The sequence below is a fragment of the Salvia miltiorrhiza genome, chromosome 1 (genome assembly GCF_028751815.1).
Source record: "Salvia miltiorrhiza cultivar Shanhuang (shh) chromosome 1, IMPLAD_Smil_shh, whole genome shotgun sequence".
Classification (NCBI taxonomy): domain Eukaryota; kingdom Viridiplantae; phylum Streptophyta; class Magnoliopsida; order Lamiales; family Lamiaceae; genus Salvia; species Salvia miltiorrhiza.
In genome coordinates, this window is record NC_080387.1 from 46,100,187 (window position 1) to 46,244,365 (window position 144,179).

The 144,179-nt window shown below is 36.0% G+C and overlaps 9 protein-coding genes and 1 long non-coding RNA gene across 39 annotated transcripts; 4 read left to right on the plus strand and 6 right to left on the minus strand.

The window, feature by feature from the left end:
• Positions 1 to 31,329: 31,329 nt before the first annotated feature.
• LOC131008855 (uncharacterized) lies at positions 31,330 to 32,337 on the minus strand. The gene has a single exon (XM_057935952.1). It carries the CDS (start codon positions 32,335 to 32,337, stop codon positions 31,330 to 31,332), a length of 1,008 nt encoding a protein of 335 aa, XP_057791935.1.
• Positions 32,338 to 36,117: 3,780 nt separating this feature from the next.
• Positions 36,118 to 43,244, minus strand: LOC130986599 (DNA-directed RNA polymerases IV and V subunit 2-like). Of its 3 annotated transcripts, none has more exons than XM_057910055.1 (8): positions 43,072 to 43,244; positions 42,012 to 42,515; positions 41,612 to 41,839; positions 40,370 to 41,250; positions 39,841 to 40,138; positions 38,345 to 39,292; positions 37,339 to 37,610; positions 36,118 to 36,773 (listed from the first exon to the last, which is right to left on the minus strand). In XM_057910055.1, the coding sequence occupies exons 2-8, from the start codon at positions 42,513 to 42,515 to the stop codon at positions 36,272 to 36,274; spliced, it is 3,633 nt and encodes a 1,210-aa protein (XP_057766038.1). In that variant the 5' UTR covers positions 43,072 to 43,244; the 3' UTR covers positions 36,118 to 36,271. The 3 variants fall into 3 exon arrangements, with proteins under 3 accessions (XP_057766038.1, XP_057766044.1, XP_057766052.1); XM_057910061.1 differs by having other exon boundaries at positions 43,068 to 43,238; XM_057910069.1 differs by lacking the exon at positions 43,072 to 43,244 and having other exon boundaries at positions 42,012 to 42,699.
• Positions 43,245 to 44,249: 1,005 nt separating this feature from the next.
• On the minus strand, positions 44,250 to 45,365 carry LOC130986619 (glycine-rich protein 2-like). Its single transcript, XM_057910080.1, has one exon. The coding sequence runs from the start codon at positions 44,633 to 44,635 to the stop codon at positions 44,393 to 44,395; it is 243 nt and encodes an 80-aa protein (XP_057766063.1). The 5' UTR covers positions 44,636 to 45,365; the 3' UTR covers positions 44,250 to 44,392.
• A 7,065-nt stretch (positions 45,366 to 52,430) lies between these two features.
• Positions 52,431 to 55,373, plus strand: LOC131008863 (rhodanese-like domain-containing protein 6). Its single transcript, XM_057935963.1, has 7 exons — positions 52,431 to 52,487; positions 52,641 to 52,746; positions 52,855 to 53,050; positions 53,686 to 53,767; positions 54,653 to 54,735; positions 54,956 to 55,088; positions 55,185 to 55,373. The coding sequence occupies exons 1-7, from the start codon at positions 52,431 to 52,433 to the stop codon at positions 55,371 to 55,373; spliced, it is 846 nt and encodes a 281-aa protein (XP_057791946.1).
• Positions 55,374 to 60,652: 5,279 nt separating this feature from the next.
• Positions 60,653 to 64,238, plus strand: LOC130986629 (putative transcription factor bHLH041). Of its 2 annotated transcripts, XM_057910091.1 has the most exons (8): positions 60,653 to 60,943; positions 61,020 to 61,130; positions 61,211 to 61,316; positions 61,403 to 61,417; positions 61,498 to 61,563; positions 61,631 to 62,242; positions 62,320 to 62,709; positions 63,966 to 64,238. In XM_057910091.1, the coding sequence occupies exons 1-8, from the start codon at positions 60,828 to 60,830 to the stop codon at positions 64,035 to 64,037; spliced, it is 1,488 nt and encodes a 495-aa protein (XP_057766074.1). In that variant the 5' UTR covers positions 60,653 to 60,827; the 3' UTR covers positions 64,038 to 64,238. The 2 variants fall into 2 exon arrangements, with proteins under 2 accessions (XP_057766074.1, XP_057766083.1); XM_057910100.1 differs by lacking the exon at positions 61,403 to 61,417 and having other exon boundaries at positions 60,654 to 60,943.
• A 15,466-nt stretch (positions 64,239 to 79,704) lies between these two features.
• LOC130986643 (DNA repair protein recA homolog 3, mitochondrial) lies at positions 79,705 to 85,362 on the minus strand. 4 transcript variants are annotated; one of them, XM_057910113.1, is made up of 8 exons: positions 85,039 to 85,362; positions 84,639 to 84,696; positions 83,787 to 84,004; positions 83,259 to 83,346; positions 81,808 to 81,980; positions 81,571 to 81,717; positions 80,843 to 80,974; positions 79,705 to 80,399 (listed from the first exon to the last, which is right to left on the minus strand). In XM_057910113.1, the coding sequence occupies exons 1-8, from the start codon at positions 85,096 to 85,098 to the stop codon at positions 80,097 to 80,099; spliced, it is 1,179 nt and encodes a 392-aa protein (XP_057766096.1). In that variant the 5' UTR covers positions 85,099 to 85,362; the 3' UTR covers positions 79,705 to 80,096. The 4 variants fall into 4 exon arrangements, with proteins under 4 accessions (XP_057766096.1, XP_057766092.1, XP_057766103.1 ...); XM_057910109.1 differs by having other exon boundaries at positions 84,636 to 84,696; positions 85,039 to 85,286; XM_057910120.1 differs by having other exon boundaries at positions 84,636 to 84,696; positions 84,925 to 85,286.
• Positions 85,363 to 86,042: 680 nt separating this feature from the next.
• On the plus strand, positions 86,043 to 86,543 carry LOC131008874 (uncharacterized protein At4g02000-like). Its single transcript, XM_057935974.1, has one exon. It carries the CDS (start codon positions 86,043 to 86,045, stop codon positions 86,541 to 86,543), a length of 501 nt encoding a protein of 166 aa, XP_057791957.1.
• An 8,381-nt stretch (positions 86,544 to 94,924) lies between these two features.
• Positions 94,925 to 98,271, minus strand: LOC130986668 (nucleosome assembly protein 1;2-like). The gene is made up of 12 exons (XM_057910137.1): positions 98,058 to 98,271; positions 97,920 to 97,963; positions 97,658 to 97,753; positions 96,929 to 97,021; positions 96,783 to 96,849; positions 96,647 to 96,708; positions 96,368 to 96,552; positions 96,103 to 96,280; positions 95,975 to 96,018; positions 95,474 to 95,675; positions 95,351 to 95,368; positions 94,925 to 95,261 (listed from the first exon to the last, which is right to left on the minus strand). Exons 1-12 carry the CDS (start codon positions 98,104 to 98,106, stop codon positions 95,193 to 95,195), a joined length of 1,107 nt encoding a protein of 368 aa, XP_057766120.1. The 5' UTR covers positions 98,107 to 98,271; the 3' UTR covers positions 94,925 to 95,192.
• Positions 98,272 to 102,000: 3,729 nt separating this feature from the next.
• Positions 102,001 to 110,284, plus strand: LOC130986756 (uncharacterized). 7 transcript variants are annotated; one of them, XR_009089394.1, is made up of 7 exons: positions 102,001 to 102,430; positions 102,750 to 102,791; positions 103,023 to 103,109; positions 103,696 to 103,729; positions 104,502 to 104,608; positions 109,613 to 109,764; positions 109,869 to 110,284. It is a non-coding gene; the product is annotated as an uncharacterized LOC130986756 (long non-coding RNA). The 7 variants fall into 7 exon arrangements; XR_009089389.1 differs by having other exon boundaries at positions 102,004 to 102,430; positions 109,613 to 109,725; XR_009089393.1 differs by having other exon boundaries at positions 102,008 to 102,430; positions 109,691 to 109,764.
• LOC130986677 (uncharacterized) lies at positions 105,081 to 109,478 on the minus strand. 18 transcript variants are annotated; one of them, XR_009089381.1, is made up of 8 exons: positions 108,477 to 109,478; positions 107,793 to 108,332; positions 107,272 to 107,520; positions 107,106 to 107,182; positions 106,688 to 106,762; positions 106,208 to 106,253; positions 105,864 to 106,110; positions 105,081 to 105,584 (listed from the first exon to the last, which is right to left on the minus strand). XR_009089381.1 is itself a non-coding variant. In XM_057910240.1 (7 exons), the coding sequence occupies exons 4-7, from the start codon at positions 106,743 to 106,745 to the stop codon at positions 105,676 to 105,678; spliced, it is 378 nt and encodes a 125-aa protein (XP_057766223.1). In that variant the 5' UTR covers positions 106,746 to 106,762; positions 107,272 to 107,520; positions 107,793 to 107,839; positions 108,732 to 109,455; the 3' UTR covers positions 105,081 to 105,675. The 18 variants fall into 18 exon arrangements, 15 of the variants coding, with proteins under 15 accessions (XP_057766223.1, XP_057766214.1, XP_057766201.1 ...); XR_009089380.1 differs by lacking the exons at positions 107,106 to 107,182; positions 107,272 to 107,520 and adding an exon at positions 105,668 to 105,702 and having other exon boundaries at positions 108,477 to 109,467; XR_009089378.1 differs by lacking the exons at positions 107,106 to 107,182; positions 107,272 to 107,520 and having other exon boundaries at positions 105,081 to 105,310; positions 105,502 to 105,584; positions 108,477 to 109,442.
• Positions 110,285 to 144,179: the final 33,895 nt, after the last annotated feature.

Here is a 144,179-nt window from a genome sequence, read left to right on the forward strand (position 1 = left end):
TTATCTCATACTATAGATTATATGGTGTGTTGTAGATCACAGAAGATCATATAATTGGAAAAAGTTGAGATATAAATTGAGTTCACAATCGAGGCAACTATGGACGAGTTGCTGGTTTAGATTGTAGCATAAATGGATAAATAGTTTGTCTTGGCTATTTATTTATACTAGTACCTTCGTGTATTGAACAGGATCACAGTGAGATGAATTCTTATATTCTGACTAATTAAGAATCAAGATCTCGGTGACTTAAATAATTTAACCTTAATTGAATTAATCGGTGTAAATAATTAATTGATTATTACTTTGATTTATCATGGGTGAGAACTCTGTTGAAGTTCAAGATACTCGATACTTTGAGTGATAACAATTATTATTTGATATGCGATTATATTGCAATAAGGATCCGTGTCCTGCTGATAACAGGATGATAATATCCTCTTGAGGAACTTAATAAGTTTATCGTATTAAACCCTGCAGGTGAAATTAGTTCCGATACGATAATAAGTTTAAGTGGTAGCACTCGAGATGTCGTTTATAATTAAACGACTAATTAATTAATTAATTGACCGTCAGAGGAATTAATTAATTAATGGATATTCGATATCTTAAACACGGAGATTAATTAAGTCTAATACTAGCCCCGACTCACCTAAAGAATAAAAAGGTAATTCAGTATTAATTTTCTAGTGGAATAAATTAATACTAGTGTCTCGATTTATATTCTGGGCTGAATAAGAAAAATCGAGCACTGGGAGGCCAAACTTTATTCGAGCTAGTAGATCCCCGATTGGCCCAAATTAAGGCTTAAATCTCAAGTGGACAAACAATTCATTATCTCTAGATTCTTTCTCATTAATAATTTATCTTTTGCTATTTTAATCAAAAGTAAAATGGCAAACATAATAATTGCTATTATTCTTATCTTTTGCTATTTTAATCAAAAGTAAAATGGCAAACATAATAATTGCTATTATTCTTATCTTTTGCTATTTTTAATCAAAAGTAAAAGATAAGAATAATATGTGATATCATTCTTAAGAATGAACAATCACGTAGGAACCAATTGTAGGAACCATATTTTGATATACGGTTCGTGTGCCCACGATCCATTTCGGATATCTAACAAGTACATACAAAAACCATAATCCTACAAGGTAGTAAAAGAAGTATACCTGCGAAACGAGAAGTGATTGACTCCAGTGTTGATCTTCCAAATTGTTCCCACGGCAAGATTCGACGTTGGATGGCAACGATCTTCGAATCCTATCTCAACTCCAATGAACAAACACTCTCAATCTCTTTTCTTTCTCAATTTTTCTCTTTTTCAAAATTGTTTACTATTGCTACGTGATTGTTCATTCTTAAGAATGATATCACATATTATTCTTATCTTTTACTTTTGATTAAAAATAGCAAAAGATAAGAATAATAGCAATTATTATGTTTGTCATTTTACTTTTGATTAAAATAGCAAAAGATAAGAATAATAGCAATTATTATGTTTGCCATTTTACTTTTGATTAAAATAGCAAAAGATAAATTATTAATGAGAAAGAATCTAGAGATAATGAATTGTTTGTCCACTTGAGATTTAAGCCTTAATTTGGGCCAATCGGGGATCTACTAGCTCGAATAAAGTTTGGCCTCCCAGTGCTCGATTTTTCTTATTCAGCCCAGAATATAAATCGAGACACTAGTATTAATTTATTCCACTAGAAAATTAATACTGGATTACCTCTTTATTCTTTAGGTGAGTCGGGGCTAGTATTAGACTTAATTAATCTCCGTGTTTAAGATATCGAATATCCATTAATTAATTAATTCCTCTGACGGTCAATTAATTAATTAATTAGTCTTTTAATTATAAACGACATCTCGAGTGCTACCACTTAAACTTATTATCGTATCGGAACTAATTTCACCTGCAGGGTTTAATACGATAAACTTATTAAGTTCCTCAAGAGGATATTATCATCCTGTTATCAGCAGGACACGGATCCTTATTGCAATATAATCGCATATCAAATAATAATTGTTATCACTCAAAGTATCGAGTATCTTGAACTTCAACAGAGTTCTCAATACTCACAATAACGATCAGAACCGCGACCTCAGCCACGACCTCGTTCACCACTACGGCCACGACCACGACCACCGTAAGAACTTTGACCGTGAGCATAATTTTGATTCTGAACAGCCTGGCTGGAGGGCGAAAAAGAAGTACTAACATGAGAATTCTGACCGCGAGCAGCCATGGCAGAAGAATTAGGTGAAGTAGCATCATCGGTACGACCAGTGGAAACCCGCAACACACGAGATAAGGCATTGGATAATGATGGAACATTATCACTTGATAACAGGCTGTCACGAACTGGTCGGAGATCAGCATCCAAACCTGATAAGAATTTGGCAACCATGAACTCTTCCCACTGTGTGGCCCGCTGAGTGACAGAACAGGATAGTGGATGATAAACAAGAATTTCATCAGCAAGTCCCTTGAGTGTAGAGAAATAGTCATTAACTGTTTGGCCAGACTGAGTATGAGAGAAAAGTTTCTCATATAACTCGAAGACACGAGATACGTTCTTGTCATTGGAATACATCTGCCGCAATGTATCCCACATGTCCTTAGCAGTTTCTAAGAACATGATATTCTTACTAACCGAGTCTTCAAGACTATTCAAAAGCCAAGTCATGACAGCACAATCGTCGGCACTCCAGGCATCATATTTGAGATCCGTAGAAGCAACTGGATCACTTAGAACATGTGTTTTCTTTTTCTGAGAGCCTAAGAACAATAGAAAGGCACGAGACCAGAGAAGATAATTGGAACCATTCAATTTTATGGTGGTTCCTAGGGCAGCGGATTTTGAATCAGACATGATGTAAAAGGATTAGAAAACTCAAACCCTATATAGAGAATAGACAGCAGCGGTGGCTGAGAACAAAAGCTAGAGAGGGAGGCTGTGCGACGGGGAGACCCGAGCAGCAATAGTAGTGCGAGCCGGAGAGAAGGACGGCCGGAGATATGAAGGAAAACAAAGAAGAAAAAATTTTCTGATGTGGAAGATCAGACAATGCTGCAACCACAGAGCATACTTATAGGAATAGAAAAAAAAAAAAACTATTCATAAATACGTACAGTTGTATTCATAAATACGTACAGTAAAAAAAATTATCAGGTATCTAACATGCTCTGATACCATGTAAAGAATAAAGATATAAAACATATTGAAGAAGAAGAAGTAGGAAGGTGTATTTATATTGGAGATGAGAGTACATATTTATATGTAAGAGAACTATCACAACTAGGAACACTAAACCAATGTGGGATACTTATTACTATTCATAACAAATGTCTTTTATAAGCAACATGGACACATGAGCTTTGAACTATTCTATCGGAGATAGGGACAAGCAACCTTTAAGCTTTTCCATAAGCCAGAGGGACAAGTGGGCTTTATGCTCTTTAATAAGCAGCAGGGACAAGTGAGCGTTAAAACTCTTTCATAAATGACAGGGACAAGTGAGCTTTACGCTCTTTTATAAGCGGCAGGAGCAAGTAAGCTTTATGGTCTTTTACGAGTGGCAGAGAAAGGTGAGCTTTAAGCTCTTAAATTACACAACAGAGACCCGTGAGCTTTAAGCCCTTTTATAAGCGAGAGGGACAAGTGACCTAAGCTTTTTCATAAATGGGAAGGAAACGTTGAGCTTTATGCTATTTTATATCCATATGGACACGTGAACTTTTAAGTTCTTTTATAGGGGGGAGGGGGGGAACAAGTGAGCTTTAAGCTCTTTTATAATCAACATCGGGACACGTGAGCGTCATGCTCTTTTGTGTGAGCTTTAAGTTATTTTAGTAGGGACATGGACAAGTTTATATTAATGTCTTTTATAAGCAACATGGACACATGAGCTTTGAACTATTCTATCGGAGATAGGGACAAGCAACCTTTAAGCTTTTCCATAAGCCAGAGGGACAAGTGGGCTTTATGCTCTTTAATAAGCAGCAGGGACAAGTGAGCGTTAAAACTCTTTCATAAATGACAGGGACAAGTGAGCTTTACGCTCTTTTATAAGCGGCAGGAGCAAGTAAGCTTTATGGTCTTTTACGAGTGGCAGAGAAAGGTGAGCTTTAAGCTCTTAAATTACACAACAGAGACCCGTGAGCTTTAAGCCCTTTTATAAGCGAGAGGGACAAGTGACCTCTAAGCTTTTTCATAAATGGGAAGGAAACGTTGAGCTTTATGCTATTTATATCCATATGGACACGTGAGCTACATGCTCTTTTATGTGAGCTTGAAGCTGTTCTATTAGGGACATGGACAAGATTATTTTAATCTCTTTTATAAGCAACAGGGAGCGTGAGCTTTAAACTCTTCTATAAGAGACTAGGACAACTAACCTTCAAGCTTTTCTATAAGCCATAGGGACACGCGAGCTTTATGCTGTTTAATATGAAGTAGGGACAAGTGAGCTTTATGCTTTAAGCTTTTCAATTAACGAGGATAAGTGAGCTTTAAGTTCTTTTACAAATGACAGGGACAAGTGAGCTTTAAGTTTTTCAATAAGCAGCATGGGCAAGTGAGCTTTATGCTATTTTATAAGTAACAAGCGCAAGTGAGCTTTAGGCTCTTTCATAAGCCACACAATAAGTGAGCTTTAGGCTCTTTTATAAGCAGTAGGGACATGTGAGAATCAAGATATGAGTAATACCTGAGCATTAGACGCTTTTCATAAGCAACATGGACATTTGAGCAAATTCTTTCATAATCATTGTGCTACTTCATAATCATTAGGATAAATGAGCATTAAGCTCTTTTATAAGCAAGAGAGACATGTGGCCGTTAAACACTTTTATAAACAATAGGGACACATGAGCCTTAAGCAATAGAGACACATGAGCTTTAAGCTCTTTTATAAGCGATATAGACACGTCAGCTTTAAGCTCTTTTACAAGCTTCAATGACACATTAGCTATATGCAATTTTATAAACGTCAGGGACATTTACAAATGGGGAGGCACAAGTAACTTTTAAGCTCTTTGATAAGCAACAGGGAAAAGTGAGCTTTGAGCTCTTTTATAGGCCACAGAGACACGTGCGCTTCATGTTTTTTTATAAGGGACATGGACACATGAGCTTTGAGCTCTTTATAAGCGACATAGACAAGTGAGCTGAATGCTCTTTCATAAGTGACAGGGAGACGTGAGGTTTAAGCTCTTTTTATAAGAGAGAGAGAGAGAGAGGGACAAGTCAGCTATAAGCTATTTTACAAGCAACCAGGACACGTGAGCTTTATGCTCTTGTATAAGTGGGAGGGACAAGTGAGCTTTAAGCTCTTTTATAAGCGACACCGACAAGTGAGCTCTAAACTCTTTTATAATTCACAAGGACAAGTGAGCTTCATGCTATTTTATGTGAGCTTTAAGCTCTTTTATAAGCGACGGGGGCAAGTAAACTTGAAACTCTTTTATAATCAACAGGGACCACGTAAGCTTTAGGTGCTTTAATAAGGAATAGGGACAAGTGAGCTTTAAGCTCTTTTATAATTGATAGGGACAAGTGAGCTGTAAGCTCTTTCATATGCCACAGGGACACATGAGGGACATGTGAGCATCAGCTCTGAGGGATACGTGTGCATTAAGCTCTTTTCATAAGCAGCAATCTTTTCATATGCAACAGGGACACTCGAGAAAGTTTTTTGATAAGCAACAGGGACATTTGAGCATTAAGCGTTTTCACACATGATCATCAAGCTATTTCCTAATCATTGGGTTATGAGCATTAAACTCTTTTTTAAGCAAGGACACGTGAGTGTTAAGCACTTTTATAAGCAACCGGAACACATGAGCTTTAAGCTCTTTTATAAGCACCAGGGACATGTGAGCATTAAGCTCTTGCTTAGGAATGACACATGAGCATTGCGCTCTTTTGTAAGTAAGAGGGACACATGAGCACTAAACTCTTTAATGAACAGAAGGGACGCGTGAGCTTTAAACTCTTTTATAAGCCAATACGACACATGAGCTTTCAGCTTTAAGCCCTTTGATAAGCTACAGAGACAAGCAAACTTTAAGCTCTTTTATGAGCCACAGGGACACGTGCGCTTCCTACTCTTTTATAAGCAGCAGGACGAATGAGCTTCAAGCTCTTTTATAAGCCATAGGGACAAGTGCGCTTTAAGCTCTTTATGAAGCGATAAAGACATGTGACCTTTATGCTCTTTTTTACAAACGAGGGACAAGTGAGCTTTAAGCTCATTTATAAGCAACCGGGACACATGAGCTTTAAGCTCTTTTATAAGCACCAGGGACATGTGAGCATTAAGCACTTGCTTAGGAGTGACACATGAGCATTGCGCTCTTTTGTAAGTAAGAGGGACACATGAGCACTAAACTCTTCTGTGAACAGAAGGGACAACCGAGCTTTAAACTCTTTTATAAGCCAATAGGACACATGAGCATTCAGCTTTAAGCCCTTTTATAAGCTACAGGGACAAGCAAACTTTAAGCTCTTTTATGACCCACAGGGACACATACCTTCATACTCTTTTACAAGCAGCAGGACGAATGAGCTTCAAGCTCTTTTATAAGCCATAGGGACAAGTGAGCTTTAAGCTCTTTAAGAAGCGATAAAGACATGTGACCTTTATGCTCTGTTTTATAAACGAGAGGGACAAGTGAGCTTTAAGCTCATTTATAAGCAACCGGGACACATGAGCATTAAGCTCTTTTATAAGCACCAGGGACATGTGCGCATTAAGCTCTTGCTTAGGAGTGACACAGGAGCATTGCGCTCTCTTGTAAGTAAGAGGGACACATGAGCAGTAAACTCTTCTGTGAACAGAAGGGACAACCGAGCTTTAAACTCTTTTATAAGCCAATAGGACACACGAGCATTCAGCTTTAAGCCCTTTTATAAGCTACAGGGACAAGCAAACTTTAAGCTCTTTTATGACCCACGGGGACACGTGAGCTTCATACTCTTTTACAAGCAGCAGGACGAATGAGCTTCAAGCTCTTTTATAAGCCATAGGGACAAGTGAGCTTTAAGCTCTTTAAGAAGCGATAAAGACATGTGACCTTTATGCTCCTTTTTATAAACGAGAGGGACAAGTGAGCTTTAAGCTCATTTATAAGCAACCGGGACACATGAGCTTTAAGCTCTTTTATAAGCACCAGGGACATGTGAGCATTAAGCTCTTGCTTAGGAGTGACACAAGAGCATTGCGCTCTTTTGTAAGTAAGAGGGACACATGAGCACTAAACTCTTCTGTGAACAGAAGGGACAACCGAGCTTTAAACTCTTTTATAAGCCAATAGGACACATGAGCATTCAGCTTTAAGCCCTTTTATAAGCTACAGGGACAAGCAAACTTTAAGCTCTTTTATGACCCACAGGGACACGTGAGCTTCATACTCTTTTACAAGCAGCACGACGAATGAGCTTCAAGCTCTTTTATAAGCCATAGGGACAAGTAAGCTTTAAGCTCTTTAAGAAGCGATAGGGACAAGTAAGCTTCAAGCTCTTTAAGAAGCCATAGGGACAAGTAAGCTTCAAGCTCTTTTATAAGCCATAGGGATGAGCTTTAAACTCTTTTATATACACAGACCCCAGAACTTTGAGCTCTTCTATAAGCGACAGAGACAAGTGAGCTTTTAAGTTCTTTTATAAACGGGGGGGGGGGGGGGGGGGACAAGTGAGCTTTAGCTCTTTTGCAAGCAACAAGGACAAGTGAGATTTAAGCTCTTTTATAATCAACATCGGGACACGTGAGCGTCATGCTCTTTTATGTGAGCTTTAAGTTATTTTAGTAGGGACATGGACAAGTTTATATTAATCTCTTTTATAAGCAACATGGACACATGAGCTTTAAACTCTTCTGTAGGAGACAGGGACAAGCAACCTTTAAGCTTTTCCATAAGCCAGAGGGACAAGTGGGCTTTATGTTGTTTAATAAGCAGCAGGGACAAGTGAGCGTTATGCTTCAGGCTCTTTAATTAATGATGGGAACAAGTGAGCGTTAAAACTCTTTCATATATGACAGGGACAACATTGCGTTAAAACTCTTTCATAAATGAGAGCTCTTTAATTAATGATGGGAAGCGCGAACATTAAGCTCTTGCATAGAAGGTTCTCGTGAGCATTAAGCTCCTGCATAAGAGGTTTGCGTGAGCATTAAGCTCTTGCATAAGAGGGACACGTGAGCATTCTCTTGCATAAGAGGGACCCGTGAGCATACCTCTTGCATAAGAGGGATCCACGAGGAATAAGCTCTTGCATAAGAGGGACATGTGAAGATTAAGGTGTTGCATAAGAGGGAACGTGAAGATTAAGGTGTTGCATAAGAGGGAACATGAGGAAATGAGGATTAAGGTGTCGCATAGGGACACATGAGGAAATGAGGATTAAGGTGTCGCATAAGGACACATGAGGATTAAGGTGTTGCATAAGAGGAACTCGTGAGCATTATGCTTGTGATTAGAATGTTGAGATACTTCATAATGCAAATGTGTCTTTTATGCATGTTGCATTGCTAGCAATTCTTCTAAGGTTGAATTAGTTAATTGTGTATACATATTAAAGTTTGTGATTAAGTTTCTTTTATGCAGGAGTTGTGTGCGAAAAATTATGTTGTTCTACAGATTTTAGAGATGTTCCACTTCTTATTGATTGTGATTTGATTGAGCATCAAACTTGTGATTAGAATGATGAGATACTTCACCAAGTTAGACAAAAACTGTCATTCAATTGATCAAACAACTATTTAAAGCATTATAAAGGCTCCCAACAAATAATGACTAATTGTGTACATGTCATAGTAGCTATGGAAGTTACCTTTTTCTTGCCAACAACAAGTAGATAGGTTCAGCTCTTGTTAATTCACCACTTGGAACCTTGATAGGGCTTACCAAGTAGATCAGTACCTGTGTTTCAAACAATAGCCAGAAACATCATTACATTGTAGAATATAAGTTAAAGATTAATATATAGATGAGAAAGAATGATTCTTTCATGATAAACAATGTTGCTGCCAAATGGATTGACACTAATTATTAATATCTCAAATAAGATTTAAAAATATGACCAGAATGAGTGTCAAAATTTAATAAAATAAATTCAAATGTTATGAACAAAAAAAGTACCTGTGGCTCTGTAGATGAGAAAGAATGATTCTTTCAAGATAAACAATGTTGCTGCCAAATGGATTGACACTAATTATTAATATCTCAAATAAGATTTAAAATTAAAAACATGACCAGAATGAGTGTCAAAATTTAATAAAATAAATTCAAATGTTATGAACAAAAAAAGTACATGTGGCTCTGTAGCGCTATCATAGATAGTATCTTCTGGAGAATATGAGATGCACTTACGATCTATACAGCTACAACAATGATTCAACTGCAACAATGTATTCAGGTATAAGATTGGAACATCATTTGCAAAATGAAGCACACATACAGGTTCTAGAAAAGCAAGTATTATACTTACATTAGATCTTTAGGAAGACTGACACAATTAGCTTTTGATATATAAAATCACAATTGTTCTCACGAAAAGGGTGAACTCTTAGTGATTGAAAGTAACAACGACATTTGAATCAATTTTCACAGTAAAAATTGATTTAAGAAAATGTGCAGCACACGTATTGATGTGAATAGATTATGCATATACATGGACAAAATAACTGAAGCCGATAAGGATAAATAACAAATAATGAACATGTACAGTATCAAACTATCACATATTTTCACCACATAATTCAAATTTTCATTAAGATATTCATACATTAAATATCCAACATTAAAAATCTTGCATCCATATCACAATACATAATACTACAAGTTTGGATTAAGTTTGAATCCACCCTAAACTGATACAAACAAAAAAAAGCTCAAAATAGTAGTCGTTAGAACCTCATATCCAAAACCATCGAATCTCTTCACCAACAAAATATTATCCTTTCACGAGTGTATGAGAATGAGAATGGCCAAACCACCAGCAGAGTATCCTGTGAGATGGGCCAGTGAAGTTGGCATAAGCAATTGTAAAACCTAATACTTGCAATAAATTGATGATGGCAACAATATACATTCGATTCATCAAACAGATAAACATGTCATATTGTTTCGAATAATCAGGCTGGAGAGGAGAAAGACTCAGTATAGGCTTCATGTACTCAGCTTATGATATCACTCAAGGATATCAAGTGAACTACAAGGAAAATTCAAACTTGAAAAGGCAATATTTGAGATGGAAAAAAAGTAGATTTCTCAAACAGTTATACAAAACATATATTTGCATAGTTGTAACTTATATTAAACTCGACCATGATATTTAAAGAGCCATATGCAATGCAAAACTTAAACTTAAAATATATGCAATATATTTAGGATCACAGTTAACATCATACAGGGATTCTGAACTTGATCATGGCTCAACATACCCGCCAAAACTGATCTTGTTTGGCCATATAAGTTGATGAACCTAATCTTGTTCTCTTCCAAGCCGAACAAGATGGTATATTGCTACACCATCCTCCACCCTACATAGCAACACAATACTCATATAAGTCGTTGACCACAAGAAGAAAAGTCCATAACAATAAAAGTAGTTGATCCACAAAATAGATGTGCTCTTATGATATCAACATTAGTCTTCCTAGTGTTAGCACATCTTGCACAAGGAAAAGATATTCTGCTAACATCAGTAGCACTTTGCAAGGCAAATTTCACGAAAGCTTCAACCCCATTCTCGTACTCGAACGATAATCTACTTATTGACATCCATGTCTTTTCCATTTTATCAATAAAAAAGGAAATAAGGAATTTTATCTACACAAAGCCCCAACACCAAATGGCTTAAGCCTCTTACATAACAGAAATTCGAGGCCAAACAGAGAGATTCAAATAGGCATCGACATACTTAGAGAACGATAAATAAATCACTAAATACAACGAAGCCTTGTCTTTTACCCTTCAAAAGCATCAAAACCAAATGAGCACATAATAAAATATAAGAACACAGAATATATGTGAAAACTAAAGTGGAACTAATTTCGTAAAATGGATGGGTGATTCGTAACACAGATATAAACAGTATAATAAGTCAAATCATTGAGTTTCATTTACGTGACTTGATTAAAGTTAGATGTATTTGGCAAAAAATTGAAATAAAATAAAAAAATCATTGACAATTGGAATTAGATTTCGGCTGTTGAACGCTAGCCTACCATTGTGACAGAGCGGCGGAGGTTTTCAGGTCGAGCAGCGGTGCTGGTGTCGGCGTTCGGTGCAGCGCGGAGGCAGAGATGGGGGTGGGGGGACGACGTTGCTGAGGTGATGCGAGAAGGAGGCAAAGTCGCGCCGTCGAAGGCGGTGGAATAGGGGAGGACGCGGCCACGGATGTCGGAAGGAGACAATCGGAGATGGCGTGCTGAGGCGGAAGACGATGGAGTGCAAAATTAGAGACAATCGGAGATGGCGTGCTGAGGCGGGAGGCGGAAGGCGGAGATGGTGTGCTGAGGCGGAAGACGGAGTGCAAAATTAGGGTTATACTAGTATTGTACCCGTGCGATGCACGGTCCAATTATTCATACGTATTTATAATACATAATATGAGTATTATAAAAATCTATAAATATATTTAAGTGATACAAATAAAATACAGAGTAATCAAATCAAATTAAAAATTTAATGAAATATATAATATAAACGAACATTGATAATATAATAATTAATTAATCTAATATTAAGTGAAAATATTTAATTTCGTGTACATACTGTACACGGACATGATATATATATATATATATATATATATATATATAGAGAGAGAGAGAGGAAGATCAAATGAGATTGGACAAATGTAGTGAATGGAGAATGATTGCATAAGCCAATATATATGTTGCATAAAACGCTTGTAATGACTGCATAACGAAATTCAATTAATTATATAAAATTTTCGCTCCCTCTAGGATTGAAATCCAGGTAAAAATTTTAAGCAGCGTAATTTTGCAGCTTATGTAAGAATATATACTGAATTATATTGTTGCCATGGCCTAATCGGAATCGTCCCGGAGTCAACGGTTCTGACCCGGCTCGTTGACTACGGGCCGGTTCTGGAACCGGAACCGCCAATAGCCTCGGGTCGGTTACGGTTCCAAAATTCTCGACCCACCCGCGACCCGGCGATTCGGCCCAAAAATCGGCAGGCTTGGCGCGGCAGGGCTAGGCAGCACCTTTTGCGGGCTCCGAGGTAGAAATCGCTGGTTTTGGGCGGTTAACCGGCGGTTTCGATCAACATTTAATTTATTTTTTTTCAAATTCAAATTTAAATTTATCCCAACCAATTTTATCTATAAATACCCCCCCTTCTTCCACCTTCAAAACCATCCGATGGTGTTAGCAATCCTACACGAAAGATATATTGTCTTATTCATTTCATTGTACTCATGATCTCACAAAAAATAACAATCTCACTGGAGTGCACCCCTAAAATTGATATATATATATATATATATATATGTGTGTGTGTGTGTGTGTGTGTTTCAAAAAGAGAATTAATAATAAAACAATACATGTATATATATATGTATATACATGTGTATATATATATATATATGTATATATATATAATGGATTATTTTCTAAAAATACAATTTAAGTTCACCCATAAGTGTACATAATTATCGAATTATCTTAGGAGTATTCATTTTAGTTTACAGTTTTAGTATTGTTCTTGAAATATTGCAATTATGTCATCGTTATTTAAGTAGTTGAAAAGTTAACATTTTTTAATATTTTCAATCGTCGAAAAGTTTACGTAACCTGCTTCAATAAAGTTAGTGTTGTCATATTGCGGTTGCATGATTTCGATGTTTTGGATTCAGTTAGTAATATGTTTGATATGCCGACTTTTAGTAACCAAAAGAATTGAGATTTTATTTTTATAACAAATTGATGGTTGATGACATTATCTTACAGTTTTAGTATTGTTTTTAAAATATTGCAATTATGTCATCGTTTTTTAAGTAGTTGAAAACTTAACATTTATAAATATTTTCAATCGTCTAAAAGTTTACGTAATCTGCTTCAATAAAGTTAGTGTTGTCATATTGTGGTTGCATGATTTCGATGTTTTGGATTCAGTTAATAATATGTTTGATATGCCTACTTTTAGTAACAAAAAAAATTGAGATTTTATTTTTATAACAAATTGATGGTTGATGAAATTATCTTGACCTCTCAATTTTTTGTTCAAAATTCAAAATAGATTCAAAATATGGATCATGCAATATGTGTATGTGGTGCGCTAGGACTGTGACCATTACAGATGCCTTATAAGGACTTTCAAGGCAAAATACACACATGGGTTAAAATAAGAATAAAAATTTCAAAAAAAATAAGAGTAATAATTTTTTAAATTTTTTTATCTATTTATCTTTTTTACCAAAAAAATCATTTTTCCCCCCACAATATTCCTAAAAAATTATGCATATAATTGAAACACAAATATGCATAACGTTGGATAGAAATATGCTTGAGAAAGTATTGCTTTGCTACCTCTCTAGTGCCTCTCGATGCTGATCGTTGCCATAGTTATGCATATAGCTGAATATTACTATACATATTTGTGTGTAACATTATGCATACTTATATTTAGGGATGTCAATCCAGCAAGAAATCTACAAAAATAAGTGCCTATATTACACAAAAATATATAGAGCCTTTTTGTTTGGCACGAATTCTAACTTAGAAAAGTAATCTGATTCCAAAATATTAAATTCCTGTGTTTTGTTAAATTTTTGTCAGGCAGGGAAAGTAATAAGAATCCTGAAAATAAGGAAAGTAGTGTAACATTCGAGGATTCTTATTTCTGACTTTTCTTTGGTATTCTTTTTCCTCATTGTCAGGATTCTTACTTACATATATATTCAATATTTTTTGTATTATTTTATAAAATGCAAATTACTTATTATTATTATTATTATTATTATTATTATTATTATTATTATTATTATTATTATTATTATTATTAGTTCATAATTTATTTTAAACAAATTATAATTTAATTCTTAGAACTATGAATCATACTTTATTATGAAAATCTTAATTTAATTTTTTAAAACTATAAATCATATTTTACATTATTATTATTATTATTATTATTATTATTATTATTATTATTATTATTATTATTATGTAAGAAAAAAAAATTCTTACGAAATTTTTCTAACGCAATCACTAACATAACATTATTTATTCTATTATAAATAGAAGATCTCCTTATTAGTATGAACCTTTTATTACGAAAAATATTTTTTGTTTCACAAAAATGAAAAATCAAAGTGACTCTGCAAATTGCTTTCTAATTCCCCAGTTAAAAAAATCTCATTTTGTATAATGAAAGAGAAATTGAGAACTTGTAGTTGAAGCCTCACTCATTGGTAGGGATGGCAACGGGCCGGATCTGGACCGGATCTCATCAGTACCAGATCCGGATCCGTTTAATTTTATCAGATCCAGATCCGCCCCAGATCCGACGGATCTAAAAAATTCAGATCCAGATCCAGATCCGTCAGATCCGCGGGTCCACGGGTCTAGATCCATGGATCTACTGTTGTTAAGATAAATTCAAAACAAATGGTTGAATCTGTCATAAATTGAATCGAAAACTAGAAGCATTTCATAAGCAATTCAGTCAAAAATCATAATCAAGTCATAAAGTTCAAATCTAACAAATGGTTGAATCTCTCAAAAACTATAGACTCGCGGAGGTTCTGGACTCACGGAGGTTCTAGACTCGCGTATGTTGAATCTAGCAAAGCAGTGGAGGTTCTGGACTCGCGGAGGTGAAGCCTCTAGACTCGCGGCGGTGGAGGTTCTGGACTCGCGAACGGTGGCAGCGATTCGGCGCGCGAACCTCTAGCGGTGAACCTTTGGCTACAATTCAGCGAGCTGGGCCGCTGAACCTCTGCCGGCGAACCTCTGGTGCGCGAACCTCTGCCCGGCGAGATGGAGAAGTTGACGGCGAACCTCTGCCCGGCGAACCTCTGGTGTGCGAAGCTCTGGCGGCGAACCTCTGCCCGGCGAGATGGAGAAGTTGACGGAGTCGGACAGATGGGACGGTGGCGCCGGACGGTGGAGATGGCTGGAATCGAAGATAGGATTTGGGAAGCCAAGCAGGAGGGAGGCGCCGCTCAATGTAGGAAATTTTAGGGTTTCCTTAGTTCTAATTCTAAATGAAATTTTTAAGTAGTATATTATTTTTAATTTTAATATATTAAATAATATTAAGAAAATAAATATCAAATATAAAAAATATATATTAAATAAAACGGATCCACGGGTCGGATCTGGGTCGGATCCGGATCTGAAATTTTCAGATCCAGATCCAGATCCGTTTTTAAAATTGAGATCCAGATCCGGATCCAGATCCGTCGGGTCCAAAAAATTGAGATCCAGACCCTGAAAAACGGATCTGGATCCACGGATCTGGACCGGGTCCAAGATCCACTGCCATCCCTACTCATTGGAAAAAAAATTAATTATTTTGAAGCCTCAAACTGAGAACTTGTAGTTGTCGTGATGAAATTTTAAATCAGTGTTGATAAAGGCAAGTTCCTAGAAATCCTAAAGATTTGAGTGGTTGATCTGGTTTGGGAGAGATCCACCTTGTTACTCTTGTTCTATGTTGTTTTATGATAAAGTATTCTGATTATGTTCTATTATTCTTGTGTATAAAGTGTTTTGTGATGAATGGATTAATGGCTATTGTCATATTAACATTATGCCCATATGTTATATGTGATTATTTGTTTCACATCTATGATTCTAATGTGTATGATATGTGTTTGACAAAAAAATAGAGATTGGCGTGTCTTAATTGTGCCTCTTTGCCTCGACTACTATTGTCAATAAAAATTACATAAATTATGAGTTTATATATCTACATATAATCAAAATAAAAGTTACTGCTGACTGTTGCTTGTTTTCTTGCTTCACTTTTTTTTTAATCATGCGAAGTTATACTTATAGATTAATATATTTAATGAGGATTAGGAATCCTCAAACCTCAAAAAGTTGCGCCTCATGAGCCCCAAGTATTCTAAAAGTTGAAGCATGATTGGCGTTTTGAAAAAAATAATAATATATGTATTATAATGCAAATATAGTCGAAGTTACATCTGCTCTGGCGAGGCGGGTTGAGCTCTGCTCTGGCAGGTCAGGCAGCTCTGCTCTGGCGAGGCGGGTTGAGCTCTGCTCTGGCAGGGCGGTCAGCTCTGCTCTGGCGAGGCAGGTTGAGCTCTGCTCTGGCAGACGGTCAGCTCTGCTCTGGCGAGACGGGTTGAGCTCTGCTCTGGCAGGGCGGTCAGCTCTGCTCTGTTATATTATATAACATGCTGCTGTTATAACTATAACCTAAAAAATCGCATGAGTTGGTTTTTCAAGGACACGTATTAAATGTTCAAATGGTCGAGCAATTTGCTCAAAAAAAAAAAAATGGTCGAGCAATTGCATTCCAAACACTTTTCATTTTCCTCTTTTTTTTCTCAATTTTAGTATTTTAATTTTTAAAATTATTTATTTTTATTTATTTTATGTATTAAAATTTTATTAATAAGACATTATGTAATTGTGCTAAAACATTAAATGGCCAAAACAATTCGCTCAAAAACAGTAAAATATATTTTTTGTATAAAGAATAAAAAATAAAATTAAATGTTTCACACACATAAAAAATTATATATGTATATATATATATATATATATATATATATATTTAAAATTATATATTTTATTTATATTATATATTAAAAATTAATGATATAAAATTATGTGATTATTATAAAACATTAACTCAAGAACTTCATCTAAATATGTAATTGATTATTAAATAATTCTTAATAATGTATAGAAAAAGGTATTTGCATTTTCTCATTACTCTCATCCAAGTAATTAAATTTTACTCTATAATAGAAAAGTGAATTATTCCCTTTTAAAATAGGGAAAATACCCCCACAAAGAAAAATAAAAAAAAATAGGGAAAATATAATGAAATTAAAATTGATTAATATATACTACTATCTTTACAAAATCTAAAGTCAAATATCTTTTAATATGGGTGGATGTATTTTTTACAAAAAGCGTGTATAACATTTTAAAATAGGGAAAATACCCCCACAAAGAACAAAAAAAAAAATAGGGAAAATATAATGAAATTAAAATTGATTAATATATACTACCATCTTTACAAAATCTAAAGTCAAATATCTTTTAATATGGGTGGATGTATCTATATATTATATAAAAAGCCAGTTTAACAGAATCTAACCTACCGTCATTTTTTAACAGAATATTCCACAAGTTTAACGTTTGTTTGTTTAGATCGTTAACAGATTCAACAAATACAACAAATTAAATATATTATATTCTTTGTAATGCATATCCAATAAACCACGATCATTAATGGAGTTCAGTTACGTATCACGTACAAAAAAAAACAAACCTATAATTGTTTATAAATACCAAATTTATTTACCGCTTCACACTAATCTCTGCACTTCATTTCTGAAAAATCACGTTTCGAAGCAAATCACTTTCGGTGTTCTCAAGATCACAGATTGCTTCAATAAGTCGATGCTCTCAAAGCATAGTAGTCGAAAAAATTCAAAAATTCACAAATCCCCAGGATCACAGCTTCTATGTAGTCAAAATTTGTGTATGAAGAAGGAGAAGAAAAAATGGAATGTTTAAAGACATAAATGAGTTACCCAACTGCTGTTTGGAATGCCGCACAGAGGAGCCGAGGCGAAGCCACAGAGAGTGATAGGCGAGAGAGACAAAGTGAAAGAAAGGCGGAGATAGCGAGGGAAAAAGGGCATGTGTCGTGCTACGGCTACTGCCACAGACGGCGGGGCAGGGTGGTCCGTGCGGCGGCGAGTGATAGGCGGATAGAGCGAAGGTTTTTTTTTTGTGAGACAGAGACGGCGAGCGATGACTATAAGTTTTTCACAGTGGTGGCTACCGGATCTTTTCTCCTTACTGTTGCTCTCCTCGGCGCAGAAAGAAGAAAACGACTTGGGATGATGAAGGCCCAGCGGCGCTTGATTAATTGGGATGGGTGAAATATGTTTAGGGCTTTCATTATTTTACTTTTTATACTATTTGGATTTAAGTACTCCGTGTTAGGGAATTTTTGTGTAATTTAAACTTGAGAGAAAATATGTGTGGCTGCAATATAGAAAATGTTAAAAAGAAAAGAACTCTATTTTGCATTGCCGAAATAATACTATAAAAAATGTTAAAGTAAATATGCTAATTACAGCTTAATTATAGCAAAGTAGTGTATATTTAACGATTAAATAAAAACAAATTTGACACCAAATTAAGTTTCACGGTTTTGTTGATTAATTTTAATTCAACTTTCACTAATTTTGATTTTTATAATTAATTTGTGGCTATTTAATTACGGAATTAACATAAATATTATTTGTATTTGTACTTATTTTTTATTTTCTAAATAAATTTGAGATATTTAAATATGGACTTTTAACAATAATATGTTTTTGAACTTTTAAGAGCCTAAAATTATTATATTAAGTGTGAATTATTAGTTTTGTTTAATTTAATGTGGACCCAAAATCGTTAAATTGAGTGTGAGCAGTGATATACCGATATTAATACAATAATAAATAAAATTATATGACATATTTGAAAATTTAGCAAATGCACCATTGGAACAACACTATAATATAAAAAAGTACTTCACATAATTATATGAAATTAATGATTGATTTTTTGTAATTAAATGTATAATTTAGAGAAAAATATGAATGAAAAATAGGAAAAGTAAATGAAAAGAAAATATGTAAAGAGTATTTCTTTTTTTTATAATATATATTTCTCCTGATGCCATGAGATTTGAAGTTACATACATAAATATAGATCATATAAATACATATCTAAGTATATATATTTTTGTATATATATGAAGAAATATAATTACATTACACTTTATATTAACTTGAAAATTTATATGTTTTCATATTCAAGTTCTTTATTTAGTAATTGAGGTAAATTATTTTATTTTAAAATTTATATTTATTAATATTTTAATTTTAATTAATATTTATGTATTTATTTAACATAATATCAATTTCGATGTTTACCGTGCATCGCACGGGAGAGCGTACTAGTTTTTTACAAAAAGCGTATTTTTCTACTAATTATTCTTGACCATTTTTTTATCGAATAAAGTAATGTTAGATGTTAACAATTAGTACCCCAAACACTTCAAGAAATCACCAAGCCCACCTTATCTCTCCAATCACCAAATTCGCTCCCAATGGGGATTGAACCCGAGTCTCATCACTTAAGTGAGGACCCGGTAGCCAGGTGAGCTAATCCCCCCTAGTTAATTATTCTTGACCATTTAATGTTTTAGAATAATTCAAACAATATTTCTATTTTACTTTCTAGACCATTTGATATTTTTAAAAAACTAAAAAAAATCCTATTTTCCTCCCATTTTTTCTGTAATTATAATGTTTCAATTTCAAATTATGTATTTATATTTATGTTATAGTATTAATTTATTTTTAATAGAACCCAATGCAACTAATATAAAGATATATAGATTATTTTGTTAATTTATTTAAAAGATTATAAAAGTGTCACATTGTAAATTAAAAAATGTTCATTGATGCATTTCAAAATAGTAATAGCAGTTACATTTTTTTAATTGATCAATCATTCGTTTAAACTTTAGTAAAAAAAAACATTCGTTTAAATTAAAAGCATATTTAGTAAGTATAAGTTAATCATAAAACAAGAAATATTTACTAGAAATTAGGTTTCATAATAACGATAGTTAGTTATTAATTATTAAACTATTAGCTTATCACAATATGTTAGAATATGAAGTTCAAAGCAAAATAGAAAAGATCATGCATGAATCCTATAAAAACAATTATAATTATTGAATAATATTTGTTAAAATTAATAATATTAATGTGTACTTTGTAGTGGGCAAAATCCGTCAACATGGCTCAAGCCCAATTAACATCTCAAGCTGACCAATGAGTCAAGCAACCCGGTCCATCCAGCCCGACAAGCTTCGGACCAACTTGGGTCGATAACGATGATAGTTCAATTACTTAAGAAAACTTGTTAGCCCAGCCCGATAAGTCAAATTAGAAAGGCCTAACTGGATTGACCCAGGTTGAATACTTCACTTCAAGACCAACCTGTCTGAACCGTCAGGCTGAATAATTCGCACTCAACCTGGCCCATCAAGTCAATCCGTCAAGCTAGCTCGCCAATCTGGCACGACCCTAAAAGGTCCAGTCAGTCAAATATATTGGTCCATCTAGCCCAAACAGCTATAGATCAACTTGAATCGATAACCAGGCCGGAGGTATCACATCCGGCCCAAGGGTTACCGCCCACTTTGTTGACGAAGTCACATGACCTAGCCATCAACCCTAAGAAATATCTTTCGCCAAGCTGACACAGTCAAAGGGTGAATCTTTATGATCCCGTCCAAATCGCAACAACTTGGAAGTGGAAGGCGTGGACGGATAAGGTCAGCTTGTAAAACCCTAGCGGCTGGCTGCCCTTTATATAGACAGACCGACTAGGTTACAAGGGGAGACGAAAAATCTTACTTGCAATCGACTCCTTGAATTCTCTTGACTCCGCCGCCTAGCCAACTTGGCCTATCTCCGCCTCTCATATTCCATTATCACAACACACTGTCACCGTTTCCACCCTCCGACGCCGCTTACAGCCTGAAGTAACCGCACACTCCAGCCTGCCTTTCTCTCTATTTCAATTTGCTCATCATTTTATTTTGCTATTCCGCTACTGACTTGAGCGTCGGAGGCTCTACGGTCGACACCCCCACCCGGTGCTCAACCTAGGGCTCTTACGTGTTCTTGTGTTGACAGGTTGCTAGTGCCCAATCTATCCGGACGTGCAGACGTCAACTTCAATTGTAGATTTTAGCCTCTACAATTTGGCGCCCACCATGGGGCCCTAGCAATCAAGTGAATCAACGCACTTTCCGTAGACCTCTACGAGCAATAATCATGTCTGACGATACCAACATTACAACGTTCGCACTGGACCAAGCACGTGAACTTAGATAATTCGACTTAAACGGCAGACCGACTGGAACACTCCGACAAGATGGAACAACCATCATTGGGAGACAACCTGCCCGAACCAACTTCACCACCCTGGGCGTAGCAATGAGCGATGCCGTCATAGGAGGCATACAACCCACCATACTGGGGTTCAATCAGACGATCACGCCAACCCAAGTTAACCAATAGGCGGACGGACACGGTCCGTGGGAGTTCACCCAGGACTAGTTGTTTGCCAATGAATTCGCCCAACCAGTCGCAACTGGCCTAAGAACTATATTTGGCTTGATCCCCGCGAGAGGTGTGTAGGCAACTCTCCGGAGTGCAGCCACCAACCTCAAATCAACGTGTCTCAGCCTACCCTACGACGTTAACACCTTGCGAGAGGTATGTAGGCAACTCTCCGGAGTGCAGCCATCAACCTCAAATCAACGTGTCTCAGCCTGCCCTACGATGTTAACACCTTGCGAAATATAAGTCGCCAATGATGATCCGTCTGCGACGACAATATCAACCTATGTCAATAAAATCATCTTTGATCATCAAATTGGATAGACTACCCAGCTTGAAGACAAGAAGTTTGTAAACATTTATCTTTTTGATAGTCTGAATGTGCCACATGTTCATATATTCTTATCATATTGTACTAGCCACAATTGGTCGAAGTCAGTGTGACCCAATGAAAACCAACTTGGTTCAATTTCAAGTATTCGACTTAGGCAATTCAGAGCCGACAACTCTACAATTCTAACATTTGATTCAAAAAATAGTTCCAAGCCGGCATGCTGCATGAAATTATCTAATTAGCCAGCACGCCAAAGTGGGGCACAAGCCGCCAAAGTCAAACGCAACAACAACTCGTCTCGGCTTGGCAAAATAAATACAAGTATACATATCAAAATCACATACAAGACGACACATATGAATTCGCCTGGTTCTGTCTAGATGAAATAAATTCACAAATATTAATTCCAGGCTGAAAAATTCGAAATGAAAATAAGAGGACAAGTTGTGTCTATGCGTCTCTTCGACATATTGTTGTTCTTTCGATATATAAGCTGCAATATGTTGCGCCAATCCATACGTTATTGAAACCATAATTGAGGATTGCCAACGCGAGAGTATCTATTGCTATCATAACTTGTTGAGCATCACAAATTTCACTATTCCAACTTGTTACAAAATATATTTCCTAGTAACAGAGGAGTATTCATTATTATATTCTGATTTGAAGTATTTAGAGTATCGTCCTCGACAAATCAAATTCTTCCAATTATCTAATCTCTCCACTCAGCAAGAAATTATAATGTGCACCAGTGCACATAAACTTAGACAAACACATGAGAAATGCCATGTGATACTTTTAACATAAATCCTAGCTTGCACGAAACAAGCAACACCGCTCATTATCTTGTTTGGACAAACTAAAGTCCACAAGTTTTTACTCCAATCCAACTTCAATATATAGGCGATACAAAGGCAAAATATATTTTTTACATTGCTTCGACAGACCCTCTTTTCTGCGCTGATTATCATTTTCGGTGATATAATTCCAATTTTCTAGTCATATACATACACGGTCTATGGAAACTGTATGAAGTAAGTAAACTATTCTCCAGTAAATGCCACGAACGAAACATATCCAAACACAGAAACCTCATTCTCCAAACCCCACATGGAAAGCTGAAATTAAGCAGGCTGATCATTCAAACCTCAAAATAATGGTGCCACAATATTTATATGCAAAGCTAAAAATAGATACAAGGTCATACTTTGACAAAATTCTTTGGCAAATTTTACACTAATATTCAAAAGGCCAAACATTGGATCCACGTACAAGGAGGAGATATGATCGACAAAACATAATGCTGCCAAAAAAAAAAAAAAAAAACCCTATCACCTTCTCTCAAGATCTTGTTCCGTCACGACCTCCGTCCCTGAGCCGATCCCTCATGTAGAGAAGCTCAAATCCTCCAAAAACAGACAAGAAAAATAGTAAATAAAATGTCAAACGGTGAACTATCCCCTCCACCTTTGTATACTAAAAGAAAGCCACTAACCAATGAAAAGATCTTCTTCTCGCTTCCTCCCTTCCAGGCTCTCTCCTGCTGCGGAGCTCCCTCTCTCATAGCCTACTAATTGAAATGAAAAAATAAGAAATATGAAGAACGAAATATAGGCTATTGCTACTCTTATTGCCACTCAGACAAGACAAAATCAAATGACCTCCTGAAATATAATACCAGCAAAGGCAACCACCAGCAGTCTGAAAAAGTAAAGATATGAAAAGATTGCATATTTACTAAGTTTATGCAGACTCTCAAACTGCAGAGACTCAAAACAGACTATTCTACTAGTCCACTTTACTTTTCCACATAAAGAATCGTACATCATCACAATTACAACTACAGGGGACAACAAGCAGCTGTGATATCACTCATTAAAAGACAAAATCAGTATAGCAAATTCAAAGATAAAGTTAATATAGAAAAATCAACTTTGTGCAAATACTCACCTTGAAGTCTCCAGCGGAGAGCTGCTGGATTTAACTCCCCCAGCTCGTCTCCTTCGCTGCACAAATCAGCAGCGGCCGTCGGCAACACCCGGCTGCCGCCACCCACCTCGCCTATCTGGCCGCTCAACTCCATCTCCATCTCCATCTCCATCTCAGATACCTCGCTTAACTCCCTCTCAAACAAGCAAACACAGATAACACAAATCATAAATTCAAATTGATGATACGACGCAGATACAGGCTGTGAAATACAGATTCACAAAAGCAAAAAGAACTCCTCACTCAAATCTATAATCCCATTGAAAGATATAATAATCACGCTTCAATTAAAGCACCTGATTTCATCTGTAAATCCTAGTTGAAAAGTTTGAAATAGTCACATTCGAGCTAGAATTCAAGACGAATTGCAGCTTGAATTTGTTGTTGAGTGCATCTGAGGTCAGCCTAGAACTGCGGGTGGCCACTGCCGAGGTCCACCCTTGGCCAGGCAAGAAGAACCGCCGCCACCTCCCTCTGTCCTCCGGCGACAGCGGTGAGCCACGGTTGCGGCCGCCACCTTCGTCCCACGCAGGCACGCGCTGCCCCCCTCTCGAATCAAGCAACGAGCGACGCCGCTGTCGCTGCCTGTCCGACTCAACGCCGTCTTTCCCTACCTGCTCTCTGAACTCCTATACATCGCATGAAAAACCAAGCCACATCGAGTTCGGATAATACTGAAAGAAAAAGAGCCACCCTCGACCTCCAGCGAAAATGTTGCTCAGTCTTACCCCTCTCTTTCGCCTCCCTCTGTTCCGTCTCCCTTTCAATCTCAGGCTGCAACACCACGACCCTATGGAAAGAGAAGTATCAACTAAATGCAAAAATACACCAAAAAAGTACGTTTCGAAGAGTGCATACGTCAAATGCAAAATACCCAATAATAAGCTATGATTACATTAATCTACATAGCAAAAAATACATTGAATGAAAAGATACACTAGATCGAGCCTTACCAATTCCTTCCAGTTTAGACCTCCGGCGAAGTCGCCACTGTTGCTCACGCCCAGTTTCACCCACGAGCATATAAGTGACGGCCGCTGGCGACATCGCACCGCCACCGCGCGCCTCGAGTCGACTGCTCAGGTACAACAGTCGTCGGTTGTATAGCTGCTGAAATCGCTGCACAAGCAGCGGTCGCATCGCGAGGCTACCCTCGCCCTCCGCACATGCTTAAACGAGACGCGAGTCGAGTTTTCCTTCCTTCGAGTCCACGAGCCCCGCAGCGTTCTCAAGTTCTTCCAAGCCATTGCTCAAGCCAATGACACCACCTATCTATTTTGTCTCTCCCAAATCTGAAAAGTGCCGAGTCCATCAATCTCCAGGAGCAGAAATATCAAACAATAAGAGAAGGCTCGTCCCTCTCACCTCACAAAATAGCGACAGTCGCCGGTGACACCATGCCGCCGCCGTGCGTCTCGCCTCGGGCTGCCACTGTCCATTCAGGGCAACAACTAGAAGAACTGCCGCCGCTCCCTCTGTCCTCCGGTGGCCAAGAGCCCTCTTCCTCTCCCAATCTCCTCTTCTCCCTCATGCAAATCACAGATCCAGCCCAGAAAACCACGAATCTCTCCCAAAAAACCCCAAATCCGGCCACCAAACTTCTCCTCCTTCGACTACCCGACAAAGGGAGCCACATCCTGGCCGGCCCTCGACCGACAAAACTTCTCCTCCCTCGGCTATCCTACAGAGGGCATCGCCTCCGACCTCCTAAAAATCTGAACAGCGCCGTCCAATCGTGAGATGGCGGAACGGCAGCTGTTAGGTCCGGGGGGGTCTCGAATAGGTGTATGGGGGGGGAATACACCTATAGGCTATTTTTGGTCTATCTACCAACCTCAATCAGAGGGATCTCAGTCAGAGATAGAAACGAAACTTTACAAGCAAACCAGACACCTGTTTAACCGAAATTAGTTTTGACCAACAGGGTTGACGACTGATACTGAAAGCTCTTCAGTAAAGAGTTATCAGTTAAGTCACAAGAACTTAACTGATCCACGTAAGGGCTTCAGTCGTGTTTGCAAAGATAGAGATGATATCACTCTTCCTTACTATCAGAGGATAGTTCAGTCAGATTGATATCACACGCAGCGGAAATTAAACTTAGTTTCGAATAGCCTCGGTGGAGCAGATAGTTGGATTAAGGTTTCTCTAGCAGTTAGTCAGTGTTCAGTTTTATCAAAAGAAATAACACAGTTAAGAATGTAAAACTGAAAGCTGTAAATAACACAGAGACTTTTACGTGGTTCGGAAAAACTCTTTCCTACATCCACGGCTGGTTGATCAGACCAACAATCCACTCCACAAGTGCTTGCCTGGTGCACTGCAAACCGTGAACTGAAGATAAACTCTCTTCAGCACCTACACACCTCGCATAGGATTTCTCCACCTACACACCTCGTATAGGATTTCAGCACCTACACAACTCGCGTAGGATTTCCCTGCTAAGCACACCTCGTGCTCAGACTTCTCTTTCAGAGTTCAAAGTACCTTCCTGAATCTCCGAATCACTCAAACACTCTTATGGGGGAGAGGTTTAAACGAGTGTCAACTATACTTACAAAGAACAAGTTCTTTGAAGCAAGTTTGACCTTTGGCTTCTGAGTACACAGAATATATGCCTAGGGTCTAAGAGAATGTATGTAATCAGCAGTGACTGATTTTGGCTTTGGAATTCTCTTCTTCGATTCAAGCTTTGAGCGGTTTAAGCTTTGGGCTGAGTAGCTATTTCGGCAGAGCTTCAGCTTGTGTTGTTGAATCGGTGAAGATTTGAAGTGATCCTCGAGCGCTATTTGTAGGAGAATTCTTGAATAGATCCGTTGGCGTAAATCGTCCTCAAGATTTCTTCCGTTGGAGAGCAATTCGAATTTGGGCTGAGGCTTCAATCTTCGAGGTTCCTTATCTGTGTGGAAACGGCTCTCTTTGATCGACAGGAGATGTGACATCTCTGAAAAGTAACCACCAGATAGGAATGACCTCTGCAGAGATAAGATATTGAGATATCTCTGCATTTAATGCGGCTGTACTTTGGCGTACGTGGCTTCCTCTGAACGTTGGAAGATCAGTCCTAGGAGGAATGTTCAACTGATACTTGACTTTAGTATCAGTCTATGGCGCGCATTAAACAACTGATTCTTCAACTGATACTTCAGTTGGTAACTCCAGTCTTCAGTCTTCAGTCTTCATTCTTTAGTCTTCAGTCTTCAGTCTTTGACACCGCAGCTAAACTAGAAACGAACTCTAACACTTGAGTTCAAAACGATTCTAGTCTATTACATCTAAGTCCTATGAATTTTGGTATCATCAAAACAAGGGTTAGGATATTCCACAAGGTTCCCAACAGCAGCAGCCGCCAATGTTTGTGCAACATAAAGAGGCGAGGGAGAGAGGATGAGACGAGAGAGAGACCTCTTTCTTTTTCAATTCTTAAACCAGGCTGGACCCTTCTTTTTTCACCTTCTCGAAACTAGGCTGGAGAGTAAAAAACACACCTATTTCAAATTCTTTCAATTTGTCCAGGCTGAAGCAATTGGAAAATACGCCTATTTCAGGCTGGACCCTAGTTGAAAAGTGGAAATTCGCCCACCAGGCTGAACCTTCGATGAAAAATGGGAATCTACCCACCAGGCCGGACTTCGATAATCTATTTTATGGGACTACACAGTACACCCAAATCCGACACATGACCGAATTCAAATACATCCTATAAATATGTGCTCATTAAAAGGAGTGAGATAAAACCCCAACTTGTGAAGGGCAAAACTTTTACATCTTGTTATTCGAATAATTCCAAGCTGAAATTCCTACATCTTATTACTGAAAAATTTCAAGCTGGGAGTGGTTATAAAAACACGAATTTCAAGAATTTCGATTTTTCCAAGCTGGAGTAATTGGGAATTTGCCTATTGCAAAAATCTGAGCTGGAGATATTTATCTATTTCAAATTTTCAAGCTCCATAATTCGACAACACAAATGGAAAAGAAATTCCAAGCATACAGGCTGGAAATGAGCCAGACTGTAAAAAAAACACTTGTTTAAAAAAAAAAAGAGAGAGAAAAGAAAATCTCAATTTGTCAATGTAATATTTCAGCTTATGTTGGCAAACGTGTCCAGCTTGGCCCACATATTTACATGCTGACACTTTCATCCCACGTTAACAAATGGGTTCAGCTTGGCTCACGTATTTACAGGCTCAATTGATTTTGAATTGATCAACGCAATCTACCTTCGCGGCCGGTATCCCTATTTCGAAAATTCCACGCCGGTAAACGGCGCAAATTTCATACAATTAAATAGACTCAGCCCGACTCACTTAACTACAGGCTGATATTTAATTCTCGACTCACTTAACAACAGGCTGATATTTAATTCTTGGCTCACACATCTACAAGTCGATATTCAATCATTGGCTCAGGCATCTACAGGCTGGTATCGGCCCATGTTATCTATTTCTACAATGATTTCCAGGTTGGCCAAGTTACTTATATGTGTATTTTCTTACCCCAATTAAAAAAAAAGTTCATCAAGTTGGTAAAGCACCAAAAATCCATGTTGGCACACGGCTACAAGCTGTATTATTTCTTTGAAAAATTCCAAGTTGGTGATGCACCAAACTCCAAATTGACATACAGACTCAACCCGACTCACATACACAGGCTGTCAATTAATTTCGAATTGGTCCACACCATTTACCTTCACGGCTGGTATCGGCCCACATTAGTATTCCTCCAATTCGAGGCAAATATCACAATTCGTTTCAGCTTGGCCATTTGAATAGCTGGTCAATGTCAACTTGAATCATTGTCTTTTTACAAACCGATTGGCCCTACCAACCGAGACAGTCTGAAGTTCACCTATACGAAATAACTATAATCGAATAACTCTTCAATTAGACAATTCTAATTGAAGAGTGGGGGGCTAACTGTAGTGGGCAAAATCAGTCAACATGGCTCAAGCCCAATTAACATCTCAAGCTGACCAATGAGTCAAGCAACCCGGTCCATCCAGCCCGACAAGCTTCGGACCAACTTGGGTCGATAACGATGATAGTTCAATTACTTAAGAAAACTTGTTAGCCCAGCCCGATAAGTCAAATTAGAAAGGCCTAACTGGATTGACCCAGGTTGAATACTTCACTTCAAGACCAACCTGTCTGAACCGTCAGGCTGAATAATTCGCACTCAACCTGGCCCATCAAGTCAATCCGTCAAGCTAGCTCGCCAATCTGGCACGACCCTAAAAGGTCCAGTCAGTCAAATATATTGGTCCATCTAGCCCAAACAGCTATAGATCAACTTGAATCGATAACCAGGCCGGAGGTATCACATCCGGCCCAAGGGTTACCGCCCACTTTGTTGACGAAGTCACATGACCTAGCCATCAACCCTAAGAAATATCTTTCGCCAAGCTGACACAGTCAAAGGGTGAATCTTTATGATCCCGTCCAAATCGCAACAACTTGGAAGTGGAAGGCGTGGACGGATAAGGTCAGCTTGTAAAACCCTAGCGGCTGGCTGCCCTTTATATAGACAGACCGACTAGGTTACAAGGGGAGACGAAAAATCTTACTTGCAATCGACTCCTTGAATTCTCTTGACTCCGCCGCCTAGCCAACTTGGCCTATCTCCGCCTCTCATATTCCATTATCACAACACACTGTCACTATTTCCACCCTCCGACGCCGCTTACAGCCTGAAGTAACCGCACACTCCAGTCTGCCTTTCTCTCTATTTCAATTTGCTCATCATTTTATTTTGCTATTCCGCTACTGACTTGAGCGTCGGAGGCTCTACGGTCGACACCCCCACCCGGTGCTCAACCTAGGGCTCTTACGTGTTCTTGTGTTGACAGGTTGCTAGTGCCCAATCTATCCGGACGTGCAGACGTCAACTTCAATTGTAGATTTTAGCCTCTACATACTTTATTCTCAATATTTTTTATTTTTATATTACATTTTATAGTAATAAAACTAAAATTTAATATATTGTTGCTAATTTTGTTATTATATTAAAATATTAGATAAGTTTGAAAATAATAAATTTGATATTAAATTTTAATTTTTTTAGGTTATATTAGTAATTACTCCTTCCGCCCACAAAAACAGTCTATTTTTGTAATTTAAGTACGTCCACAAAAATTAGTCTCATTATATTTTTGGATACTTTACATCACATGATAGATCTTTTTCTTCACTGGCAATATAATTAATTATCATGATTTATATTACTACTTTTTAAGTGTGAGCATTTCTCTACTCACAATACACTAATCATTTTTATTAAAATTAGTATCGTCTCTTTTTAGGACTATTTTTTATGGACGAAGAAAATATAAAATATATACTTAATTTATAAGAGTCTAAAATCACATTCACCGCGCATAGCGCGGGAGATACACTAGTTGTATATATAGATAAATACTTTAATGGTTATATTCCTATTTAACCATTTGGAAGATGTCGTTAAGTTGTTGCTGGGTAGTCGCAAGTCTTTCCCTTAAATCTGTGAGCTGCTGAGTAAACTCATCGACAATTTTGAGTTGCGCCTCAAGGGCTAACATCAGATTGTTTTGAATGTCAAGTAAATCCGAGTTCTCATTGTTTTGCGGGAGGTCCTCTTCATCACTTAAAAATTGAGCATCAATAGTTTGGGGTTGGTTGCTTTCGTTCAACCATTACTCCCCCTTCACTATCAATATCTGCTGAAATAGAAATTTTATTAAAAGGAAAATAGAAAGAACAAAAACAAGTGAAAGCACCCGCGAGAAGCCACGAGAAACCGAAAAACAAACAAGACTAAGAGAACATTTTTAGAGGATCATCCTCATCAAAAGAATGGTCGTCGTCAAGCATATCTCCCCATCTTTTAGAAACCACGGTCGACATAGCACGAGCAGCGTCAGAAGAAGAAGAGTGTATCACAAAATTTTGCATATGCACGCCTTCAGAATGAGCCTGTTGCACTTTTTGCAAGAACTCCATTGGCGACGAAGAGTCAAGAACGGCTCCCTGCAAAACAGCACCAGCGACACGACCAGTTCCTTGTTTGTCCGAGGACATACCATTCTTGATTATACGCCGGAGCCGGTTCTTGATAGATGAATCAGAGACCTTCCCCTTCTTGGAAGGCCCTTTCGGACGCCCACGACCGCGAATTATGGGAGGATCCTCCATTGTCGCCTTTCCTGGCGTCACAGTCAAAGCCATGTCTGTATCGCTACAATGCAGAGTGACAATATCAACCTGTGTATCTGACACTATAGTAGTTTCCACCGGATGTCGGGTAGTGTCATTCATCACCGGAACAATCTCCATACCAACAGACTTGTCCGCCCTGTTATCACCAACCGAGTGTTCAGAGACAACCTCATTATCCAACTGAACCTCAGCATCCAACGACTCCAGAGCAGCAAAGGGGTTGTGAAGGTCCACCTGCGCAGCATCAGATCCAAGATTTAGGGAACCAACGACATCCTCCCTTGTTGAATCCGGGAAGGTGTCCATCTCGTCATCCCCAAGAGCAGAGTCACGATTCGAGGGGGTCAGTATTCCACCCTTCTCATAAACAACCATCTGAAGAGAAGCCTCAGAGCAGGCCTGTTTACGATCCACTTGTTTCTATTTGGAGCGATGTTGCTGAACAGGGGCTGGGTCAGTACCTTTGCCAGCGGGCTGACCCTCAGTATCATTCATCCCCTCTTTAGATCTCCTGCAAGAGGTAGTAGCATGGCCAACAACACAACAAGAGTGACAATAATATGGGAGGTCTTCATATCCAAATTCGAGAACAAAAACCCGATCCCCACATTTGACATCAAAAAAATCAGGCACAGCCTTGGAGACATCCATCTCAACCAAAATACGCGCAAAATGACCCACAGAAGCATGAGCAGATAAACCATCAATAACAATTGGTGCCCCTACGTGTCTAGCAATACCAGAAAGCACCTCCGGATGCCAATACTCGTGAGGTAAATTAAAAACACGAATCCAAACTTGTGCTTTAGTGGATGAATCCTTGTATGGATCAAAATTTGGGACCCAAGTCTGCAAATGCAAGATGCCCGGACGTAATTTCCATGTATTTTTAGCGAAAGCCAGCGCCATATCTTGCGCAGAGGAGAATTTCAGGGTGAAGTAACCTTTACCCAGAGGAATAATTTCCCAAGATAAATCCGGCTTCCATAACTGCTGTAACTCGACATGCAAATCAGCAGCAAAATGAGGACGATCCCCCTTGCGAAGGATAATCCGGCCATGCAGGGCATGAGAGAATGATCGCACTTGTCGTTGATGGAACCCTTCCGAAATGATAAGACAGGGTTTATCATTGACCAAAGAAGGCTGTAGAACCGTGTAGTCATAGGCAGGAACATCAGCTTGCCGACTTCCCTTCGTCTGTTTGAGAGTATCCGCAAAAGATCGACTGGATTGCTGAGCTTTAGATTGACCCTTCCCGATGAACTGTTCCAGTGGCGGCATAGCCGAGGTCGGCCCCCCAAGCCGAAGAGGGGAGGCGTCCACCGGAGAGACGACGCTGGCCGTAGGAGAAGGCCGAGAACCAGGCAAAACGTGACAAGAGACGTAGTTATTTGAGACCTGCGGGAACGGTGAGAGGGAAGCCATAATAGCACCGTCCCCAAGAAAGGACGCAGATAGGAGATAGCCGGAGGCTAGACGGCAGCGCGCGCCGCCGCGTGGACCGCCCGGAGAAGAAAGGCGCGCATCCTAGGGCTCTGTTTTCATGAAGAGAAACCGCCCAGATCTGGAATAAGAAGCTGCCGCCGCCGTTGACTTGCGCCAACTATTCCGATCGAGAGTTGAGTGCCGCCGCACCGCGACTCCGCTCCCCAATCGCTGCTGGTCTGTCGCGGTCTCGCCGGAAAGGGACCGCAGCGGCGGATCCTTGAGAAGAAGAGAAGATTTAGTAGTCGCCGCTCGAACCCGCGACAACAGCTGAATCTAGATGATGGTCTCGACTCCGCTCCCCACTCGCTGCTGGTCTGGCGCGGCTTCGCCGGAAGGGACCGCAGCGGCGGATCCTTGGAGTAGATTAAATGGTCGGTCGTAGAGAGAGAATTTCAGATCCAATTTGTTCACCCTTCACTATCAATATCACCACCATCATTTTCCACATTAAACTAAACTTAGAGCCCATTATTTCACATCAAAAACATATATTTAAAACTAAACTAAGTGCAATTATTTTTATCCTTGATCATCTATGTTAGGATAATTGTTGTTAAGTTATTATTTTATCAAAATTTAAATTTTAAAATTAAACTATAAATTCATTAAATATAAAAAAGTATATATAGATATAATATATTAACACTCACACACACACGCACATATATATATATATATATATATATATATATATGTATACATATGTATTTATTTTAGGGTTAAATGCATCTAATATCATGAACTTAAGCCGAATTCCAAATTTAGCACGACTTTTAAAAGTTTCAATTAATATGGCTAACTTTGCTCCTTGTTCAATTTTAGCACCGTTTTTTTTACGTGGCTTGCCGGCACAAGCTTTCGGCCGGCGAGCTCTCTCTCTCTCTTCCGCCGCCTCCACCCCCATCTCTTCCACCGCCCCGCCTTCTCCACCGCGCTGCCTTCACCTTCGAAATCCTCCATTGCCGCTTCGAAATCCTCCATTGCCGCTTCGAAATCTTCCACTGCAGCAACTTCTCCTCCTCTCCCCCCATCACGCCACCGCCACCTTCGAAATCCTCCACTGCAGAAACTTCCACCTTCAAGTTCGCCGCTTCGAAATCCTCCACTGACTCCCACGCCTCTCACTTCCTTTTCTTTCAACAGCGACGAGCGCCGCCGGCCACAGTAGTAAACAAGGCCAACCGCCACTCACGCCTCCCCCATCCCTCATCTATGTTCCCTTTTCTTCCTTAAGACTTAGATCTTTAGATTTTCAACTCTCACTTCCTCCGATTTTCGGCGACAACAGCGGCTCCTTGCCGTCGTGGTGCCCTAGCCAGAATTTTCGGTCGCGACACCGCTATACACGACGTCGCCTCTGCCCGAACTCCCTCCATTTCCGGTCGAACAACAACAGCAAACCCGCCACTGCCTTTCGCCGATTTCAGCCCTCAAGCCCTCTCTCTCTCTCTCTAGAACAAAATTATGACGTGTCCATCGGAAGACACGTCATTGCTAGGTGGTTCTGCCGGAAAACAAATCGGTGCTAAAACTGAACACGGAGCAAAGTTAGCCATATTAATTAAAACTTTTAAAAGTCAAGCTAAATTTGGAATTCGGCTTAAGTTCATGATATTACATGCATTTAACCCTATATTTTAGTACTATATATATTTTAGTAAAAATTTTGTATAAATTATTTTAATATAATGTGTATATATTATATCATCTTTAATATAGATTTGGACGAATTTAAAATTTAGGGCAAATTTCAGAGAGTTGGTCTTGGATACAACCTGGTGTACCGTACAATCGGATTGCACTCGCACCCAAAATAATGCCATTTATACGATTTGGGTCAGGATGCGGCTTCAGGTCAGGGTGCGGGTCAAGGTCTGAGTGCAAGTGCAACCTGGTTGTACGGTACAACCGGTTGTACCCAAGTTTTTGTGAATTTCAAAATGGGCTAGAGTTTATGTATTTATATATTACAACTTTATATAGTTGAAAAAATACAAAAATTCACTAATAGTTTATGAATTTACAGTCAATTAACACCTCAAAAAAATATGTTGTGAAATGCAAATCAGTAAAAAGTAATTAAAAGTTTCATAAACCCTTTCATAACTAATAGAAAAATTGAAAGAAAAATATCTAGATATTTTGACGGAAATTTTAAATACATAATAATAATCATTAGATAAAAAGGTTTTGTCAAGATCTTAATCATTCATTTGATACGCTCCAACTATAAGATAGTTTCATCTTCATTTTAACGATACTATATTTATTAGAGCTATTTTATATAATAATAATAATAATAATAATAATAATAATAATAATAATAATAATAATAATAATAATAATATAAGTAACTTATAGAATTTTATTTTCTAAATATAATATTCTAAAAAATATAATATTTTTACTATTTTAACTAAGTAGGTATCGTCGTGCATCGCACGGGAGTAATGCTAGTTAGTATGAATAAAGAATAAATATGTAGCGTTAGATTAACGTGATCGTGTGGCCACTATTTTTTCCGTTTTTTTGCCAGCAAAGTTATCTCAATCCCAATTTACCTCAATCCCAATTTTAAGCAGATACACAACCATCCAAAAACAACAAAAAAGATTCAATGGAGAAAAAAGATAGACAAAGTTATCTCAATCCCAATTCACAACTTTTGAAGTAAAACCATAATAATCAGATGCTCTATTTTTATATATCAATAAAATTAATCCAACCACCATATGAACACTAATCCGAAAGAATAAAATAAAAGCAAAAGATCAAAACTTTCCAGTAAATCTTTTCATTCTATGAAAACAATCATTCTATATTTACAATAGTCAAGCGCATTCAATTTTTTCCTAATATAATTCTTACCATGACTGAACGCGGTGGGGAGAGGAAGGTTAGAGAAACGATGGGCTGCGGCGAATCGCGGCAAGGGAAAGAGAGAGGAGAGTCACTCTAGGTTCGATGAATCGCGGTGGAGAAGGAGGACGGCGCCGGAGGGCTGAGCTTTGGGCTGGGCTGGGCGGAGGACGGCGCGGCTGGATTCGCACAGAAGGCCAAGACGACGTCTGAATCGCGGGACGGTGGACCACATCTGAATCGCGGCGACAGGACGGCAACTGGCGGTGGTTGGCAGGGAGGTAGACGACTGGATTCGCGCAGAGACGGCACCAGAGGGCTGAGCTTTGGGCGGAGGACGGCGCGGCTGGATTCGAGCAGAAGGCGGAGACGGCGTCTGAATCGCGGAGCGGAGGACGACGTCTAAATCGCGGCGGCAGAATGGCGTCTGGCAGTGGTTGGTGGGGAGGTGGGCGACTGGATTCGCGCAGAGGCAGAGGACTAAAGATTATGGACTTGGGGCATAGGATTGTACATTTAATTTCTCAATATTTCTTCCTTCATAAATTTAATTTCAAATAATATATTTTGATTCCGATATTAGAATGGGTTTGAAATATTACTTCGACGTTTCACATCATTTTTCAAGTGCCCATAATTCGATATGATGTTATTAGTGTCATCGTGTCAAGGAAATAGAAGCATTACCCTCAACGTAGCATCAAATATTGGTGATGATTTAGCTGAGAAATTTTAGCAATTTCTGATTCTAAAGTTGAATTTCTTTGGCAAGAAATCACAGTTTTCCACAGCTATAAATAAGCTGCAGCCATGACTTTGAAATCATTATAATATATTTGGGAAGAAGAAAAAGACGCATGAAGCTAAAAAAGACAAATGAGCATATCGAAAGATATTAGCAGTTGCAATTAACTTAGAAATGCTTACATACATCTATCAACATTCATAGCTAAGAACTAAAAAGTATAGTTATCTGAAGAAAGGAATTCATAATCACAAAAATTACACAGAATCAGCACAATTCAGTCTCAAACTTGAGTGAAATCCCCATGCTGAAGAGTTCCTGGCAGAGCAACTTAGCCCCATAAGGCACATTCGCCCTCACCACACCTTCCACGGACTCGCAGAATCGACAGTACGGACCACGGACCTTCCGACCACCAAACACTGATCGCTGGATCACATTGGCCATGTTCTTGCACTTCCTGCATATGTGCATCTGAGACGAATCACTGAGGGTGAACAGACGCTCGTGCAGGTTGGCTGCTGCACCATGGGCTATAAGGCAATCTCGCTCCATCTCACCAAATTTGATTCCCCCAAAGCGTTTCCTGTCAGCCACGGGCTGACGAGTAAGAGGGTGGACCGGTCCTGTATTTCTGAACTTCACTTTGTCCTCAGCCATATGCGTGAGACGCTGGTAGAATGTTGGCCCCATAAAGATGAGAGATTCGACCTTTTCACCCGTGCGACCATCATAAACTCTTTCCCCTCCCCATCTGGAATATCCGAGCCTGATAGAATGCCGCAGTCATATAAGTTTCAGAATATAGATAAGTTACACCACTGTAAACGGATCGACCTTTTGTTCTATGAGAGAAGAAGCCAAAACAGATATCAAGGGAAAGGCAATTTAATATAGAAATCTTTTCTTAAGCTGTCTGATTATGATTTAAGGGAAGTAAATCTTCATAATTCCACTAATTTAGTGCCAGGGGAGGTTGGGAGTGAATCTACAATCGACTTACTATCTATCAATGCTGTTCTAGAATATGGAAAAGAGAAGACTAATAGAAATCTGAATCAATTATAATGAATCACTAAATAATTAACTTTTTGAACAACAGTCCTAACTAATCAGCATAACTTTTTCGCCCTAAGATGATGCATTCAATTACCAACGATGAAATGCTAAAAATGGGAGTTGGATAAAATTATATCCATAAATAAGAATTAGGACAACATTTAAAGGTTTTTCAAGCCCACTAGTAGTTCCACTTTCATTTCCAACACTTGACCAAAGAATCTATTATGAAGTCACAAATTAAAAATCTCCACCATTAATTAATAGACAAATACCTGTGAAGTTGGGCTGTTATATCTTCAACAGATGGAGTAGAAAATGGGGTTGCATATTTTAGTCCACCTCCAAGTGCAATCCCTTTGCCTAGGGCAGCCTCCAAAAGTTGTCCGGGCGTTTGTCGTGAAGGAAATGCATGTGGGTTTATTACAATATCTGGAACTATTCCTTTTCTGGTAAAAGGAAAGTTCTCCTGAGACTCCAGAAACCCCAGAACACCCTTCTGCCCGTGCATGCTTGAAAACTTGTCCCCCAGGCATGGAGCCCGAACCTGGGCAGAGCCACAAGTGTACCCAGCAATAAGACATGGGAAAATTAAGAAACTTAACGTACAGTGCATAAGAGATTTGGTCTTAGTGGGCTCGACCACAAACATGCATTCTATATCACAACATAAACAGCACTAGTAGTCCCTTAAAAGAGTCACATGCATCTGAACATACTTTAATTTCAATGTACCTTCTGAGCTGGAAAGTGTATCAATCTATTTAGCATCTAATTTCATGAGCTACTGAAGCCAAGATTTCTATATTATGCTCCCAAAAGGAGCCAGTTTCTAAAAACTAACAGGGTCATAATATACAAATCTCAAAGAGCCATTCACTTTGTGACCCCACCATAGAATTTATCAAAGGAAGCTTTTTAGGTAGATAGCTCCAATGTTTGTACAAATACATATTCCATAGTATGAAGCCAGAGGATCAGCAATAGAAGCAAACAAAGAGCATCCAGATAGCAAGAAAGTCCAGGGAAATCACATTAACTAACACTAGGAGAAAACACAGTTACAAGGAGTAGATTTCAAGCTGAGAAGTGTGAACTAGCAGAAATTGTGTGCAGAGAAGCAAACGTTTTTTTATGCCAGTTTAAGCAAGTACATGGACGGCAATTACATTCCCCACAAGTCATAACTGATGGACAGATCTAAAGCCCTTTTTATTTTGTCCTCTGCTTTTTTTATTACTTTTTATAGAAAGAGAGTAAAGTTCTAAAATATAAATTTACCTGTCTCAAAGATACAACTGCAAAGTTCTTTCCCTCATCATTGGCTGACAGCACAACCTTTTGAACCATGCCCCTTTCAGTATGCTTGAGCTTGATGCTATGATCAACCCCTGAAGCAGCATGCTTACCAATGACTATGTCACCAGTTTGGAGATTTGCTCCAATAAAGGGAAAGCCATCATCATCAAGACTGTCAACACGCCCAATCTTGCTTTGCAGCTTCCCGAAAGTAACAAGCTCATCAGTCTTGGGCCTTTTCCCCACCGCTTCTGAATTTTCAACTTCAGCCTTATAACTCCTTACATGTTCAGTTCTGAACATGCCACGCTCTAAAGAAGCACGGTTCATCACAAGGGAGTCTTCTTGATTGTACCCAAGATGGACATTGACAGCCACAATAGCACACTGGCCATTGAAGAAGTCAGGCCGTGGCATCATTCCTTTGTGGTGTCCAGAATACCTTGACTTCCCAAGGCAATCTGAAAGCATAGTTCGGAAAAGAGACCTCTGGGGATAGTATAGCTGATGGGAGTTTGTATCAACTCTAATGCTAGGATTGGTGGTTGAATACCCTATGGCTTGCTGGGAGTGCTTAGCAGACTGGTAAAGGACTCTCCTAGCGTGATCATGGTTGGCAAAAGGGATTATCCCACAGCTTATACCAAGCAGGAATGAACTATCAAACTCACAGTGGGTATACTTCACAGGGGGGTTATCTAATTCGGCAGTGAACAGGTAGTCAATCCCCCATGCAGTTTGACAATCTTCTTCCTCTTCAGGTCCTATGAACTCGACTACGCCATTATCCAGTAGAGATTGAAACAAAAAATCTCCTTTCAAGTCTTTTATCTTCTTCAAGTTCTGGACAACAAAGAGAGGGCGCAGTATCCTTCCAGCATCAGCAAATATACGCACTTCACCCTGATGTTTGTCTCTTTTGATTTCAATCTGCAACAGGAAAAAAAAAATTAGTACAAAAAAGAAATAATGTAATACAGACACATGTCCCTATTTAGAAGGGAATTGCTGGAAAGCTCAAGCTAACAGTACTGTGAAAGATGTGCCATGTTGAAACCTATAGACTTCCACCACACTTGGAAACCTTTAATAAAGTAACAATAATACATCAAGAAATGCTATCATTATGTTTTGAGCTAACTTATTGTCCGGGGGTGAATGTGGATGCAGGATGCTTCAGATTACAAAGAGAGAACCATCTCAAGATAGAATCACAATGCTTTCAAGCATATCTAAAGTAAGTGTATCATAAGAGAGTAAGAGACAAATGCAGATTAGACAACACTGCCGATCAAAAAGTATGAGGAATTAAGTGAGATTAACATGATAAATAAAAAAGATCCAACATATTTGAAAACCATAAGCCAAAGAAAGCAAGTCTAGACTTATTCTACTATGATTTTGGGACAGATACAAGTCAAGATATATCATCAACCACATAAATGCTAGCAGAGAAGATTATATGAGTTTAAGATAACCTGATGAGGTACTTCCATTTTGCGACGCTTGCGTCTCAGCTTAGCAACAAATGATGAAGAATCTTTGCACACTCCAACCCAATCTCCATCCAGAAAAACTTTGTGCTTTCCATCAAGTAAACAAGAACCATCATCAACCAAATTCTCCATTCCACACTCATAAATTTTTTTAAGAATGCCTTCATGTTCCAGGATATTAGTACTGACGAGACCCAGGCTAGCCAGATTCTTAACCAGACCACAATTTTCTCCATCTGGTGTAGAGAGAAAGCAGACCTTACCCCAATGAGATGGATGCCTGCAATAACCATTTTGACAATCATAAGATACTTATTCTTATACCAAAAATATATAATGCTGATAACATGGTCCTTATAATGAAATAAAATCAAGTATCACCACTTGCAATATATTCACATAAATGATAAATCACCTAACTTCAGGATATGACTCAAAACAGGTCCAGTTAGCATATTAGAGTTGGTAAGATTAGGCCTTAAAGAGAAAATTAAATCAGCATTTCACTTACGGGTATCTAGCATCACCAACCCTGCCTGTGTATGAGACCTGCTGCCGAGTTTTCCTCATATCACATACTGCCTGCAATGGATTTGTTCGTCTAAGATTAGCAACTACACCAGAAATTCTTTCCATTCTCTTGTAAGGGTGCACCCAAGCTCCAGTTGAGAAGGCCCTGGAAAGACCATTAGTGATGATTGAGGCATCCAAGTAGTGGTCGATGGTCTGCACCTCCCTATCTTTGTAAAGGTCTCTCTGTATGGCTTTAACCATTCGCCTCTCCGCATGTTTAATATGAACCCTCAACTCTCGTTCAAGCAGTTCACCTGCCAACTCCACCCTTTTGTTTCTAAGATCATCTCTGTTGTCAACTTTGCGGCGCCCTCTGTAAGCCTCCAGCAAGCACTTGACCATATATGCAAGAAAAGCAGCCTTCTGCCGCCGGCTCCTAAGATTGGGAAAGAAGTAGGTATCGATTAAATCATCCACTGTTTCTGTAGGTGGAAAGTTGCATCCCTGCATTAGTTTCTTGATATGCTCTCTTGCACTGCCTGCCTTACGGAAACCGTCAAATTTCTTATCAGCGTCGTATATCGACGGCACGAGAATATTTGCGATTGCAGAGTCCTCGTCAGTGTCCAGACCAATCAGCTCGACCACGTCTCTATCATTTTGAACATCCAAAGCAAAGAACAGAAGCCAGACAGGAACCTCCGTGACATAGAAGTAGGCAGTCAGGATCTTGTCTCCAGCTATCAAATGCTCCACTTTTGGAACTAACTTTACATACACTCGTTTCCTTTTTGAGACTGGACGATATGCAATGGTCCAGGTAGGATCTTTGGCCACCCACAGCCTTTTAAGGCATATTTGCTCCTGAGCAATGAACGTCTACACCAATAGTTGAAGACACAATTAATCAATTGTTTGAAGTAACTTTAAGCCAACAGAAAATAGAAAGACCTTGGTATGACTTAAAATGTACAAGGTCTTTTTATAATAAAGTAGAGTGTAGTAGAATATTATGCCAACAACTTAGGCAACTAAGATCAACCAAATCATTGGCATATTAAGTGACAAAAAAGGAATTTCCAAGTTATTATTAAAGTTTGCCATCTGTTAGAATAAGAGACGGAGAGAAACAATAAGATTAAGTTATACAAAAAATCATATTTCAATACTTTCTACTGACTATCCCAATTCCCGACTAATAAATTAATGAAACAGTGGGGCCTAATAAGTCAAGTCTTACCTTCTCAGCACCCTTGATAACAAAATAACCTCCTTGATCAAATTCACAATCTCTTTTTTCTTCACCATTAGGCTCATGTCTACTCATCCAGCACAAGTCCGATTTCACCATGACAGGAAGTCTCCCAAAGTTAACATCAGTCTGACACTCATTCAATATTGTCTTCTCAACAACTTTATCTACACCAGTTTTGAATTTATCACTTCTGGAGAGACCTTCTGTGTACACCTGAAATGTTGAGATTATCAGAACAGATTGAAATCTGAAAGAACAGCACTAACCACATTGAGTGGAGAATCGGTACTTAAATAAGACAACAACAAAATAAAACATATTTCAACTGACCTACACAACCACAGAGGATTATACTACAATGAAGAAGAAACAGACCACCTATTACCTGAAGATGAGTCTCAACTTTGATCCTGGATGAATAGGTCATGTTTTGAAGATGAGCATGCCTGGGCAAAAGCTCCAAATACTCTTTAGCACCGTCAGCCGATGAAAACTTTTCACCAGTCCAGAATGTTGGGCGGTCAAGTGTAACTTTTCCAAACTTGAGAGTTGCACGCCTCCACTCACCATCTCCCCTTTTCGAAGGATCATATCCAGGTTCAATCATAATCTCCCCAACAGAGTCAAAGACTTGTTGGATCCCATACTTAACAAAGTCATTGTAAGAATTGATCTGGTGGCTGATTAAACCATATTGCTCAAAAAACGCTGTTGAAGCCTTCTTACAGAAACCTTTCAAGAAGCCTTTGTCCACTTCTTGCAGGGCACAGTCCACCTCATCTTCAGAATCAGAATAGTTGAAGTATATATCATCATCAAATTCCATTTGTCTCGCCTTGATGCTGCTAGTGCTAGGTCCTGCTTCTTCTATAAAATCCCACCCATCCATCTGTATGAGAATCAGATGAACAAATCAAATATCAGAATCAAGTTTTTTGTTCCCTATTTGGTATAAACAGGGTGTGGAATGGGAAATGTGTGTTCATGCTCCATCACGAAAGCAAGATAATCAAAGTTGAAAGGGGCAAAGCAATCAGAAACAGGACTCCATCAAATACCCCTCCCACCCACTTCCCATTTCACAGAAGTAGCAAAAAAATAGAGGAATTATGTGAACTCCTATTTTTTAACAGATAATGAGGAAAATGTAGGTTTTTGTGATGATTTTTATTAACATGAGCAGCGAAAATTCCAGAACCACGCAAAAAAATTCATTTCAAACAAAGCTACGCCCAATCGCACAAACCATCCCGAAAATATACCAAAACCAAAAGTCGCCAAGAATTTTAACAACAATAACAAAAACAGGTCACATTCGCATCATCCTCGTGCAACAGAAGCAAAGAATGCCACATGCATTGCCATTCCGTAAACGCATATTTCTAACACAATCCTTTCGAAAAAATGAAAGACCACCGAAAACAAGAAGATGGAGAGAAACCTGCCTCGATTCCAGCCTACTTGCACCGATTGTACTCACAATTTTTTTTTTTCTTCTGCTATCAAAACAATTGTTTTCAGTTCTCTACTTTGGCAGTGTGAGCAATTACTAGCACAGTAGCAGCTGTTAAGCCTGCTGCTCCTCAATTGTTCTTTTCTTTTATCATTTTTATAAATCTCATTGGTTTATTCAAATTTTACGTATTTATCAAGGGACTAGCAAAGTCCGTAAATTCGTTAATTGGTTAAATATTAGAAATCGCTTTAAAATAAAAGGTGAAGTTAATAAAGGTGTTAAAAAAAAGATAGTAACGGGGTTCACCAAGAAAAGACAAATTTGATGGAAAAATAAATTAAATGGAAAGTAAAAAAAAATGCATGACATGCTCAGCCGCCCCAAGGTGAATTCTGATTCTGATTCTAATTAATTGGAATCAAATCAAAATAATCATGAAAGGAATGAAGAAATTATCATTGTCAATGCATAAATTAAAATATCTCTCATAACTCTCATACCATCAACAATGTATATACATGCACAAAAACTATATAATTCTCTACTTTGGCAGTGTGAGCAATTACTAGCACAGTAGCAGCTGTTAGCCTGCTGCTCCTCAATTGTTCTTTTCTTTTATCATTTTTATAAATCTCATTGGTTTATTCAAATTTTACGTATTTATCAAGGGAGCAGCAAAGTCCGTAAATTCGTTAATTGGTTAAATATTAGAAATCGCTTTAAAATGAAAGGTGAAGTTAATAAACGTGTTTTTTTTTATTAAAAAAAAAGAAAAAAAAAGCAGAAATAAATTAAATGGAAAGTAAAAAAAATGCATGACATGCTCAGCCGCCCCAAGGTGAATTCTGATTCTGATTCTGATTCTAATTAATTGGAATCAAAATCAAAATAATCATGAAAGGAATGAAGAAATTATCATTGTCAATGCATAAATTAAAATATCTCTCATAACTCTCATACCATCAACAATGTATATACATGCACAAAAACTATATAATTTATAAATTTTCAAAATTGATCAATTTAGAATTGACATTTTTTGTCATTACAATCTCATATAAAAAATAATAATACTATCAATATTTGTAAATGTATTATATATTGACCTCAGTTGTATTGTGAGAGTAACATGCAATCGATTGAGGAACGCACAAACTTTCGAAAACATGTGTAATTAGAATTGGAATAAAAGCAAGAAATTAATCCACGTTTAATCCATTCATATATAAAAGAGTTGGGCACATGATACATATAGATAACACATGTGCGAGAAACTCCCAAATATTAATCCATAATTTATAGATATATAATTATTTAGATGCTTTATCAGCAGCATGCAGCCCAGAAAAGTAGCCTTGAGGGTTGCTCTCAAATCCAGCCCTCGAGATGGATTCTCCGCCACCTCCCGGTGCCTTCATCGTCCCCGAAGAACCGCCGCCACCTCCTTTAGCGGCCGATCCACCACCTTTATCTCCTCCACCACCGCTGCCTCCGCCTTTTCCTCCTCCTCCTCCTCCACCTTTTCCACCACCGCCACCGCCTTTTCCACCCATTTTATATATGGAGTGATGAAGAGTTGTATATATTAGTAGAAGATGTAAGTTGTAAGTGAAGAATCAAGGGATATGATCACCAATATATATAGAGACTCGATTGAGCGTTAAAGATTATTATAAGAAGTCATTGAATTTTGAGCCTCTTGAGTTTAAAATTTAATTTGCATGCATCTATATTAAAGTGAAGTCGATTGAAATGCTAACGAAATCGGTAGTCGTCCGTTCCTCTTCTGAAATTTATTAATAGCACGCGGTTATTTGGTTTGGATTTCCTACATATTTCGCATGAGAATATTAATAGTTTCAAAGTTAATTAAAGGGGTTATTGCCATAAAATACACATACTTTGCCAATTTTCTTATTTATAACATGACTTTAAAATTTGGCCAGAAAATACATCAATTTTAAATTTAATCTTAATTTTAACATAATTTGAATTTATGAAAAATAAATATCTATGTGGCATATTAATTTTTATTTTAAATCTAGATGGCATATTAATTTTTGTTTTACATCTATGTGGCATGACCACAACACACACCTCACACGCACACGCACAAACACACACTGACACACACAAACACGAACACACACCACACACACTCACAGACACGCCGCCCACCCCTTCTCTCTCGGTGCTACTGCCGCCGCCGGCTCGACGGCGGTGTCGTCGCCGGAGCGGCGTCCCCTCCCTTCGTTCTATCTCTCCTCCTTCATCTCTCGTTCTCTCTCTCCTCCCTCATTTGGAAATAGGTTGAAGCTTAAAAAAATTTCGTCGACCATGATTTGGAGAGCTCCTTTATCGCCAAAAAATAGAGCAAGAGAGAGGCGGGTTATCGGTGAGAAAGAAGGCTCCGATTTGGGACGGCTGATTTGAGGATAGAGGTGGTGATTTGGGGATCGAAGGGTTTCAGGTGGTGGCTCTAATCCGATTTGGGGATAGAGCTGATCTTCACCGGAGTTCGCGCAGAGGGAGGCTGAGCCTAGGGTTTCAGGCGGCGGTCAGCGACTACTCTTGTCTGTGGAGGGAGTGGCGCCGCCGCTGTTTGTGTGTGCGTCTTTTGAATTCAGGGGAAACGAAGGAAGAGTTGAGAGACGAGAGATGAGGGAGGAGAGAGAGAACGAAGGGAGAGGCGGAGACGTCGCTCCGACGACGGCACCGACGTCGAGCCGGCGGCGGTAGGAGTGCCGAGAGAGAGGGGGTGGGGCGGCATGTATGTGAATGTGTGTGTTGTGTGTGGGTGTGAGGGAGAAAGGTAGAGGGAGAGAGGTCGGAGGAGAGAGGGGAGGGGGCTGCCGGCCTCCGTCGGGCGGCGCCGCCATCAGGCAGCGGCTGCAGTAGGCAGTAGGCGTGAGAGGGAGAGAGAGGGTGTTGTGCGTGTGTGTGTGCGCGAGGGTGGGTGCGAGGTGTGTGTTTGTGGGTGTGGGTGTGAGGTATGTGTTGTGGTCATGCTACATAGACTTAAAATAAAAATTAATATGCTACATAGATTTTTATTTTTCATAAATTTAAATTATGTTAAAATGAAGATTAAATTTACACTTGATGTATTTTCTAGCCAAATTTTAAAGTCATGTTATAAATCAGAAAATTAGCAAACTAACGAAGGAAGAGTTGAGAGACGAGAGATGAGGGAGGAGAGAGAGAACGAAGGGAGAGGCGGAGACGTCGCTCCGACGACGGCACCGACGTCGAGCCGGCGGCGGTAGGAGTGCCGAGAGAGAGGGGGTGGGGCGGCATGTATGTGAATGTGTGTGTTGTGTGTGGGTGTGAGGGAGAAAGGTAGAGGGAGAGAGGTCGGAGGAGAGAGGGGAGGGGGCTGCCGGCCTCCGTCGGGCGGCGCCGCCATCAGGCAGCGGCTGCAGTAGGCAGTAGGCGTGAGAGGGAGAGAGAGGGTGTTGTGCGTGTGTGTGTGCGCGAGGGTGGGTGCGAGGTGTGTGTTTGTGGGTGTGGGTGTGAGGTATGTGTTGTGGTCATGCTACATAGACTTAAAATAAAAATTAATATGCTACATAGATTTTTATTTTTCATAAATTTAAATTATGTTAAAATGAAGATTAAATTTACACTTGATGTATTTTCTAGCCAAATTTTAAAGTCATGTTATAAATCAGAAAATTAGCAAACTATGTGTATTTTATGGCAATAACCCCTTAATTAAATATATTGATCGATCGGAATATTAACAGTTTCAAAGCCAATGAGGATGACCGAATTTAACGAGGAGGTCCATATATTAATAATTTGGATTTATCACATATATTAAATTTCAAATATTTCACATATGTTCATTAATATTCAAGAAAGAACAAATAAATAAATATCATAAAGTCTATTTTAATCATAGATATTACTAATATAAGTATTTTAATAATATTATAAATATTTATTGAATAGTTTATTTACATTTATCCGTATGACTAACAAATATAAAATATTTAAAAGATAAAAAATTAAGTAATACTTCAATTGGAGCAATATGAAAAGTTATAACAAAAAAATATTTATATAATCTTAAATAGATGAAAATAAGAACAAACAAAAAAGTTATATATATAGGGGTGGGCTACCGTGAAAACACATCTCAAAATAAGAAATAAGGACAATTTTCAATGTATGAATTTTATGTAGAACACGTATGAATTTGTTGTATAAAGGTATGAATTGTGAAAAATAAATTTTTGCTACCTTTGGGATTCGAACTCAGGATCATAAATCCATCCAATATGGTTACGAATCAATCGTAGATCTTGATGATCTAAGGGCTGGAAATGATTCTTATTTTATATCTTAAGAAGTGTCTATATATATTCTAAAAGTAGCAAGGTGATTTTGGCGAGAAAACATAACTTACTATTTATATAAGTGGTTGAGCTTTTATATATATATAAATATAAATGTGTTAAGTAATTTTATTAGAAATAGAAATGGATAAAGATTATATAGGGACAAACTAAAATGACAGCAAAAGTAAAAAATTGAAAGACGAAGGGAGTATTTCGTTATACGCCACCCAATCGCATATCCGTGATGATCATCATATATAAAATAAGCACAACAACAAGAATAGAAGACATCGAGTGCAAAAATATGTAGTATCATAAAAATAGAACAGCTTGCAAATGATGAAAAAATAAAAAAAAGTCGAGAATCATCTTCTCATACCAATAACAGACGGTGTATCTCCATGACACTCAAATTTTGGCACTTTTTTTTGTCTCTTTTTTGGACCAAATTTTGTCACAATTATTTACACTCATTTATACTATTCCAAGTTTATAATGAAGAGAGGTGTTGATTTATGGAATTTCAGGTAAAAGAACACTATTAATTAGCGACATAATTTATATATATGTATTGAGTGGTGTTAGTGATACGAGTTGGGTTGAGCTGAGTTTGAATCTGTGCGAGCTCGAGCAAGCTATTACCACAATACTCAAAATCCAGCTTCATTTATTTAGAACCTTTAATACTATATATATTCCAAACGTATATAATAAATGCATCTCGAGATAATATGCATCTTTTTTATACTCATAGGGATGGCAATGGATCCTGGACCCGATCCAAATTTTCAAATCCAGATTTCTTTTACAGGATTTGAACCTTGTAAAAAATGGATCCAATGGATCTAGACCGAATCTGAATTACTCTTAAGATTTGCGGATCTGAATATGGAGCAAAAGTTTTCAGACCCAGATCCGACCAATGGATCCGGTTATATATAAAAATATATATTTTATTTTATTTTTATCAAACTCTACCTTAAAAATCTATTACTAATCTAAACATCTATTTTCATAAATAATGTATATAATTCTATTAAAAATAATATTTTATTTTATCTTAATTTAAATTTTAGTTATTATTATTATCTTTTATTTATATTGATAATATTGTTTTTTTCTTTTCAATGTAAAAATGGAAGACACATTGTTCCACTGTTACTGAATATTGTGATGAAGATAAAGATAAAATTGATTGTAATGATATACTCCCTCCGTCCCATAATAAGTGGCCACATTCTTTTCGGCACGGAGATTAAGAAATTGAGTGTTATATGTTTTAATAGAGTGTGGCCTACAATTGTTGACCAAATTAGTGAGTAATTGTTGACTTAATTAAAGTAATTTTGGCATTTGTAGAAAGTGGCCTACAATTGTTGACCAAATTAGTGAGTAATTGTTGACTTAATTAAAGTAAACTTTTGCCATTTTTAGAAAGCAGCCACTTATAGTGGGACAGACGAAAAAGGAAATGTGGCCACTTATTATGGGACGGATTCATCCCTTTTTATATATACAATTAAAATAAGTGTGTATCTACTAATATATTATTTAGTACTTGAATATCATATTCTTACTTATTATGAAATTTTATACTAATATTTTTATATAGGTTATGATTTAATATTTATTTTTAAATAATTGTTGATACTCTAGACAAAATTCATTTTTTTTAGTTAATTTAAAATTTATAAATGTTTTAAAAGGGTAAAAAGTATGGATCTGGATCTGGACCCGAGACCCCGTGGATCTAATGGATCTGGGTTTGGATCTTATTTTTTTGGATCCAATGGATCTGGACCTAAGTAAGAAAACTCGGATCTGGATCTGAACCAAGCAGGATCCGGCCAGATCCGGCCCACTGCCATCCCTATATACTCACGGGCAGAATTTTTTATACTCACGGGCAGAAAGAGCGTGTGCGTTTTACGCATAATTAATATTATTTTCTTTGATAATATAAAAAAATATAAATGTAATTTATTATATTTAATTTTCAATTAACAATTTGGTCTATTTAAATCTATTATCTCTTACACTATTTTTTTTAGAAAATTTATTAGTTCATTACTTCTACCAAATACTCCCTCTGTCCCAGCTGAAATGTCCTGCTTTCCTTTTTGGGTTGTCCCACTTGAAATGTCTTGTTTCCTTTTTTGGCAATACACTCTCTCTCTATACTTAATATTTAAATAATTTCCACCAACCCACTTTCTCTACTTTATACACATATCTTAATCTCCGTGCCGAAAAGAAACAGGACATTTAAGCTGGGACGGAGGGAGTATAATTTATTGAATAAATATATTTATTATAAGCCTCATCAATAGCGCACACACACACACACACACATATATATATATATATATCATATAGATTGAATGTAATATCTAATGAATTAATGTATTTCTATAAATATATAACATGTAAAATAACCTTATAATGAAATATGTAATAGGGGTAAAATAGATAATCCATATGTTATACCTAACGCTCGTTTTCTATTAGTATAGATAGAGATATAGATTAATACAATTAATATCAATTTTAAATTTATTTTGGATTTAAGTATGCACATGAAATGCACGCGATTGTGCTTAATTGCATTAAGAATGCACCTCAATTGCCGTGTTTCATTTTGTTCTCCATGCGCTTGTTTTGTTTGTTTTTTTGTTAGGGTTAAGTGCGCAAATAAATACGTGAACTTTATTCAATTTTTAGTTTCCTACCTGATCTATTTTTTTGTTAAAAAATATATAAATTTTAAATATTTTGAAATTTGACATGAGTTTAAAAGTTTATTGGTTAATAATTTGATTGTTTGAAGTACAATGGGCAAATGGACAATCAAATTTTCTGTTGGAAACCTCTTGATGATAGTTTGGGTTTTTTTTATCACAAAAAATGATCGAAAATAAGAAAAAAAAATATAAAGTTTTATAACATCAATTTTCATGCCATTTTTCGACAACTATCGCACTACTACAAAAGTTTACATACATAACAGTGAATAGATAACGGTTTCTTTCAAAAACCGTTATGTATGAGCGCACTTTTAGGAATAGATAACGGTTTTGGAAAAATCCGTTATCTATGTAATGTTGTCTATATGCATAGATAACGGTTTGAACAAATGCGTTATGTTTTTGCGTTATCTATTAGTTGCATACATAACGGTATTACAAAACCGTTGTGCCACCGTTATCTATGACCATCTTTTATAATGGTTTATTCATAACGTTAAAGAACCGTTATGTATAAGAGTCATTTACAACGGTTTTTGAACCGTTATGTATGAGCGTCTATAAAAATTGTTATGTATAATTTTTTTTTATTAATTTTTTAAAAATTATATTATATTATATTATATTAAAAATAACAAATAAATTGTTTATCCTAAAATTTGAATTTATTCCTAGATATAGATTTCAAAAAATAAAAAAATCATAACATTTTTTTTGTTTTATCATTAAGTAACACTTATATAAAATATAAATTAGAAATCTAAATACCAAAAATTGAATATTAAAAGTGAAAAAAGAGAAAAAAGAAAAAAGAAAAAAAAGGAATAGATTTTATTTAGAAAATTTAGAAATTAACCCCAAAACTACCAGCCCTAGTTCGTCCTCTCTCCCTGTCTCCTCCCTGTCTCTCGACTCTCTCTCTCCCCTCTCGACTCCGCCGCCGGCGCCGCTGCCCCACGCCGGCCCGTCGCCGCCCACCCTCGCTGCTGCCCCGCGCCCTAGTTCTTCTCTGTTCGATTGGTCGAGCCCTAGTTCTTCTCTGTTCGGTACAACGCAGCCGTCGCCATCTCAGGGAGACCGGCGAGCTACGTGACCTAGAGCCCGCCCATCGTTGCTGGTGGTCCGAGGATCGGCGAGCCGATGGTGTTCTACGGCCGGTTCTCTTCTCAACTCCACATAATCGAGGCAGGAAAGGGGGAAAGCCCTAATTCTCCGATTTGCAATCGAGAGCGGATGAGGTTGATAATTCTCCTACCTAAAGCCCTTCTCCCTCTCTCTACCTCCTCTCTGTGCCGCCTTTGTCTCCGGCAAGCAGCCGCTAGCCGCCACCTTCTCCAGCCTGGCGTCGCCCCCCCATCCCCATCACCTCTCTTTCGCTTCCACCACCACGGTATACTCTCTCTCTCTCTCCATTTTCTATATGTATTTCTATCTTTGCGTAATTTTTGAATTTGGGCAGAGCAACCTCCGTCGTCGGCTCAGCGCCCACCACCGCTCCAATCGCACCACCACTGCCCCTGGCCTCTGACTCCGACAACAGTCGCCCTCATTCTTCAGGTAACAACTAAATGAAATTGAAGAGTGCATAAGGTAGCAAATTTTAGGGCATTTTGGACTCGAATTTTAGGGATTTATGGCTTGAATTTTCGCTAGTTTTTTTTTCTTGTTTCAGTTCATCTCATCTTTTTGTTCTTGGTTATTCTGAATTGAGAATATTGAACACTGCTTTCTGAAAAGAAGTATGTGAATGTTGCTTTGTTTTCTTGTTTCAGTTAATCTCATCAATGAATTGGGTGTTTGTTGTTACTTCTAGTTACTTATTCGAAACTCTTTGCACAGCTAACTGTTTGATAATCAAAAGGCAATTATGCTTGTTTCTTTCCCCTTTATTTGACATTGATTGTAAGCTTCATATAGCTGAAAAGTTACTCTTAGGTCCTTACAGTGGGAGCTCTACACCAGGCTGATTCTGATGCTTTGAAGGGAGAGGCATCTGGATAGATGTTGGCTGTGTGCTTGTAGCATCTCTTATAATTTTTGTGTCCTTGTTCTCATTTTGGACGATTTTCAGGACGTATCAGTGTTTCATACTTATCATTTATCTCTGAATGTATATTTCTACCTTTATTTGTGTTATAAGATAAATTGTTTTTCTATCATCAGACTCTTGTAATCTGTTTCATTGTTATGGATTAAATTGTATCCGGATAGTCAAGGTTGGCCTCAACTTAATTCGCCTGATATTATTTATTTGAATGAGGATGAGTCATGAGCATGTTGTTGCAGCAGGTCCCACTATAGGGACTTCAAAGGCAAAAGTATGAACTGGTTGGGTCTTTCTGTTTCTAGACAGTAGTAAACTTCCTAGGTTGTTCCGTGTTTCACTATATCTAAATCAATTGGGATTGCAGAAGGCATCTGCTTTCGTTCCCTCACATTCAAGCTGAAACAGGCTATCATACTGTCCATAGGAATTGGTGACGTTAAGCTCTCATCCCTTGTTGAAGTCTCCGGAGATTTCAAATGCTGGGAGACATCTCTCGGCAGCTGAATTTCACTCTGTTCTTCAGAATGCTGGTATTCTCTCTTTATTGGTTTGTGTACTTTGAGCTTTCATTTATTGTTGACATTATACTGCTCTTGTTGCCAAGTCTTCTACTATTGAATTTCTTGTTATTTTCCCAGGTGAATGTCAAGAGTTAAGTAGTGGCTCCAACAAGGAACTGATACTGTTAGATGCAAGAAACTTGTACGAGACGAGAATAGGCAAGTTTCATGCTCCAGATATCAAAACATTGGATCCAGCGATCAGGCAGTATAGTGACTTGCCCTCATGGATTGATGACAATTCCGAGCAATTGCGGGGGAATAATATCCTTATGTGAGTACTTGTGCTGTACCAGTAATGTACTAGATTCTAGCTCTTTGATTCCAGTTGAGCAGATGTCAGTTGTGGTTTCTACTTTTAAGCTTCTTTGACATTGTTGCCTGCTTTACCTTCCAGTGTATCTCTACATACACTGTATCCTTGTCTTTTCTAACTAACTGCATGGTGCATGTCCATCTTGCTGTTGCTGAGTAGATGGTTTTGCAGCTATCAGTAAGGGTGCGGTCACTTGGGTTGTAAATTTATCACAAGAAAATGAGGGATAAAAAACATTCTCCCTTTAAATCCTTCCTTTCCTTTCCCTCATTTTCTATAAAAAGAATTTCACCCTTTCTTATCCTCAGTATGATTAACTTCTCATTGATGGTACTTGGCTAATATATTTTATGATCTTTTACCACCATATTAATCTCTATGGTTTGGAATATCAGGAGTATCATTCATTGTTGTCTTCTAGTTAGCCTTTTGTACGACTCCCTGATCTCCTTGTGTGTATCCTCGTAATTGCACTGAACTGCTGTGAATCTGTGATTATGGGGTATTTCAATTTTTTGCTACGTCATGATCCTCGATTATATTGGCAAACTCATTTTTGAGGATCTCGATTGTTTGTTTATTGGCATTTAAAGGTACTGTACTGGAGGAATTAGATGTGAGATGGCATCAGCCTATATCAGATCTAAAGGTGCTGGTTTTGAAAATGTTTTTCAGGTGAGCTCCTCTGAGTAGGAAATGCAGCTACTTATATTTGACCCGTTCTTTTCTGTTTTGTGTTGACTTTCCTTAATTACCATCATAGCAAGAAAAAGTAGTACTAGCTCCAATTGAAGAAACCACCAGTTTTGAATTGGATAAAGTGAATTTATCTTTTTATTCTCTTATACATATCATGATAATACATTGCATTATTAAACTGATCTGTTAATTGCTTGGGCACTAGCACTTGAGTTCATACACTAGAAGAATGACAACAGGAATTACCTTTTTTGAGAAGCTAAATGGGCACTTTTGGTTTCCACAATATTGAATAAATCGAAAATGGCCCATTTGGATTTATAAGTTATGCACCAGAATTACCTATGTCTAGTTACCTTGTAGAAAAGTCTTCTTGTCCTTTGCCATGGTGCAACAGCTTTTTGTTGTTGAGGAAGCTCTTGCATTATCTGGCATCATGAGGAAGATGAAGTATTATGTGTAAGCTTTATATGCCGGGAGCATTGCCCACATTGCATTTAGTAGAAAATCAATTCCAGAAACGAATTTTCCTGTAAACCCATATAACGAGATTATCTACCGTTTTTTGTCATTTGAGGTACAAAGCTAATTTGGATAAGTCAATTTTGTTTGATAAAATATCAATATCGTACATTTTCAAGACATTTTATTATATTGCCTTAAAGTTTTTGGTTGGTTTTCCTTGGTAATGGGAACTTCTAGTGCTTACATGGCTGCTGTTGGTTATGTTGTTTGTGTTATCCTTCCTGTGTAAGCCTGATTGTGAGAATACTAAATCAAATTTTCCCTGAGGGATGAAAATCATGAAACTATGTTAGGATCAAGAATGCTGATGTTACTCATGGTGTGACTGTTTTTCAGTTATATGGTGGAATCCAAAGATATATGGAACAATTCCCAGATGGAGGCTTCTTCAAAGGAAAAAATTTTGTTTTTGACCATCGGTACGCTTTCATATATCTAATTTACTTCCATTTAGCATGATTTTTTTGTTGCCTTTCGTATTTCTGCATTGCACAGCTTGGGAAGATCATGTCAGTTTTATCTGCAAATACTGCTATTTTTTGCAGGATTCAACAGATTTAGTCTGGTTTAGGCAACATATGACTGTCCGTTAAGACATCAATTTGATTACAAGGTACTCTTATGGATTTCTGCTTTCAGGGTTTCTGTTGGGAGCTTAGATCCTATTGTGTTGGGAACTTGCCTCCTCTGTGGCGTGTCATTTGATAACTACACTTCACGTTGCCGGTGTACTCACTGTAGGATGCTTGTGTTAGTCTGTGATCATTGTCGGGTATGTTCCACTCACATTGTAACTGTGTATTTCGTTGCTTTCAAATACTTTTGCTTAAGGAGGATCTAATTTAAAGTTTGCAACTAATATTTGCAGGAAATAAATCGGTCTTATGTTTGTGAATTGTGCCAGAAAGATGGCAAGCCTGTTAAATCCATTTGCTCTATGTCGGGAGAAGTACCAGAAACAGCATATGATAATCAGAGTCTCGAGATTGATCAAGCCTCGTCTCTTCTATCTTCGAGTGAAGGTAAGGTTAAAGGTTTTATTCTTGACATCCTTTAGCTGGTATATACTCTATCCTGTTCAAAAAAAATCTCACTTTACATGTTTACAAATTACTTTAATGGAGATAAATGGGAAATTAAGAAAAGAAAAAAAAGTTTGGTAGAAATTGTATAACTACACTTGTTTGCCAAAAAAAGAAAGAAAGCAAGACTTCTTTGAGACTACTTGTTTTAAATAGTAGGGAGTACTGAATAAGACATATCTAGGGTTGCTTCTCATTTTTTTGCTAACTCCTGTCCTGTATGCAATCTGGTTAGCTGAGCTATGTGTCTGTACGCAGTTAGGATATACCCATCTCTGATCTCTTTGCCTTTCTGCTTTCTGTAACATTTGCTGCATATACTCTAGTTTTTGCTTGATGTTCTCTGTTAATTCTAAGGAGCTTATTAAGAAGTATTTTGGCTGAACTGTTCACTAGACCCTTAGTTTTTTTCAGTTTTATGAAGCCCCTGAACTTTTACATTTTGTTTTAGCAACATAAACTTTAAAATTCAGGGCAAGAAACTGATTTTGCCTTGGTTTTGCTGTTGCAATTTTGGATCTTGTAAAGGAAATCTAATTGCTGCTGCTGCTTGAAGTTGCAGGGAACGGGGAGTCATGAATGACACTTTGAAAGAAATGTTTTCTTGCCTTTACCGTCTAATGTGATTCATGATGTAGTGTGAAACAAAAGTCAACATATTGTTTGTTATCTTTTTCTTGTCCAGTTTTCTTTTATTTCACATATTTTATTTGGATTATTTTTCTATTGGCAGGTTGAGCTTGTGTGTCGGGTTCTCTCCTAAGTTAGTTGCTGCAAATTCATCATAGTAGGTCAACTAGTTCATGAGGACTTGGTGCTAGAACACATAATATGATAGATTTTTGTTTTAGCTATAAGATAGTTGGTACTTTCAATTTTGAATCGAAATATGCAATGATCATATGTACTTGATACTTGGTTCATTTGGATGGTAATGTATGAATATTTTGGATGATATATAATATTGTTATTGGTGATTTTATCATTTTGTTGTTTTAAAGTTATTTATTTATTTCTTGAGATAAATAACATAAAAATCGAGAAAAAATATTAAATATGCTAGTTGTAGTTGAAATACATAACAGTATAAAAAGTACAAAAAAAATCGTTATGTATTTCTATCAAAGATAACGGTAAAAACCGTTATAAAAAGTAAAAAAAACTGTTAACTATGATAGAAAAAAAACAAAAAAAATACAAAACATAACGGAAAAATCCTCATACATAACGGTAATAAATCGTTATGTATAAGCATTATAGATAACGGTTTCATACCGTTATGTATAGAAAAAAAACTGTTAACTATGATAGGAAAAAAAACAAAAAAATACAAAACATAACGAAAAAATCCTCATACATAACGGTATAAACCGTTATGTATAATCATTATAGATAACGGTTTCATACCGTTATGTATAGAAAAAAAACTGTTAACTATGATAGGAAAAAAAACAAAAAAAATACAAAACATAACGGAAAAATCCTCATACATAACGGTATAAACCGTTATGTATAATCATTATAGATAACGGTTTCATACCGTTATGTATGAGCGTCTCGTACCGTTATCTATTCTCACATACATAACGGTTTTTAAACCGTTGTCTATGATACGTATCATAGATAACACTACTATACACAACAGTTTTTTTGCTCATAGATAACGGATAAAATCCGTTATCTATGAGCGTTTTTCTAGTAGTGTCGGTGACCAAAATCCAACAATGTAAATATCATTAGAAAGATAACTTCAAAAGGCTCAGACTATGTTGAATAGGTACGGAGGTGCAGATGCGAGGGCGATACGATACGGGTTTTTAAAAATTATAGGGTGCGATTCGGCAAGGATACATCTAATTATTAAAATTTTATGATATATAATGCTTATAAAATATATACAATTTAAATTTTCTTAACTTAATTATATGTATTTTACATTTTATTTTACCCAAAAGTTAAGCATTTTCAATTATATAAGTTAATTGAGCAACAATATAATGATTCAAATATTATTAGTCCAATATATAAGTCATAACTGAAAATAAAATTATCAAAATAACCTTGTGTAGGCCTTTCGTGCACGAGATACGTGAATTTCGCCTATGGAATTTGCAAATCCAGTTTATTTTTATAAATTGTTTTAAAAGATACGCCAGGTGGCGAATCGATTGCGAATCCGACGAGAATCCGAGAGAATCGCACCCTAAAAGAATCCGATTCGCCGTTGTAGTGGATAAAATCCGACTGACCAGAGGTCAGCGAAATCATCGCCAGAGGAATCGACGAATTCTCTGCTTGGGGCGATTTCCCTGCTCGCCGCGAATTCTCTGCTCGGGGCGACTTCCCTGCTCGCCGCGATTCCTCTGGCGCCTCGCCAGAGGAATCAGCGAAGTCCTCGCCAGAGGAATCAGCGAAGTCCTCGCCAGAGGATTCAGCGAAAGCCTCGCCAAAGGAATCAGCGAAATCCTCACCAGAGGAATCAGCAAAATGATCCTTCTGCTCTGGCAGAGGCGTGATCCCTCTGCTCTGGCAGCAACATGATCCCTCTGCTCTGGCAGAGGCGCGATCCTTCTGCTCTGGCAGCGACATGATCCCTCTGCTCGGGCAGAGGCGGGATCCCTCTGCTTTGGCAGCGACGCGATCCCTCTGCTCTGGCACAGGCGCGATCCATCTGCTTTAGTAGCAGTGCCATAGTAAATATCTCAACACGAAAGTACACAAACTGGATTATAAGCTTACGAAAACCTAGTCAAACATGGGTGACTAGGTCAAACGAAAGTCGCGGAAGATCGTGTCCTGGAAAATCGGAACCGCTAGGGTTTCAAAGAACATTCCAACAAACCCTAACCCTAGTCGCCTCCTTGCCGGTCCATAACCTATAAATACTACTTCATTAACACCTGGGGGGACGCCGTCATTAACATTCATACTGATACTTACGATCATTCGCATTTCAACACATTCTCTAGCACTATTCTGCCTCCACACTCCCAGCCTTAGGTTTTCCGGTGATTAGATCAACCGGGACGACCCAACGGCCCTCGTTCATTGTTCAATCGCCTTCAACTCCGTCGACCAAATCGATCCGATTCACTATTTCATTTACTTTCAATTGCTTTTAATACGATTTTTTACTATTGTTTACTGACTTGAGCGTCGGAGGCCCTTCCATCGACACCCCCACCGGTGCTCTTCAGAGGGCTCTAACGTTACTTGTGGTCTCAGGTTGCTAGTGCCCGTCGATCCTGACGTGACTGACGTCACTTCCGTGATTGTTGGATTCATCCCCCACGGCCGTACATGCTAATTTTTGAAGAATCCGTGCATCATAGGGCTCAGATCAATTTTAAAAAAAATATATGTATTTCTTTACCTAAAAAATAGATTTTGTTAAAAATAAAAATTTGGATATAATTCATATATTTATAGGCAATTAACACTTCTTTTACTTTTTATAATAGCAGAATATGTGAAATACAAAACATTCTTTTACTATAATTTTCCATCTTAGATTTTACATGTACTCGTGGAACGCATTTGATTGTATATAGATGGATGTGCCTTTGCAATAAAAATATTTTTTGCTAAAAAATATTTTACTAACTAATTTTGACATTTTTGATAGCAGTAGTATAAGTTAATCTATTAGCTATTATAAAAGTGCCTTATTTTATAAAATTTAATTTACCTATTATATCCCTTATATATATAATTATAGATTAATTGTGTAATTTAATACTATCTTACACATATAATAAATCTAAAATATATCATATTTTTGTTTTATATTTTAATAATGATTTAAGTAGTAGATCCATTAGAACTTTTCATTTTATTATGTAAAATCAACTATTTAGAATTACAATAAAAAGGAGTTATTTAATAGTTTATTAGAAGTTGAATTTTGCTAAGATCCTTGGAATTAAAATTTAATTATGTAAAAATGATAAATAAACATGAATTTGGTATCAATCTTCTTTTTTGTCGTTTTTTTCCAATGATGGAAAAAATTAGATGATGCTTAATTAATTAATTTTTTATATTAAAAATAGATGCGTTTTTTTTTTCAATTTTATGAGTTTTATTTATAATTTTCAAAAAATATCCAATATATAATTCATTAAAAGTATATTAAAATGATAAATATTACTAGAAAATAAAATAAAATATAAAGTTACACTCACAAAAAAATATTTATTAAAATAATTTCTTTTTATGTGCGAATGCAAGTCACCTCTATTAGTGATCTTAAAAATGACCTTGTAATTAAGAGACATTCAAAAAATAATTGGTCTCACGCTAAGACTTAGTGTATATATTTATTAAAATAATTCCTCGAAATGTATATAACTGACTATGTAATTAATACATGAAACTTTGTAAATACAAGAATATGTTATTTAACCATTTAACTCATCAATTACTTTTAATTTCAAAAAAAAAAACTCATCAGTTACTTTTCATCCGAACCCCAAAATGTCGAGTGAATCAAATTAATGATTTACAGTTTAAATTTTTTGACGACAAAGTTGACCAAACTAATCTTGGAATCCAATCTCTGCTAATCCAGTATAAAAAATCAATAAAGAACTAATTAATCTCAAAACACAACAAATTTGATCAAATAGAAGATTGTAGTATTTTGGTGGTCAACCTCATATATGGGAGCTTGATCCGAAACACATCTATATATATTTAAGATTCTTTGTAGTTAATTTGTGACACATCTCCTATTACATTTATGGATGAACCATATGTAGCACTTCTAAACATTTAGAATCTAGGTTTATATAAAGACAATATATACACCCTTAAATTGGGAGATCGATGTCAATTATTCACAAATGCCATAGAAGATCGATATTGTACAAATTAACAATAGGGGATCTAAGCTGGTATGGAAAATGGCTATGAATATTTAGAAAAACACATGCAAACACTAACTTGTATTAAATCATTTTTTCCATAAGTTGCAAATTTTATATTAATAGAGCAAAAAAGAAGAAGAAGAAGAAGAAGAAGAAAGAATAGGACCACTGTGGCATCCTACCTTGAAACAATTCAAAAAATGGACTTTGACCAATACTTTTCTCCTCTTCCCCCTTTCTTCTTCATTCCAAATCTACCCCCACCTCTCCAATACTTTTCATGCTCTGCTTCCTTTTCATTGCTGAATAATATAATCACAAACTTTTCTCATTACTTTTTTTAGTGATTCATCTTCACACCTGAGTTGATTAGATTAATTTAAAATTGGACAGCATTAAAACCATCCTCACCACACCACCAACCCCATCACATACTTTTCAAATCTTCCCTCCATTAATCCCACTCATCATCCATCACCTCTGGTCTACTAGTATGCATACTTGTACTTCTCTTTCCATGGATGAATGTATCTAGAATTCTGTCTTCCTAATTAAGCAGCTATGGACTCCATTTTTCACCTTGAGAATGGTGATCGCGCCGCCTTCCTCAAGCAAATGATGCAAGCTTTTGGGTGTGTCTACATCTGCCTCAGGTGTTATGTACCTCCACCATACAAGTGAGTAGTCAGTCTTTCTCTTGGAGTTAATTTTTTGTGAGTGCATGCATAAACATGTATGTAGCTATGTCTGCAGCTGTTTGAAGGGGTTGGATGGAATCTTCCATGAAACAAGCACATCGCATGGAAGCCTTGCTAGGCGCCTTTTTCATGTATATCGAGAATCATCCACCTATCCCGATTCCGGGTATATACTTTTTTTTAATAATCAAATATGACATTAATGTTTAATTTGTTGAGTTAATTTAATTTGATGATCATCATCAGGCTAATCCCGGGGATTGCTTTCGCGAGCAGTAATCCCTACATGAAGCTACAATCGCATGAATTTCACGGCCTAGTTTCCAGTGATTTCCAGCTTCAGTTCTACCAAGTTAGTCTTTTCTCTTCATACATTATAAATTAATTAAGAAGAACAAAAATTAATCCATACTATTGCCTTTTCGTTGATTAATCCAGGAAGCAGGAATTAAGGTTTGTTCTTCTTCATCATTATAAATCGGTAGCATTATTTACAAGGAATTAATCATTTTGAACATCTATATATATCATAGACGATTGTTCTCATGGGATGCGCCACCGGAGAAATTGAGCTTGGAATGTCGTCAGATAATCCTCAGGTAATTGTTGATTATATTATAAGATCAAAACAACATTAACGAACATTATGAAATGAATTAATTTCAGGTAGACGTGGAAACGGAGATGAAAAACTTAATCCGAATCCATTTCCCTCATCACAAGGATCCAAATCAACCACCTTCATCTTCTTCTTCATCTCTGCTGTCACTCTCAGTCGACAGCCCCGAGTACCCGCCTTATCTCTTCAACATTCCCACCACCACCACCACCGCCGCCGCTGCCTTCCTCCCACAACAAACCCTCATCTCCTCTTCATCAATTCCCCCGCACGACCAAACCATACAGATCCTCAGCCAATTCCGGAACGCGCAGTTCCCCTCAATCGAGAGCGAAGACGCCGCAATGACGAAAGCCATTCTAGCCGTGCTCTCCTCTCCTTCAACCTCCTCTACCTCTCAGCACAAACACATTCCCACCGCATTCAGAAGGTACCAAGCCAACTTGGCGCCGCGGTTCGCCTCCACGCCTCAGAACCATAGCAGGTTCAAAAGAGCCGTTTCGTTTTTCAGAAAGCTGAGCCTCAGAAGCAGACATGAAATTCAAGGAAACCAGCCCACCGCTACGCAGCTGCACCACATGATCTCCGAGAGAAAGCGCCGCGAGAAGCTCAACGACAGCTTCCAGATACTCAGATCCTTCCTCCCTCCTGGATCCAAGGTACCTAATCCACATGCATTATCGATCTTCCAATAAAATAATCCTTTGAAATCTCATGAGTCGTTATCTTGATACAGAAGGATAAGGCGTCTGTGCTGAGCAGCACCACCGAGTATCTGAGCTCGTTGAAGTCCCAGGTGGCGGAGCTGGCCAAGCGGAATCTGCTTCTTGAATCGCAGATTAACTCCATACAGAAATCAGAAAGTGGCGCAGACGAAGCGGGGAGTTCTTCGTCCGGCGGCGGAAGGATTAGTGTGGAGATCGCGCAGGTTTCACTGTCGTCGTCGGAAGCAAGATTCCTGGACTTGAGAGTGAGAGGAGAATATTCTAGCTTGTTGGATTTGGTTGCTAGGCTGGTTGAGTTCTTGAGAGGGCAGCGCAGTGTGAGTTTGAGGTCGGTGGAATCGAATACGAGGATGTTGGGATCAGTTGCAGTTCACGCCGTCATCATGAGACTCGGAGTTGAGGTAACAATTAATTCATTCTGCACCTATATATATACTCATTCATGCCTGCATGCTTTCGACTATTTATATATACCTACTCAAAATGTAAGTTTTTTAGAACCAATACTCAAATTGTATTTGGTTACTCAACATGCATGTAAGAGCTACTCTTTGTCCCATCTATACTATATTAAAAAAAAAAAAATTAGAACCAATACTCAAATTGTACTCTTTGTCCCATCTATATACTATACTAAAAAAAGGATCGGAGTTCTCAATTTCAAATTGATTTTAAATCAATTTGAAATTTGAAAATATTTTTAATACGAAGGTTAGGAATAATAAATAAAATACATGCCTATGCTCAATCTATCTATATATATATATATATATATATATATATATATATATATATATATATAATAGCAAAATAAATACTATCCTACATGGCGTTGTATAATCACTCTATTTTAATTTTCTTCAATTTTCATTCATTCTTATTTTTTTTTCTAAATTATTAATCAATTTCCATATCTAAAAGATATATATATATATATATATATCAGGTGTATTGAGCATAAAATAAAATCCATGCAGGTTAATTAAATTGAGAAAGCTAATTAAAGTTAATTCAAATAAAATATATCTAACTAATTAAAGTTAATTTTTATTATATTTATAAATATGATATTGAGTTGATATCAATTTTATATAAATTTAGAAATATAAAAATATTTCTCGTGCATTGCACGGGGTGCAAATGCTAGTATATAAGAATCTATCACTTTTTTCAATTTCGTCCATTTCATATAAATATATCACGTTTATTTTGGAACATAATCTAATTTTTTCTTTTTAACCACAATCACTTATACATGACAGCACACTCAATTCAACCATAACCATTTATTTTTACATGGTGAGATCTTTTTTTCACTTAATACATAACCTACTAAATATTTCTTAAAACTCGTGTTGTCCCCCCCCAAGTAATACATTCTTATGGGATGGAGAGAGTATTATTTTAATGTTTAAAAATGTATATATGTCACATGACTTTTTTTTATATGTACCTTCGTTTAAGATGTAAATCATCCATATATATTAATTGTATTAGTGTGAAAAATATATATATGCTTTAATTACGAAGTTACCCGGAAATGAATCTCAATTTGTCCCATGCATAATTAGTTATTGAATTTGATGATGTATTGAACTCCACACACACACTATATATATGTGTGTGTGATTGTTGATTGATTTAGTTTTGTGTGCAGGGAGATGATGAATTTGACGAGTCTGGTTTCCGAGAAGCTGTGAAAAGAGTTGTCGAAGACCAACATAATTGACATTTTAGACCACTCGTGTCTCTTCCATCACTTGTTATATATATATGGACCACTTGCGCCACCGTTTCTTTCTTCCCAATTTTAACCCAATTTAAATCATTACTTTTCCCCAATTTTGGTACCTACCTCCAATTAATCCCATCACTGTATATTTACAAATTGTATTTTACGGTTTTATAAAGAAATTGCAAATTTTGAGTCCCTTTTCATGTGTTGAATTCTTCTACAAATCACAGTCTACCAACTTCAAGAAATATATATGCATTTCTGCAGCTTACTGTAAAGGATGAAAATTTATTATGCGCAAGTAACTATTCAATTAATTTCAACATGACAAAAAAAAAATGTGCATCCGTTCTAATTAAGTTAATTCGATTAGAATTCTTCAATTCCTAAATAAAGTTTATTAATTTTTAGTTAAAGATTAGTAATTATATTTAAAATTGTGTTAATAGGCAAAAATGTCCTATTTCAACTAAGCTGGATGCATCGTGTATTTGAATGTACGGAAAAAATGCATCTTACAACATTTAGGGGGGATATATATATCTATTTGTATTATCATAAGTCAAATATAAAATTAACACTTCAAACATATTTCAAGATCGATTTCAAAGTGCCAAGTTGGCCAGCAGTTTTAGGTGCGACATCCTTGTCGGCCTAAACGACATCAATTTGAATTTTATTTTATTGAATAAATTATTAAAAAAATATAAACACTACAAAAAATATTTTTATTAGTGACATGAGACTTGATCATAAAAATTAGTGGCATTTGAAAGTGTAATTATTAGTGATTAGCTACATCATCAATGTCACTAATTTTTATGACATACATAATAACTACCACACCTCATGTCACTAGTAGAAAAAAAAATATGGTAAAATTGTATCAGGGTACGTAATCTAAATTCAAAAATTTTGACTTCAAACATTAACTGCTGTAGTACTGGTGTAGGCTCAACTCAACACACATATAAGTGATGTGTTGTATAGAATTAAGCAGAGAATCTGAAATGATTAGAAATCACACACTTTTCATTTTTAAATATTTTTTAATTTTATTTTTCAAACAAGTCATGCAAATAAAATGTCAATATTTTGGCGACGTGTAATGTCTGATTTTGCCATACATCTTGGTGCTAGGAAGGATATGCCTACACATGAATTGGCGCAGCGCAGTACCAGAACTTGGCCTCTCGATAAATTTGAAAATGTCTTATTTTGTCAAGTATGAGATTACATTAATTATTGATTTATTAGGGATAAACTTGACAACAAGAGATATTATCGAACTAAAACAATATATTTGACCAATTAAATTTGATATGTTCATAAATCCCTTTTCATTTTAATTTCTATACGTGTAATTTCATATATATAGAGAGATGATGAGAAATGAGAATGAAGCTATAATGTTAGATTTTCAAATCATATAGCCCTCATATTTATTTAGAGGGGGCGAAAATTTTATCTATTAATTAAATTCTGTTATTCTTAAAACAACTTATTGAACACTATAATTAATTTATGCACTATTAAAAAATAGCATTCTCACTGTACCCTAATCTTATTACATTATTATTGATATGTTGCCGATTTTGACTGATAGCGTTACTTATATGCAGACCAATTTGGGGTTCACAACCACCCAAAGCAAAGCCACGTACAGTCCAACAAAGACAGGTTGATGATTCCGAAATGGTCAAATGTCAAAACAATATAAAAGCTCTCACCAATTCATGATGAAAGCATTATAATATCGTAACAATTAAAAATGACCTTATTTAATTTTAATTATTTGAGTTTCTTGAACATTTCATCGCCTAACTAGGTGCCCTCTGCAAAAGAAATGTTGTTTTTAACCTAGCGCTTAACATCTTGCAAAAACCATTTCTTTTTCTTTTTTCATATTAATTTCTGTCTCTGTGATTTGCTTGATGTATGTCGAGTAAGAAATTTTGTATTACTACTATTTTTAAGGACTTCAACAAATCTTCTTTTTCACCCAGTTAATTTGACGAATAAATTAATGAATAAAGTATTCAAAAGAATGACCGGATACTATATCTGAATATTTACTCCACTCATTCTTCTAGACGTCGTCATACAACCTCAAAATAATTAATGCTAATAGTACTAGTAGTAACAACAAATTCAAAACATTAAAACTAAAATATGAAGGTGGTGTTAAATTCATAATCCCTCCCTCACACGAAGCATGACCCAATTTCCTTTTTAGTTTGTCCCACGAAGCTTGATCTGTTTTAAAAAATGGCAAAAAATTTGTTCTTTATTCACCTTTTTACTTTTTCACATACCACACTTAACATACAAAATATCAATTTCTTAATTCTCGTGCCAAAAAGAAATGGATCATGCTTCATGGGACGGAGGGAGTAGTAAATACTGAATGATCACCAGTTTGACGTATTATTAGAAACAGTGACGTAGCCAGAAAAAATTATCAGAGGTCCAATTAATAATGTTAAAAGACAATAATTAGAATTTTAAAATAAAGTTAGAAATTAATTAATAGTAGTACTTCTAATACTATCATAATCTTTTATTAATTATGTTACAACAATAAAAAAATCAACTAATGAAGCCAAAGCCGACACAACATATATAGGACATTTGTTATAAAAGCAATCCATCAAAGAAAAATAAAAAATAACGAATTAACAAGGTAAAAACAATAATTTTTTTGTGAAAGCTATATCTATAATAGACCATCAATTAATTATTCATAACTCAATTTAATTCTCTAATATGTCTTAATATTCACATCTTGAAGAATTAAACGCACTTTAATCAATTAATACAATTATAATAATTATAGTAATTATAGAAGCATATAGATCTAATCAAATAAATTAATTTAATTTAATAAAAAATGATATTATAATTATTACTCCCTCCGTCCCGTCGAGCTTGAAGCATTTCGTTTGGGCACGAGAATTAAGGAGCTATTGTTTAGTTATGTAAATATATTTATAAATTTATGATTAAGTAGTTATCTATATAATTAATTATTTTAATTATTTTTTAATATAAAATTTAAATTAATTAAACACTGCCATACCACGCCATCCAATCTCTACCGCTGCCACAGAAGCATCCACCGCCCCTCCCCTCCGGGAACCCTCCACCACCAATCCTCCCCCCACCGCCACACCACCCGACGTACCCAATCCCTACCGCCGCCACAGAAGCATTCACCGCCTAATCACTATTTTTATAGCAACAAAAATCGCAACTAACACAATATAGTTGTAGCAAATAAACAATAATCGAGTATCGTATTCACATGGACTGATAAACGAAATCACTCTAAGTAATTCTAATAAAACTCTAGCAATATTCAGACAATCACAAATATGATGAATGAAATAAAACTAAAATAAAAATAAAGCAAATAAAGCAGGAGAATAAATCAAATAATAAAAGACTCTGACCTTAAGGATGTACGATCGTTAATCAAACACATGCATTCAACATATTGATTCAATTACCAAGTTTAATCCGGCCCTGATGAAAGATCACTATATTATTAATAATCTTCTCTAACGAACAACTATGAAAGTAGATTAATAAACCCCTTGTCGCATTCAAGACTCAAATGAATAAATTAACTCCAAATAGCACACAAAAAATAATTTCCTATAGCCACCTATCACATTCAAGACTCAAGGCAAAACTATATCATGCATTCTTGAATCGGCTGAACAATTATCATATTCAAGACTCAAACTGAACAGCTAGACATGTAAATTATTGATCAGGTAATTCACAAGAAATCAAGTACCATGAATCATGAATCACAAGTTAGAGGGCAAATTGATATCAATAAATTAAAAACACATATTTAATCAACTGTGTAGAAACCCTAGATTCAGATAAATAAACTAGTCAGACATCAGAAAATAAATCAAAAACATAATAAATAAGATAGCAATAAAAATAAATAAAATTGATAAAACCTGGAAAGAAATCTGAATAATAGCTTGAATGTTGAAGTCTTCAATCTTGCAGGAAAAGAAATATAATCTATGAAAGCAAAGTCTAAAATAAAGAAAATATGAAAGAGGTGAAAAGAGGTAGAGAGATGTCTAATAGGTCAGGAAAAAGACCTATATATAGGCACATGAGATAAATACAGTATAGAACTTGAAAATACTGAGAAAATCCGAAAATTTTCGAAAATCCCGTCGAACACTATTCACTGATGCACGACTTTATTGTTTCGGCCATATCTTTCTCGTTCGAACTCCAATTTGCGATCTGTTTGTGCCCACGAACTCGTATCGAGACGATCTACAACTTTCATTAAGACCACTCGTCTAAATTCAACCTCCATATTTCTGTAAAATTCAACAAAGTACAAGCAAGTAATATATTTCACAAGATAAAACAACTTAAGCACAAAACAACTATCCATATTTCTTATAAAATTGACATCATATGAACACTAAAAACCATGGAATAATAAGTGTTATTACCGCCCCTCCCCCTCGAGAATCCTCCACCGATCTCCCCCCCACCGCCACCCCACCCCACCCCACCCCACCCCACCCAATCCCTACCGCCATTGTGGAATTCTCCGCCACCAAGGCAAGCCGCAGCAACCACCACCACAAAACCCCTCAAAACCCATCGCCCCCCCCCCCCCCACACCAAAAATCCAACACCACATAATCCCTCTCTATTGCGACCCTAATTTCGAGATTCACGACCCGCAACCCTTCTAGGGTTTGCAGGAAAAAAATCGCATCGCGGCCTGCAGACATCCCCAGCCACGGAAACTTTTGGCGAGCCTCTTCCCCAGGCAAAATCGCCAATCAGAAAAGAGAAGCACCGCGAATAAAAATAAGGGGTGCAATTTGTTTTGTTAATTAGTATTTCAAATTGCCTATATTTTGCTAAAAAAGAAAACGACTCAAGTTCGATGGGACAACTCAAAAAGAAATACGACTCAAGCTCGGTGGGATGAAGGAAATAATTAATATAAAGATATAATTTGTTGAATTAAATTTTATTAACTAATGAGTAATATATTTAATTTTTAAAATATTAAATATATAATCTATAGAATACCTATTTTTTTCTCAAAATCCTAGTATAGCCCAATGGCCCCGCTCCTTTTGTCCCTGCTTAGCAAGTACTAGCACTTTTATTTATTCAGCTTTCAAAGTCTGTCTTAAAAATGTACGGAACAAAAGTAGTTTGATACTCCTTTTCTCCTGCTCCAAATATCTCATTTTTTTATTTTGGATTGTTCCACTCCAAATGTTTCATTTTCTTTTTTTGGCAATACATTTTCTCTCTATATTTAATATTTAAACAATTTTCATCAACCCACTTTATATACTTTATACACACTTTATCTATTTTATACACGTTTCTTAATCTTCGTGCCCAAAAGAAAGGAGACATTTGGAGCGGAATGGAGGGTGTACTATAATAGACCATGTATTTTTATCTGAACGTCTTATTTTCATTTTTTAAAATAAAAAATTAAGATATAACAAATATATTTACATAATTCATTATTTACATCAAATATAATTGTGTCTCACAAATAATTATCTCTTGTTTATTCATCTATTCTATTTTTTGGATAAATATATTTTTAAAAGAATTACTTTCTCTCTCCTATTTTATTATAAATTATTTATTTTTTTAGTATATGTGTCTATGCCTTGTGGACTACTGAATTGGGACTGATGGAGAATATAGTAGAATAACTTGATGACATGTATATATATAAGATTTTGAATATGAGTCCGTATAATTCTTTATGGAGTCACAATTTGTGCATTCGTCCTCATCCAAGTCCAAGTATTATTAATAAATCTAAATTTTAATAAAGAAAATACTAAATTATTATTACAATTCTAGTTAATACCAATTTCATCGTCTCGCGAAGCTTGAATAAATTTTTTTGGCACGGATTTTAAGAAGTTAAAAGTGAAAAGATAAATAAAAAGAAAATTTATCATATAAAAAAAATGCTCAAACTTTGTGAAACAACTTTAAAAGAAATATTGTTCAAGTTTCGTGAAACAAAGGAAGTAATTAATAATCAATTATTTTGATTTATAATTGCGGCTGTTCGAGCGTGAGATAGGGCATTTTAGAATAGCATTAATATGAGTCTGATAAGTCACCTATATTATTATTCTATATTGCTTCGTGAGGTGCAATTTCATACGGTCCCCTAGGTCCCTTTTAAATGTTCATCATTTTAGGTGACATAAATTTTAAAAAATATTAGATGAGTGTATTATGAATATAAAAAAATAGAGTAAATAAATAAATATTTATGGTGAAATCGTGTTTAAAAGTAGAAAATAAATATTTTTGTAGAACGTATCAATAGCATTCTCACTATATTCTAACCTTACATATATATATATATATAGGGAATGGCTAAAATAAGAGCATTTCTTAAGATATAAAATAAGAATCATTTTCAGCCCTTAGATAATCAAGATTTACGGTTGATTTGTAATGTTGTTGGATGGATTTATGATCCTGAGTTCGAATCTCAAAGGTAGCAAAATTTATTTTTCACAATTCATACATTTATACAGAGTATTCATACGCGTTCTACATAAAATTCATACATTAGAAATTGCTCTTATTTCTTATTTTAAGATGTGCTCTCACGGTAGTCCACCCATATATATATATATATATATATATATATATATATATATATATAGGGGCGCGCTCCAGTGAGACCCCATATTTTTCGTGAAACACTAGGACAATGAATAAGACATATAATACTAATGAACAAAATGTATATCTAATGAACAAGATGTATATACTGATGAAAAATAAAATTTAAAAAATTCGTAATGAATAAGACATATATAGTGATGAACAGAGCCGTATATACTGATGAATAATGCAGTATATACTGATGAATAACAAAATTTAAAATATTCTGCTCCCTCCAGGATTCGAACCCTGCGAAAAAAAATCACCCTCCAGATACAATATCAGCCATAGGATTGATAAAATAAACGCACCAGATCGTGCCCTAGATCTCACTAAAATTAGGGGGTCTCATTGGAGCGGCCCCCTATATATATATATATATAGTCAAGTTCAACAGAAAATTATCTTTTTCGAAAGAATGAACAAATCTATATATTTTACGAACAGATCAACATAATTATTGAACATGCATATTTAGTAAAAGTAGAAAAAAAAAACTCGTCACCATCAGGATTCGAACCCAAGGCAAAATGTTGTTCATGCGGTATATTGATTTGTTCATCAAAATTATAGATCTGTTCGTTTTTATTTCACGAATTCTCTATTATCTAAATATTTAACAGTATTTGTTGAACCTAGAGAGGGAGAGAGAGAGAGAGAGAGAGAGAGTAAGGTTATAGTGAAAATGACTATTTTCGTGAGAAATGAGAATAATGAATAAACCAGTATATAGTGTTGACTGTTGAGTAAGCCGTTTGTAATGCATGAATAGCCGCAAATTCAACTAATTGGTGAAATTTTCGCCCCCTTTAGGATTTGAACTCAAGTTTGAATGGTTATTCATGCACTACCAACAATTTATTTAATCATATATACTTATTTATTCATTTTATTTTAATACATCTCACAGTATATGATCATTCTCATTTACGTGTAAAGTTACTGCATTCGTTGTGCAATTAACTGCATTCGAATTTTTTTAAAATAAAAATAAAAATTGCTCTCTTTAGGATTCGAACTCATATGATGCATTCATCCATTAAGATGATAAATTCACCGTAAATCTTCATGATCTAAGGGTTAAGAATGATTCTTCATTTTCATTTGACCTCTCCCCATATAGGGGAAGGCTAAAATAAGAACGCTTCTTAAAATATAAATTATGAACAATTTTCAGCCCTTAGATCATCAAGATCTACGGTTGATTCATCACCTTGTTGGATAAATTCATGCTCATGAGTTCGAATCCCAAAGGTAGCAAAAAATTATTTTTCGCAATTCGTACCTTTATACAGTTTATTCATGCGCGTTATACATAAAATTTATGCATTTTTACTGGTTCGTAATTCTTAAAATAAGAGTGGTTTATTGAATAACCGCTCCCTATATATATATATATATATATATATACATCATGTTGGAAACTTGAAGTTACCTATCTCTCGACAAACTGAATACACCAAACTATCTATGAAAAAAATAATAGATCACTCTATAACTATTGTAAAAGAGATTCGTTTTATTGTTATAATAATAATAATAATAATAATAATAATAATTATTATTATTATTATTATTATTATTATTATTATTATTATTATTATTATTATTATTATTATTATTATTATTATTATTATAAAATTGTGTGTTTTTATGAATTTTGATTATACCTATAATATCCTTATTTATTTAAATTTAGAAATATAGTTTAGTAGTTTTATATATTGATATAGATAAAATAAATACTTTATATATAAAATTCTTCAAAAATTATTATAAAAAATTATATACTTATATCTATTATTTTAAACCAAGTCTTGACAGTTTTATCGGCATTGTCTGTAATAACCTGTGTGTTAGTTATTAAAAAAGAGGAGAGTTGTGTGTGTGTTGGCTAAGAGGTAAGGGGTTAATGCATAAGACCAAAGATCTTGAATTCGAGTCTTATGTGACACAGCCTTTAAATTTCTTTATTTAATACTGCAAATTTATCTTAAAAAAAAAAAAAAAAAAGAGAGAGAGGAATGCTTACGAAGACAAAACTAAGACGCCCAATCCGACCTATTAAGATTGAGAAAACCCAACAACAATAAAATTGGTCAACATACCTAGACAAGAGTGATATTTGTATTTTCAATGAATTGAAGCTAAGGGGCCGATACTTGATTGTGCCACTTCAATTGTGGTTGACTCTAACATATTAACTATATTTGATCTTGTTATAAAAGTGTATATTTTGTTGAAATTGATAGACAAGTACTTTCAACATTTGGTTGGCCCTCTGCCACATACTCAAACTCAGTAGCTTATTATCTGTAGCTGGCAGAAGTTGATTGGATTTTTGTCATAGAATGCCCTCACTAATTTGTGTTACTATACAAAGGACCAACTATACCTCACCATTGGAATATTAATCCACGTCACAATCTTTATGACTTTTTTCAATTGTATTCAAATTATAGATTGATACTTAATTAATCTTTTAAAGTTTCTATAATTATGTCCAGTGTATTATTTGTGTACCTGAAATCTCATGTGATACACCTACCTAAACTTTGATGCTCAAATTATGTCGAGCTTTAGACTTTACAAAACACACAAATATATTTAAACTTGTGTGATATATAATGATTGAGTTGAACTCGAACAATAATCATAAGTTGTGTATCGAATAATTTGGTTTATTGTCAAGACTATCTAAGAAATAGAGACAAAATATGAAATAAATTAAATGAGTCAAGCTAGAATATTAATTTTTTAATATGAAATAAAACGCGCGCCTACAAAATCAAACTAGTATGTTTTTTTTTCAAAGCATGTCCTCGTCCCAATTGCTTTCTCAAATGAAGGAAATGATGCGACACGAGCTATTAATTCTCAGCTTTATTCAAAGCTTAATAAAATTGCTAAAAGGAATCTAAAACAATAATAATAATAATAATAATAACAAGAAGTCAAGAACAACAATATTATAATACTACCAGATGGTGTAATTCCATATACTTTAATAATAACTAGAATTGGAAGTGTGTACTAATGAAGCATGCATAGAAATAAATAAGAAGAAATGACATTCACTTGGTTCACAAACACTAAAATCTTGTGTTTCCCACAATAGAAAGTCTTTAATTAAAGCTTTTTCAATTAGTACCCACTGTGTAAAAACAATTTCATTAAAGGTTTTTTTTTTTTAAGTCGGAAAGAGACAAGCCCAAATTAAGTTGTTTCACATTATTATAGTAGAAATACTCAAATACACACTACCTGTCGTATTTGGTGGATGTTCCCACTTGGGTGTTTGGATCCTTCCTAATTATTTGGATCCTTCCTAATTATTCTTATTAAATATAAGGAAAAAGAAAAGAGCAAATGTGAGGATGAGGAAGATGTGATTTATGAGGGTAATTTTTTTCTTTTTTCTTTTTTCGCTCTTTTAAGAATAGTAATTCCAGCGTTTAAATTATAGAAAAATTAATACACTCGTTTAGCCTCACAAATTGATCTAAGCACAATATTAATTAATACATGTTCAAAAATCATAAATTGATTTAGTCGCAATTTTAGCATGTTAATCATTTTCAACACCGAAAAATGTAGTTAGCACCTATAAACTTTATGCATACACATATAACTTTAATGACGTAAAAAATTGAGATATTACACATCGTCTAAATGACGTCTTCTTATGTGAAACAAAAATAAAAATTCAATATTAAATGACATTGTCGTGAAATATAAGGGTTTTCCATGTCGGTAAAATTATAAGAGTAGAAATATAATCACACGTAAAATTTGGCTTACATCTGGACTTTCCTGCATTAGAAATCACTAAACCACTAAAATTGTTACTAAGAGCACTCCCAGCAGATCACGTAAATGCATCACTAATTCTAAATTTAGGCTAAAACAATTGAAAATGAGATAAAAAAAATGCATCCAGCAGATCCCCTAAATTGAATGGGGCCCACAAAATTTTTTACACCTACCTAAATTCAATCTTAAATTTACACACACCCTAAATTTATTTTAAGCTTATAATTAGTAGGGGCCACACATAATTATTGTTTTTATGTAAAAAAATAGGAGATCTGGTGTATGCATTTATAAAATCGAGATTCTAAAATTAAATATGGAAGCTTTAGGGAGGAATATAGGAGCATGATTTTGAAATTTCTGCTGGGAGTGCTCTAATGAATGTATGATGTTTGAATAATGTATTAATTGTAGTTTGGGTTAATATTGTCAATAGATCAATTCATGAAATTGAACGAGCTGGAGAACGTTTTTCTGTTAGTCAATTATTAACTGATGATGAAAATTCTTAAGCTTATTAATTAAGATATGTACTTTTCTTCTAAATGATAAATATGTATGTAGATGTCATGATAAAATTATGGATAGAAAATAAACAAAGAAGGAAAACTCATGTGGCCCATAAGACTTAATTTGTGTATAGCTCAAATTGAATTATTTTGTTGGAGGCAAGTGAGATGAATTTATTTTTATTGACGAATAATTAAATCTCACATAATGAGGGGTAAAATCGTCGTAGCTCACTATGTTATTTTCATGAGTTATTCGATCATGATACTCCTATTAGGTTCCATTTTCTTAGATGAAAGCTGCTTTCTTCTTATCTATAAATAAAATTCTTGTGAAAAAGGTTGTTGGTGGGATCCCATTAAGGGAAATTTATGGGCCTTAATATTTTTCCGGTAATTATCTCTGACATTTCTACACAATCTCCTAAAATTCAATTCAATATTGTCAAAGAAAGACAAGAAAAGTAGCTAGCTGGAAAGTTGGGCAACCTAATCATGCATATTGTGCAGAGTACATAGGAAACATCCTTTGTGATTAGTAATATAGTCATGACAAAGATTCAAGCTAATGTCACAATGGTAATTCTTTATATATATAGGGTGCGATTATAGTGAGAACCACACTTATCGTGAGAACATAAGAACCATTAAAATTAATGCATCTACTATATAAATTAATGCATTCACTATTAAATTTAATGCATCCGAAAATAATAAAATTTTTGCTCCCTTCAGGATTCGAACCCAGGATCTGCATTCATCCACCAAGATGATCCATTCACTGTAGATCTTGATGATCGAATGGTTTAAAATGGTTCTCTGTTCTAATTTTATTTAGTGGTTCTTATTTGAACCTCTCCCTTATATATATATATATATATATATATATATATATATATATATAGGGTTGAGTTCCGGTGGATCCCTATGCTTATAATAGATCCGTAGATCCAAATCTAGACCACACATTTATGACATGTGGCGCATCAAGATGGTGACACGTGGCAAGGCATTTCAAGGCAAAATCTGGAGAGGGGTAAAATTGGAATGTAATTTTCGAAATTCAAAAAAAAAAAAAAATTATATTTTCTCAAAATAGGTATATTTTAGACGCATAAAGTTTCATACGAGAATGCATGAACTTTCATATAAAAATGCATAAAGTTTCATATAAATATGCATAAGATTTCACCCCACCCCAACCCCACCCCCCACACCCCAGAACCCCACCCCCCCCCAGAACCCCACCCCCACCCACCCCCTACCCCCCCCCCCCCCACCCACCCCCACCCAAAAAAAAAAAAAAAAAAATTTATTTTTTTAAAAACTGATTTTCTGACCACTGACCCACCCCTACCCCCACCCCCACCCCCCCCACCCCCCCACCCCCCCCCACCCCCCCCCCCCAAAAAAAAAAATTTTTTTTAATTTTTTTATTTTCTCAAAAACTGATTTTCTGACCACTGACCCCCCACCCCCCCCAAAAAAAATTTTTTTTTTTTTTGAAAATCAGTTTTTAAAAAAATAAAAAAATAAAAAAAAAATTGGGGGGGTGGGGGGGTGGGGGTGGGGGTGGGGGTGGGTCGGTGGGGGGTGGGGGTGGGCCAGCAATTAGAAAATCAGTTTTTGAAAAAAAAAAAAAAAAATTTGGGGGGGGGGGGTGGGTCGGTGGGGGTGGGGGTGGGCCAGCAATTAGAAAATCAGTTTTTGAAAAAAAAAAAAAAAATTTTTGGGGGGGGGGGTGGGGGGGGGGGGGTGGGTGGGGTGGGGAGGCAGGGGGCAGGGGCTGGGGTGGGGTGGCGAAACTACCAGATTTATTAAAATGAAATGCATTTTTTGTATAGTTTAATGCATTTTTGTTTGATTTTATATGCATGTGAAACATGCCTATTTTTGGGGGGTGGTAATGGGGAGGGTTGGGGGGTGGTGTGGGCTGGATTGGGGGGTGGTATGGGGTGGGGTGGTGAAAATACCAAAACTGGAAAAATTAAATGCATTTTTCTGTTCAAAGTTATGCATTTCATGTGAAAACTTTATGCATCTTTGTGTGAAACTGTATGCATCTAAAATATATCTATTTTGAGAAAATCTAAAAAAATATATATTTTTTTAATTATTAAATCCGAAAATTACATTCCAATTTTACCCCTCCAGATTTTGCCTTGGAATCCTTGCCACGTGTCACCATCTTGATGCGCCACATGTCATAAATGTGTGGTCAAGATTTGGATCTAGGGATCTATTATAAGCATTGGGATCTATATGATCCCATTCCTATATATATATATATATATATAGGGTGTGGTTCTAGAGAGAACTACATTATTTGTGAGAACGTGAGAACCATCAAATCTAATGCATTCACTGTAAAAAATTAATGCATTCGCTATTAAAATTAATGCATTTAAAAAAATAAAAAAAATTGCTCCCTTCAGGATTCGAACCCAGGATCTGCATTCATCCAACAAGATGATACATCCACCGTAGATCTTGATGATCGAATGGCTGAAAATGGTTCTCCGTTCTTTTTTTATTTATGGTTCTTTCTTGAACCTCTCCCTATATATATATATTATATATATATATATATATATATCATAAATTCAAGTTTGATGTACACATAAGCATGTGATTTGGACATGGACTCATGGAGTCAATGACTAATATTCCATTCCATAAGGTTAGATAAGCGTATGGTCAATCAACTTTAACATTGAATAATAATATATCTAGTCAATAAGATTTTGTACAGAAATCTAGAGTTCGAATCTAGTAAAGCTTGATCCGTAATCTCATTAAAAATTATGTATCCACGATATTGTATGTCATCTTATTTTTTAATAGAAGCGCACAAATTTAAAGACTAACACATCAATTTGAAAAAGTAAGCAATATGTATATCAAACATGCATTCCAGTGAACTTAATGAATTTGCGTAGGTTTATCATCAATAAAGAGTTTGATATATATAGCTAGGGATGTCAATCGTGCCAACACATTGAGTTTCAGGCTAGTCCTATCGGGTTACGGGTTATTTGGGTGCGGATTAATCAGGTTAAAAAAAATTCAGGTTAGAAACTTTCAACTCTAATCTTAAATGTTCGAGTTTCGGGCTAGCCCATTGAATTACTGGTTGGGAGTTAAATAGAGAATTAAATAGAGAATTATTATATATTTCATTTTGAACAAATCTATATATTTTACGAGCAGATCAATATAACTAACAAACAGACGTATTTGGTAAAAAAAGAGAAAAACTCGCCACCAGCAGGATTTGAACCTGAGGACAAATTGTTGTTCATGCGGTACATTGATTTGTTCATCAAATTTATACATCTGTTCGTTTTTGTTTCACGAATTCTCTATTCTCTAAATATTTAGCATTCTCTGTTTAACTTCTCTCTATATATATATATATACATATATATATATAGAGAGAGAGGATATATATATATATATATATATATAGAGAGAGAGAGAGAGGGGGGTTCAAGAAAGAACCACTAAATACAAAAAGAACGGAGAACCATTTTCAGTCATTCGATCATCAAGAGCTACGGTGGATGCATCATCTTGTTGGATGAATACAGATCCTGGGTTCGAATCCTGAAGAGGACAATTTTTTTTATTTTTCTTAATGCATTAATTTTAACAGCGAATGCATTAATTTTTACAATGGATGCATTAGATTTATTAGAGTAGCTAAAGTTATTAGTTTGTTATATTGTTGAAACAATTAGTTAAGCAATTAGTTGCTGACGTGTAAGTTAAAATCTCAGCCTTTGTAATCTCTATAAATAGAGAAGATCATGAAATAATAAGATTTGATTTTCCTTCGCATATCTTCTCTCTCTCTCTCTCTCACTATGCTTTACTTTCTTCTCACTTAACAAGATTTAATGGTTCTCACATTAGCAAATAATGTAATTCTCTTTAGAACCACACCCTATATATATATATATATATAAGTATCAATGATTTAATTTTTATATCTAAATATTTTATGTTAAGTATTGTATTAAAAATACAAAAAAGTGAAATGATGAAACTTTATAATATTTTATTATTTTTAAATTTTAATATCTAAATATTTTATGTTAAGTATTCAGGTTTCGGGCTAGACCATCGAGTTAGTCGAGCCGACCCTATCGAGTGTCGGGCTATTCGGTTACGAGCTAGTCGAATTGCAATTTTTATCGAGTTGAAATTGTTAAAATAAAATAATAGTACCAATTATGTATTTTAAATTGAAGGACTTTGTTAAAATAAAATAGAGTTAGCCACTTTTACCCTGAAGTAGGTTATACGATCCTTTTTGTTGTAGAAATAAAACAAAAGAACTAAAAGAAGAAACGAAATAAGTCTCCTTTTCAGTTTATATACTCCCTCCGTCCACCAAAAATATGCCACAATTTCCTTTTTCGTCCGTCCACAAAAAATATGCCACACCATTTTTAGTAGTAGGGTCCACACAACTCCACTCACATTTAAAGTGGGACCCTTTTCTACTACATCTGAAGGAATCACACAACTTTACTCACATTTTATTAAAACCCGTGCCGAAAGTAAAGAGGCATGTTTTTGGTGGACGGAGGGAGTATCATATAACAACCATATGAAGGAATCATTGTTTCACTAATAAATCATAAAATGGATGTTCATAATAAAACTAAACGTGGCTGAATATACTAGTGTACAAAATGCAGCTGAAATTGACACAAGAATCACATTAATTAGAAAAATCAAACAAATTGCGTCATATGCCTCTTTCAAATCACAAAAATTTAACCAACTGCACAACCTGAAGTGTATATAAAAATATAGTACCAGCAAGTAGAAGTTACCGTCAGATGTCAAGTGCTGCTGGAGAAATCTTCCCATTGATGCACTGAGATAGATAGAAGGCAATGACTGATCTTGCACGCCTGTGCTACAGCTGCAGCGAGAGATTCTTCACCTGTTACCTCTGATGCAACAATGTCTGCAACATTTCCCCCCTCAATAGCCCCTACATTTCTTCATGGTCTGGTTTCATATGCATAAGCTTGTCTCTTAGCTTTTTCTCGAGTTCTTCTCTTACACTTATGTTTTCAGAAAGGTGTCGCTTAAGTGCATCCTGACCGTGGAAGTTTTGGTCGTTCATTTTCAAGAACGAGCCTGATTTCACGATGAACATGTGTTTGCATCCTAAGTTTATAAGCTCAGACTCTCGGTTAATACCTTTTCCAAACTCAAGCTCAAACTCTGCCGTTCTAAATGGAGGTGCATGCTTGTTCTTCACAATCTTTATGGCAACTTGGCTTCCTGTGGTCTGCAGGAGAAGCATATCAATGTAAACAACAGTGAAACAAGGAATTGATGCGGCATTATAATGTTTAAAAAGTATGAACACTTATGTCACTAGAGTCAAAATAGGTAAGAGTAAATCAGACCTAAAACCGCGCACGGGGATAAAAAAAAAAAACCAAGATATAAAAGAAAAGAAAGAAATAAAGAAATAAAGAAACATTAACCTTCATCAAATTTAACTTGTGATATCTGACTCCATGTTACAAGTATCATAGTTGCTTGAGAGTGTTTATCAACATAGAACTGACGCACATGTTACACTCATGAAAGATGGCAAAAATATGTAGCATTGCATGACACAAAACAAACCACCAATCCAACCACCAAGTTGACATCTAAAAACGTATGTATGAAAATAAAAAGGATCTAAGCTTCAGATATCCAAGAAATGAGCAAGATAAGTACCTCTTCTCCCTGCTTGACCATTGCAGTTCTCCTGACATTTAGACGTACTGAAGCATAAAATTTCAAGGCATTCCCACCACAAGTGACTTCAGTGGGTCCACCAAATCCAAAAGTGGATAGCTTTGCCCGGACCTATAACCAAACATAGTTTATCAGAGCAGTAAACAATGAAATGACCTTCACTTTCACAGTTCCACCAGCCTGACCCAAGTTTTAAATTATACCGGATTACTCCACATTTCGCTTGATTGACCAGCTCCACATATTTTATCTCCATAGTTTAAAACAGAGGTGAATTCACTACTATAGTTTGAAAGCCTACAAGCCACGAGGGGGAGATAGACAAAGAGGGAAGAGCTTTTCTTGGAGAAAAGTGAGACTGAAACAGGTTGTTTTAGTCATAAATCATAATGCCAAATATTTTTCAGCTCAATTCATTATAATGCAGAGCAGAAAACAAAAGGCCATAAGTGGCATTTCTAGCATTGTAGTTGCACAAGAACATACTCAAGTCTTGCACAAAAACTCCAATATGCAAAAGGGTAAAAGTAGATAGAGTATGTTCTAATCAGTAATAATTTTTGCAAATGCTTAACACATTCTGTGGACTCTTTCAGAACACATCTGAATGTCCAGATGAGGAAAAGATGCAGTTTAGACAACAAAAAAAAAAGAAGCAATAAAATTAGAAATATTAACAGAACTAATTAAAAGTTCAGGGAAAATGCCTGATTTGTAAATAGTAATATGGTCTGTGAGAGGGATAAAGAGTGGCATATTTTCCGTAGTGCTTGGCTCATAAGTCTAGCTTGCATGGCCATGTGAGCATCTCCCATTTCACCATCTAGTTCACCTTTCGGAACCAGAGCAGCTACCTACAAGATAAATCCACATAACAGATGAGAAAAGACTGATAGTCAGCTTCTACCCACTACATTTTTGAGAAACCATAACATCTTACTGACACTATCCACAACAACAACATCAATTGAACCACTCCGGATAAGGGTGTCCACCAGACTGAGAGCTTGCTCACCACAATCTGGTTGTGATATCAGCAAATTTTGAGTATTTACTCCAATAGCCTCAGCCAAAGAAGGATCAAGAGCATGCTCAGCATCAACGAAGGCACAGTAACCTGTGGAAGGAACAATAGAAGGCGACAATCAAAGTCTGAAAATAAGCTAAAGGATGATGGTCCAACTATATTAGCACTTATTCAGTTATATTCCATACAAAATAATAGAAATCTTTTGCAAGAATACCATACAGATCTGCTGTATTCCCATTCGCCAGCTTAACAACACAATCAAATACAAATTAAATAATTATAAGTAAGTTTTATTTAGAAAATGTGTCTATAGGACATTCATTAAATTGTGATTTCCCCAGCAACAACAAAAAAAGAGTCTATCAGAATACATTTGAAAAGATTGTATATCTCACGTCATACACTGGTGAGGAGGCTTTGTTAGGTGTGTAACAATGCCATAAGATGGGAACTTAGGATTAAAATGGCTGGTGGGTGAGTGGGTCCGAACATCACATTGGTGAGAAAGAGCCTTTTCATTAGGAGCGTGTCATAAAGATGCCAGATTTTAAATGATTTTATTTTCTGTTTTTTATTTATCGGTTCTTTGGTGAAGCCCAATTTCCACATTTTTCCTGGACAAATACAAGTAAAAATACAAGTAATGTTTCAAGCTGTCCAGTTGTTCATTAAACCAAACTTCCGGCAGCAATGCAGCAAAAGGTCCCTCTTCAGCCGCTAAATAAGTTTGCAAAACATAATTTTGTTGTAATAATGCATCAGGAATCTTGTAGGACAGCGGGGTGATAAAAATGACAAGTGGTTTATCTGAGGTTAATATAAAGCCAAATACTCAAATTTTGTCCCAAATTATCACCATATTTCTCTTTCTATCAAGTATCATCAGCTGTTGACTTTGACCATATAATATCCAAACTACAACAAACTATGGGAATCTATCCTTGGACGAATCTTCCAGTACTGGAAAGCTAATTCGAATAGTCTGAAATGTGATGGGGAAATTCACAATTGATGTTCTGAGTCGACTTGTTTGTTTGCTAATATTACATCACATTTCAGACTATCATAATTAGCTTTCCGGTACCAAAAAATTACCCGATGATAGATTTGCAGAGTGTGTTATAGGGATATTAAATGATCAAATTCAGTAGTTCATGATACAAATAGAAAAAAGAGTGATAGTGGGATAGGCTTGAATATTTGGCCTTAATATAACCATATTTTTATTCACTTGGATTTGATATTTCATTAAAGGTATTTCATCAATAATCTGATCCTCAAAGACAACTTAACAACTTCAGCAAATACAAGCTGGTGAACAGATTGAGCCCCCATAGGCCTAGAAAATTGGGAGTATGGACAGACCTCCCTGTTTTTGTGCCTCAGCAATCAAGTGTAATGCAAGAGTTGTTTTTCCAGAAGCCTCTGGACCATATATCTCCACAACACGTCCCTAATAAAACTCAAAGTCATAATACCAGATCAAACATAATGAAAATGGATTCTTATTTTAGGTATATGATAAAGTAAACATGTCTAAAAAATATGCAGCATACTTCTCCATTTCATAAAGATGTCCATCAATCAAGATTGACTTGATTACAGAGATGCAAAAGAATGAAAAGAAAACTGTGTTGTTGCCCTGGACTCCTCACTCAAGCTTCTGTACAGCACAGTAGGATGTACTTGATGGGGATCGATTGCAATCAGCTCAATTTGAAGCTTTTAATCATACTATGTTGTTAAGTTAAAGATGTAACATCACAACAGGCAAAAAACTTAAGAGTACCTTCTTCTGGGTAGTTTTAAGGAAATTTTTCAGAAAATCACTTTTGTGCATTGTCATTGCAGTATGCATATTATACAGTTCTGAACTTATTGGATGTAAAATACCTTCGGAAGTCCTCCTATTCCCAACGCAACATCCAAAGAAAAAGATCCCGTGGATATTACAGGGTGGTGCCTTTGTGAATCATCCCTGCCGAGCCACATTATAGATCCATCTCCAAATGATTTGGTGATCTGATCTAAAGCCATCTTTAGAGCCAACTCTTTCTTAGACATATTCTCTTCTCCAGAATCACTTGTGTCACTCTTTGTCTTCTTTTTACCTTCAGGAATCAGGCAACAAAATCATATGGCATTGACTTACTCACGTAGCTTTCAAAGAGGATGAGAATTCTTTCAGCTTAATATTCCTTAAAAAGTGGTGATGCTAAGAAAACACAATTTAACATGTGTTTACTTAGAAACTAGACCATCTTAACATGTGTTTACTTAGAAACTAGACCATCTTAAAAGTAAGTGCTTTAGAAAATCATAGGCTAAGATATAAAATATTAATGAATTAAAAAAATAGCCACATCCAATCATAAACAGTCAGGGATAAACGTGGAAGTACAACAAAATGCATAGAGGAGAGCAAAAGCCCCAAACAAAAATATTTAGAAAAATGGGAGCCATTACAATGCAGTAGGAAACTGCATTGTATTGGACTCCATACAGTCAAATCATATACGACCATCTTTCAAATTAGAATTGTGTAAATAAAAAATTATTGTAACATAAAGCATCTTAACCCTAAAGGAAGTCCTCCAACAAGATTGCAGTAATTATTACATAATCATTTTCTGATGATAATGCACAAAACACCACTGCCGCAATTTCCTGCAGTGGGGTATTGAAAATGCAACTGTAGTAATTCGAAAAGTGCAGGATAAAAACAGATTGAGAAACTCTCACCACCTTTCGTGGCAAATTCACGCAGCTGCATAGATGTCTCGTGTAATACCCCCCTGGATTCCTGCAAATCATAAAAACAAGATAAGATTTCGTAGTTCAAAAATGTAAGTTGGCACCATAAGCCATTTCTTCCCTTACAAGTTTAATCTATCAGAACAAAGAAAAAATGAAAAGCTACATTTCAGGTAAAGAACTATGCCCTCCCACTTCCCGAACAATGTACACAAATGAATAGAAAAAAGTTCGAGCAAAGAAAACATTCGTCCACATTTATGGTGCAAGAAAATACATCATTATTTTGATCCATGACACAATGTCATCCTCCTACATTTGGGCCGAAAATATCAGCTTCCCAGCGGAAAAACAAAGGATATGGCAACTGACAGAGGAGAAAAACGAAAACCTCCAATTGCGGAAACATATAGCGTCTGAGAGAGGAGGCACTTCGCAGAAGCCTCGCCATTGTAGAATCAAACCCGAAAAGAGAAAATTAAACGGAATAATAAAGATTAGAAGAAGCAGGTGAGTGGCCACCCACTTAAACGAACAGACGACCCTTTCTCTAGCAGTGTTGGCCGTACATTTCTGCGCTGAAGAGAGAGAGAGAGAGAGAGTTGAAGGGTAGCGGTTCAGAGACAAAATCAATTTGTAGGGTTTTTGGAAATTTCCCTCCTTTTTCAACTTCTTGCCTCTACTTTTTTTTTTTTTTTTTCTTCCTTTTTCTCGAGGGATGGACTCTTTTTTCCATCAGTTTCTTTTTTTATAAATTAATAAGTAAATAAAAAAATTAAAAAATTACATCACAGATTCGAACTCAAAATCGCACCTTGGACATAAACTACCTATCGTTAATTTTACACAAACATGCATCCATCAGTTTCTTATTTCCTTGAACCATGATGACGAATCTGAAAAAAATTATACCTGACGGGTAAATTTTCATATTAAATGTTGAAAATGATCAATTTTTCTATCTAAAATACTTTCATATTTAATTCATTTAGATAAAATTATGGCTTTTTTTTTTTAAAATCCGAACATTATTAATCTTTCGATTGTATAGTTTTTCCTCCTCTGTTGAGACCTTTGTTTTTCTCCTCTGTTGAGAACGCTCGCTTGTTTTTACCTAGTTTGTCTATCTTCTGTTCTTGGTGTTTCCATGGAGGATCAAATGGATGGCCTAAACCTCTCAAATGAGGATGGTGAAATATTGTTGGACGATGCAATCACGGGCGAGTCAATTGTTTCCATTGATCTTTGTCTGGTAGGGCGTTTCTCACGAATCTGCCTATCAATTTCAATCTCATGCGCAGTCGCTTGGCTGATGTGTGGCGGCCCGGAAAGGGTGTTTTCATTAAAGATATTGGCCAAGGTAGATTCATATTTTAGTTTTTTCATGAGATTGATATGCAACGTGTCTACGATGGTGGCCCTTGGTCGTTCGGAAACTTCCCTTTAATTCTTCACCGGCTCAAACATGGGGAGTTTCCTCTCACCGTGCCGTTGGATTCTCTACCGTTCTGGATCCAAATCCACGATCTCCCAGCAGGGTACCTCACGGAGGGTGTGGGGTGTCTCCTGGGGAATTTCATTGCGGATTTCATGGAGTACGATAGTTCCAACTCTTCTGGCGTTTGGCGCCAATACATACGCATAAGAGTTGTTGTTCGGGTTTCGGATCCTCTCAAGCGTTTCAAGAAGATCAAACAGAAAGATGGATCATCTTTTACGGTTAATTTTAAGTACGAAAGGCTCAATATTTTCTGCTTTTTATGTGGCCGTTTGGGGCATTTTGAGAGTTATTGTGAGCTCATGTTCAACCCCGCCTCCAAGGAGAATGAGCAAGAATGGGGTGTTTGGCTGAAAGCGGCGGATCGCAGGGTCGTTTCGCTTGTGGCTCCGATCTGATGCTACCACTAGTGTAAACCCTAGCCATGAGGCGGCGGCGGCTAGGTTTCACAGGATCAGTTACATACGGTTCCTAAAATGAAGGAGTAAGAAATCCGCAGCATATCTTTACCATCAAATGTGGTTTTGGCTCCCAAAAGGAAGGAGCAAGAAAATCACATCATATCTTCAGCATTCAATGAGGTTTTGACTCCTAATTTTGGAATCCCACCAAATCAGCAACGACTTGCATTGCATGATATCAACCATGCATATCCGGTCAATGAATCGATGGCTATCGATGAGACATCTTCAGCGCATATTGAGGAACGAAAGCACCTACGTGGCACTACCTCCACGACTTCTGCTACACTCACTGCATCTGAGACTTTTCCTGTAAGGATTTCCGAGGATTTCTCCAATGCTCAACTTTCTTTATCGTCGGGCTCCGGGTTCGAAGTCGGTCGGGCCCAATGAATCTCTTAAGTTGGAGAATTGCCAGGGGTTGGGCCAACCTCTTGCAATTTCTATACTTCTCGAACTCGTTCGAGTACATCGGCCCATATTATTTTTCTGTGTGAAACTTCATTTCAAATGCAATGTATTGAGGATATTCGAGTTAGGCTTCAGTTCGATGGCTGTCTCACGGTGGATTGTATAGGTCGCAGCGGGGGCTTATGTTTGTTATGGAAGTCCTCTACTACTTGTTCGATTCTTGGCTACTCTATGAATCATATTGATGTGCATGTTTCGAATGTAAATGGCGACTGGCGTTTTACCGGTTTCTATGGGTATCGGGAGAGAAGTCGCAGAAGGGATTCTTGGAGCTTAATTCGTCGGTTGGCTGGCATTAGCCACCTTCCTTGGGTTATGATGGGAGATTATAATGACCTGCTCGATCCAGGTGAAAAAGGGGTCGTGTAGACCGCCCAAATTGGTTGTTCTCTGATTTTCGCTCCGCCATTTTGGATAATGGTCTCTCTGATATTCTACTCACTGGATATCAGTATACCTGGTCCCGGGGTATTGGTACGACGAATTTCGTTGAAGAAAGATTGGATAGAGCTATGGCAACTAGTGAATGGAAAGCTCTTTTTCCGGTGGCTTCATTAACGCCTCTTACAGCTGCCTTGTCGGATCACATTCCTCTTCTCCTAAGATGCAAGGTTTTGATTTCGTCTGCTGTTAATCGGAGATTTCGTTTTGAGAATAAGTGGTGTCTTAAGCCGGATCTTCCCAATGTAGTTCGAGATTGCTGGAACAACCTTCAAGGGATTAACATCACCAGTCGACTTATGGCAGTTTCGGCCCATCGAAAAACCAATACTATTATTAAACTCCAGCGTGAGGACGGAAGTTGGACCGCGGTGGATGTTGAGGTGAGAACTAGAGCCTATTTTGAAAATCTCTTTGAAGCTTATTCTCTTGATACTAATTTTCAGCAGGTGTTAAGCCGACTTAATCCTTGTATCGATGATAATATGAATGAGATGCTCACTCGACCTTTCGAGGCTCTAGAATTCAAAGAAGCGGTGTCGCAGATGCATTCTGATTAAGCCCCCGGGCCGGATGGTTTCAACCCTAAATTTTATCAGAAATTATGGCCGGTAATAGGGAAAGACACCATTAACTGCTGCTCTACTTGTCTCGGCAATGAGAGCTTTCCCCCCTAATCTCAACCATACATTGATCTCTTTAATTCCAAAAGTTGAGTCGCCTACCAATATGAAGGATCTTCGTCCTTTTGCTCTTTGCGATGTCTTATATAAGATCACGTCGAAGGTGTTGTGCAATAGATTAAAATCAGTTTTGTCGGGCCTTATTGACAGAGCACAGTCGACTTTTGTGGAGGGACGTCTTATTCAGTACAATATTCTCATCGCTTTTGAAGCAATTCACACCATGAAGCGCAAGACGCGGGGAAAACATTGTAGCCTTGCCCTTAAAATTGATATTAGCAATGCTTATGATAGGGTGGACTGGAGGTATCTCGATGCTATTCTGAGTCGCCTCGTTTTTTGCGCTAAGTGAAAATCTTGGATGAAGCTTTGTGTTTGCTCGGTCACTTATGATGTGTTGGTAAACGGTGCAGCTGTGGGTCCTAATACACCGGGCCGAGGCTTACGCCAAGGCGATCCTCTTTCTCTATATCTTTTCATTTTATGTGCCGAATGACTCTCAGCAATGATACGTTATGAAGTTGATTGTGGTAATCTGCATGGTATCAAGTTGGGTCGTGGGGATCCCTCAATTTCTCATTTGATGTTCTCCGATGATTGTCTTTTTTTTCTGCCGAGCTACCCCAAGCGAATGTGATAATCTCAAACGTGTCCTTGGTTACTATGAATTGGCGTCGGGACAGGCGATTAACTATAAAAAATCTGGTATTTTCTATGGCGTTAATACTGGTGATGTGGCTCGAGCCGAGGTCTCTTCTGTGCTGGGAGTTTCTTCTCCTTTAAATACTGTGAGATATCTCGGGTTGCCCTCGCTTGTTGGTAGAAAAAAGAAAGAGATCTTAAATATCTTAGAGATCATATGTGGCAAAAGATACAAGGATGGCATGGAAAAAAGCTTTCGAAAGCCCGGGAATGCGATTTTGATCAAGAGTGTTGCTCAAGTTATACCCTCGAACTGCATGACAATTTTCTCTCTGCCGACTGGATTGACAGACGAAATTGAGAGGCTTATGAATAGTTTTTGGTGGAGCAATAAGGGGGGCCCAGCTTGGGGGCCTTGGTTTTAGAAGTTTGCAGTTGCATAACCTTGCCTTGCTGGGCAAGATGGGTTGGCGGTTAGTGGATGAGCCCGATGCCCTTGTTTGCAGCGTTCTTAAAGCAAAATATTTCCCCAACGGCACATTTCTTACAGCCTCGATAGGTCACAGTCCGAGTTTTACTTAGCGAAGCATTCACTCCACTCAAGAACTTGTCCGAAGGGGTGTTAGATGGAGGATAGGTGATGGCACTACTGTGAGGGTTTTAGACGACCCTTGGCTTCGCAAGGATGAGTCTTTTAAGGTTTATTCTCCCTGTCGCGCAGAGTTTGAAGGCCTTCTTGTCCGTGATCTTATGCTTCCTTCATCTAGCAGATGGGATGCCGACTTTCTGAACTCCCTGTTAGATGAAGCTGATGTGTAGAGCATTTTGGGTATCCCACTCCTTCAGAACCCGGGGCATGACAAGTTGGTGTGGCACTTCGAAGAGAAGGGACGTTACTCGGTCAAATCTGCTTACAAACTGGCGAGCTCTCTTACTCTCGATACTATGCACCGAGTAGAAGGATCGTGGGATAGTCTCTGGAAACTCAAGGTTCCACCAAAGGTTACTCATTTCCTTTGGCGAGCTGCCCGAAACAACCTCCCTACTAAGGCGTAGCTTTCGACTCGTGGAGTAATGGTTGGTGGTGTTTGTGAAACGTGCAAGGGAGGTCCTGAAAATCTATGACATATCTTTTTCTCCTGCCCTTTTTGCGAATGAGTGTTGGCATTGCAGTAACTTGTGGTTTTATATCTCTAGTATTATCAACAACAACGAATTTTTTGTGGAGGCTCTTTTTCGTATTATTGATGGCAGCAATGAAGAGCTTAAGGCAAAGATTTGTATGGTCCTTTGGCAAATATGGAAGGATCGAAATTGTGTGATTTGGAAAGGAATCCTCACGTTCTCCGCTCGTTCGATTTTGATGGCAGCTGAGAGTAGAATCGAGTGGCTTCTTGCTCGAAAGAAGGCCCCCATCCAGCCCTCCCCTCCGACTCCCACTAGCGTCTGTGTGGGCTGGCATTCCTTGCCACCGGGATCTGTCAATTGTAACGTTGACGCTGCTTTCTTCTCGGATATTAATGCTATGGGTATTGGCCTAGTGATTGGCAGTTTTGATCGTCACTTCATTAGAGGAAAATCCATGAAGTTTCCTGGTCTCCACCGGGTGGATGAAGGTGAGCTCATTGGGAATAAGGAGGAGCTCTCTTGGTTAAAGGAGCTAGGCTACTATCACGGTCGGGTGGAACGTGATTGCAAGCGTGCGTGCAAGGCAATTAGTTCGGGCGAAATGAACATTTCAGAGTTGGGTGCATTGGCTGCCTTTTGTCGTCAAGAGCTGTTGCTATTACCGAACATTCACGTTGGCCACATTGGAAGAGATCGGAATATCATTGCTCATTGTTTAGCTAAAGTTGCGAGAGATTACCATATACTTCATGTTTGGAATGAACCCCCGTCGTTTGTGGAGGGTCATCTCCATTTACCATGCACTTGTGTTTAATAAAACTTCTCTCGTTTCCCTAAAAAAAATTAAAAAAATAAATTTTTTACAACATATCATTATTGTGCTGAATAAATTTGTGATTTTGGATTGAAATCCATATAAAAGGCGAAAGTTTCATACTTTTATAATTCATCACTTTTTAGAATAAATCCATCATAGTATTTCACAAATAATACATTGCGTGTTCACACTTAGCATTTTATACTGCAATTGAAAATTTTTAGGCTAACCCAACCTTGTTAGCCATTTTGATAAGAGGGAGTTTATGCATATTACCATATAACGTAAGAGAGTACATCTACTTTTACTAATATAAATTAGAGTCCATCGATATATCTAAATAGAAAATACATGAATCTTAAGGCCCTTTTATTTGGCTAGAAAGTACCAAGGAAACTGTTAGGGATTCTAAATTTTGTTTTCGCCTCAAATTGAATTATTATAAACATAAAAAAAATCTCCTAAATATGGTTTAGCTCCTTTTTCACGACATGCGATCTAAAATAAGTTTATGCTCTACATATTACTATTAAAGAATTACCAAATAGTATATAATAGCTTTTTTTTTGGAATAGTATTATATAATAGCTTTAATGATACGAAAAAGCTACTGCAAAATCGGCAACTAAAATGAATAAACCGATTTTAAATCTTGCGCCATTTCATTAAGAGCTGGTCTATATCACAATTCACAATAGATATCATATATAGAATGCACACAAAACACGAAGATTGGACTTTGTTAGACACCTGGCATAATAACTCTGTTTAGTTGATTTATTATTGTATATTAGTAATTATTAAAAATATAGAGGGTTTAAAGAGTAATATCGACAAAATTAAATTCGGAGGAAGAATTGTTAACGATGAAACAGGCAAATTATGAGCAACAATTTGCAAATAACGAGAGAGAAATAAAACAAAGAGAGATTGATACGCCAAGCCCAACCTAGATTAACCCTATTATGCTATAGCCCATTAGCCCATTAGGTTTTCTTTATCAATATTATAAATATTGTAATCTTCAAGTTACTCATTAAGAAATGAATATTTTGGTTGATAGTTATCAAATCTCTCTCTTCTCTCTTGATTTCTAGAGTTTGAGCTACTCGAATTGCTCAACCATTGATACGGATCGTATCAATTGGTGCTTTCATTGAGAGTTCATCTCTATTTGATTATCCAAAAAAAAATGTCAAAATTCGATATACTCGCTGGCATTGAAGAATTTCAGACCGCCATCTACAGCTAGCCAACCTCCTTCGACGCCTATTTTCAGGCGGCTCCAGATTCCTCCCTGTTTTCATCTCCTTCCCCACCACCCATTACTCCAGCTCCCTATCCACCACGATCGTTTCCCCCAATATTACATACAACTCACTCCACATCACATCTTCCCATTCGCCGTCTAAGCCGATCTGAAATCGAAGCTAAAAACGACCTCGGGCTGTGTTACAATTGTGACCAAACCTGGTCCGATACCCACCGATGCCGCATCAAATATTTGATTCTTTTCGGCACCGATGATGAGGATGACTTTGGAGATCTCAAGTCTCCTTATTCCATGGGTGGAGTTGAAGTTAAAGCGAAGGATGTCTCAAGTCCTTCACCATTCCCAACCACTCACAGCCCCTCTCTGATTTTCTCGCCGTCGGCACCCTCCACCACCACCGTTACTCAAGCATATCTGCTCTTTATTGATGTTCCACCCCATTTTCCGTCCAAAGCTATCCCACCTCACTCTGTTCTGCATTCGCCCACTCCGCTACCGTCGATAGTTCTCCAGCCGCCGCCGCCAACACCTCCACCGCCAATACCACCTCCACCCACCCGAGCCACCCCCAGCAGAATTTTCTGCCTTCACCTGTAATACCACCACCACCACCAATAATTTCTCCAGTGAGTCATTTGCCAACCCCCTCCTCACTCAGTCAGTCACCACCATCTCCGACTCTTCCTTGCCACAACAAAAAATTACTCCTTCTGGGTTATGGAGACGAAGACCTTGATTCACCGGGCATCCCTACTCCAGCAGTCGACAATGAGATTCCTATTGGGCCCAAGTCTAAGAATGAAGAGCCCAACCCAATCAATATATTTGGGCCCAATATGAGTGGCCCTAAAGCTTTGATTGTGGCTGCCCACAACCCAAGTGCCCAGGCTCGTCTCCGTCGCTTTCTCCGAGATTATAAAATTGGGGTTCTTCCACGGCCTCAAGGCTTGTCTCTGCTATTAACCACGCCACATCACGCCGTCGACGTCAAGGAGAAGGATCGTGGACTTGGTCAAGAAGTCCAGCTATGTGGCAAACCGCCGCTGGATCTCGTGGGCATACCTAGCTGATCTGCATCAGTTTTTAGCCGAATCTTTTGTCGAGCACATGGTGGGCGTAGTTTATCAAGTTTCTTAGTTGATTTCAATCAGAGCTTTTATCAAGAAGTTGTCGGGCAGTTGTTATTTCGGCACTATTTAGTTTCGTTTTTGCAATTAGTGGGCCGAATCTTGTACTCCCATCACCATTTTTCGTAGCTTCACCTTGAGTACAAGGTGATTGTGAAGGAGTAGGGAATGATAAGCCAAGCCCAATCTAGATTAACCCTATTATGCTACAGCCCATTAGGTCTCCTCTATCAATGTTATAAATATTGTAATCTCCAAGTTACTCATTAAGAAATGAATATTTTGGTTGATAGTTATCAAATCTCTCTCTTCTCTCTTGATTTCTGGAGTTTGAGCTACTCGAATTGCTCCACCATTGATACGGATCGTATCAGAGATTTTTTTCCTTGTCTTTTAAGGAAAATGAATACATAAATTGAGCTACGGAAGAATCCTGAAATTTCACATAACTTTCAACATTTTTAAGATTTAAGCCCACGTTTGATTGGGTGTTTTTAGAGGTTGGAAAAAGGATTCAATTAATTGAATTCATTACTTGTTATTTGGTTTGAGTAATGGGTTAACCATTACCCTTACTTGAGGGTAACTCAATTACCCAATTTATTACCCTTCAAAATAGAGGGGAAACAAAATAAAGGGAATCTCTTACTAATGATTCATTTCCATTGTTTAACCAAACACTCAATAAAAATAATGATTATTGTTACCATTCCACTTATTTATTTGATTCCATTCTCTTTGCATCGCTCTGCTTGAACCAAACGAGCACTAAATTACGTTCCTTATTTTCTTAAGCAAACACAAAAATTTAATTACATTCCCATATCACAATCCTTTCCAAACAGAGTGAGCAGTATATTACTAGCTACAACACACAAAACATCGTTAGTTAACGAAAAACTATACACCTTCCGTCCCAATAGTAATGTCCTATAACTTTTGTCTTTTAAACACGAAGATTAAAAAAATATGAAAAAATTAGATAAAATTATTAGTGAAAAATATTTAAATATTAAATATAGAGAGAGATGATATATCGCCAAAAATGGAATGAGACATTACTATTGTAACGTCCCCCCCCCCAAAAAAAGTGATACGTTACCATTGGGGTAGGCGGAGTATTACACATTTACACTCGTATTACATGCCTTTCACGAATAATTGAAGTCATATTCGCATTCGAACCTGTTTTGGCTGTATATCAAACACAATTCAGTTTCAAAATAATCTTCAGAAACGGGAAACGTTTTACAGTCTTTACTAAAATACAAATACATACACAGAGTAAATCAGAAACAACTTCGCATTAAGCCGTGATACGACAGCAAAACCTATTTTTTAAACAATTCTTCTAAACCTATACAGCATACATCAACAAAATTTATCATCCACTTTCCAAACAAAATTTAAATATTAGTAACTTTCCAAATAAACGATGTTTCAAGCACGAAGTTTCTAATCAAGATATACCAACATATATAAACAATACTCAAAAAGATTTCAGTAACATGTAGGACAAAAAAGTTGAATAACCTAACTTTTAGCATGCCTATTGCCCCATGAGTTATAAAGACACGAATATAAATATTGCGATCAATCAAGAAAAAAAAATCATATGTCAAAAAAATATCTATAGGAAAAATGCTCAAAAATGGCATGGAAACTTCCATGATACAAATTTCAGTTTGAGATTTTCAAATCACATTCAAAATGAAGCCATGAAGAGAACTCCAATAGGACTACAAAATTAAAAATAAATATATTTAAGATTCAATAGGGAGACCAGAACCACCACCAAGCAGTCGACAAGTTCCAAGACACTTCTAACTTTAATCACTCTCCAAGGAAAACTAAAAAGAAATAATTTATCATCTAAAAGAACAGAAAATTGGAGGGGAAATAGAAGCTGATCGTAAATACACGAATATATGATTGACTCAGAACACGAACGAAACATCGCCACACAAAATGGAGCTCAAGAGTAAATGAAGTAGCTGGAATTAACTACTGTTGCTTGCACTCCGGAGGCCTCTCGCCTTGCTGACCCTCACCAGCAGGTGCCCTTCCACTCTTCTACACACATCAGATCAGTAAAATAATCAGCTTGCCGGTAGAAGAAATATAATTAAGCAGATTGAATTATGTGGGAGTAGAAATCACACCTTACGTGTAGCTGACGACTGTAATAACAAATAACAAAAAGCCAATGGTTAGTCCACTGCAAGGTTATGCCATGCGAAGAAATCAAGTGAAATTATAATCTGTAAGAATATGAATCATTTGACCTTTTTCCTGGTCTTGGTTTCTTCTTCCTCATCCTCGTCATCATCATCATCTTCGTCTTCTTCATCATCCTCATCCTCGTCTTCCTCATCATCTTCATCAATATCATCTTCATCATCATCAACATCCCCATACTCATCCTGTGCAGCCTCTCCCGTGAACCATGATACCGCATGAGGAATAATTTTATCACGGATAGTCGACCTACAATAGAAGGATTTCAGGAATACAGAATCACTTCACACACATCATGACATATTGTGGTTTTCTACTGAGGCTCAAACAAACATAATCTTCAAATTGCTTTTATGCAAAGGTCTTTAAATTCTGGTACTCGCAGGATAAATTAAGAAAAATGTTGCAAACTTCAATCCTTGAAACTTCCTAGGCAACAATGCATTATAAGTCACCATTGAGAATTCATTGCAGCTACATCTATCCAATTGGCAAAAAAGCTTCCATCATTTATCAATTATCATAACTAAGAAATTCAACTAACTCACCCAATGTCATAATCCTGTTCCATCAGATTTTGCAGCTCTTCAGCCTGTCCAAAAAAGAGTTTATAAGATTTTAAAAAAATAGATGGGCACAAAATGGCATTTTCAAAACCAGGAAACTGCATTCTTACAGCATCTTCATCAATATCATCATCCTCATCAGGAACCTGTGGTGGACTGAAGAAGTTAAAGAAACTTTCACATTGTTCAGTTTTAGTAATCGGCTTGGCATTTTTGGATCCCTTCTTTGGTTTCTTCTTAAGAATCTTTTGTGTCAAACATTTTCCTGGAAGCCACTCAATCTCCGTCCTAGAGATGATGCATCAGATAAATTGAAATAAGAGTTTGAAACCATTTTCTAACACATAAGATCTTTGGAATATGAATAAAGGTTACCCGATTGCTTTCTCCAAGATAGGTTCATCTTCATCAATCATGTGATAAGTTTTTGTCAGCACAGCATTCTTGAAGAATGGATTGGTGTCAAAATAGAACTCAAGCTTGAAGCCTTTTGGATTGTCTACTCTAGACCATTTAATATCTTTGAGGAATTTAAGTGCCCCCTCATCACGCTCAGAAATCTGGGCACAATCAAACATGAGAAGTAACATTATGATAACTGGAGAAGAAAGCCCAATAACCAAAGCAAAAAAGAAGCTCTATTGCTTAACAAACCTCCTCCGCAAGCACTTCATTATTTTTCATTGCAGTAAGCCAGAAATCAGGAACACCCTTCTCTGCACATGATAAAAGTCTGAGCACATATATATCCATTTTGAGACAATAGACAGAAATTGGAATGTATCCTCACCTTCTTGGTCTGTCTGCTCAGTTGCACCCCCTTCAACTTCAACATCGCCATTTACTATTTCAAATCTCTACATGTAGTTAACATTGATGAGTATCAAAACAAGAAAAAGAATCATGTAGTCCAGACAACTATGTTTTCATTCACACCTTAGTATAAAGAGGCTGATACAATTTCTGGTATTTAGCTTCAAGTGCTGCTCTCTCCTCAAAAAATTTTGCCTCCAGCTCATCATGTTGAGTCTGTAAACATAAGCAGACTTTCAAAATTATCAGAAAACTCATTGTTCAACACAGGGCATCAAAAGGCAACTGTAACAAGGAAAACAAATCATCAAAGTCGCATATATAAAAAAAGAGGGCGGGAAAATAATATTTGAAATAGAGTTTGTCAGCATTATTTCAAGGATAAAGCCAGATACAAATCACTTTCAAGTGAATGACTCTGAGAAGGAACTAAACATACATCGGCAAATTAAAATTCTGACTTATCAATCTTTTCAGCAAATTTACCCAAAGAGTCAATCTGTTCGGCAATATCATTTAGTAAAAGCCAATGAAAATTCTGGCTTATTAAGGAAATTCTGACTTATCAATCTTTTCAGCAAATTTACCCAAAGAGTCAAATCTTTTCAGCAATATCATTTAGTAAAGCAAATGAAAATTCTGACTTATGAAGGAAACTTTGAGGGACTAGCCATTAACCAATCACACAAATTCTGAATTATGAAGGAAACTTAGGTGGACTAGCCATTAACCACTCACACAGTAAACAGTAACTAAGCATGGTTTTTAATCTCATAAACACCGATAATTCCATTATTAGAAATAAACTTGCAAAAAATCCACTTCTCATCTAAAAACAATCTAAAAACATGCCTGTATTTCCCTGAGCGTGTCGACGCGTTTCCTCACGTCTGGGGAAAGATTCTCGAGCACATCAGAGTGCTTACCAGCAAGATCCTGAAGTTTGTTCTGCAAACACGTTCCAAAAACTAAAATCAATAAATAAATAAACTGACGCAAATTACTCTCACAAACACACTAGAATATCAGAATAAGCGTAGATAGGAATATGCACACACGGCACAAGACCAAAACGCAGGATTAACAACAATCAGCAAAAAAAGAGAAGGCCAACCTTTAGGGCATTAACAAGGTCAGCCCTATCTTCTGCGTTCAGTGCTACACAAATAAAAACATTCAATTGAAATCAAATTCGAAATCAATATAATTGAACAGAGTGCAGTGTCAGGATCGGGATAGGGCTTCGACTCACCAGCGCCGAGATCAGCGACGTTAAAGCTGTCCTTGTTGTTGCTGCCCATTATCGTGAGGGCCGCGGACCAAAACCCTAGCACAGAAGGAAAAACCCTAAAAACGGCGGGTGAGATTTGCAGATAGGAGAGATAGAGGGAGAGATGGGCTAAAGAGAAATGCGTGTAGGAAACACCTAGGATTTGGAAGCTATTTATAATAAGGTATCGGGGCCGTGTTTGGGGTTTCAAATTGTTTTTTGGGTTTTCCAATTTAAGGTTCCCGGTTTTGTGCCACATTACATTAATTTAGTCGGACCAGGAAGTTGTTACTAACATAACATGGCCCCTACGCCTCTTTTAATTAGTTTATTAGTACAAATTTCGACCGTATGTTCATAAATCATAACTTATGTAAAAAATATAAAAAAAAAGTTAGAAATGATAGGGACTAAAGAATGTTAAGTTTTATTGGGTTGGGCTAAAAAAACAACCACCTTAAGGGCAAACTAAAGCTCATGAATATGGTTAAAGGATTCAAGCTATCACGTAGATCAAGTATTATTTTTTTCTTATAAATATTTTATTGAATTTTCGTCAAAAAAATATTTACGAGATTTGAAACAAGGAACCTTGTTAATGTACTTTGATATTAAGTTTTGTTTGTAGGTTGTATATAGGGACTATATTTTTTGTTTTTTTTTTATCAGAAAAAAGAGGATATATTAAACATTTGGCACCAGAGGTACCGAAGGAGTTACACAATTACATGAGAAATTGATCTAGACATCCATGAGGAGAAACACATCTCCTTTTCATTCAATTTAAAAATCTTGTTCCAACTCCATAGTCTAACTTTCATCTCCCCGATCAAGCTTTGAACTTCCCAATTCTTTCCATCAAATCTGCTCTCATTGCGACTTTTCCAAAGTAGCCAAGTGGTACAGACCCAAAGGGCCCTAAGAAACTTTGAGCTCTTTTTCCTCCCCAAGTTAGAAAATGCTTCAAAATGATCAATCGTACCTTGTGGTCGCGGAGCGTGAACACCCAGCCATCTTTGAACTCCAATCCACACCTGTTCAGTCTTGGGGCACCTCGAAAATAGGTGATTTGTCGATTCCAGTTGGTGGCAGCAAGCATTGCACGTGAGCTCTACTTCATCAATTTGAATGTTTCTTTTCCTTAAGTTGTCGCATGTTGGCAATCTGTTCCTCAGTAGTCTCCAGATAGTGACTTTTGCCTTCTGAGGAGCCGGAGTGTCCCACATTTTCTGGATCATTTCTTTGCTGAAATCCATTTGAGGTGCAGTGTTCCTTGATTCTTGGATGGTGTTGTAGGCTGATTCTTGTATATAGGGACTATATGTTCAAGTGTCGTAAGCAAATCATTATCCCTTATAAAAATTAAGAAATTATATATTCTCTCTAAGTAAAGACAATTCAATTTCTCATTTGATTTATTAACTCGATTATTCTCGTATGTTATAAATTTACTAGTGTACCTCCCGCGCTATGCGCGGTGAATATGATTTTAAACTCGCGCAAAATGTGCATATATATGTTTTATAGTATTAATATATATTAATACTATAAAACATATATATATAAATTAATAAAATTAAACTTTGATATCAAAGTGATCTAATATTTTAATATAACCAATGTAATTTAAATAAAAATATAACATATGTCTATGTATAGATATTGTATCACTTATATAAGGAGTTCTATAATTATACAAATTAAATCAATTTGTCGTATAAAATAAGTTGTGTATGAATTTTCTATGTAACATTATGAATTTGGTGTGAAAAATAATGAATTAAAAAAAAATCAACCTATGAGATTCAAATTCTGGACCCAAAACTATAATTTCACCAAAGATCTTTTCATAATTTAAGGGATTAAAATAGTTGCTATTAAGCATTTTGGTCTTCGACAGACCATATCTCAAAACATATTTTTGAAAAATTAATAAACATGTAAAGATATCCGAGCTTAATTTAATACCTATCAAAGATAATTATATGGATACAAAAAAATATAATACATTAATTAAAAATAAAAAAATTGTCATATTTAGAAAGAAACACTAATTTTAAACAAATTAATTAAAACATAGTAATTTTTTTGGTCTCTTATAAATTTTAATTCAATAAAAATTGAATATATTTAATCTGATTATGTTAAATATTAGGGGGTTGTAACCCTGAACGTATTTATCGTGAATCTTTATATCCAAGAGCTAAAAATAATTCATAATATATGCAATATACACCTAGATTTATTTAAATCAATATACATACATACATGTCTATATATATATATATATATATATTATAATTCATTTATAATAGTCACTTACATACTTAATTTAATTCAATAACTTATAATTAAAATAAAATTACGTAATTAAGATTAAAAACTTATTAAAAAGGATATAAAATTCCACCACCCTTTTTCATAAAAAAAAAAGTAGAGAAAAAAACAAGAAAATAAAGATAAGAAACTAAATCAAATTCATAAAAAGATAGAAGAAATATACGTTAAAAACAATTTGAAAATTATTTACACACGTTAAACATTTAAAGAAAAGTTAGAAAATACTTATTTTTTGAATTTGGTTAAACTTTAAATGGCAATAACAAGTTATTTTTATTTAATATGCATTGTGTATATTATATTCATAATAAAATTATAAAATAAATAGAATAGAAAATATGTTTAATAAAAAGTAAATGGAGAAGTAAGTATAACCGTTTGAAACCCAAAAAAAGAAAACAATTAATTGTCTTATAAAACACAAAGAAACACAATTTAAAAGATAATGCACGGTTTTGACATTGTAGGAAGTCATTGGCAGTTTTTTTTTTTTTAACTTGATTTTTTCACTCCAATTCCAATTACACCCTTGTAATTGAGTTAAATTACATTTACTTTGCTTTTTATATATATAAAGATTAATCCTTTTAATATATAGTTGATTCTTGGTCACATCACATCTTATGCCATGCTTCATCACAATCTTATCTTTTGTTCATATCATAATCAAGTGAAAAATAAATAACTTCTTTGGAAAAAATTTGAGACGAGGCCTTTTGATGGAAAGTTGCTCATCATGGGAGACTTCATCATGCAGTCCTTAACTGTTTCTTTCAGTTTGTGATTGAGCCTCTTGATTTCATGAAATGCTCTGTCACATTCTGAGTTGGAGATTCTGAGCTTTTCTTCCAGTCGACTGTTCTCCATGATTAGTTGATCAAGACAAATTTCATCCGGAAAGTAGATGATTGTCTGATTCTTGGCTCGTTCATCATTGATCTCCTTTTCCATTATCTGATTCTGCTTGAGGAGATCTTCGAACATTTTTCTCAACTGACAGTGATCAGTCATGAGCTGATCGAACTCGTTAGTTTCATCGGCTGAGCTTTCTCCAGATCCTGAATGATCTCCTGAAAACACCAGGGAGTTATCAATATAAGGAGTCAGAGGGTTTTTTAAGACAATAACTTAGGTTAATTTGAAAATTAGGACAATAACTTTTGAACTTATAAAAACAGGACACTAACTAATAAGCGTTGCACCCGCAGGACATTTATGGACCAATTGTTGAATTTTGGAACTTTTTTGCACGAACCAAGCACATGTTATCAATTATTATTATTTTTTATTTTTTTATTGTAAAGACATTATATGGTTGGTTACCCCAATATAATAGTGTTACCGAAATATAATATGCTTGTATCTCAATATACTATAGATTTCTTAATTGATCCTCAAAAATTATTTGACGCTATTTTATTTTAGAAATCTACAACGACATTTTTTTCATAGGTCATGCAGAAGAATACTCATATTAAAAGTCTACCGACATATGGATTTGTCAATCATTAATGATATCTATCAATTCTATAAAGCAATACATATTGCAGCCTCCATAGTGATTCTCTCTCCTACATGGCACTCCCACAATCCTTTATTTCATATTATCTCAAATGCTTTTTTCTCACGCCTACCTTCAGCCTTCACATCTTTTTTCCCACAAATTTTACACAGCCAAGCTTGCCGTTACATTTTTTTACCGTTCAGAATTCTCCTTTCTCCCTTTCAGTTTTCCATTCTCATTCGCTAATTAGTCTTTATCGTTAATCAATTTCGTCAATAATCAGCGCCCAATCAGCTCCAATTAGAAGCCTATAGTCAGTCCACACTTCCATTCTCATCACTGTTAATGATATTAACCCGCGTGACTATCAGTCTATCAATTATCCCTGACAGAGCTAGGGTAGAAAGTTCGGGTGCGCGGCGATATTGACCGGCGTTACTATTACTCAGCCGTCTCCTCCGACTCCCCACCCCTCCGCTCCCTCGCAGACGCCCTCAGTACATTCCAGCAGGTATGCATCTTATTTTTTTAATAATCGTATTTTTTTTTATCTACTTAATCGATCTGTTTTATCAATTTAGAATAATTAATTTACGCACCAACAGTTGTTTACTATGAATAAAATTAAGAATTATGTTTATTATAGTTGCAAATGCAAATAAGTTAAAGAATATAATTTTTTTTACAGCAATTGCGTTGAATTGATGGTGAGTTGTGTCTATATGTTGCCCTCCATGTGTTGGACGAATTGTCTTAGAGACAATTTTATCATCCTCAAGCTATTTCTTTGAGCTTCTCTTTTGTTCTTGCTCAAGCTTTATTTCTTGCAGAGAATAAATGCAGATTATGTGGAGGAAACCACTTTATAAATTGTAAGTATCTTTTAGGAATATCGAAGCTGTGAAGTTTCTATTATCTCATGGTGCAAATCAAGACTATCTTAAATCATTAAAAATTTTGGATGTGGAAAAGAGTTTGATTAGTTTTGCATGTCAATTTTGCTACTGTATCCAATCATATTGATATAATCTTGTGAGACTAATGTACTGTTGAATGCTCATATTTTTTTTTGATTTATTTTTTTGCTGCTCTCTACTTTGCAGCTAAATGTAAGTTTTTTAGTTATGGAGTCCCCTCTTTTACGTGCAATCAAGGCTCGCTAATTTGTATGCATGGATGTGCTACTTAAGGTATGTTTTGTGAAATGGAGATACCTATATCGTGTGATGTATTATTTGAATTTGTATGTCTATTTTTTAGATTGGGGGTTATTATGGACACCTTGAATGGACATCTTCTTTATAATAGGAATACCAACTTAGCCTACGTAGCAGCCCTCAAATCCCAGCGTTCTCAAAATCCTCGATTCTCCTTCATCCTCAAAATTCCTTAATATCTTCTTCAACATTTCCATTCTAATCCCCTCACTCAAATCTCAGTTGTGTTTCACCACAATCAATGGAAAGCGTTTCACCATAATCAATGGAATTCAATAATCAGGTCCTTACCATCTCCAAAATCAATGTTTCTATTATGATGGTGGCTGGCTTCTCACAAGATCTCTGTCATTTGCCTCTCGATTCTCCATTCTCCTTAATCGTTTCCATGAACTCTACCTCAATCACCTCTTGATTTTCATTGATTAATGCCCCCAATGAAGGTAAAAAGTCTAACATAAGCTTCTCAATCGTTAATTATACCCTGTCTTTTCAACTATAAATTTTTGGGAAATGGTTTCCACGCATACCATCTGAAATTCTTTTTTTTGTTTTCCAGGTCATCTTTGGTTAATTGGCTCTCAATTTTTGAGGTTTGTTCTTTCAGATTTTGTTGATTAATATGATATTTTCATCATTATTCGTGTAAGTTGTTTCGTGTTTTTGATTTTGTATTAGCGCTGAGAAATATATATTGTTGGAGGTGAGTGACAAACACTGGCTGATATATATTGGGGAAAAAACTCCAAAATTCGAGGTGATAGTTGAGTGGAATCGCATAAAAAGAACTAAAATTTAAAGAGAAAAGGAGATTGCTGTTGCAGCCTCGATTAATTATGTTAATGATTTATTTTTTCCATTATGTGAGTACGCATATAGTACATATACTTCCATCTAAGGATTACCCTGCTTATAGTATAATATAATGGATGCTTATAGTATAATATAATGGAATAGGATGAATTGAAATTCACAAACATGGTACTCTGTTATTTTTGCATTTTGTAATTGGATTTGATCTGTGCTTTTCTGATATTAAAAGTTTTGGTTTTCCGCGGTTTCGTATAAATATTATTTTCTTTCATTTCGTAATTGAATTAGATCTGTGCTTTTTCTTGATATTATTGCACCGTTTAGATGATCTGTGCTTTATTTTTTATGTAACAAATATAATCCCAAATATATTCGGTTGCGTATCGTTTGGAATGAAAAAGTATTGGCCTTGCTTGAGGTAAGGCAGTGGAGTTGATGTGTTGCACTCATTTCTTCATGAGTTGATGTTTAACAATCTGTAATGTCAAGAAGACATAGTGGTGCTCGGTTAGTTGTTTTTTACAGTATTTAAATGGTGTCTCTGATTTATAGGAGTAACATAGATGAGTGGTGGAGATCTGGGAGCATCTGCCTTCCCTGACAGGGGGAGCATATTTACGTGGACTTGCAGAATTTAAGGCGGCAAAGGAACCATGACGGTCCGTCTTACAAACTTTGGTTGCTCTTTCCACTATAATCTAGATTATCATTTCTCAAGTCACGTTTGAGACTACATGCTTGATGCTTCCATCCAAATGTTGACCAATTTGAGCATATTTGTTTGGGCATTCTTCAAGTAATTAGCCTTGTATTGTCATTCTCACCTTCTCATTTGCTTTTCTGCATCCATGTCAAAATACACTACAAGAAAAATGCTAATAGACAACATGCAAAGCATGTCATCTATTTGAAAATCGCATGTCATGTATGTAGGTGTAGTCTATTGGGGGCGCTAATAGACAACGCGCATGCGCATGTCGTCTATTAGCTAATAGACGACATGCGCATGCATGTTGTCTATTAGCTGATAGACAACGCGCATGCGCACAATTTTTTATTTTTATTTTGCAATTATATTTAAATTTTCTGGTTTTTTTTTCAAATAAATATTTTACTAAATCAAAAAATTCATAATAAAAAGCTAAAATTATATTTATTAATAGTAAAAATTCATACATTCATTCAAACATCGTTCGACCAACATTACATTCAAACATTGTTCATGAAGCCACTAAGAATATTTGTAAAAAAAAAACAATAAACATTCAATACTTCAGATCTTCTCATAAAATCTCATCTTCTTAACATCCTTTGAAAACTTCATCTCTTGCTCCTTTTCAATAGGCAGCTTGATCCGGTAGCTGCACTAGTTGAAAATAAATAAAAATGTGAAATAACATTCAAAGAATAGGGATATACCGAGCGAAGTTTAGATCCAAAATCAGGTGTGAAATCAGGCAATATATCCACATGAGTTTTTAACATGCAGATCTCAGGCCAAACTTGAGCAACTAAAAGCTATTGAGTATAACAAAAATCAAGGTTATAAGATCTGAGTAACCGAATTAAGGTAAAGAATCCCTTCTTCTTTAATCCTGCAAGAATCAAGGTTTAAGCTCTCCAAATTTATAAGACCTGTTTGAAAAGGGGGAAAAAGGAAATTAAATTAATATAACCAAAATCCTAAATGTATAAATTGATGGTCAATGGAAAAGCACCAATATCCTTATAATGTTGAGCAGAAACATGATATCTGAAATAATATGCCACATGATTGGGAGATGGTCAACATCAAATTCTATATAAGCAAAATATTACCAAGATATCCAAGAACGTATATCATTTTAGATATATCTTTCGTAGATAAATTGTGAATTGTTTAGTTAAAGAATCTACAAGAGCCATGATGAGTACCTCTAGCTTCATGCAGAGGAGGACTTGGAAAACAATAATTGGAATTTTCATTATGTGGCCACCAATGTCTTGCAGGCCACAAATTCTATCCTGCAAATGATCATCAGAAGATACCACCAAACCACTATTCCAGTCCAGATATCTAATAGCACTAGAAGATGAGCTTTCTTCTCTTGTTTGTGAATTTCTATGAATTACTGGATTTGACCATTTTGTGCGATCAAGAAATGCAAAGCATTCGGCAATCCTACAGAAATACAAAACAAGCCAAATCTTAAAAACGTGCAACTCTACATCAGAATGGAACTGTCGAGGTAAAGCAATGATTTCAAGCGAAATGATACCCATAATTTATGAACAGGTCCCACCAGCCAAGAGCACCAACATCATCTGCAATGTCAAAATTTAAGAGAAATCAAAACAAGTATAACCTTAGCAAGCATACCACCATGCAAATGGGAAGCAAGCAATAAAAATGGCAAGATAACGACAATATGAATTTAAATGCAAATTATATAAAAAAGGGATTTAACTCAATAGAAGCCTTTCCATAAAAATCAGTTAAACTACCCTTTAGAAACGCTGCACCATTATCAGTAACCTTACTGGAAGCAATTTGTAATGACTTCAAGCTTCTCAAGCTTGAAACAAAAAGAGAATTGGTTGATATCATAATGCACTCCGGTTAACACAATTTCATATGTCAATGAAACTCTCTAACATTCAAGGATTTGAAATATGATCTTTACTAACATCTTGAATACTAAGAATGTCACCCTGCTTTTGAAAGTCAATGAATCAGAAAGATGAGATCAGCTAGCTACCTGAGATAGCCTTCATATCAGCATCGGTGATCAAATTACAATAGTTGACATTCAGCATTTCAAGCTTTGCGAGTCCTGCAAACAAAGGGTAAGATAGACCAGACAAACTTTACAGGACATTTAAAGGCAATTCAAACAACATTCCATTAATCAATTTATTATTTATTAATACACAAGAAAATGACTCCATTTCAATGTGAGGGAGCAAAAGAGGAATGCTATACAGATCAAATCAAACTATCAAACCTTTGTATATTAAAGAATGAATGCTTTTTATAATGCGAGGGAATTAGGAAAAGTGAAAAGCACATTGAAGAACACATACAACAGTTTTATCACCAAATTTAACACCACCGTCCCTTCCCTAATCTTTAACAACGAAGCTAATGAGCTGTTTTATCACCAAGGAAGCTCTGACCTATTTTCAGCCTAGTAGAGAGCTGTAAATTCCTTCATTCTATAATGAAGGATCCACAACAGTTGCTGGATAAATTCCTAGTCGACGATAGGTGGAAAAAAAATCATAAAATGGAAAAAAGGATAGGCGGAGGTGGAAAAAATGGAAGGCAGCTGTCGCAGTTTACCTGTTTCATTTAATTGTAATACACGACGCGAAACTGAGCTTGTCGTCTATGTGTAAAATAATAGACGACGCACCGTGAAACACGTCGCCTAAGGTCCATAAAAACGACAGTCAACTCCCCACGTCGTCTAAAGTATGCGGTCATAGACAACATATTCCACTAAAATGTCGTCTATAGACATAATAGACAACGCGTTTCGTGGCCTCTCCTCACATAATAGACCTTTTTGTTTAGAGGTCTTTTACGTACCTGTTAAAAATTAATTAGTATATCAAATTATTATCTCAACAACATAATTTTTCAATTGAGTTATCTAGAGTGGAAGAGCATTGATAGGGAGAGTTCACTCGCTACACACAGGTCCGTAACTTTATCAAAAACCAAATGGCAGAGCTCCATTCACTAAAAGACTGCAAGTAATGATACCAGTTGAATGAAATTGTCTGTGTGGACAGTGAATTGCTCGCCAGCCAACATAAGAGTTGAGAACAGATCAAATGAAGAAAGCAGAATGCACATACCACTACTTTGATCTTTGCCACATTGCTGGCCTTCACATTATCAGCTGCTATGCTTTTCAGAACATTGCCATCAGGAAACACATCATGCAAAGAAAAACAAATTAATCACAAATTCAACGAAGAACAAAAAAAGAGTAAAACCTTGAAGCAAAAACAGAGCTTACACTAGTGTTCAAGAAACCCTGTTTTCTTGACAACTTAATTATGGACTGGGCATATTCATAATCAAAACAATCTTTATCCCATCTTGACAACTCATAATATATACATATAGTCATTATACTACACCTCCTTTCATTCAAAATTCAAAGTAAATAAGTTTTAAACAATAAAACGTGAGCAATGAGGGAGGTATAATCAAGTATAATAGATAGGTGGCTAGCATACAAGAAGAAGAGATATAGACCAACTTCTCAATCTAAAAGAAACTGAATATTCTTATCTAGATTGGAAGGGTTCGTCATAATCAACTTTTCAGCACCATATCAAGTGTCTAGAAGTTGCTTACTGTTAGAGGTTCTCTAGATAAATGAGTACCAACTGCACAAGAAGCTACAGTAATCAGTTAAAGATGAGGACAAGAAATCATTTTCTAGTTTTTTTGAAAGAAAAACAACTCTGAAATCAAGTTTTGATATCAGATGCCTTTTCAAAAAAAAAAAGTTTTGATATCAGATGCATTACTCATATCACAGGGATGAATTCCTTGTCCTCCTCAACAGGGATGAATTCCTTGTCCTCCTCAACAGGGATGAATTCCTTCATTCAAAGCCAATGTCCACCCCATTCATCGACATCAACGATACATGTTTTTGCAACACCGCCATTCATCGACATTAACATAATTAATCGATCAATAATTGGAGCTAATCATGGCACTAATCAGGGTACTAACAGGGCACTAATCACAAAAATAGGGTATGAATTTATGAAACTCACCGGAGTGAGCTTGAGCGGGGTGAGTGGAATAATCGATCAAAAATTAGAGAAGAATGGAGAAGGGCGAGCTTGAGCGGGCCGGAGAGTGCAGACGTCAATGGTGAAACTTGGAGCTCAGCCCTCCGAATAAAATCCGGCGGCTTTGGGACATCTCTGGGGCGGAGATGGGCGGCAGAATATCGTCGAGGCGAAGGTAGAGTGGCGGCAAGGGCTTCGCAACGTCGACCCCTCTCCGATGGTGGCTCTTAACGGCGGCGGCTAGGGCTTCGCCTAATCCATTCGCCGAGGTGGAGGTGGGCGGCAAAATCGATCAACGAGGGGGGTGAGGCATCAGGTGTTGCGGTGGGTGAAGCGCCGGTGGGTGCGACGGACGGTGGGTGCGTCGGACGGTGGACGATTGAAATTTCAGAGAAGAAGAGAAGAAGAGCTGTTAGAAAATTTCAGAGAGCGGCGGGAGAGAGTGGGAAACACGCCTAACCCTAATTTGATTTTCCAGATTCACGACGCGCATTATGTTTGTCGTCTATTGCATTAAAGACGACGCCCTTCTTCGCACGTCGTGTATTAGCGCCTCACCATGCACATAGACAACATGCCGCTCAAACACGTCGTCTATCACCTGTGCTGCGTTGTCTATTATATGAATAGACGACAAGCAGATGGCACGTCGTCTATGACCGCATATTATAGACAACGCGGGCCATCGTGCGTCGTCTATTCATATAATAGACAACATTTTTTGTCGCGCGTCGTGTAAATTCTCGGTTATAGACAACAAACAAAAGGAAGCGTGTCGTCTATTGACATATAGACGACATTTTTCGTTGCGTGTCGTCTATAATGCGTCATCTATGACCACAATTCTTGTAGTGATATTTCAGATTCTTTTGCTTCATCCCAACTTTTATGACTTTAATTTTGTTGTTGCGGGATAAGTGGTGTTCAGCATATGATTGCAGAATGATTCTCTTGTCCATCCAGAGCCTATTAGGAGGTCAGATGGCGTTGTCTCACTCTTTCTGCTAGCTCTTTTGTATGTATTTATGAGCTATTAGGAGCTCTTTTTTCTCACTATTAGGAGCTCTTTTGTATGTATTTATGTAATAGTTTTTCTTATGCTCGCGTTGTAATGAGCAGAACCCAATACTCAGAGCCCTCTCAATGTGTCTGCTGCTTTGCTCTGGAAGAACCAGGAAGGTTCGTAGAATTTGCATTTTTGTTCTTGAACTCGATCCAATGGTGCGTAGTATTGGAAAACGTGGTTTTTACAAATTCTGATTGCGGAGTACAGAAAAGCAGTGCGCAAATATTACATGGATACTGGATATTCATTAGATAACTGATCAAAACAGCAGTAATAAACTTCAAGAAGGAAGACCATCTGATCTATCTATGGAAATATTAGGCTTGGACAGTTATTTCTTTCACTGAAAAAATTAAGCTGTGTTATGTTCATCAAAATGTAATCAAACCATGATTATGTTTGTGGTATCTGGTCATGTTTGGATTTGTTTAAAAAGCTTCTAGCTTTATAACTTCATCTAAAATTTCTTGTAGCACTTTTATTATATACCTTATATTTTTATTATATAAATTTTAATTTTAATTCTCTTCAAATTGATTTTCTGCGTCCAATATTTTTCAATTCGTGAGCAAAAATTAGCGCAAGCAAAAAGAATGACAAGTTGTTCTTTACAAAAGAACGAAATAAAGATAATAGTTTGGATTAATTTTGTTGTTAGATAAGATAATTTGGAAATTAGGCAAGGGGCAATAATCTATGTAATATATTAAAAGGAGTTGTTTCCCTACATCTTTTCCATCCTTTTTCCTTCTCACTTCTTCCATCAATTTTTTCATTATTTTTCTTTTCTTTTTTAAATATCGTCAAATTTGATTCATAAAAATATTCAATATGCATTTTAAATTTAATATGATATGTAAAAATCATCAAAAATGAATTTAAAATGAATAAGTTATGAAAAAAAAAATTAATCTAAAATATTTTTTTTCTCTCTCCATTCAAATTTTACAACTTTTTATTTATGTTTGTGTATGAAAAATATTATTTATTTAATATGACGTGTAATAATAATAATAATAATAATAATAATAATAATAATAATAATAATAATAATAATAATAATAATAATAGTAATAATAATGTGTAATGCTAATTTGATGCGTATGTTAATCAAAATAAGAACACATCATCTGTATTTAAATATTTATAGAGAAACCATTATTAATATCAATTTATAAATTATTGATTACTACAATTTACAAGAAATAACTTATTTAATTATTATTGATATATTGATAGCTACTAACAATACAGTTGAACCATCTTATATATAATAAGAAAACAAGGTTGCCTACGTGGCATTCTACAAATTAAGCATTTAGTGTGTTTTTTTTTTTCATCGGGTTCCACTGAATTTTGCTACTTTAAAGAAGAAAATTTTCAAAAAAAAATTCATCAATTTATTTCTACGTGCATTTGATTAATATGAGTACTAACAATTTTAGTAGTTGATATTTTCAAGATTCATGTGTGTTATTTCGTAGATTCAATCCTGGATTATAAAATATTTTGCTTATATAATGGCTACCAGTAAGAATATAATCTCTCAATTGAAACTTTAAGAACTAGGAATCTCATGCGCAGTTTACTCATCTTATCCCTCAATTGGCAGTTTATATCTGTAAAGTGATACCCAATTAAAAAATAGAAAGAAAAAAAATTGAACGGAATTAGGTGTCCATTAGGATCTCCTTATGAGATGTTGATGGACTGACAACTAAAATCAAAAGATAGGGAGATAAATATGTTAGGGGGTTATATGATAGCGGTTTATTTACTATTTATCCCTTCTATAAAATTAAACTTTGAAAATGCGTATAAGTTTTGAATCTATAATTTGTATGTATAGTTTAAATTAGGGGCCGTTTGATTTGCTGTTTAGGATTGATTAGGATTAAAATTATCTTGAGAAATTAGTATGGATTAGTGTGGATTTATATTATTTCATGGGTGTTTGATATCATGGCTACTTAATCATATATTGTGTTTGACATCCATAGGATTATGTTGGATTATATTATCTAATACCAAAATTATCCTCATATAATTTTTAAAATACTATGTGTTTGATATCATTTGCATCGATATGCGTGAGGAGGGTAGCAGATTTTTTATCCAACTTCGCAGTATTAAAGTTATCCGAGGGGGAGGGGCGGATTATTAGTATGGGTTATTCCCACAAAATAGCATGGAGAAGTGGGATTAAGTAGGAGTTGACCATATTAACTGCACATGATATCAAACATCACACTAATCTGTATTAATTTAATTTATCCTGTCTATAAACCCATATCAAACAGGCCCTTAATTTGTAAACATTTTAAACTCCTAATAAGATAATGTCACACAACTCCACTCTTTAAATCCTCAAATGAGTGATTCTTAAAACTCAACTCCGATCTATCAAAATATGGACGAGATGATATTTATAAGTCATTTATGGTATTTCAAACTCCACATGAGATGATGCTCACAAGTCAATTATGGTCTTACGAGCTCTAGATGAGATGTTGCTCACAAGACAATTCTTATCTTTCAAGTTGCAGATGAGATAATTCTCATAAGTCAAATATCATATAAAAAGCAGATGAGATGATGCTCATAAGTCAAATCTCATATAAAAAGCTTCACATAATATGATGATTAGAAGTTCGACGTACAAAAGTCAAATACGATATTTCAAACTACAGAGATGATGCTCAAAAGTCTTGTAAGGCTCGGATGAGATGATATTCACATATAAGATGTGATCTTAAATTTACTTATTAATTTTTTAAAAAAATTATTCACATAACATTAGTAAATATTTCCTATATACTATTAACAAGAAATACAATGCATCAATCATTCATCATATTCTATGTCAAATATATTTAAATAATTTTTCTTCTTATTTTACTAAAACCTCCAACCTCACGTCAACTTTATATGAAATTTCATCAAATTAAAAAATATATAAAAAGTGTTCTATTTTAGCTCTCAGCAAAAAAATAATATATAATTAACAAAAATTATTGAGATTATTACAAGTTTGAAATGTATCATCAATTTATTTTAATTAAATAAAATTAGTTAAAAAATTATATATATAAAGATCATTTCATATACTTTGATTATAAATAATAATAACTAATTAATTAATTACGATGATGTAAAGTGATTTCCCGTCGAATTTCGACGGGTTACACACTAGTTAGAATTAAAGTGATCATGGGAGTAGTTATAATGTGAATCCCAAATCCTAAAATTATGACGATGGTACGTGATGAATCGATGTAAACCTCTTATTTGGTTGATTTATATATTTAAAAAACAACAAAAATTTATAATACTATTAAGGGTATTTGGTGTATAAATACATGAACTTTATTTATTTTTTGGTATTTGATATTAACGACTTTAAATCCTAGATATAAATACATGAACTTTACTCACTTCTGATATTTAACATGAATTTTAAAACATAATTATAAATATGTGAACTTTAAAGTTATTCAACTTTTGACTTGTTTTTTTTTTTCCCCAAATTAAAGTTGACTTGGAATGCCTACATAATCTTGACATGGACAATTTCTCGCTATAAAAATTAATCTTCATCGTTCAATTTTTGGCCCGTTTTTTATATTCTGAATTTCTGATTTGGCTTTCTAAATGACGAAATTGACTTTCTCAAATATTAAAGACGAAATTGGCTTTCTAAATTTGTGAAATTTATAGACAAATTTTTATCGTTGACTTTCATATTTGTATTATACCTTCAAATTATCGGCTTGTTTCATTTTTCATTTTTGGTCACATAATTAGGCATTACAAATCCTCCTAAGTGCATGACATATTTAGCCTATATATAAAAAAGATAGTTTCAATAAGAAAGAAATAAAATTTTATTTTTGACTAATTCCATGTTCATAGGAATAAGAAATACTAAGAAGGAGGGAAGGAATGGCTAATTCCTTGTTCCTGAATATGGACATTCCATTGGGATTATGGACATAGGAATCATCAATCCATCCTCGTTCTTTTCCTGCAAATTTGGTTTGCCTATTATCTCCTTACTTTTTAATCAATTTTAAAGACAACATCATCATCATCATCTTGATCATGTATTGTTTCATTTTTTATCCACTTTCTTAATTGAAGTTAATTATTAACAATTAATAGTATTACAAATTTTTGTTTACACTACAATTTTAATTATTTATGTATTATGAGGCTTAATCGAAAGATGCAAAATGCAAAATTCTTCAAATTTCGTGTATTTTGCGGCTATTAACCCTAAAAAATGATGGGTAATTATCATAATCAGGCAAACGTTTATGATTGGAGTGAGATTCTTATATAATAATAATAATAATAAAATAATATATTGTTAAATTTGTTGAAACAAAAACTAAGTAAAAATAGTTTCATTAGGAAAGAAATAAAATTTTATTTTTGGCTAATTCCACGTGCATGAGAATAAGCAATACTAAGAGGGAGGGGAGGAATGACTAATCCCATGTTCCTGAGAATTGGCATTCCATCAAGAATAATGAATGGACGTATAGTATTAGTAGGAATCATCAATTCATTCTCGATCATTTCCTACAAATTTGGTTTGCCTATTATGTCCCTATTTTTTGATCAATTTTAAGGATAATAATATAATATCATCATCATCATCATCATCATCATTATTATAATTATTATTATTATTATAAAATTCGTTTCATTTTTATCCACTTTCTTAATTGAAGTTAATTATTAACAATTAATATTATTATAAATTTTTTGTTGTTATCAATAAGAGGTTTACATCGATCCATCACCATTATATTGTCATAATTTTAGGATTTGGATTCACATTATAACTACTCCCATCACTTTCAAATGTCATTCATGATTGATAGCTTCATAAGTTGGAACTTTTATGAGTCTTCTCACTATAAGAAAACACGCGTTTAACGACCGAAAATTTCGATCGTTAAATTTGCGGCCTTAACGACCGATTTACATTTACGATCGTTTCACGACAGTTTTTTTTTAAAAAAAATTTTAAGGACCGAAAATTCGGTCGCTAATTATTTTTTTATTATTTTAATATTTTATTTTTTCTACTGACCGAATTTTTGGTCGTTAAAATTACTTTTTTATTTTTTTATTATTTTTAACAACCGAAAATTCGGTCGTTAATATTTTTTTATTTTTTTTAAATTATAAAAAATTAATAAATTTTTTTAATTTTTTTTAACGTTTTTTATTCTTTTAATAAATTTTATTTATTTATTTATTTTTTAAAGACCGAATTTTTTGGTCGTTAAAATTATTTTTATTTTATTATTTTATTTATTAAAAAAACGATCGTTAATATTATTTTTTCAATTTTTAAAAATTTTAAATTTCGTTTTTATTTTTTCATAATATTATTCTAAAAAATTAGATAATATTTTTTATTAATGAAAATATGATAATATTTGCAAATAATAATAAATTATTAGATTTATAGGATTTATCATAATTAATTATTAGATTCATTAAATTTACTAAATTATTAGATTTATTAGATTCATTATTTTCAAAATATTAATAATATTATTATTTTAAAATAATAAATTATTTGATTTAATAAATGAGCGATATTGTATATTGAATTATAATAACTTCAAAAAAACTTTCGGCTGAAAAGTTTCTCTCTCCGTTGAGGAGTGCGCGCAGCCCACGGGCTTGACTTTAACGTCCTCCGTCTCCATTTTGCCGGTGACCGGGCCGTCCCCACCACCGCCGTTCGGCCCCTCCGCTGCAGCCACCATCTCCGACTGAGAGCTGAGCGCCGCCACACCTCTCACGGCTGGTCTGGTGCGGCCATCCCCGACGTTCGGCCCCTCCGCAGCTGCCGCCATTAGCTTGTAAAAGCTGTGCGCTGCTGCACCATCTCGGCTGGTCTGGTGCGACTGGGACCGCAGCGGCGGACCAGGAGATCGAGAGCTGCGGACCAGGCGAGAGCTGAGCGTTGCCGTCCTACGCTCCGCTGCTTAGCGCCGGGTCTGGACGCCTCCAGCCGTGGACTCGCCGACCGAAGCACCGCCCGCCGGAAGATTCCGCAGCGGCGGAAGCGGACCAGGAGATCGAGAGCTGCGGACCAGGCGAGAGCTGAGCGTTGCTCCGCTGCTCCTAGTGCCGGGTCTGGACGCCTCCAGCAGTGGACTCGCCGACCGAAGCACCGCCCGCCGGAATACCGCAGCGGCGGAACTCAGCGACGTCTGGAAGTCCACCGCAACCTTTGGACGTCCACAGCAGCCTCCGTCAACCTCCGAGAAAACTTCCTCCGGAACGGATGACGCGATTCTCGTCCTCTATCTCCGATCGAAATTCCTTGTAAGCTTCCTTATCACCTCTTTGTTGTTAATCTCTAGTAGAGAGGTGAGTTCTGTTCGAATTTCTTCTTCTTTTCTTCGTTGGTGGTTTTGCTCGTATCCGATCGATCTAGTTCTCTTATCGGATATTTCGAACTTTTGCTGTTTTCATTTTCGTGTTTGAAATATTCTGTGGACCAAGAAGGAATTTTTGGATGACATGAGCAACCCGCCTGCTTTCATGACTTCCGATTTTCCTCCCATCTCCAACAACTTTGTAAGACCTATGCCTACTTCCTCCGGTAAGAACCACACTCCGCCTTCGGATGTTCCCTCGAGTTCCAATCTCAAACCCGATTCTGAGAACGGCAAGAGTCATTCCGAGACTCTTGTCAAATCGACGCTGCATGGAATATCTAGCCCTAGCACTGAGGCGAAAAGGAACAAACTCTCTTTTGCGCGAACGGTCCAGCGATTAGTTCCCAAACCAGCAGATGTTTTCGCCCAGGACTACAACGCTCTTCACCCCGTAAACATTGGCAACAAATCTATTCTTCGGATTCCAGAATCCCTGTATCAAAGTAAACTCAAGGAATTTGAGTTCGCTGTTCACGCCAGGCTTATGCTGAATAAGGGAGACGCCCCCAGATTTGCTTCTGACATTAAGCAAGAACTCATGGCTTTATGGAAAATCTCGGATGCGATCCGTGTGGTGCCACTTGGAAAAGGCTTCTTTTCGATAATTTTCGCGAATGAATATGAGCTTGCTACGGCAAAATCTAGGGCTACTTGGAAATTGAGCAAAGGTATTATTCGAATCAGGGAATGGGTTCCGGATTTTGACCCATACAAAGAATCATCTGCTCTCTCCCAAGTCTGGCTGAGAATCTATTATCTTCCTCACGAATACTGGCATCCGGAAGTGATAATCGGCATCGCCAGATATGTCGGTCTTCCTATTAAACTTGATGGTTTTGCGTTTTCTGGGCAAGTGGGTCACTTTGCTCGTGTTCTTGTCGACATGGATGTCTCTAAGCCTATTCCCGAAACTCTCACAGTGGATAAGGGAACGCGCTCGTTCGAGGTTGAATTCGTTTATGAAAATTTGCCGCATTTGTGTGGCTTTTGCAATCTTGCAGGTCATAACATTGCTCAATGCCGCCGCAAGAAACAGCAGGACAACAACACGGATATCACGAAGCCTAAAAGCTCGGATCAACCTCCTCTCAAAACCATTCACAACAAAACTATGGGGAAAGAATGGCAGAAAAATAAAGAGATTCCGATCGGTAATTCTTTCGAAGCTTTACCTCTAGAGCCTTCCGGAGCTGAGGACGTCAACCAGGAGCCTCTTATTGAGAAGGAGAGGACTTCCAATATCAGCGCTTCGGAACATATTAATCACACTCCCCCTGAGGAGTTTCGTCAGACAGATGGGGCACAGAATTTGCCCCAGCGTAAAGAAGGTTTGTCCGGACCTGATTTGCTTGCAGCTGCGTGCAGACCCGTTCCTGATTCGAACACCATACCACTGATAATACCCGAAGATGAAAGTAATAACAAGAGCACTGACACGGGTACTTTTGCTGATAAGGAGGTGGCCTTAGGAAACATGATGAAAGTGCAGATTTTTGAAACAACATTAACTCAAAATCAAAAGGCTGCTAGTGCTAGTGAAAGGCAAGAACAAGAGACAAACTGTCGAACAGTTGGTGTCATTAGTCGTACTACAAACGAGATGATTGAAGCTGTACCAATCAAACGGGGGCGGGGTAGGCCGCCTAAGCAAACTGTCGAACAGTTGGTGCGCACGGCAACTCCGACTATGAAAGATCGTCTACGACACAATCAGGCCGCTACTATTGGGGATCAGGTTGGACAACTTCAGGGGACCACGACGGAGTTTAACTCTTTGGTTAAGGAAGCGGTGGATAAAGGCGTTCAAATTTCAGAGTTCCTCATCTCTCAAACTTCTTCTGCTGCTGGTAAAAGTATGGACACAGCTTCTTCACGGAAATGGGGTGATATGGTGGATGATGATTATGATCCTCAAGAGGAGGACGATAATATCCACCTTTCTTAATGAACATTCTCTCTTGGAATATTCGTGGGATGACGGACACGGCACGTAACTTGCTTCACAATTACTGTCATGTTCATCATCCTATTATTCTAGGCATTATTGAGCCTAAGACTAACTTTCTTCATATTCCGACCTCATTCTGGAACTCTATCAATTTGACTCCTTTCCATCAAAATGATCGCGCCCCTCATGCTTCCAACATCTGGATTCTCATCGCCAACGGGGTTACCTGCTCGTTGATTATGTCCACGGAGCAGATGGTTATTTTTGACATCTTGTTTTCTAGCTATTCTTTCAGAGTGGCTATTGTTCACGGAAGTTGTAATTATATCACTCGCAGGATTCTTTGGGATGATATCTCTTCTTGTATGGTCCCTCAAATGGTGATTCTTGGGGACTTTAATGCTGTGCTTGGAGCTCATGAGCGGCGTGGACGCAGGTTTCCCAGCCGTGCTTCCTGTAGAGATTTTCAAGCTTTCATCGATCGTCATACTCTCATTCAAGCTCCCACCTCTGGGCCTTTTTTTACTTGGACGGACAGGCGTAAATTTCCTATGACTACTGAGTCTGTCCTGGACCGCACTCTTTTCTCAGAGGATTTTGCTACGCAATGGCATTCTACTGAGAGCCGGGTTTTGCCTCGTCTTGGCTCTGACCATGCTCCTATTTTGTTTAAATGTTCCACTCCTCCTAATACCTATGGCGCCCGTCCTTTTCGTTTCCTGAACATGTGGAGTTCTCACTCTGATTTTATTCCAATGGTTCAGCGTTCTTGGGCTCCTGTTGTTGACACGAACTGCCCCATGGTGCGTATGATGCACAAGTTGAAACGTTTGAGGAAAGAGCTCAAAATGTGGAATAAATCCACTTTTGGGAACTTCAACACTTCGCTTGAGGAACTCTATAATAAGCTCTCCTCTCTTCAGGCAAATATCGATAATGTTGGCTATTCTGAGATGCTCTTTGATCAAGAAGTTGAGCTTGAAGCCTCTATCTCGGTCATGCTCTCTCGGCAAGAGAACCTACTTCGCCAGAAAAGTAGAATTCGATGGCTCCAGGATGGCGATCGAAATACAAAGTTTTATCATAACATGTTGAGAATGAAGCGCGCTAGCCATACTATCAAGCATCTTGAGATTAACGACGTCCTGGTTGAAGATCATAACACTTTGGCGTCTCATGTGGAAAACTTTTATAAATCTCTTTTTGCGGCGGATATCAATCCTGGGGCCGATCTTTCGTGGATTACTAATTATATCCCCAGTAGCCTCACTTTGGAACATAAATCGGCTTTGGTTACTTGTCCGACTGCGACGGAGATCAAAGCGGTGGTCTTTGCTATGGACAAAGATAGCGCTCCCGGCCCGGATGGCTTTGGAGGTACTTTCTATCGTTCCGCTTGGGAAATTATTGAGCATGATTTCACTACCGCCATCAGAAGATTCTTCACTCATCATTATCTCCCTTCGGGTCTCAATTCCAATACTCTGAGCCTTCTTCCCAAGAAAGTTAATGCCAAGGTTATCTCTGACTATCGGCCCATCGTTCTTGGCAATTTCTTTTTCAAAGTTATTTACAAGATTCTGGCGATCCGACTGAATGCTGTTGCTGCCACCATCGTCTCCAACAACCAATTTGGCTTTATTTTGGGACGTTCTATTCATGAGTGCATCACTCTTGCCTCAGAAGGGGCGAACTGCATGGAGAGATCTTTACACGGCAATAATATGGCTCTTAAAGTCGACATTCATAAGGCCTTTGATACGCTTAGATGGGATTTTCTTCTGTTCGTGCTTCAACAGTTTGGCTTCCCCAATATTTTCTGCTCTTGGATCAAAACTATTCTCAGCTCGGCTCGCATCTCTATTCGGTTCAATGGTGCTCTCTATGGCTATTTCGAATGCGGTCGGGGAGTAAGACAAGGAGATCCTTTGTCTCCCATTCTTTTTGCCTTGGCGGAAGATGTTCTTAGCCGTATTTTTCTGGATGCTGGTAATCGGGGTTTAATCGCCGGCATGCGTTTCTCGAGATCTTTGAGTTTCCCTTCGCATCTGCTTTACACTGACGATGTGCTCCTGTTCTGTCAGGCCTCCAAGCGTAATTGCATTATGATTGACTCGATTATTCAGCTCTATGCCACGGTCTCTGGTCAATATTGTAACAAGAATAAGTCTACTCTTTACTTCGGGAAAGGGGTGTCGCCCGGGAGACGCTCTAGGCTCCAACGCATTTTGGACTTCAACATTGGCTCCATGCCTTTCACATACTTGGGAGTGCCTATTTTCTCGGGTCGACCTTCTTGCGCTAAACTTCGACCTATCTTTGATCGAATTCTTGCACATTTCCCTAGGTGGCAAGGTAGTCAACTCTCTATGGCAGGCAGGCTCTGCTTAGTTTCTTCTGTTATCAACAGTGCTGCGGTACATAGTATGCTGGTTTATAAATGGCCGGTGAAACTTCTGCATGATCTTGACAGAGCTTGTAGATCGTTCATCTGGACTGGGAGTACTATGAAGAAACCTTCTTTTTCTGTGAGTTGGATCAGAGCTCGAGCTCTGAAGGAACATGGCGGCATTGGAGTCAAATCTTTCTCTGACATCAATAATAGTTTCATGTTTCGGCTTGGTTGGTATATTCTGAACATGAACAGCTTCGGCTATCGGCTGCTTCGTCAGAAATATCTCACTCAGACCATGGATTGGGCTTCCCAATGGGCGAGTTCGTCGATTTGGACTGGTGTGAGAAGGACGATTCGGGAGATTGCTTCGGATACCTTCTGCACGATTGGCAATGGTGATACGATTTATTTTTGGAGAGATAATTGGCTTGGGTATCGGCTGATCGACAAACTTCATATTCCGGAGTTCATGACACCCTATTTCTCTCAGAAGATTTCAGACTTCTACTTTAATAATAAGTGGAACCTCACTTATAGTTTTATTCAGTCTTTCCCGCGCATTGCTCTCGACATCATATCTACCCCCATTCCTGGATTGACGGACGACAGATCCTGGATACACTCGGGTTTCGGGAACATTACTGCTGCTTCGGCCTTTGCTCACATACGACCTCAGTTCCCTAAGGTCGACTGGGGATCCTGGATTTGGGCCCCTTTTATCCCTGCTCGACGATCTCTCTTTGTCTGGCGCACTATTGTTGGCAAGCTCCCTACCTTTGATATGAATCGCCTCCTTGGTTTTCAGGGGCCTAACCGCTGCCCTTTTTGCTCCGCAGCAGAAGAGACGATGGATCACGTTCTGTTGAACTGCTCCTTCTCGGCTTCTATTTGGGCGGATGTCTTTCGTTGGTTTTTGATTGAGCAAACTTTACCGTTGGACGTGGGCAGCATCATTCGCTTCTCTATCCACCAGAATAACAGCAAACAAGTTGGCAATTTGTGGAAAGTTGGGGTGGTCTCTCTCCTCTGGAGTCTCTGGTCTCACCGCAACAACGTCATACACAACAATTTAGCACCTTCGCGCCACCTCATTCTCAAGCAGGTCCGGGTTTTTCTTTGTGAAGCTGCCAACAATTTCGTCCTTGGCACTATGGCCAACTCGGTTACTGATCTACTCATTCTTAAGAATCTTTCCATCGCCGGACAACCCAGGAAGCCTTTCTCCTTTATTTACGTTGCTTGGCACCTTCCCCCGCCGTCTTGGATTAAAGTTAATACTGATGGCTCGGTCCGTGAAGGGAGGATTCACGCGGGGGGCGTCTTTAGGAATGCCTTCAACGACGTTCTTGGTTGTTATCATTTTTCAGGCGGCAATGGGGTTGCGTTCGAAGCAGAACTTTTAGCTATTATTATTGCGATTGAATCTGCACATCGCGCCAAATGGGAGAGAGTTTGGTTTGAGTCGGATTCTTCTTACGTGGTTCAGCTTCTTCAGTCGCTATCGGAGACGGTTCCTTGGAGATTCAAGCCTCGGTGGCAGCTTGCTCTCTCCAAACTCCATTCTTTCACGTGGCGCATTTCTCACATTTTTCGTGAGGGCAACAGATCGGCGGATTTTTTAGCTTCTCAAGCTTCGGAGGAGGGTTTTTGGCCTCATGCCATTGCTGGTTTAAATGATTTTGTCAAGGAGGATGTTTCTATTCCCTATTTTACTCGTTTCGCTTGATTTTTTGGTTTTTTTCTCTTCGTTCTGGATCGGTTGTGAGCCGGGAGGCCTAAGGGTAATGGTTCGGCCGGAATCCTTGAGACCTCCTAACTCAGCTCTGTCAACCTTGGTCCTTGACGAGTACTCTTTTTCCTCAGATGTTATGAGGTTTTAACGAGGCTCGGCCCTTAGTCTGCAGCTTTGTGCTTTCAAGGGTTTTTGGTTCTACGTTGTTGTTTCTTTTCTTTTTAATAAAATCTTATTTCAGCAGCAGTATATTGAATTATAATAAATCTAAATAAATATAATAATTAATAATTTATTGCGATAATATTACATATTACGATTATTATTTGATTGTATATTGGTTTTATTGTATATTTGATTGTTACTTTTTCATACTCATATTTTTTAATTACGATAATATTTATTTTTTGTTATTTTAAATTCGATCATATATTTACCGTCAATGTTTCGCCGGCACCACAAGTCTTAGATATTATCTCGACATATTATAAGGTAATGAATGATTAATGATATTGTATATTGAAATAGCTGAAATAGAATTTTATTAAAAGGAAAAAAGAAAGACAAGGGTCAAAACAAAAGCAGGCGTAAACACCCGCGAGAAACCACGGGTAAACGAAAAACAAACAAACCAAGACTATGAGAAAATATTTAGAGATTCATCCTCATCCAAAGAGTCTTCGTCGTCCAACATATAAATTAATAGGTACTAGATATAACAATAATACGAGTGTTCTGTACTGGTGAGCACTCGAAAAGAACTTTAAAGTTAAGCGTACTTGACTTAGAGCACAACTAAGATAGGTGACCCACTGGGAAGTTCGTCAAATGGTATGCAATTAAGGTCAAAATACATTAGAAATACACTAAAATACTTGTGAGATACAGACAAAAAAAATTAAAAAATCGGTCGTTAAAAATAAAAAATTAAGGTTGAAAATTCGGTCGTTAAAAATAAAAAATCAATGGTCGTAAAACTCGGAACGACGATGCAAACAACGACCACCGAAAACGGTCGTTAAATCGGTCATTGATAATATTAACGACCGATTTTTGGGTTTTAACGACCGAAATTTATGAGTCTTCTGCATGACGACATGTGATTCTCTTGTGGTACGGTGATATGCAATTTTGAATATATCATACCTTCAAATTGTTGGCTTGTTTAATTTTTAATTTTTGGTCATGTAATTAGAGATAATAATAAACTAAATCCTAACTGCCTGACTTATTGTCGCATGGGGGTTTGTTTAGCCTAAAGTCCAGTAGTATTAAATTAATCTTGCCGCATGGGGGTGAGGAATCAAATTTGAGAATCTTTAATTTATTGTCAATTTGTTCGACATTATCTATTGCATAGATGAAGAATACGTGGCGCTCTTAATGGTTCAAGATTGTCCAATGTTAGTGAGTATATTTTCTTTATTTAAACCCTAAATCCTATCTAGACATTTTTTCGAACAGTTGGAGTGATAATCAATTATTCAAGTCTTGATCAAGCTCCATAGTTGTAACATCCCAAATATTTAGATTTATTATATAAATTGAATTATTAGTATTTTCTTTATAGTTTAATTTTTTAGATAATTACATGAAACATATAGATATGCACCATTTATTTATTTTATCTAGGTTATTATTATTATTATTATTATTATTATTATTATTATTATTATTATTATTATTATTATTATTATTATTATTATTATTATTATTTCGATTCCTATTAGCACTAGAACTCTTTTATCATCTTTATTCTTTATCCTAGGAGATATACATAGAATATAATTTTTATACTTATCAAAAACTCCTCACAAATTAGTATAAATATGAGATTTATTTTCAAACCCTAAATGACACACACACGCAGAAAAATACTCTCCTTATAAGTTTTATCGTCTTCAAACTTTCTCATCAAATTCTTTGGGACGATCACATTTTTTTTTGGTGCGGTGCAATTAGGATCCTCTTTCTGATTTTGATTATTAGCTTCGAGACTAAGGTGATGGATTTTACGCTTATTCATATGGTTATATATATTTTAATTATCGCGTTTGATTACTTGTTTACGTGCATCTTATGACTACGTGGTTATGTGCGATCATGGGACCTAAGCCATTGATCTATGTTGTTATGTGCGATCATGGGACCTAAGCCATTGATCTATGATGTTATGTGCGATCATGGGACCTAAGCCATTGATCTATGATGTTATGTGCGATCATGGGACCTAAGCCATTGATCTATGTTGATAAGTTGATCGTGGGACCTAAGCCATTGATCTATGTCTGTGTTTGGTCATGGGACTTAAGCCATCGACTCAAACTATGATTATGTTTGTCAAGGGGCTCCAGTCTCTTGGCGTATGTTTGCAAGTATGATAATGTGATTTAATTACGTATGTGACGTATGTGGATATTTGTTATGTTCCTCACTGAGTATATTTTCAATATGCTCACCTCTTATCTTTTCAGTTTTGCAGTTCTGGAGTTGAGGCGGCCATGGAAGTCGAGAATGACTAAAGATTTAGTAATTCTATAGAAGTTTGAGTTGAATTTAAATTAATTTAAACTTTTATAATTCAAGAAATTTTATTTTATCTATTAGTTTTTCAAAGATTTTATATTGAAAAGTTTATGAAAATTGGAGTGTTACATAGTGGTATCAGAGCGCGGGTCTACGTTCCTGTAGACTCGTGTAAAAAAAAATGCTTTCAAAAGATTAAGTAAGCTTAGTCATTTGAAACTCATGGGCTGCATCGACTCCAAGGTATGTGTTCTAATTGTTCAAATACATATATGGCCGTTATGATGTTTTACATAATATTTTTTTATGATGCTTTTATGTTCTTGTACGATTATTTTTAGCTTTCTATTAGAAATAGTTGTAATTGTGAAATTGTTTAGATGACAAGAATCAAGCATGATTAGAAATTTCGAGGACGAAATTATTTTTTAGTGGGACAGGTTGTAACATCCCAAATATTTAGATTTATTATATAAGTTGAATTATTAGTATTTTCTTTATAGTTTAATTTATTAGATAATTACATGAAACATATAGATATGCACCATTTATTTATTTTATCTAGGCTATTATTATTATTATTATTATTATTATTATTATTATTATTATTATTATTGTTATTATTATTATTATTATTATTATTATTATTATTATTATTTCGATTCCTATTAGCACTAGAACTCTTTTATCATCTTTATTCTTTATCCTAGGAGATATACATAGAATATAATTTTTATACTTATCAAAAACTCCTCACAAATTAGTATAAATATGAGATTTGTTTTCAAACCCTAAATGACACACACACGCAGAAAAATACTCTCCATATAAGTTTTATCGTCTTCAAACTTTCTCATCAAATTCTTTGGGATGATCACATTTTTTTTTTGGTGCGGTGCAATTAGGATCCTCTTTCCGATTTTGATTATTAGCTTCGAGACTAAGGTGAGGGATTTTACGCTTATTCATATGGTTATATATATTTTTATTATCGCGTTTGATTACTTGTTTACGTGCATCTTATGACTACGTGGTTATGTGCGATCATGGGACCTAAGCCATTGATCTATGTTGTTATGTGCGATCATGGGACCTAAGCCATTGATCTATGATGTTATGTGCGATCATGGGACCTAAGCCATTGATCTATGTTGATAAGTTGATCGTGGGACCTAAGCCATTGATCTATGTATGTGTTTGGTCATGGGACTTAAGCTATCGACTCAAACTATGATTATGTTTGTCAAGGGGCTCCGGTCTCTTGGCGTATGTTTGCAAGTATAATAATGTGATTTAATTACGTATGTGACGTATGTGGATATTTGTGATGTTCCTCACTGAGTATATTTTCAATATGCTCACCTCTTATCTTTTCAGTTTTGCAGTTCTGGAGTTGAGGCGGCCATGGAAGTCGAGAATGACTAGAGATTTAGTAATTCTATAGAAGTTTGAGTTGAATTTAAATTGGTTTAAACTTTTATAATTCAAGAAATTTTATTTTATCTATTAGTTTTTCAAAGATTTTATATTGAAAAGTTTATGAAAATTGGAGTGTTACAATAGTTGTATCAACAACCCAGTTTGCCAAGATTTATCACACAACACATTATTGCATTCGTAAAGCTACATCTTTTTAAAAATTAATGTATCTCAAAATAGGACTCGAAATATAGTGTATCTCAACATACCATATATTTCTTAATTGATCATAAAAAAGTATTTGACGCTATTTTATTTTAGAAATCTACAAAAATACTTGCGTCTCTTAATATTAATATGAAAACTGCCGACATTTTTTTCATAGATCATTAATGATACTAGTGTATCTCCCGCGCTATGCGCGGTGATTGTGATCTTAGACTTGCATAAATTGTTTATATAATTTATATTTTCTTTTTCCACAAAAAATAGTCATAGAAAGAGATGATACAAATTTTAATAAAAATGGTTAGTGTATTATGAATGAATAAAGAATCATACTTAAAAAGTAGTATAAATAATTATAATTAATTATATTATGAGTGAAGAAAAAGATTCATCAAATCCATCACCTGATGCAAACTTTCCAAATTTATAATGAGACTAATTTTTGTGGACGTCCTTAAATGGCAAAAATAGACTATTTTTGTGAGCGTAGAGAATAATTATTAGTATAACATAAAAAAATTAACTTTAATATCAAATTTATTATTTGCAAATTGATCTAATAGTTTAATTACTATAATCAATGTAATTTATACAAAAATATAACATTTGATTAAAAATAAGGTCTGCATTTTAAATAATAAAGAAATAAATAGCAAATAAAATTAAAATAACATCTGAATTTATATATATATATATATATATATATATATATATATATATATATATATATATAGGGAGAGGTTCAGGAAAGAACCATAAATAAAAAAAGAACGGAGAACCATTTTCAGCCATTCGATCATCAAGATCTACGGTGGATACATCATCTTGTTGGATGAATGCAGATCCTGGGTTCGAATCCTGAAGGGAGCAATTTTTTTTATTTTTTTGAGTGCATTAATTTTAACAGCGAATGCATTAATTTTTACAGTGAATGCATTAGATTTGATGGTTCTCCCGTTCTCACAAATAATGTAGTTCTCTCTAGAACCACACCCTATATATATATATATATATATATTTGACTTGGGGGAGCTAGGGAGTCGCACCGCTTGGTGTCCTTAGAGACAATAAATATTTTATCTTGAAAGTACATGTACATACATTTTTAAACATACAGTTTGAATAATTAATTGATAAGAATTTGAGAAAGTTCGTGTACCTCTAATTATAATTTATACTTTTAAAATTTATTTAGTATTCAATTGATTACATAAGATTATTGCATTAGTGTTCCCTAAAATAAATTATAATATATAATATATTATCATTTTATGATAATTACATAATATGCTATTAATATTTTTTGTTATAAATTAAAGAAAAATGCATAATTTGATAATTTTAAAAAACTCAAATGCGATTCTGATTTCAAGTTAAATAACATTACATTTTGAAGAAATATTATTGTGATATATATATATATATATATATATACACACACACACACATTTTGAAGAAATATTATTATAATTTATACTTTTAAAATTTTTGTATTATCATTTTAATTAAATTATCATAACTTGCTTATTTTAAATCTATTTTTTATATATTATATATCAAATTAAAAGTCATTTCGTGAGCTTTCATTCAAGATGCACATTACATATTTTATCTAATACATAATTGCTTTAAATTTTAAATAAATGTATAAAAAAGATAAAAATAAATAAATGATTAATTGAATTTGACGGTTAGTTTTTTTGTGAAATCGAATTTGACGGTTTCTAATTATTCTTAGTTGTTGGCAATTTTTTTTAATTTTTAAATAGATACAATATATTGATTTTTTTAACTACTATTTTTTCCAATTCCAATTATATCCTTCTAATTGAACTTATTTACATTTACTTTGCTTTTTATATATACTAGTGTACCTCCCGCGCGATGCGCGGTGATTATGATTTTAGACTCACATGAGCTATGCATATGCTTTACAATTATTAATTTAAACTAATAAAAATAAAATTTGATATCAAATATATTATTTACAAAATGATCTAATTTTTTAATATAGCTAATGTAATTTATACAATAATATAAAATAAATTGACTTAGAATTCATATGTAACTGTAACAGCCCGACTCCCGGGAGAATAAGAAACGGCTACTTAATGGGATTTGCTAGACTTTGTTAGAAATAAAATGGGTGATATGTTCTTAGATTCGGGTAATACATTGTTAATAAAGGAGTGCCGCAATTGAAGGATAATAAATACAACAATTAGAATAGAAATTTTCCCAACCAGGATCAAAAGTTCGAAGGTCTGAGACAACAAGATAACACTCCATACTAGACATACATATATGCAAGGTTCAATTGCTAGAAATGTGATTGCCAAAAGAGTTCATAATAATTAGGCTAAGAGTATTTAAAGAGTCAATCTCAAAAGATATCCACCTAAGTGAATATTATGGCAGCGGAAATTATTATATGAAACTACAGCAACATCCTCCCTCAGCCTCGCACGACACCACCTGCCGCTCAACCTGCAAAAGGTTTTGAAAACAATTGCAGGGCTGAGTACTAATATACTCAGTGGGTTTAGCCATTTGAAAACATTTGAAAATCCATTTAAAAGAATAATCCATGCTATGAGCAGTATAACATAGAAATATTTGAAAGCATTCCATGCATACTTAAAATAAATTTGTGGATCCATTTCCAGTCTTCTCTCTATTGGTGCTTCACCTATAATGTGAACATGTGGGAGCAGCCCACAGAGGTCCACTACCATGCATGTTTCAGAAATGGAAGTAACCCAAGTCTGACAGTCTGAGGCAAGTGGGAGCAGCCCACAATACCCCTTTGTGTGTACACAATCCTAGCCAGGGCGATCCAATCGCTACGCCGGCTAGGACCCGATCGTTAGATAACATAGGAGCACTTTAAACAATAGAGATATAAGAAACATTTTAACATGGATATTCATTTGCATTTGCATAATACAAGTAGAGTTCAATAACTCAAAGCATACTTTGGAAAATAAAACCCACCTTGATAGGACAAGCCTGTAGATAAAATTTGCACAATTCTCTTTTTATAAAACCAGTGCTAAAACCTTCTAATAAGTGGACCTACAAGATAATCTAATCTTAATAGGTCGCAAAATATCGTACGAGCTAACAATTCTACAAAGCTGCTAGATCTTAATATTCTGCGCCCGGATTTTCAAAACTCAATTTATAATCTTAAAAATCGAAATTATCAAAATATTTTTATTGCATTATTCACTATGCAAATTCATATCATATTTCGAAATCACATAAAGTAAATAATTACACTTAATAAAATAAATAGTCTTATTAATAAATCAATTGATTAAGGACTTAACTAAATAATTTAAGTAGAGCATGATTTAAAGAATTTAAATCAGTCAAAATCTTAACAAAATACAGCTGAACTCTTTGATAAAATAAGGCCCATCTTAAATTAAAAGTATAGGCCCAACTTAATTAAAAACAAGCCACCCCAAAATTCCATAAGTCAAACCCCCCTTATTTCTCCCTCTCTACGCCCCCCCCCCCCCCCCCAATTTCTCTCTCACCAATACCAGAACACCTTCCCTTCTCCTCCTCTCTTCGCCATCTCTTTCTCTCAAAGAGGAAATCCCCAAAATCTGCAAATCTACCTTCCCCATCACTTTTTCTCGGTTGGACGGTCAACGGCGAAGGACCACCACCGCCGCCGCCAACCTCCTCCTACTCACCCTATCAGCCTCATCTCCCTCTCACGCTACTGCCGCCGCCGCCGGATGGCGGCGCCGCCCGACGGAGGCCGGCCCCTCTCTCTCTCCTCCGACTTCTCTCTCTTCCCCCAGCCCTCTCTCTTCTCCTCATCTCTCCCTCTTCTCCGTCGATGGCAGCGGAAACCACCGCCGGCGCCGCATCGACCGCAGCACAGCAGCAGCCGCCGCCTCCCCTTCACCCGTCTCCCTCTTGACCGGCAGCAGCAGCTGCCTCCGCCGTCCCTGCACGGAGCAGCGCCGCTGCCCCTCCTTTCCTGCAGATCTGGCACCGCCGGTGCCGTGTCGACAGCAGCAGCGCCGTGACAGCGCCGGCGCCGTGGCCGACGCCGCTAACAGAAGATGAAAACTTGATGGAGAATAACAGAAGATGAAAACTTGATGGAGAAGAAAACTTTATTATTTGAGTGCTTAACAAAAAATACAGCAAAAGCAACTTATATAGAGTTGCTGCAGTAACAATCACACACACGCACAAAGCGTGAAGACACATCAGCAAAATAAAAAGGAAGGAAAAAGAAAATAGCAGCAAGCAAACTAAAAGTGCATGCATATATACCAGCATGCACAATTATTTCTTTTTATTCTCAATACGCCCCCTCAAGATGGAAGGTAGATGCTGGCGAATCCCATCTTGTCCATGATATTCCGTAAGGCTGGCTCGGTCAGAGGCTTTGTCAACACATCGGCGAGCTGCAATGTATTCTTAATATGAACCGGCTTCACTATCCCTTCCAAGTACTTGTCACGCACTGTATGGCAATCAATTTCAATGTGTTTTGTGCGTTCATGGAAGACCGGATTATTACAAATATAGACTGCAGCCTGGTTATCACAATATAGAGGTGAGGCTCGTTTTTGATCCAAACCAAACTCCAGTAGCAAATTGCGAATCCAAGTAACTTCACAACTTGCTTGAGCCATAGCTCTATACTCTGATTCTGCAGACGATCTAGAGACAATACTCTGCTTCTTTGACTTCCAAGAGACAAGAGACGACCCAATGAATATTGCAAAACCCGTGACTGAGCGCCGAGTTGTTGGGCAGGAACCCCAGTCGGCATCTGAGAATGCAGACAAGTGTAAATCAGAATCTTTGGCAAAAAATAAGCCATGGCCAGCTGTGCCTTTTAAGTATTTAAGCACACGCTCTGCAGCTGTCATATGTCCTTCACAAGGCTTGGATACAAACTGACTCAGGTTATGCACCGCATAAGTAATATCAGGTCTTGTTAAACAAAGATATAGTAGCCTTCCAATCAACCGGCGATATGAAGTGGTGTCAGTCAATGGAGGCCCTTCATCAAGTGATAGATGCTTACCAGATTCCATGGGAGTACCAGCAGGTCGACAGTTCATCAAGCCAGAATCCTTGAGCAAGTCAAGCACATATTTTCGTTGACATAAGTAAATTCCTTTAGTATTCCGAGCTATTTCCAATCCAAGAAAGTAAGAGGGCTTCCCCAAATCTTTATACTTGAAAGTTTTACCAAGGAAAGCTTTGAAGGAAGAAACTAACTCATCATCATTACTTGCCAAAAGAATATCATCAACATATACCACTAATCCCAGAAACTTGCTGCCTTCTCTTTTGTAGAAAAAAGAGTGATCACATGCGGATTGAATCAAACCAAAAGCGCTCAGCGCCTCAGAAAATTTCAAGTACCACTGCCGCGAGGCTTGCTTGAGACCATACAAGGACTTAGTGAGCTTACATACAGAGCCAGCGGGATATGGATTACCCCCCTTATCAAGCAAGCCAGGAGGCAACTCCATGTAAATGTCTTCCTCAAGATCACCATAGAGGAAAGCATTATTGATGTCAAGATGAGTAAGATTCCAACCATGAACAGCAGCAAGAGACAACATCACCTTAACTGTGACTAATTTAGCCACTGGAGAGAAAGTATCCAAGAAATCCACACCGGCTTGTTGAGTATATCCCTTTGCAACAAGTCGCGCCTTATATCTGTCCAACGTGCCATCTGCAAAATATTTGGTACGAAATACCCACTTGCAGCCTATGGCAATCTTATCAGGAGGCAGAAGAGTAACAAACCATGTATCATTTTTAATGAGAGCTTCTAATTCAGCTTGCATAGCCTTCCTCCACTCAGCATACTTAGCAGCTTGGTGGTAAGATAAGGGCTCAGGAATAGAAGAGAGAGAGCAGATAAGTCTAAAATAGGCAGAGGACAATCTAGAATAGGAGATGTATTGGTGAATCGGATATGGAGAAGAAGTAACTGCATTGCAAACATAATCAGAGAGATATGTAGGAGGCTTGACAGGTTGACCAGATTTAGTAGTGGGTGCAGGAGCAGCAGGTGGACTGAGTGAAGGTGTACTTGCACTAGACTCAGGAGAAGAATTATTTGGAGAGAGAACTGAACTATCAGTAGGCAAGCTAATATCTGGTGAAGAGGGAGAAATGATGATCTCAGGAGATTCAACAGGAAAAGTGAATTGAGGATCAGGAAATTTTGAAGGAGATAGATGTGAGTAAGGAAATACTTCTTCATGGAAAGTAACATCCCTACTGATGAGTATTTGCTGTGTCTCAACCACAAGAAGTTTATAGCCTTTGTATCCAGGAGGATACCCCAAGAATATGCACTTGACAGCTCTAGGAGAAAACTTAGTCCTATTTCTATCAAGAGTAGAAGCAAAGCATAAACACCTAAACACTTTGAGATGAGTGTAAGAAGGTCTTTTCCCAAACAATATCTCAAAAGGAGTGGCATTATTTGGCAAGACCGAAGATGGTATTCTATTGATGAGATATGAGGCAGTATGAATGCAATCCCCCCAAAAAGAAATAGGTAGATGAGACTGAAAAAGCAAGCTACGAGCCACATTAAGCAAATGCTGATGCTTCCTTTCAACTCGAGCATTTTGCTGTGGTGTAGAGACACAAGAGTGTTGGATAACAGTACCATGTTGAGTGTATAAGTCCCGCAAACTAAACTCAGGACCATTGTCACACCTAAGGGTCTTAATATGTTTCCCAAATTGAGTGACCACTGTGTTGAAAAATTTGATGAGAATGGACTTAACATCAGATTTAAACTTCATGAGAAAAGTCCAAACAAATCTAGAGCAATCATCAACAATAGTTAAGAAGTAAGTGTAACCTTGTATAGTGGGTGTTTGATAGGGTCCCCATATATCACAATGAACAAGATCAAATATCTCTTGAGATACATGGTGAGATTCTGGAAAGGGTAATCGTTTTTGTTTAGCTAAAGGGCATATCTCACAAAGAGAATGCTTACAAGAAGGAAGAGACAAAGCTCTAGACATTGTTTGCAGTTTATTAAAAGACAAATGTCCTAGTCTATGATGCCATATGTCAGCTGACACTGCATTTGAAACAGGAAATGAAGTAGTGTTGTAGGAAGAAGCTGAAGGAGTCTCTAAGACATAAAGGTTGCCCTCTCTGCTACCCTTCCCAATCACAGTCCCCTGTAAAGCTTCCTGGATAGAGAAGGTATCATGTGTAAAAAGAACAGTGCAGTTAGTAGATGCAGTAAGAGAACTAACTGAGATGAGATTGTAGGAAAATGAGGGTACACATAACACAGATGTGAATTTAAGAGTGGGAGAGATGACTATGGTGCCAATGCAAGTTACTTTTGCATTGCTACCATTAGGAAGACTAACAAGAGTGTTTTGAGCTGGTAGAGTATTAACAAACAATTTGGAGTTGTTACAGACATGGTGTGTGGCACCTGTGTCCAATAACCATAAGGAAGAAAAAGAAGCAGAACAAATTAGAGGTTGGAGTGAAATAGTACCACTAAATGGAGGAGAGCTAACAGCTGAAGTAGGAGCTTCTCCAAAATGATATCCATCAGACTTAACTGGAATAACACTCTGTTGTACAGCTGCGGTAGGAGAAGAAATCTGCAACTGAGCTTGTAAATAAGACAACATCTTAGACATATCAGTAGTGGAAAACACAGGAGAATTATGTTGGAGAGAAACACCATCAGTAGCACTTAATTGATTAATAGATCTGCCTCCTTCAGTGGAATATCTCTGTGGTTTTCCGTTTCCTCTCCCATAACCAGGTGGATAACCAATGAGCTCGAAACACTTATCCACTGTGTGGCTTGTCTTGCCACAATGAGTACACAGGAACTTACCTTTTCCTCCTTTGCCACGAGCTGTACCAGCTCCTGCAGCATTTATGATAGATCCAGAAACATCGCCATTGCTTGGAGTCAGAGGAGATGAAGTAAATTCAATAGATCGTTGCCTTTCCTCTTGCAACACCAGTGCAAAAATCTTAGACAGAGAAGGAAATGGAGATGTAGATATAATTTGAGACCGGATCTGAGAATAAGATCCATTAAGTCCTATAAGGAACTGCATCGAGCACTCTTGCATTTGGAACTCATTCCATTTGCGAGAGCTATTACAGCGGCAGTTGTCACAGATACACCACCGCACAGGTTGATAATCTCTATATTCATCCCAGAGAATTCTCAGTTTGGTGAAGTATGCACTTACATCATCGGAGCCTTGTTTCAAGGTGAAGAGTTGTTGTTTGAGCTGGCAAATCCTCGCCAAATTCCCTTGCGAGAACCGCTCCTTCAGATCGCTCCAGATATGAGCAGCATCATCGATGTACATGATGCTAGAGCTTATTTCTGGTATGACGGAGTTTCGAAGCCACGACACCACCATGCTGTTGCATCGCATCCATTGAGTGAACAGCAGATCCGAGTGGTGAGGTCGAGGAATGGATCCATCCACAAACGCAAGTTTGTTTTTGGCAATGAGAGCTGTAATCATAGATCGATTCCAGTTGGAATAATTCGATCCGTTCAACTGTTGGATAACAAGTTGAACACCAGGATTATCACTAGTTGGCAAAAAATAAGGACTCGATTGATCTTCATAAGGAAGACAAGTAGGATTTTTAGAAGGCGAAGGTGTGGTTGGTGCCATTTGGAGACGAGAGAAATAGCGGAAGACGTATTATTTTGCTCTGGATACCATATTAGAAATGGATATTGGGCCAATTCCTCCCTTAAAAGGCCTTATAAGGGAGAGGGTTGCCTCACCATATAAAGTGGCTCATGCCACTATCTCCAATCCAATGTGGGACACTTCAATACACCCCCCGCACGCGCAGCGTGGACTATCTCAAACGCCATCTGTTGACAACGATATTGGGAGGCTCATCATTGGATTGAGTTGGCTCTGATACCATAACAGAAGATGAAAACTTGATGGAGAATAACAGAAGATGAAAACTTGATGGAGAAGAAAACTTTATTATTTGAGTGCTTAACGAAAAATACAGCAAAAGCAACTTATATAGAGTTGCTGCAGTAACAATCACACACACGCACAAAGCGTGAAGACACATCAACAAAATAAAAAGGAAGGAAAAAGAAAATAGCAGCAAGCAAACTAAAAGTGCATGCATATATACCAGCATGCACAATTATTTCTTTTTATTCTCAATAGCCGCCTCCTCCTGCCACGCCGAGCAGCCGATGCTGCTCTCCTTCACCGGCTAAAAATCGCCGGCCAACACCCCTCCCCAAATCATCTTATTCTATCCACTAATATGAGAAAAATCTGTAAAGCCCTTCTTCATATGATTTGTTATGAAAGATTTCATTTTTTTTTTATGCATATAAGAATGTGCTCCAGTTTGAATGTTTGCAAAAAAAATTTGTGTGGTAGCAATTGTGAAATGCTTGCTATTGTGTTGATGCCAATAAAAAGAAAAATATATATATTGTTGTGTTGAAAATTGTAAGAGTGAGCAGAATTCATAAAATTACCAGATGAAGAAGCTCTGCTCAAAGAAAATGATTCATGAAATTACCAGATGAAGAAGCTCTGCTCAAAGAAAAGGTAAGGAAAAGGGGAAATCTGCTAACACTGTGAGAGGTTTGGCAAATTTATTACATAAGAGAAGAATGCATGTAAAATGATTGGTTCAAAATGTGGTGAATTGCAGAGTGAAGCTTGGCTGAATCTGATTGGACGTAAATCCCATAGAGAAAAAAAAAATTAAAAGTATATTAAATAAATAAAATCAAACTTACACTAATACGTGGGATGATATACACATATAATTGTGGTCATTAAAATGGGCCTAAAATATATATATATATAGACAATCTAAAAATAAATATGTCCAATCTAGATAGGTTAGTATAGTAGTTCTATTTAGGCCCAACTCAAATTAAAAGTAAATGAAGAATAAAATGTAAGACCATTTCCTTTGAGCTCGTATGGTGTTAATATGAAATAATTTCACATAGTCACGTATTTATATTTAATCACTCTTGGTAAAATTTGATAAAATCTTTTACTGAAAGAAATACCCTTTTTTTATCTACAAAATTTTTTATCCGGGCGAGAATTCACTTAAATAATATTCTAAGTTCAAGTATTCTCGGGAAATCCTATTAGGAAAAATCGGGGTGTTACAGTAACATTATAAATTTGTTGTGAAAATGATGAATTACAATAAAAGTAATAGTAAATTTTTGCAGCCTCATTTGAATCCTCAACCAAGAATTAATTCAGCAAAACCATGAATTTACCTGATTGATCCCATACCATAGCTCAACACATATTTTGAAATTTTAATAAACACATAATAATATTTGAACTTACTTTAATACTTTAATACCTATCAAAGATAATTGTATGGATAAAAAATACATTAATAGAAAATAAAAGAGTTGTCATATTTAGAAATCAACAATAATTTTGAACAAATTCAATTATGTATTGTTTTCTTTACCACTTCTAACTTTTATTCAATAAAAAATGGATTATTTAATATTGAATTGAATTTTCATTCATTTAATGATGAAATAAATATTTAAAATTAAAATTAAAAATAATAAAATAATAATATCTAATAACATATTTTAATTTTTTTTATGTAATTAATTTACACAACCTTCTTTAATTTACTTCAAATTTAACTGATTTTCAACTTACTTTGAAAAATTAAATTCAAAATAATTAATCACTACTCTTTATTTTTAAAAATTTAATGCTGGTAATTAATTTTGTTGACTTATCAACTTAAACTAATTCTTTTAATATTTATTGAGTTAATCAAATGATTATTCAATTCAACAAAAATAGATCCACATATTATTATCATAAAAACATTTGCAAACATTTTTTTGTAACATGACAATGTTATAATTTCTTTCTAGACATAAATTATAATATATAATATTATCTTCTTATAATACTGACATTGTATTCTATTACCAACATTTTCAATATAAAATAAATAGAACTACGTAATATGAAAAGTTATACTTTCTTTCTTGACAGAAATTATAATATATAATATAATCTTCTTATAATTCTGACATTGTATTCTATTACCAAAATTTTCAATATAAAATAAATAGAACTATGTGATATGAAAATTCCAAATGTCACAACTAAGAAAATAACGAAGAAAAAAAGGAACAAAATCTATACTATACTAAAGGAAAGTTGTGGATCTAAAATTTCCCGCCAAAATGTATGCCTATTTTTTATTAATATTTTTTTGTTTAAGAAAGCTGTTCAATTTTTGAGGTCCTGTTCCTATTTCCAATGAATATATGTCTTTTCACATCTCCAATGTAAATAGGCACAGTTTGTATCACAAACAGACAAATGATTAATGTAAAAAAGAAGATACATGATGACATAGATTAACCAATCTTTCGCATTCATTTTCTTCTTCTATTACTTACGAGTTATGGTAGATTGATTTTCTTCTTCTTCACAGACTACACGTTTTCTATCATATATAATATGATGAATGAGAAGAATAAAAATGAGAAGAAGAATGATTTATAAAAAATGAATCTGCAGAGCAAAGAAGAATATAGAATGATGAATATAACGGAAAGAAGGAGATGTAAGATGACGAAGCATAAATAAATATTCAGTGATGAATTATTGACAGAAGATGCATGCATAAAGAGATGTAGAAGAAGAAGTCACATAAAACGGCGATAGAAAAGATATGTATTAGGGATTCCACTATTTTCCTTTTTAATATATTGTTTGTATTCATTTTTATTAGTTTTTGTTTCTTTTTTTAATTTTATTTTTGCACGTTATGTTTAATCAATACTTTAAAATATGAATATTTAATTTGGGGTATTTAAATTGAACTTTTAACATTAATGTAGTTTAAAGTTTTAGGGCTCAATATTGTTAAGTTGGGGCTATTAATTTTATTTAATTTACTGATGGGTCCAAAAAAAATTAAAATTTCAAGTTGTGTACTTTAATTTTCACTTATTTAATAGACAGTAAATTTAATATTCTTAATTTATTATAAGTAAATAGTGTGTCATTAGTAATTAAGTTTTTGTATTGATTTAAATTTATTATTTAGGTTAGAAAATGTATTTTTTTTAATGAAAATTTAGTTTGGACAATTAATTTGAAATCACTTTGGGAGTCTGTGTCTATTCTCTCACCCTTTGGATGTTTGTTTTAAAAATATATATATACACAAATGATAAGTTATTTTTGAACAAAAGATATTGTAGAAATTAGTTATAATTAATTACTCTTAAATCATTTTCTTTTTACCTAAATAACCATGCAAATGTTTTATTTTAAAAGTAATTAGGTGTCAAGGGATAAATTATCAGTAATGTGTTATATTTTTGTTATATCATTAATAGATATAAAATCAACAATATAATACGATTTTTTTCTTATAATAAAAAATGTGCGTGTATAAAGAATATTTATACACCTTTTCAAATAACACACACAACATAAATATAGAATGAAAAATTCGAAGAATGGTTTTTCTTTGAAATTTGTATGCAACCAAATTTATTATTCTCTATATAAGATTTATAATTATTCCTCAAAAAAATAATTATTTTCATGAAAATTAATTAATAATAAAAGATATATTGTAAATGTGACTAAATACAAATTATAAATATTAAGTTATAATAAAAATTAAATTATTTTTAAATTTATGTATAAAAAAATACTTCATCCGTCCCAATTTAATAGGTCACAGAGATTGCGCACAGATGCTAAGAAACTAATAGTTTATAGTAAAATATGAGTGAGAAAAAATATTTTTTTGAAGGTACATTTATCAAAAAAAGTAGTATAGAAAATAAAAATATTTTTTTTAAGTAAAAGGAGAGACAATTATTTATGGGTCATAATAACATTTGATATGAATAATGAGTTGAGTAAAGGGTGTTTGTTATGTGATAATTTTTCATTTTAGAAAGTAACTTATTAAATTAAAATATCAAAATAATAAAAAATGGTGTATTGAATTAAAATGGAAGAAATAATATGTATGATTCCGCGCATAGCGCGGGGGCACAACTAGTGTTAAGAAGATGTTTAAGTGTGTCAATATTCTCAACTTTCAAAATTAATAATTAAAAAAGTAATAAATAAATAAATATATTTAATATATAGAAATTTTAAACTGTCATAACTTGCTCTTTTTAAATTGATTTATACCTTTCATGCAGCAAAATAACGATTTGAGAAAGATTTATAAAAATCAATTAATTGGATGAGGTTATTGAGTTATTATTTTTTTAATGTAAATTGTAATATATAAGAATTGCATAGTGTAATATTAATAAATTATTTGAAATATAAAATAAATGTAAATACATAATTTGAATGATTAAAATATTAGAAATAAGATAAAAAAAAGAAAATTATAAAAGTGAAATTGCGGTTCCTCATTTTAAGGAAAACTCTACTTCCTAAAATATTAATTCTTAGTTTGTTAAAATAATGGGATAAATTACAAATTAATATAAACTATCTTTTCGAAACAGGTAAACATTAAATATTGCTAAAATTGAATTAGTTTTGTTTTGTTTTTGTTTTTTTGTTTTTTTTAACCAATTAGCTAGTTTTGGTTTATGGAATATTTAATTAGCTTATTTTGTTTAGAGAAGTTAATTGGTGGCGGTTTTCAAGATAATTAACTAATAAGTGGTTTAGTGGTGGTTATAATTTTTTCCACAAATTTCAATTATATCCTTGCAATTGAATTTATTTACATTTACTTTGCTTTTTATATATATAAAGATAAAGATTGTTGAGATTGAAACCTGACTTGATAGTTGGATTGAAGAGTTAAGACAAAATTGAAGAAGTGAATTGATAACCGAATATAATAGACAAAGGAAATTTGATACTCGATGTACTTTACTTTAATACTCCCTCTATCACGCTTGTAATGTCTCAAAAAAATTGAGCACACAAATTAAGAAAATATAGATAAAGTAAATGATGAGAAAGATAAATAAAGTAGATAAATGTGACGTCTTAAAAAGAAAATTAAGATGTTATAAGCGAGACAGAGGGAGTATATAATTATGATGAGTATATATAATTATGATGTCATGACTCATATCACAAAAGTCACATAACTCTTTTAGGTGGATTTTCAATGAGGCGTGTGGTTGTCACACTCTATTATGAAGGATATATTTTACCTTGAATATTCCATATGTCATATTTTGATATGATTCCTATACGAAAATTCTAAGGGTGCATTCAGCAATAAACCATAATTTCAACTTTTAAAATGTCACACCACTGCCACATCAACTTTGAGAACTCACTTACTTTTTTCTCTAATAATAAATCGGCTTCCAATTTTTTAAGGTCCCACTGTAATACACACTCTCTTTCTATATCCATATATGTGTTTCCCAAATAATTTTACTTGCATTGTTGTTTATATACTTATTTACATATTTTTGTTATATATTTAATTTAAAATGCTACTCCTTTCGTCTCATTAGTAATATCTCATTACTTTTGGGCACGAAAATTAAGAAAAATACTCTCTCCGTCTCGCAAAAATATGAACAAAGAGAAATGGCACTGGTCTTAAGAAATATTAGTTGAGAGTTAAAGTAAGTGGAAAAGGGGTCTCACTTTAAAAAGTGTTGTGAAAGTAATGAATTAATTAAGAAAAGATAGTGGTGGGCCATAATGGTTTTTTTGTAAATAAGTGTAAAAATGAGGGATGAAAAATAAGGGGATACTTTCCAAAAATAGTAATGTTCGTGTTTTTGTGAGACGTCCCAAAATGGAAAAATGTTCATGTTTTTGTGAGACGGAGGGAGTAGTAGTTAGAGTATAAAGTGAGTTGGTGAAAGATATTTTGAGAATTATTTTAAGTGAGTTCGTTTATAAAGTGAGCTGGGTCCACCATTAATATTTTTTTTTTTAAAATAAGGACATCCCAATATAGTAATGGGACATTGGCACGAAGAGAGTATATTTTAATTATCTAATATAATAAAATAAAACGGCTTTATAATTATAAATAATAACTAAAATTACATTCCTAAAATTAAAGTTAAAATTACATTGTTAAAATTAAAATTACATTAATTGAATGTACATAAGCACAATAATTCAAACTAAAATGTTGTGCCCAAATACGTTGTCATTATTGGCATTGAATTGTTCCCAAATATGTTGCGTCAAATTATGTTGAAGTTGGAGATTGACTTGTTAATTTGTTAAAATCACTGTAATTTTTGAGGGGATAAATTGCGTGAAAATACACAAACTTTGCCAAAAATTCATATTTGACGTGAAGTTAGGATTTTACATTTTAATACACCAACTTTCGTTGTTGTCCAAATTTGACACGACTTAATTCTTAAAAATTTAAAAAGCAACCCCTTTTTGTAAATAATTATACAAAGACCCACTTATGTTATTATTTGAGACATTTAAACCAAAACAAGATATTTCCTTATGATGTTTTCTTTTAATCTTTGATTCGCGCCTAAAATGGTTTAAAAGAAAACATCATAAGGAAATATCTTGTTTTGGTTTAACTGTCCCAAATTATAACATAAGTGAGTCTTTGTATAATTATTTACAAAAATGAGTTGTTTTTTGAATTTTTAAGAATTAAGTCGTGTCAAATTTGGACAACAACGAAAATTGGTGTATTAAAATGTAAAATCCTAACTTCGCGTCAAATATGGATTTTTGGCAAAATTTGTGTATTTAGTTGCAATTTTCCCAATTTTTGAGATAATCTTCAAATGCTTCCCAATTATTAGTACTCATTGGTCTTGATTGCTGATAAGTTGCATCTTCTTCAGATCAGTTATCTGCTTCTTCATCCTCATCCTCAATGATCATACTGTGCAAAATAATACATATGGGCATTATATTGTGGAGATCTTCCTTGAAATAAGATCGTGCGATACTTCGAATTATTGTCCAACGAGCTTGTAACACTCTAAATGCTCGTTCGAAGTCTTTTCTTGAAGTATTTTATCTCACCAGATCATCAATTTTATATATTTCTAATATGATTCACAAATTTTCCTCTGATTCAATGGACTAGGGTTGTGTTTGGTAGATTAGACATGGGCACATTAAAAAGTAAACTCGACATTTTCAATCGTTTGCTAGATAATATAAACAATGTGGGAGGCCCGATATTACGCAAAAGCCCGCTCAACTTTTACTGTTTCAACTGGATTCTAGATATGTCGTTGACCCCCATATTTATTTTCTGGTTTGCTACAGTATCGTCCATTAAAATTCAAGGTTCCAAAATTACTCCTCAATTTGCAGATTCAAAAATCGAAATTTTTTCAACTACTGTCGCTCACAATTGTTTCGGAGTTCTTGGACTAGTTTGATATAGATGGAATCTCACACGAGCACCATCCAGCCTCTGTATCAGGATTCGCCAGCGCGTCCGCCACCTTATTCCCTTCACGATAAATATGGAAGACTCTGAACTCCATATGCTCCAAATAACTCAAGACTCGCATCCACCACCCTTTAAACTCAGTTGGCACATTGGGAGACCAATAATATAGCAATTCGACCACTTCGGTAGAGTCAGACTCCAACCAAACTATGGTCCATCCTCGATGGTGTGCGATATCAAGGGCCGCAATACACGCTTGAAGCTCTGCATCAAAAGCAATCCCCACGTCCAACTTTGATGAGAAGCATCCCACAACATTTCCTTTATGGGCTTGGAAAACACCCCGACATGATGATGGGCCTGGACATCCACGAACAGAACCATCTGTGTTGACTTTGACCCAAAACGGGAGAGGCGGATGCCAACCCTCCAAAGTAATGCAAGGACCCACCGCGAGTTGCTTGTTAGCGTGATAGTTGGGCGACAACATCCCTTCGATCTCCATTCAACCATCTTTAAGACTATAAGAACGTGAAGACGATGCTTTCAATTGGTATTCCAATCATGAAAATTGTAGCAAATAGTAGTCATCGTCGCCCATGGGAGTCACCGCCAAGCTGATCTCGGGTTCAAACTTGAATGCAAGCAGCCACAGACATGTTTTATTGACATCGACTCATCTCCTTCTTCGAAAAAAAGACAACCTATTAATCCAAATTTAAATCCATTTAAGCTTTTCGGATATATATTATCCAGCGTAGATTTGGATATCACCGGTGCATGGTATACGATCCTAGTCCGGAATGTAGGAACCTGGAAGCTAGGAACCAACATCACACAGGATGCCATATTTCAGGTTGAATTATTTTATTGATAGCTTAATTTTTCGTGAGTTTGAATAAGAAAGTTAAATGTGTTTATATAAATGACGAGTGTTTGTTGATCAATGGTAGGACTAGGATTACTGGAATAGGATATTAGAGACGTCATTTTCTGTCCGATATAAGATTTGACTATAGTACTGCGTACTCAAACCATGTCTTAATCTATTTAGTTATCCATAATTTATACTCCCTTCGTCCCACTAAAAGTGACATGTATTTCATTTTAGGTCGTCCCACTATAAGTGGCCTATTTCCATAAATGGAAAAATTTAACCCCTCAATTTGCAGATTCAAAATCGAAAATTTTCAACTACTA

Bases quoted from the DNA above. Each gene is read 5' to 3' on its own strand.
- LOC131008855 (XM_057935952.1), bottom strand. From the start codon at position 32,337: ATGGCTTCCCTCTCACCGTTCCCGCAGGTCTCAAATAACTACGTCTCT.
- LOC130986599 (XM_057910055.1), bottom strand. From the start codon at position 42,515: ATGGATGGGTGGGATTTTATAGAAGAAGCAGGACCTAGCACTAGCAGC. The intron at 41,251-41,611 runs GTAAGACTTGAC...CTATTGGTGTAG, and splicing joins TTATCAAGGGTGCTGAGAAG to ACGTTCATTGCTCAGGAGCA. The intron at 36,774-37,338 runs GTATTTGTCTAT...GCATTCTATCAG, and splicing joins ATAACAGCCCAACTTCACAG to GCTCGGATATTCCAGATGGG.
- LOC130986619 (XM_057910080.1), bottom strand. From the start codon at position 44,635: ATGGGTGGAAAAGGCGGTGGCGGTGGTGGAAAAGGTGGAGGAGGAGGA.
- LOC131008863 (XM_057935963.1), top strand. From the start codon at position 52,431: ATGAGTCATGAGCATGTTGTTGCAGCAGGTCCCACTATAGGGACTTCA. The intron at 53,768-54,652 runs GTGAGCTCCTCT...ACTGTTTTTCAG, and splicing joins GTTTTGAAAATGTTTTTCAG to TTATATGGTGGAATCCAAAG. The intron at 55,089-55,184 runs GTATGTTCCACT...TAATATTTGCAG, and splicing joins TAGTCTGTGATCATTGTCGG to GAAATAAATCGGTCTTATGT.
- LOC130986629 (XM_057910091.1), top strand. From the start codon at position 60,828: ATGGACTCCATTTTTCACCTTGAGAATGGTGATCGCGCCGCCTTCCTC. The intron at 61,131-61,210 runs GTATATACTTTT...GATCATCATCAG, and splicing joins TCCACCTATCCCGATTCCGG to GCTAATCCCGGGGATTGCTT. The intron at 61,564-61,630 runs GTAATTGTTGAT...AATTAATTTCAG, and splicing joins TGTCGTCAGATAATCCTCAG to GTAGACGTGGAAACGGAGAT.
- LOC130986643 (XM_057910109.1), bottom strand. From the start codon at position 85,098: ATGGCGAGGCTTCTGCGAAGTGCCTCCTCTCTCAGACGCTATATGTTT. The intron at 84,005-84,635 runs GTGAGAGTTTCT...TGATTCCTGAAG, and splicing joins TGAATTTGCCACGAAAGGTG to GTAAAAAGAAGACAAAGAGT. The intron at 80,975-81,570 runs GCATTTTCCCTG...GTTTGGTTATAG, and splicing joins TATTACTATTTACAAATCAG to GTCCGGGCAAAGCTATCCAC.
- LOC131008874 (XM_057935974.1), top strand. From the start codon at position 86,043: ATGCAACGTGTCTACGATGGTGGCCCTTGGTCGTTCGGAAACTTCCCT.
- LOC130986668 (XM_057910137.1), bottom strand. From the start codon at position 98,106: ATGGGCAGCAACAACAAGGACAGCTTTAACGTCGCTGATCTCGGCGCT. The intron at 96,850-96,928 runs GTGTGAATGAAA...AACTACATGTAG, and splicing joins ATCAGCCTCTTTATACTAAG to AGATTTGAAATAGTAAATGG. The intron at 96,553-96,646 runs GTTTGTTAAGCA...GATTGTGCCCAG, and splicing joins ATGAAGTGCTTGCGGAGGAG to ATTTCTGAGCGTGATGAGGG.
- LOC130986677 (XM_057910240.1), bottom strand. From the start codon at position 106,745: ATGCTGAATGTCAACTATTGTAATTTGATCACCGATGCTGATATGAAG. The intron at 106,254-106,687 runs GTAGCTAGCTGA...TTGACATTGCAG, and splicing joins TGATATGAAGGCTATCTCAG to ATGATGTTGGTGCTCTTGGC. The intron at 106,111-106,207 runs GTATCATTTCGC...GTATTTCTGTAG, and splicing joins GACCTGTTCATAAATTATGG to GATTGCCGAATGCTTTGCAT.